This window comes from Prionailurus viverrinus, chromosome B3 (assembly GCF_022837055.1).
Source record: "Prionailurus viverrinus isolate Anna chromosome B3, UM_Priviv_1.0, whole genome shotgun sequence".
NCBI lineage: Eukaryota > Metazoa > Chordata > Mammalia > Carnivora > Felidae > Prionailurus > Prionailurus viverrinus.
The window spans coordinates 100,022,669-100,143,357 of NC_062566.1; the positions used below are offsets into that span (position 1 = coordinate 100,022,669).

Consider the following 120,689-nt stretch of genomic DNA (forward strand, 5'->3'; position numbering starts at 1 on the left):
ATATTTTCCTGAGTAATATACCTCATTGAAAAGTCATATGCTAAAATGAAGCACTTAAATTAAGTTCTCTTAATTGCTCATCCTAATTCCTGATGAGAGGATAAAAAGTCCCTCTTTTAAAAGTATAATTCGGAGGGCACTTGAGTGTCTTAGTTGGTTAAGCATCCAACTCTTGATTTCAGCTCAAGTCATGATCTCATGATTCGTGGGATCAAGCCCTGCATCAGGCTCTGCGTTGACAGCATGGAGCCTTCTTAGGATTCTCTCTCTCCTTCTCTCTCTGCCCCTCCCCTGCTCTCTCTCTCTCTCAAAATAAATAAATGGACATTAAATGATAAATAAATAAATAAATAAATAAATAAATAAATAAAAGTATAGTTCTGGAGCCTGAATCATAGGAGTTAGAACCATAAAGTTTCTGGCCTACAATTGGCTGATTTTTAAATTTTTATCTGATATGATTTTCTGTAGGTCAGAATAACAAATGTATTCCAAGAAGTGCCTAGATCAGAGGTCATCAAACCGCGGACCCTGGACCAAAATCTAGCCTACTGTCTGTATTTGTAAATAAACTTTCATTGGAAGGTAGCCACACTCATTTGTTTACATATTATCTACAGCTACTTTCACACTACAATGGCTGAAATGAGTACTTATAACAGAGATTGTACGACCCACCAAAGGAAAAACTGCTTCCTTCTACTCGTAACGCTTCTGACACCAAATGTGTGGGTATTTGCCCACCCCAACCAATTATCCAACGCCCCACACACCACCTGGGTTGTCCCACAATTCCATTCTGATACTAACTACCCAGAGTTAGTGCACACCCCTAAGTTAAGGGCTTAGCCCCATGAGACTCCCCTCACTTGAGAGACCAGTCACAAGTCCCCAGACTGTTACTTGTATTTTTGATCAATGGGTTATAACCTCCTCAGGCTCAATAATTTGCTAAAATGGCTCACAGAACTCAGGGAAACACTTAGGTTTTACTATTTTAATACAAAGGGTATAATAAAGGATACAGGTGAACAGCCAGATGAAGAGTCATATAGGGCAAGGTCTGGAAGGGTCCCAAGCATAGGCGCATCTGTCATCACAGAATTGGGGTGCACTGTCCTCTCAGTATGTGGGTGTGTTCACCAACCCAGAAACTCTCCAAACCCTGTAGTTTAGAGATTTTTATGGACGTGTCATCATGTAGGCATGATGGATTATTAACTCAGTCTCTAGCCCCAGAGGATGGAGTGGTAGGTAGAGTCACTGAAAGTTCCAAGTTTCTAAACATGGCTTGGTCTTCCTGGTGGTCAGCGCCCATCCTGAAGCTATCTGTGTCCTCCTCACCCCACAACCCCCTACCCCCGACCGCCCACCGGTCCTCTCATTAGCATACAAAAAGACCCTCTTGCCGCTCCAGAGATGCTAAAGGTCGTAGGAGCTCTTGTGTTAGGAGCCTGAGTCAAAGACCAAATATCCCATCACTCAGGAGATGACAAAGGTTTTAGGAGTTCTATGCCAGAAACCTGGACAAAGATCAAGTATGTTTCTTACTATTCCACACATTTAAGCGCTGAGAAATTTATTATCTGACCCTTTAGAGGAAGTTCACCAACCCCCCTCTTCTAGGTGAATAATATGGGAGAGTTTATATGAATAGCTTGTAACGTAGATTTTACCACCAAAAAGAAGCTTTTGGGTATGTCTACTCAAAGACTAATAAACATACCACATCTGATGTCCAGAATTCAGAACACACTGTTGCAAATAGCTGATTTTTTAATTCATACACTTCACAGCCAAATCTTTGAAAAACAATCAACCTTGAACTTTAACGTCAAGACATTTTTGCCAGTTACTTTTCTCCCTGGGGTACTCAAGTTATAAAATAAAATCATCGTTCTTTACTCGCATAGTCTCAGACCAGCAAGAGTACATATTTGCCTGGTTGATTTAAATAATGAAGAATAACAGAAAAAGAGCAATTCAGAGGGTTAATATAAAATTTAGAGGTAAAGCAAAAAGAATGAGGGAAAGAAATAGTGACAAAATTTTATTTCTCCTTAGAGGAAAAAAAATACCGCTCCCAGCTCATTTAAATAATTATTCGTTTAAAACACTCACATTTGACTGTGTAATAATGAGATAGGTTTGTAAACCATCCCTGTAAAGTCTCTTCTAGCCACAGAAAATAATTCTAAAACATCCGTAATGAACAACATGAAACATGTTTTTACCTGTGAACTTCAGGGAGATGGAAGGGGGCTTCCCAAGCCCATACAGTGCTGGGGTTGAAGAAAGCAGAGCCTGGGAAGTTATGGAAGCATGTGCTGGGCTCTTGACTATGAACAAAAGCACCTCCACAACCCTGGGCACACGCATAAAAATGTGTCCTCTTTGAGTCCAATTCTTATTTTGTTCATTCTACTAACCTTTCCAAAGAGGGCTTCTGTTTTATTGATGTAAGACCGTTTTGGGATGACTCTTTCGGTTGAGGGCAAAGAGAATAAAGTTTGCAGCCTCTCAGTTATATAGTTGACATTGCTTTAAGGTAGAGGCAGAAAAGGATTTGGGCTGGAAATCACAAGCAGTGATTTGGGTCTCATCTCCGCTTCTCTCTAGCTGTGTGATCCTAGACAGGTCATTTGCCTACTCTGTGTCTAGGTTCCTCCTCTGAAAAATGTAGATCATGGAGGAAGCCCCAACCTACCAGAAGGCAAAGTTGCAAGAATAAAATGAGGTCGAAGATAAAGAATAAATCTTTAAAAGTTAAACTTTTAATAAAAATTAGCATTTTCTCCCAGGGGTGTGTTACCTTGTATTTTTAACTCAATTGGTCAAACATAAATTGAGCCTTTTCTTACCCGGAGTGTGCTGACAATCTTAATACAGAAAACCCTAATTAGTTTGGATGTACCAAGATTGGCAGTTGACTTCTGTCTTCCTCTAGCCCTCATTCTCAAATTCTAACCTTCTGTGGGGAGGGGGTGAAGCTTTAGGGGGAAACGCTGGGAAGCAGGGAAGCAGAGCGTGGAGCCCCAAATCCCATATCTTCCCAGCCCAATTTCCCACTATTAGACCAGGGCAAGCAGGGGTAATTACCTGGGAGCTTTTTGGAACGGCTGTCATTGTCTTGTCGGTCCCAGATAGCCTCAAGACCCAGAACTACCCCACGGAAATACAAGCCAGGGTGAAAAACAGACACAGGTGGGGCTAACCAAAGCCAGGAAAAGAATAGATTTGAATTGGTCATTTTTACCCAATACCCAGCAGCTAGTTGAACACGACTCTCGTGGCCATTTCCTTGTAATGTTGTCACTCATACTTCAGCCAATTTATTTCTTCAGCCCCCACTTGTCACATCATGACCAATGTTGACCCATGACCAATGATGGCAAAAGTTGACCCCAAATGGGGTGAAAGCCAAAGATCGCTAGCTCTCTCCTAAAGTATTTGGTGGTGAGGAAATGGAAACATCTAGCATATTGGCTTTACTGATAAAGCTTTGGCGAGGAGCTCATTGCTACACAGTAGCATCCTGAGTTCATGACCAAATGAAGAGGGGATCTTGTTTAGGATGGGACCTCTCTCACTGAATCTTAGAGTCGAACGATAGTTGGAAACTGCCTTTGAATTTGTAGTTCCCTGAATGTCTCTTCTCCTTGTCAATTAGGACTGTGAAACAACCTTTTTAGAGCTCAAGACCAGTAACAAGGCAAGGAAGATATTTCTCCTATGATTTCCAGCACGTTTTGAAAGCAGAAACTGACACAGAACCCTATTTAGAGAGTAAGTATGACCAAAAGTCTCAGATAGCCACTCCAGTGGGTAAAGAAAAAATGATAGAAATGGAAATTTTTGCCTTCAGCACACTGGCACTATCCTCCTTCAGGCCACCAATACGCGTTATGATCAAAGGAAAGGCAATTTAAATTTGTTGGGCAGAATTTTTTTCTCCCCAGCCTATGGGCAAGGCTGTTTTATTTGCTTGACCCTCTCTAGTCCTAAAACTATTTATGGTCAGATATTACCAAACGTGTGAAGAGCCACAGAACAAAATTACATTTCTTTTAACCAAGGGTAAGGGAAATAAGTTAATTTCATGCTATTTCTGGAGGGCAGATAACAAAACGCACATTTACCCAGGAAGAGAAATCATAGGCCTTTCTTCCCCAAATTGTGAGGCCTGAAAGTAAAAGCAGCTGAATCCAGGCAGTTGATGAAGCAAAGCTCTGGGAGTGCAGCCAGCTGGATGGAGAGCCCAATGGTAGCCAGTCAGGCTGTGTTCAGAGCACAGGGTCATTGGTAGTGGCTCCTTTGCTGGGTGACTACCATGAGGGGACTTAAGAGAAGCCCCTGAAGATTATCATTTCTACTTCTAACAACCCCAGGAGAGAACACAGTTATCAAGGCTTCCTAGATAGCGGACTTCTAGACCAGTGGTTCTCAAACTTCAGTGAGCATCAGAATGACTGGGTGGTGGGGGCAGAGGGGGGTGGTGAGGCTTATTAAAGCATAGACTGCTTGCCGGGCCCCACTCCCAGAGTTTCTATCAGAAAGTCTGGGGTGGAGCTCATAATTTAGGTACCTTTTTTTTTTTTTTAACGTTTATTATTGAGAGACAGAGAGAGGCAGAGCATGAGCAGGGGAGGGGCAGAGAGAGGAGGAGACACAGAATCCGAAGCAGGCTCCAGGCTCTGAACCGTCAGCACAGAGCCCCATGAAGGGCTTGAACTCACGAACCGCGAGATCATGACCTGAGCCGAAGTCAGACGCTTAACCGACTGAGCCACCCAGGTGCCCTATTTATGTGCACTTTTAACAAGTTCCCTTGGTGACACTGCTGGTGGTCTGGGGAATCACACTTTGAGAATCACTGTGCTAGATTAAGATGACAGTCTTAGAACAGGAAAAGAGTAAACATAACCTTATATTTTTCATTGAATTGTATTGGTAGAGCAGATTCCATCACACGATATTGATGAACAACCACAAGACTTACTAAAGAAGCTCAAGCTCTGAGGTTGCCTTGGGTTGATGTTTTGGGAGTCTCTCACATCCCCAGGGAATTACAGACCAAGAAATGGGCCCTTTAAGGGCTGAGATATTGGTGGACCCAAAGCCACCAAGATAGCTTGAGAGGAAACTCTGGTCCTATATCCTCAAGGGTACATGGCTCACTGATTATCACAAGCTACAGTGGCCTAATTTGGAGCCCCGCCCAAGGTCAGATCTGCAAATCCAGGAGTCCATGCAAATCTTTCTGATGCCAGATTCTAGGGCAGAGCACCCGATGAGTGATATCCCCAGAGGCTGCTGACAGTGACTCTCAAGACGTGGCTTCAGGCAGACCAGAGGATGATCTCAGCGCATTTGTTCTGAAATGATCCATAGACCAAGAACAGACACATTAAAATATATCCCCAAACAATCCAGCCGTCTTTCGTGCTATGCTGAAGAGTTTAACAGGTATTTCCTGTAGGATGGGCCAAAGAAAGAGAGGTGGGGGGTGGAAATCCCTTGCACAGCATGTTATAGTTTACAAAGCAATTTTCACATATATTGTCATTCAGTTTTCATAATCCTGCAAGGATAGTAGCATCGTTCCCATTTTACAGATGAGGAAATGGCAATCGGCAAGGTGTGCTCAAGTTCAAAGACCTGAGATTCAAACCCAGGCTGCACAAGCTTGATGCCTGATGCCACACTGCCTCTCAGAGGCCATGAACAGATGTACAGCAGCAGCCCCAGAAAATGTGCTACACAAAAGTCAGGAGGACAACCAACACAAAGCACTTTAAATTCTCCACACCAAGCAAAGTAAGAAGTGAATGAGGCAAGGGGAAAGCTGTTTGGCCAGCAAACGATGGAGAAGCAAATAAAAGTCAGATAGTATAGGATTGTTTTTTCTTTTTGAAAGACATTTATACACCGATCTCACAAGAACAAAATAAGAGATTTAACTGAAGGTACACTTCAAGATTCTTACATGAATCCCTGAGGGATCCTTAAGCCGATCTCTCACTCACCAATGCTCCCATAGACATATTTAATGCTCAAATTTTGTGGGATTTTTTATTTTAGGATTTTCCAGGAAGACTCAGTACTACAGGAACTAAAATTGCTTTTAAAAGCGGTCAGTTTCTGAGAGCCAGTGATGTTGGGAATGCTTGTCGACACAGTTTTTAAATATGTATTCATGAAGTTACACTTCTCTCCTGAGCTCATTCCCCTCCTTCCTTCTTATCTCTCTTACGTCCTGGGTCAGAGCCAGCCCTAGGCAATACTGACAAATACAAGTTTATTTTCAGCACCATCTCCTCATTCCTAATCTCCACCCTCCCCATCTTCTTATAAAAACCCCAGGTTCTTCTTCCTACCTCCCTTCACCCAAGAACTCGGTTTTCTTTCCTTTCCAATCAGAATCTGCCCTCCAGAAAGGATATGATCAAAATGTCCACATTTGTTCTAGACCAGTGGTTCTCAACTTTGGCTGCACATTAAAGTCACGTATAGTAAAACCTTGGCTAGCGGGGCACCTGGGTGGCTCAGTCGGTTAAGCGTCCGACTTCAGCTCAGGTCACGATCTCACGGTCTGTGGGTTCGAGCCCCGCGTCGGGCTCTGGGCTGATGGCTCAGAGCCTGGAGCCTGCTTCCAATTCTGTGTCTCCCTCTCTCTCTGCCCCTCCCCCGTTCATGCTCTGTCTCTCTCTGTCTCAAAAATAAATAAACGTTAAAAAAAATTAAAAAAGAAAAAAAACCCTTGGATAGCAAGCAGCTTGTTGTGTGAGTGTTCTGCAAGACAAGGAAACATTTCTGATAAATTTTAACTGGATAAATGAGCGATGTCTTGCAATACCAGTAGTCGGTGACACTGAACATCACATGAGCACAACTGAGCCAATGGTTCTTCTCTCTCTCTCTCTCTCTCTCTCTCTCTCTCTCTTGCTGTGGGACTGTGGGTGATCGTCTCCCATGCTCAGATGCTCGGTCTCAGGACACGGTGTTTGGCAGAAATCGGTGATTTTTCAGAATGTTGGAAGATGCCCACGACCGGCACTAGTGTATTTTTTGTCACTTCAAAGCACCTATGGACAGTCCTTCGCTTTTCCATCCAAGAGTAAGCTGAGGAATGCTTTGCTTCATCCTAGGTCAGGCTGCCTGCCTGTATAGACCCTTTCCTCTGCTGCCTTATTGCCAGTTACATTAAGTACAGTCTATGACAAGAATTTATTAATACTGTACTGTAGTCAACATCCATATGAGCATATACAGTGGCCCCCATGCAGAAAAAGATTCTGTTGAGCCAATAGATAGCAATGGTTCTGTTAGTGATAGTGAAAGTCATCCTACACAATAACCCTCCTCTCTCTAGTTTCCCTCACACCAGCCATGATGGTTTTCCAAGGTAAGTGCAGGTTAATTTGTTTATTTTTCTTCATATTTTATATTTTCTTTATTATTTTGTATTATATCACAGTATTATAATCATTTTTATATGAATATTTTTGGGTTGTGGAATAAATCATCTGAGTTTCCATTATTTCTTACGGGGAAATTCACTTTGATATACAAGTGGTTTGGATTACAAGCATGTTTCCAGAACAAATTATGGAATTATGCTCGCAAACCAAGGTTTTACTGTGTGTGTGTGTGTGTGTGTGTGTGTGTGTGTATGCCTGAGCTCCACCCTGGACTAATTGAATCAGAATTACTGATATGGAATTCTGGCTTCTGTATTTAAAAAAAATCACCCCAACACATTCTACATAGCCAGGGTTGCGGGTCACTATCTATACATAAATGGGTAGGCTTATTATATAAGTCTTTCTGGAGATTTGTATTTCATATAGTAGCACAGCCTTAGTATTGGTATTTTCATGCAGCCTCTAAGATTAAGGCAGAGTAGAGGAGAATCAGAGGGAGAGGAGAAGCGTTACTATGAAGTCACTCCCTGTATCCTATGATTGTCATCTCCACTAGTGAGCTTTGTGGGACTGGCCATTGGAAGGTCCTTCAAACATGTGTATTTGGCTTAAGGTCATTCTATCTCATGGTTTGCCTTTCACACACACCACCCTCTGACTGGTGTTCATGTTGCCTACACTCAGAGACCCTTCAGTTATCTCTATTTTTCCTCCATGTTGTCAGATTATTTTCTTTTATAGGCTTGATTCAAATACCTGCCTATGATTTCCAGCATTTGTCTGGAATAAGGGGCCCCAACTTATTAAGCATGGTAAATGCTGTGGCAATGGACCCCAGGTCTTTCTGTAAAGAGAACAATTAAAGCTGACCGTCACTTTCTGGACAATTCTCATAGAGTGGCAATTTGGTAGGATCACTGAGAAAGTAGGATCTGTTTCTCAGCTTTGTGGGCTCTGAACCACAGTTTTATTATTGTGCCTGAGAGTGATTCAGCTTCAAGAGGTGGCTCATACTAATTTACCCCACAAGTCATAATCCCAATGGACTCATTTTTATTGAGATAGTTGATTGCTAAATGGACTACTCCCATTGTCCAGGCTATCCTTTAACTTAGAAAATTAAATTAAGATCAAGGGCTTCATTAGTGAGAATAAAGGTAGAGCAAAAATATATAACAAAGCAGTGCCTCCACAAAGTACTTCCTGAGATTCCATCTGGAAATTCTAGAAAATATTTAGCCATACCCACTGCCTCGTTTTCTCCTTGCCTTTGAAGTAGAGATGTGCTTTCTGGAAATCAGACTTTGGGAGGGGCAGAAGGATCAGTCCAAGAGGACACTGTTGTTGAGGGATATTGCCAAAGACAATCAGTTGCCTGATGTCTGATGTAGTCTCTCCAACCAGACCAGTGGTTCTCAAACTCTTCTGCACATTAGAATCACTTGGGAGCTTTAAAAAATTCCTACTACCTAAGGCACACTCCAGACCAATTAGGTCAGCATCTGTGGGGTGGGAACCCAGGACATCAACATAATGGGGGTTCTAAATATACTTTAGAAATGTGTCTCCAGTGAACTCAGGTTATATTTTTAAACTCCCCCAGAAAAGCCAAGTTTGTGAACCACTGAACTAGGTTAAACTATTAGCATATCCACAGATTCCCTTCTTCCTTAGACAAGGCTGGAAATAACCCCCTACTTCCTTTTTCTGTCTGCCGTCCTGTTTAGGAGAGTTCAGGGTAAGGGAAGTATATATTTATATGGCAGACACTGAAGAGGCCTTTAAATATTTTGTCTCATCAGTTCTGAATGTAAGCTCCACATTCTAATCCACAGGGCTGAGCTTCCTAAAAACACATTATGTCCACCACAACCCTCAAAACCAAGGCTGAGAGAATCACTGAGCCACATAGATCCCTTCGGTCTTTTGGCACTTATCATAATAATATCAATCATTATATAAGCCAGATTATGGAGGGTCCCATCCGGACAGACACCTGGTAACAATATAACAGAAGTGTTAAAAATATCACAGAATATATTGCCAGTGAACTCGGGATTGCATACATACCTCCTAAGATGAAGGGCAAAATGTAACATGGTTCCATTTCTACTGAAGTAGACCTTCCAGAAGAAATTAAAATGGAGAAAAGGAGAGGAGAAGAGGGGAGGAGAGGAGAGGAGAGGAGAGGAGAGGAGAGGAGAGGAGAGGAAACAGAAAGGAAAAGAAAAAAGAATGAAAAGAAAGGAACAGAAACAGAAACAGGAACAGAAAGGAAAGCATTCTTGCCAGCGTCGACCCACATCGCTAAACAAATGTTCAAATATTACTATAACTTGCTTCTTACTAAAACTCTTCCCACATAGGCAAAGTCCCACGCAGGCAAAGTAGCGTTCATTGATTCATTCATTCACTCAACAAGTATTGACTGCCCGTTGCAGAAAAAGGCGGTATCTGATCATAGGAAGTACACAGGCTTTGGAATAATACAGCTTGAACTTGAGTTCCTGCCCTGTGAGCTGCAGGTTGTATGCCTTTGGACAAGTGATTCACTCCTTCTAATCAGAGTTTCCTCCCATGTATAATAAGGATAATGACGTCACCATAATGAGTAACTCATTAAAATACTGAACATAATGTCTGCTAACTCTTCACAAAGAGTAATAAGCATCAGAGACTTATTATTGCTACTATGTGTACGAACTGTGCTGCTAGACTAGGTGCTAGACACCTTTATCTCATGAGCAAATTCACCCATCCATTTGTTTATTCGTCTATTTAGTAATTCAGTCAGTCAACAAATCATTTTTTAATGCTGTGCTAGGCTGTGGGAGCTCACAGGAAAAGGAAACAGACAATAAGTAAATAGTGATGAGAGCTGCATCAGAGGTGTGTATGTGAAGCACCCTAGCCGTGCAGAGGGAGGGGTCAGCGACCTTGCCCAGGGCAGCGGGCAACGGTTCATGGCACAGGAGACCTCAGAACAGCATCTCAAAGGAAATGTGCAGCCAGTGATGTGTGGGTGGGAGGTAGGGAGGGGAAGAGGATGCCAGACAGAGGGAAAGCAGTGTGACAAGATAGGTTTCTGGGACGATAGCCGTCGATCGCTGACCAGAGAGAAAGAGCCTTGACTTTTCGCTGGATATGGCATTCTGAGGAGGTGAGATCTGATTTTTGACCCTGTAGACTTAGGTTTACCTACCACACTTCTCAGAAAATCCTCATTAAGCTTCGATGAGTTACCTATGCAATTCTTAGGAATACATTGAGCAAAGCTGTAGGCAAGTAGTGTTTTCATTGTGCAATCGCTCAATCATTCACTGGCAAGAACCCCCAAGACCAAGGGCAAAAAGGAAACTTGGGTTTAATAACTGTTTGCAATGGATATTCCAATATGATTTTCATAGAATTTTCTATCACTTGGATTTATTTTGTTAGACTTTAAATATCAAACACATGATTCTGCAGCAAAAACAGGCTTTTGAAATGTTAACAAAAAGAGGTATTATCAACATTCACTTATTAGGTTAGAATATATTCTAAACACAAAGGAGCCCGTCACCGGGGTTTCTACGGGAAGAAAGCTCTGCTGATAACAGCTACAAAGCGCAGACCAGACCTGTAGCACGTTGTTGCTCGCCCCCACTCCAGAGGCTGCCAGGCACCCTTTCTGAATTCTGCATGCTCCCAGCAGCCAGGAAGTCTTCTGGGAAGTATACTTTAGCCCTTAAATCTGGATCTTTGCAACTCACTAAGGAAAAAAAAAAGAAAGAAGACTATACATGATAGTGATTGCCTCTGATTTCCGATTTTTTGGGTAATGAATGGGCTTATTTCTTAAAAATTTTCCCCAAGTCATAATTAAAGACATCATAGCGGGAACACAGGTTAAACACCAAATCACTTGGGCTTCATACACATTTCTCTGTCACTTCTTATAAGCCCATCTTGTTTTGTTTAAGGCAACTGTGACAGAGACCTTAAAGCTGGTACTTAAGGGCCTTAATGAAAATTACTCTATTGTTGCTGTTGTAAAATTCGTCTTTCATTCTTGTGCATCTTCTTTTCTTAGTTATATTTTGTTTTGGAGTTTATAATTTAATTAATTAGATTTTGATAATGTGTGTTCTTAAATCAATTTATTATCACAACTGATAAAACAATAGGAATTCAATAGCTGAAATTGATCCATTCCTTACAAAGGCTTTACTGGAAACCTTTACACAGGAGCAGGAGGCTTGGAGGTAACTTACTAGAATTTCTCCCAAGAACTTACAGCAAACTGCACGAAGTCAATAGTGATAACGTTTGAATCACTTGTAAATACCAATGGCTAATATTATATTTTAAAAATCAAATCAGGATTACTATAATCTTACAGACTGCTTCTTTGCTCAAGAAATTAAATTACAAGGGAAAAACGTCATCTCCTGGTCATAGTCTTACACAGCAAGAAACATTTTAATTGTAAATGTGCCTTTTAGAGCCTTTAAATTTCAAAAAGATGATGAGGAGGACGGATCCTGTGTACTTACTAATCTGTAAATAGAGTACCAGGCCAGGAATCAATTCTGAAATGCGGCATCAATTGCACAGGCTTCCACTTAGTTTTAGTTGAATAAAAGCCCTACTAGATACGCAAATAACATCAAACTTGCCAGATTAAAGAGAGGCCCCTCGTACTCTAAATCATGATTGTCAATCATCACCCAGGATTAAGGGATATATTTTAAAAACCTAAAAGCAAGCGCTTCCTTTTAACTTCTGCCTACTGCACATTTTGGATTATCGCCCAGAAATAGTATTACTTGAAACAAGACTGCCTCCCTCCTACCATCTATGAGAAGTGCATTGTTACCATCTGCTGTTGTCTATTTGGAATAAACCTCAGCAAGGCAGGCAGCTTAATGTGCAGAGCCCTTCAGCAGCCTGTGCTTGTGTTTAGAATGCAGCTTCACATTTAAATGGAGCTGATTTTCAGTGTAGTCAGTACTTTCTCAACACTCCTATCCTCCCCACCAGAAAGAAGCAAATTAGGCCAAGAACTAAGACTACCACAACATATTTACATTGTAAAGTGGAAACTTTAAACCCTGCAGTGACCAGTGAAGCTTTACTTGTAAACTCTCCAGGTTTATTCAGGTGAATAATTTTCCCATTTTGTATTTTCTCATTAGCCTCACCTGCTCCAGACATTCATATTGCTTTCACTGTTAGAAAATATTCTTTTAAAAGGCATGTGTGCTTAATGAATAACCACACCAAAGATGTAATCATCAAAGGTCTTAGATCTATCTATCTATATCTATATCTATATCTATATATAATAGGGAAGATTTAAAAAGAATTGTAATAGGTCTAAAAAAACTAACAGATTCCGAGAATGTGTATGAAACAGAAGTGCAAATAATCTCTCTAAAAGAAATACACAAGACACTAATAGCAGTTTTCTTCAATTAGGGGTGGGGAAAGGCTGATAGAGGGGGAAAGACATTTATTTGTCTATATTTTTTTGTGCTTTTTATTTTTAATATGTCACTGTATTAAAAATTTTTTATTAATAGGTTATTTAAAAGTGTGAGAAGACAAAATATATATACAGTTTCTTTAAATGTAAAACGAAGTCACATTCCAGGCCTAATCTCACCAAAAAAATAACCTTTTAATAAGATTATTAAAACAAAGTGTTAATTTATGAAAAGTTCAGCGCTCTATTAAATTGCCAACAAAACACTGAATTACAACCCAACAGGTTGCTTCATTGAATTCATTCATGTACTCCTGGCAAAGACATTCCAAATGTGAACTTAATTAATATTCCTTCTCCTGGTTTCCATAGTTTCTTTTTAAACATGAGTACCAGCAGAAACTGGCAGTAACTTTACCCATATTCTCAATAATAACCCCCTCTGGCTGTCAATATGTATGAAAAGGAAAAATTTTTTTCATACCCACAAGAGCCTCCATTTTCATGCCTTTTGTTCAAAAATAGGCTGGTAACAGTTCTTTCTCCCTCTTTCTTATTTTGTGTATGCAGTTTGACATACACAACTCTTACCCTGCCTGCGATTCACACAAGGCTCAGCTGAAAAACGAATGCTAAGAGTGGTGTTACCATTCTGGATCCAGACAACAGCCTCCCATCCTGCCTTCCCGTGGCTGCAAATTGCGGTGGCCTGTGAAACTGGGGCCTGACAGTTAAGTGTCCTGGTAGAAACCACTATCATGGCTTGACATTTATCTGGGTGCAGAAGAGGCTTTTGTTCCTATTCTCACTCCTGAATGAAGACTGCCTTGGCCACTGTAAACAAAGAAATATGAATTGGTAAGAAATTATACCTATACGAGTAGATGGCATATGTCCATTAAAGTGGTTCATTTGGACACAACTGATTCACTATACTCCACAATTTCTTAATGGCTAGGTATTCCCGTATAGCCCAAAGCAGAAAGAAGCATTCTCAGACCCGTCTTAGACCTCCTCCTCTCTGTGCCTCATCTTCTCTTGGATCCATGCTTGTCCTGGCTGGGCTGATTGCCTTCTGAGAATCCCAGTGTCTCCAGGAGTATGCTGCTGGGCTGGAGCAGTCTATGAGTACCTCTGTGTCCACTTAATTTTAGTCTAGAATATCTACCTCTTTCTGCCCTGATGCTATTTTTCAGATTTTGCTCTCATTTTACATCTGGCCGTTCCATCTCTGTGTATTTGCATGTTCTATACTGCTGGTGAAGATACTTCTGCTGATTCAATACATCTGTTGTGGTTTACAGTAAGACTTATAGCCCTATTGATCTGGGATGAGCTCCATTTCACCTGGTTGGCACACATCAAGCCTGGACCACACATCACATCAGCCCCTATGGTTCCTGCTTTTGCTGCTCTTTGCATTCAGTCCTCATTGGCCATTGGTGTCAGCGATGCATGTGTAGACCCCCACCCAAAAGGCCATGGGGCCATTGACCTCTCTGGCTATTTCTCTTTGGTCTTGCTGGCAGCCATGGCTATCCCAACAAGTAACCACAGAGCAGTCTGTTCTCATGGCCAATATAGACTTTGTCTTGTCCACGACTACTCTAACTTTCAGACTTACTGATCTCTCTGTTTTCCCCTGAAAGGGATTATTTATCTAACTCCAACAAGTTTGATAATAAACTTGCAAGCAAAGGACAACTAGGAATACAATGTGCCAGGAAACACGTTTCTAGTTGTATGTTTCTCCAAATATTTTCTCTCTTCTCCTATGATTATAAGCAAAAGGACAAAATACAGGAATTTTTTTAAAAGTTTATTTACTTAGGGGTGCCTGGGTGGCTCAGTCGGTTAAGCGGCCGACTTCAGCTCAGGTCATGATCTCGCGGTCTGTGAGTTCGAGCCCAGCATCAGGCTCTGTGCTGACAGCTCAGAGCCTGGAGCCTGCTTCGGATTCTGTGTCTCATTCTCTCTCTGTCCCTTCCACACTTGTGCTCTGTCTCTCTCTCTGTCTCTCAAAAATAAATAAATGTAAAAAAAATTTTTTTAAAGTTTATTTACTTATTTAAATAATCTCTATTAGCCAACATGGGGCTCAAACTTACAGCCCCTCGGTCAAGAGTTACAAGTGGCCCCAACTGAGCCAGTCAGGTGCCCCCAAATGCTGGATTTTAATACAAAAAAAGATGTGCCTTGCATTGAAACTGCTGTTCTCCCAGAAAAGTCCTGTGAATAAATTCCAATACAATTTAAATTAAATAAATTAAAAAGAAATGTGCTGACCTTAAACAGAAAATACCTATGTAATATCACTGAAGGACATAAAACCAGATAGAAAATCATACCATCTTCTTGAATGGAAAGAGCTTAATATTTTAAAAATATCAATTGTCCCTAAATTAATATGCCTATGTACTACACTTTCAAGTAGAACCTCAACAGACAAAAATTGTGCATATCCCCTCTGCTTATACACATAACTCCCTTGTTCCATCAGACTTCACTTAAAGAACATTCAGTTCAGGGGCACGTGGGTGGCTCATTGGGTTAAGTATCTGACTTCGGCTCAGGTCATGATCTTATGGTTCATGAGTTTGAGCCTCGTGTGGGGCTCTGTGCTGACAGCTCCGGGCCTGGAGCCCGCTTCAGGTTCTGTGTCTCCCTCTCTCTCTGCCTCTCCCCTGTTCATGCTCTTTCAAAACTAAATAAACATTAAACACACACACACACACACACACACACACACACACACACACAGAAATTCAAATACAAAATTATGAATTTCAGGATGTCATTAGAACGTCAAACCAAGTTCAGTCCCTTCTGAGCATGGGCCACGTGCAATTGCAGATTGCACTCATATGAAGCTGACCCTGCCATCCTGAAGTCCATATTTAAAATGGAAATTCTTGGGGCGCCTGGGTGGCGCAGTTGGTTAAGCGTCTGACTTCAGCCAGGTCACGATCTCGCGGTCCGTGAGTTCAAGCCCCGCGTCAGGCTCTGGGCTGATGGCTCAGAGCCTGGAGCCTGTTTTCGATTCTGTGTCTCCCTCTCTCTCTGCCCCTTCCCCGTTCATGCTCTGTCTCTCTCTGTCCCAAAAATAAATAAACGTTGAAAAAAAATTTTTTTTAAATAAATAAAATGGAAATTCTTCCCTGCCAAGTTTTTTTCTCTATACTGTGATCAATTTTTTTCCCCAAAGCACTCATCACCTTCTAATGTATTGTAGAATTTACTTATTTATTATAGTGATTGGCTTCTGCTGCTGGAATGTAAGCTCAACAATATTTGGGGTTTTGTCCACTGATGTATCCCGTGTGCTTAGAACCCTGCATATAGTAGGCGCTCGGTAAATAGTTATTGAGTTGAATGATAAATCCTCAGTGCTAATAGGGTCTCCATCCTAGACTAATAAAACTCTATGAGGTAGTTTGTGATGATTCCTCACTAGAAATGTGCTTTGGTAACTTGTGAACTTTGGGCACCCTTCCACAAAGAGCAAAGGAGACACTGGAACCTTTCCACTCACACACTTGTATTGCTGCTTATTTGCAGATTGGTTAATTGGGTAAAAGTATCCTTAAAATGGGCCCAAGTTGTCTTTACTGCCCATCTTTGAATCTGGACAAGGCTCTGGGTGTGGCCTAGCCCAATATTTAGGCAACATTATCAACAATGAATTTTTACCCTCTGGCTTTTTAAAATAAGAAAGGCAAGGCTCCTTCTCTAAACTCTTCATGTTGGTTTAGGTATTTCCAACCTCTGCTCATGCTATGAAGGGCGATATGAATGTTCAATCTGCTGCGTATTGAAGTGTGAAAAATATGGATTTTGTTAAGGGTAAGAACAAGTTTTAAAAGTAACATCAATCAAAATCCATGGCTTTGACTATTAACAGAGTTGAGGTCAGAGCAGAATTGCTGGGAATTTTCACTTTTCCAATGTTTTGGTTCATTGGTTTTGTAAATGATCTAGCTTTTGGGGGTTGCTGGATAGTTTGGATTCCTGGTAGAAGGTAAATCCATTATAATCCGAGATGTACCCTTTGTTTGGGGGAAATTATCTAGGATAAACTCTTCACCAGTTGATCTTGAAGAAACCTCTGAAGTCATCAGAAATCTAAATCTGGATGTTATAATCTGAGGGACTGTTTTTCTAAGAAATGTGACATCGTAGAATTAACAGTATGGGCACCAATGTCTCACTATGTTTCATTCCTGCTCTACCTTCCCCTACCTGGGTAAACTTGCACTGGGTTTGCCTTGACCCTTTCATCTACAAAATTATGACAACAGTATCTATTCACGGAGTTTTTGTGTAGATTGAATGCAAACTCATTAAAATAACATTTGGTACAAAGTAATGCTCCCTGAGTGTTAGCTATCATTAGTTCTGTTTAGCAACTGAACGTGGTTGGTGTTGGCTGTGCTGGGCTCCTGAAACATTGGAGAAATACTTCCCTATATGTAGATTTAGATAGAGGGTTCTCAGTGCTCCTGTGTGGCTATTTAAAATGAACTAACTTGGGCTTTGAGAAATCCACTCTACTGTAACTGACCTTCTACTCCCTCTCTCAATCATTTTAAAGCAGAAAAATGAAGGGGCCTTGGAATTAGTGTGGGAGTGGGACAAAAAGAGCCTCTTTGGGTCTGGATTTGGAGCATGAAAGTTCTTGGAGAGTTTCTTGATGGGCGTTAAATTGCCCTCAACATCTGGGAGCCTGATAGAAACTCCACAGGGTCCCTGATATTGAATTTGGGGCTCATGAACCTGAGAAAAATCACTGCCGATGGCAAAGTAAATCACTTTTGGAGCTGTTCTTTGGTTATCCCCCAAGCATGCAGTAAAGCTTTACTAACATAACTTTAGGTCTGGGGGGAATGCAAGGTGTTAAACTGGAATTGTTAGAACTTCAATATTTTTAAAAAATTGACCTTTTGTGGACCAAGCCAGTAAAGCAGTGCCCTACACTATACATTTCTGGTTATACTACACTATATTTCTGTCATGTTTGGAGTACTTATAGTATATATACATCATTTTAGAAATGAGAAAAGAGAAAAATTATTATATATACCTGTCTTAATCAATCTACAAAGGGATTACTATAGTAGGCCTATCTTTTGAGGTCAGATGACATTCATTATTAAACATGTAAGTGATCCAACCATAGGAAGTCATCTACATACTTCCCAATTTAAACTTTCTAAAGGATTGCCTTCAATGGGGAGGAAGGGGGACAGGTGTCATTCCATTTAATTCTACCCAATATATCTATACACTAAAATACTAAATATTTTTGTTTTGTTTTGTTTTGTTTTGCCTAAAGTAAAAGCCAAACTCAACAACTATACAACCATCAAATAATATATTATTCAAACTTCAAAACCATTCTCCTATGTTTCAAAGCCAATGAATTTTTTTCCCTGCCACAACTTCTAGTATATCTGAAAAAATGCAGAAGATTGAAAACTTTAAAATTTTTATATGACCTTAACCAGGTTCTCCCGGTGCAAGAAGATATTCTTCCGGCATGCTTGGACTCTCCTCCACACCTACTTTTGCTAATGTATACAACATTATACATTATTGTGTAAATTAACAATGTTCGCATTCACCAAGATAGGTAAGCTAAAAATCTTGTAATCATCTTTGATTCTCTTCCTTGCCCTCCACATCCAATAAGCAACAATAAAGAGGTTCTATTAGTTTAATCTTCCAAGTGTTTTCTGAATCCATCGCATCCTCTTCATTCCTGTGCTACGCTGTTCAGGCTTTCCCCATCCAGACTAATGCAGCAGCCTTGCTTCTGCTCTCTTCTCCCCTCTGAACCACTGCATGCATTCCTGTCATCCTTTTAGAGCTGTTCATGTCATTCACCTAATCATTAATGGTCGATTTTGTCATCTTCCTGATACAGCTAAACAATCAGCATAACATTTAAGATTCTTAATAAGCTAACCCTGACCCAAGTATTCCAACTTTACCTGCCTTTTGACAGACCACACACCCTGAGCTCTACTCACATAAGTCTTCCCATTCAGTGAATATACCAGTGACTCCCGCGCTAAACCCTTGCAAGTTATGAGTCACTTTTACCTGGAATGCCCTTTCCCCTGCCCCGTTTCCTAAAATGTTCCTTGCCTTTCAAAGTTCAATTGAAATGTTAACTTTCTTTTGCGAAACCTTTTTAGAGGAAATAAAGTGGTTAAGGCATTGGCTCTGGGAGCTTGTGGGTACCGTTTGAATTCTGACTCTATTACTTTTTAGATATATGACCTTGGTCAAGTTATTGAACTTCTCAGTTCCCTTTGTAAAATAGGGATAACACTCTTGCAGTGTGAGAATTAACTGAAATAACAAATGTACTTGTTAGCAAGCTGCTTGACTTAGTATGTATTTAATAAATGGTCACTTCAGTAGCTTTAATGACCTGCCTCACCCCCTACCGGCCCACAAACTTAATCACCAGCTCCTCTGAGCTCTTGCAGCACCTACCTGGTCCCATGCTACTATTACAGTACTTATTACAGATGTAATAAGTATGATTGGTTGCATACGTTCTCACACTAGGCTAGATTCTTGAGGGCAGGATCTTTTTAATTCCCTTTAACTTCTAATGCAGTACCTGGCAAAAAACAGAATTTCAATATTCATCCGATGAAGAATGAAGTGATCCCCCAACGGATTAGAAACCCCTTTAAAAGGCTTATAAAAATGGTGAGAATGAAAAATGATCACAAATGTTTCTCCCCACGTCACAACATTTGTAACAAGGTCACAGAATTAATAAGCAACAAAGCCAAGATTCATATCTGCTATTTGTCTGATCAAGAGCCTTAGCTCTTCATCACAATGGTATATGGTCATTGCGTGCTGGTAGCATTAGGGGAGGATTTGGCTCTTATACATTCATTCTCAGTTGGGCTCGGAGGTGACTTCTTGAGCTAATCTACTTCTGACATTATAAGCTCTTAATAGAATGCCTGCATCTTCCTATATTTAGAATTATAGAATTTTAGTAATCATAGAGACCTAACAAGGAAACTGAGAGTTGACTAATTTGTTCATGTAGACTCCCATTTCACATTGTTTATTATAACATCTAATAAGTTCATCCCAGATATCGGTTCTTTTCTCACATAAAGTCTATCTTACTTAAATGTATTTTTATTTTGGCCTGTGAGATGACAATTGTATGATCATTTTCCCTCTGAATTTTACTAGTAAAAATACCCTATTGGTATTCAGTCATCAATGGTCAAATTTGCATTCGCAGTTTCTCTGATGTACTGTAATTAGCAACTACTCATAGTGGCAAAAGATACAGAAAAACATATGCATATGCATGCACTTCAAATTTAATTCCTTCAAAATGTTAAGTGCCATGTTTTGGAATAAACACTTTAACCTTTCTCGATTTGGCTTTACTAATTTGCTTACAGTAAAAGAAAACACACCAAAATATAATTGTTTCTGAGTGATGAAATTATGAGTAATTTTTATTTAGAATCTTTCCATGCTTTCTGTAGTAACCATTTTTCATTCCCCTTTATACTAAAGCCAAAACTCTGGTAACTGAATGGGGTAAGGAAGGCTTCCTCCTGACTAGGAGAAACCCAATATGGGGTGCTGGAGCTCAAGTGGAGAAGGGTGACACATAGGAGAGTGTATGTGTATGTAAATTAAAAAAACTTAATTATGTGCCTGTATATACACACATAAAGCCCCATAGCACTGTCCCCTGAGAAGCAGCAGTAACAATGACACCTCAGTCATGATAAGCACAGCTCACGCACAAATCATGGCTTCTAAATACCAATTCCCACCAAATGGTAGAGAAATAGCTGATTCTAAGGCTGGGGCAAAGGCAGTACAAGAAGAGTTTGGAAAACTTGTGTGCCTAAAAGTAAGAAAGTGCTTTAAAAATGATGGTAACATATCAAAAGGGCATAGGAGCCAATGTGAAAGGGCTCACAGTGTCCAAACATAGGACAATTTGAGATGCAAAATAAGTAACAGATTATAACCTATTGACTAGACAACCATGGGTGTGCCTGGATGGCTGAGATGGTTGAGCATCCGACTTCGGCTCAGGTGGTGATCTTGCAGTTCAGGAGTTTGAGCTCCGCATAGGGCTCACTGCTGTCAGCCTGTCAGCATAGAGCCTGCTTTGGATCCTCTGTTCCTCCCTCCCTCTCTGCCCCTCCCCTGCTCATGCTCTCTCAAAAGATAAATAAAACATTTAAAAAAGAAAAAAGAAAACCATGGATTCACACTGACATTAATAAAGTGAAGATTTGATTAGGTGCAGGATATATACATAGCTTCAACTATTTTCCCAAAAAATATTTACAAAGAAAAACCCAGTAACTTGACAGTGGAAAAGCATGATAGGTAAGCAAGAGATCAAAATCAAAATGAACATCAGAAATGGGGCAAAATGAAATTGTGCACTATCTGACAGAATTGGTTCAGTAATATTCCTGCAAAAGAAATGCAACTAGAATCTAATCACAAGGAAACAGATAAATCCAAACTTAGGGACATTTTACAAAATAATTGGCCCGTAATCTATGTAAGTCGAGGGTAGCAAAAGTCAAGGAAAGACGGAGGAACTGCTCCAGAGCCAAAGAAATGAGAGATTCTGCAACGTTAAGACAACGTGTGACTTTGAACTGGATCTTTATAAAACATCACTGGGACAATTAGTGAAAATTGGGCAAGGTCTGAGGAAGTAATACACCAGTGCTAATTTCTGCTAATTTCCTTATTTTGATGGTTGTATTGTGGTTATATGGAAGAATTCTTTCTTTTTGGAAACGTAAAAGTACTGGAGGGTGATGGGGCACCATGACAGCAGCTTACTCTCAAAGCAGAAACATTTTATTTGTACAGTATTTACAACCTTTCTGTAAGTTTGAGATTGTTTCAAAATTTTTTCTTTAAAAAGCAGAATGCAGAGAACTAATCAATAGATCATTCTTAAAGAGCTGATAAATTCAATGAGATATAGAACTCCAAAAAACATAATTTTAATTATGATGAACTTTGTCCAATTCCTGTGTCTGCTGTGCACATACAGGTTCTTCAAAACGGTTTTAGTTTTGTCATTAATTGACCCAGAAATTTTTTTCACATGACTTTCAGAATCGCACACACGCGCACGCGCGCGCACACACACACACACACACTATTAGGATGGTGATAATGTTTGTAAGTGCTGTTCAGTAGAGGAAAACAATGTGAGTTCTATTTTTTTTGTAAATCAAACAAAAATGTAGGTATTACTATAAAAATAACTTCTCCCCCTTGTGGCAAAAAATGAAAATACATTTTACTGAAGAATCCTAATATAGAGGCACTTAGTATTACTCCTTCTAAAGTATTTTCACATAAACTCATGTGATCCTCTAAATAGCACACAACATTTGCAAACAATATACTTAGAGGTAGTTTCACAGTTCTCTTAGGTCAGCAGTGTCTAGATTCTGTGTGGATACTATTCTCTATAGCAAAAAGCTGCAGGTTTGATAAAACTGCCACAACAAAATACTACAGTTCAAAGGAACCAAATCCACCCACAGTATAAAGATTAATATGATAGGCAGATAAAAAGGGATGGTTTCACTTAAAGGCACCTGCCTATTTAAGATTACAGGGGCACCAAGAAGGCTTCCTACCTCTCAAAGTTTAATCCAAAAATTTTGAAAATCCACCATTTGAGATTAATTCCTCAGAGGTGGTTCCATCCAATCTGCAGACTTAGAGTATTAATATGAAGATACGTTGGAAGGGATAAGACATTTTCCTTCATTTAAGATTGCTAATAGTTAAAATAAAAGGAAGTCATTCATCTGAGCTATAAATAAATGAAACTTAACTTACTCATTCCAGATTCCTACACCTATTCTTAACCTTCCACACTTCTTCCAATTAAGTCACCAGTCACTGATAATTCTATGTTTTACTGACCTTCCAGTGATTATAAATTTAAGTGGTTTTTCAAAGTAAACTTAATTCCAGTTTCAGACTTTTAAATTAAAAGTGGCTCAGTTGGATACTGTTTCTTCAACATAGTAATATAAATATTAGTATCCTGGCTAAAATGAATTATTGACAATTTTAATACATGTTGCACAGTACATATTAATATAGAAAAATACATGTTATCAGCAGCATAATGTTGACCATGTTCTAATCCATTCCACCTGCTCAAATATTAGTGCAAATAATTATATATTTGTAATGCATCACTGCTGTCTAGCACAAATCTATGCCTTCTGAATAAATGACTTTCCTCTGAGGTTGTTTGCTGTTTGGAGTATGATGTGATATATTCATATTTAAATTGGCTTTGTACGGTAAGGCAGACTGCAACCGTCTAAAACACTCAAAAAATGAACAAGTATGGTTAATTACTTTTCTCTCCCGCCACAAGTGATATTCATCTCAAGAACTGAAGTTTACTGTTATCACCCTAATATTAGTGTTAAAGTATACAGGGCCAAATATTCAAAAATATCAATCTTGTTAAAGCCCAGAGTTATCAGCCTAACTGCTCCAAATCACCAATTAAAATTCTTACACTCTAACATGTCAGGTTTCTCTCTCATATACACTTAGGAGTTGTTTCCTCCCTAAATTTGGAAAGAAAAAGGACTGATCAGTGGTAAGAATAAAAGTTAAGAGTCTTAACTCTTAAAAGATTAAACATGCATGTTTCCCCCTATATTTTCACTCCAGCATTAGCCATTTAAAAACTACCAAATGCATTAAATAATTAACACAATTGGCAAACGTATGACATTAAAATAGTCTGTTTGAAGGTAGAAATACTGATTTGCCCATATTTTCCAAGGTAGAGTTGTGATTTACTCCTATGTTATAAAACACTTGGACTCTTTCTTCTGTAAAAGTTAAGCAGATATAGTACTGTAATTGTGTAAAATAATACTACAGAGAACTTTTTGAAAGATTTCTATTAAGTACAAACTTAATATTAAATTAAAATTTCATGACCACTTATAAAATTTTAAAAACCAAATTTAAAAAGTATGACCACACATTGGGAACATTAAAAAATCCAACAGTAAATGAAATACTGATCCTGTGTATCAACTTCATAGCCTAAACACTACAGTGGGAAACAAACATTGAATGAGAAGGAAATTAGACTAAGGAAAACTAATGAGTCTATCAAAATAAAAGACCTATTTAATGTTACATAAGGAGAATAGTGCACAGAACATCAAGAGTGAGTGAGAAAGATTTAGGTTTCAATCTGAGCCTTTTATTACCTACAGACCTTTAGCAGGTCTACTTAATGTTTTTTGTGGCTTAGATGTTTCATCTGTCAAATGGAGATAATACTACCCAACTCTTAAGGCTGTTTTGGAATCAAATGAGATCATGTATACAAATGATTAGCATAGTGCACTGAATTTGAACCAATAAATGTAGCTATAATTATCTTTATTATGCATCAATATTTAAAAATTGTTGTTTTACTTTATGTAGAATTATTTACTCTAACAATATAAACTGGTCTTTTCCTCCAAAGCACATAACGTATTTCAGGACCGAGTTTCTCAAGTGGAGAGAAGTACTACCGAATTGAGTATAGTTAAATTAACTGGATGAAAGCTTAAAGTGCTTTTGATATCAAATTCTCCAATAGAAATCAGGAGAATTCAGTACACTTCTAGAAAGTACCTCACACTTCTGAGTCAATGAATAGTATGTGGGTAATATGAAACCTACTTTTGTATTGATAAAAAAAAAGTTAAATCCCAGATTTGAGCTTTTTAAGTTAATAACAAATTATGCACAGAGTGAACCTTGCTGACTCTCACATAACAGTTGTTCAAGCATGTTTTAGGCACTACCTTATAAACATGACCACCTTAAAAGGTTTTGTGGCATTTCAGGAACCAAAATCTCTTTATCTGGATACCTGTAAATATTCACCATCTTAGATGAGAAAAAGGCATTTTAAGGAAGCAGTACATTCTCCACTTTGAATCAATCTAATAATAAAATTATTTCACTGTAAGCCGGAAGGCTGATGTTCAGATAGTGAAAATTTAAAGTGAAAGAGGAAAGAAAATCATCTAAATATATCATAAGTTAATGTATTTAGCAGTTCTTTTTTAAAAAAGGAAGGTGCTAGGGACTTGCAACCATGGAGATGCTCAAAATGAGGCTAATACTTGTCTTGAAATAGTCAATGAGTCCTCTGTCTAAAGATTCATTCAACTGTTATTTTATAATTCTTCATAAGGACTATTCATCTACTGTGGTCGACTGTCATTTTCAATACCATAACTTATAGAGGCTAAAACCTGTGTCCTGTATTTTAACATAATATACTTAAGTTTCAGAAAAATAATTTGCAGTGTTTTGGAGCATATTTTCCACTTCAAAACATTACATAGATATTGTCTGTTAGCTCCTGTAGAAATGCAGAAAACTGTAAGGATTCTCTTTAATCAAATGTTGTCTAATGTTACTAATATACAAAGTTCCATTATTGCTACTTAAAATTTTATCAGTGCATTTGAAAAACATCTTACTTATTGATCATCTTTTTTGAGTCATAAGTTGTGGGCAAAATTTTATAGTGGTCATAAATATAAAAAATGCCTTAAAAATTGGAATAAAAAGAATGCAAGGAATGCACAGGGCTTTATAGAACAAAATTTTTTAAAGAAAGATAATCAGTTAAATTTCTAATCTTAGAAAAAAAAGTATTTTTCTTCTAAAAAAAAAAGGAGGTGAGAAGACCTATAAAAAATAAGGAACATCTTAAAAACTGAAATAGCAATAATTTAGAAAATTAAGTATGGATATCCTTAAGAGGTAAAAAATGGAGTGAAATAAAAAAACAATTGCAGGGAATTTGTTTATTAAGCATTAATGTTAACACTTCTAAATTAAGTATTCACTTATGAGTTTTCTTTGTCACTGCCTTGGTCAATGGACATAATGGAAAATATTGCACAAAATTCAAGCATGGAAATAATAATTAACAAAATATTTAAGCAACATGTTTATGTTTTACATTTAAAAAAATTAATCCAAACAAAATAATTTGAAGCACTTCTCTGATTTGGAAGTCTTAAAATGTTCTCTCGTGTTTTATTTAAGATTTTGTTTTCTCTTTCTCTCTCTCTCTCTTTTTTTTTTTTTTTTTTTTTTTTACAAATTGACACTGTACAAAGAGCTCAAATGGCCAGTAAAACTACTGCTTTAAAATTGTTGGCTTTAAGTAACAGAGGTATAATTTGAATTCACATCAGAGCTTTCTAAAATGGCAATAGTACAAGCATATGACTTTCTCTAGTATCCAAAATCTGTTCTGGCTCTCCCCTTGGCTAGGGAATAGAAAACTAGACAGCTTTCTAAAGCTGCCACAATTTTCTAAAATGCTTTGATAAAAGTTGGCATACTTTGTTTCTTTTGCTTACCTTGATAACACTGGGCTAAACAGAAAATTAAGAGAATTCAGTCAATAGTAACTTAAACAGTAGGTAGTGCTGGATCTGGAAGTTTTGGTAAGATTGATGACTATTCAGAAACATAGTCTTAAAAGAAAAGTAGTTTGCCAAAATTAGGCCAAAAAGCCTACATTAAAGGAAAAAAATGCCAAGAATGAGCTGAACATTAAAGTTTATCTGTTCTTAGAAGATTGCGAACAACACAAAGGGAACTGAAATACTACACACAGATAAGAATGAATTCTTGCAGAGCAAGTTTAGAGAGATTGTAGAGTAAATAGCCTTGCTAAATTTCCACTTGACGTTTAAAATTTTATAAGTGATTTATTATGTCACCATATTAAGCCAATTCAGTTAACTCCATTCAAGAATTGCTTCAGAAATGCCTTGAAAAAGATAATGACAGAAACTATAGATCTGAAAAGCAATCAGTCTTCACAAAGCTTGTCTCCAGACTTAGAATATATAATGCTATCTATCAATTACTGATTCCCCTTAAAATAGATTATCAATGTTCAGCCATCCCATCTTATTCCAGTTTAGTATTAAGAAAGTAATCTTAAAGGGCTGCATTGTTGCTAAACACTGTCAATATTTCTCATATTCACCATTTAGACTATACCTCAACTTTACTTCCCTTATAATATTAAAATAATGAATAAATATGGTCCTTCAGTTAAGGTCTTCCACCTTACCTTAAGTGAAATATAAAATAAGGTAGACTTATTAATTTCTTGCTAGCATTGGCTTAAAATCTGTTTATGAAATAAGAAATAGTAAACTTTAAGTTTTTTTACCCAGAAAGCAGATGTATTCTGATCCACTCCTAATATCTACATAAAACATTTCATCATATTAGTTCAGTTTATAACATTTTTCTTGGAATACTATTGTTGTACCTCAGGGAAAAATCCAATTAACCAACTACACAAATTATGCTCAGTTGTTAACCTTTTGAAAGAGACAAAAGTTCTCTAAGAAAACCTAAAATAACAATTGGTTAACAATTACCAAGTGCTGAAAAGGTCATTAAAAATTGGTAAATAATAAATGCAGTTTTGCTGTATTTTACCATCAATGCAAAATAGGATGGTGAAACTTCCCAATGGAATATGTCAAAGAACATGAACTGGAACAGTGATAACATCTCATTTGTCTTCTGACACCAGCATTTTCCAGGATGAAAAGAGTGACACGTAGTTTCACATAATTTGAAATTTAGAATTTGAAATTTGTTAAGTTCAAGAATGGAATTAAAATTTAACTTAAGGGGAAAAAAGCAAAATATGGCTGGGTAGTGTCCAAATTTCAAATAAAATCTCAAGTGTAAGTATGGCTGCTGTTTTTCCAAACAGTCATTTTTCCATAAAATGTTGGCTGTGTCATAAGAAATCTCCTGTGCTTTCTGTCAACCAAGACCTGCTGAAGTACAACATGTTTCCCTTGTAAATTCAACCTCAGCTGAAATGTCGAGCAAGGCGGGCAGATCTATAGTCAGCACGAAGTTGTACGAAGGAGTGAAGAATGTTTTTGTCCAGATTAGCAAGTTGTTCTCCTGAGCAGACTTGCTTTAAATTATCTGGGGCGACTACCAGAAGATTGCAAAGTGCATGCAGAGTATCAAAAAGCTGTAATACCAGTGGGATCTGAATTAAGGAAAAAAAAAAAAAAACAGCATTGAAACAAAACGATTTCTAGTTTTACAATTAGTTTTTAATCCTTCTCACTTATTTACTGTTATTCAGGAGTTACTAATGTGGGAGAGGTTCAATATATTAAAAAAATTTTAAAGCTTCAGAAAGTATTAAAACTCAAATATTTCAGACATTATAAAAACGTGGTATAATCTTTTTGAAAAGATATATAGTATGCCAGTTTTCTTCAATAGTTAACAATCATTTATACTTCTGTGGATTAGAATTAGTTATCATTAATTTAGCACTTTTCTTAAATAATTTAAACCTTAAGGAAAACTGATTTCAGAGAGATGTACATGAAGAAAGAACATATTTTCCTGATGTGTGATATATACAGCTTTAGTTATGAAAGTCAACAATGTCATTTGAATTGTGGAACTGAAATATGGCCTTGTCTAAAATAAAGCGCAAAGCAAAAATGTGTTAATACTGAAAACATGATTGGAACAACACTTTTCCAGTTAGAAAATGTTAGATCTGTCTCGCTACAATATCAACAAGTTGTAAACTTTTCAGTAATGACAGTAAGTCAGCATGCATTCTTAACGGTCTGACTTATGTTCCTGAGCCTATTTACAAGCTTCAGATTTGTGAATACGTACCTTGAAGTCTTTGGCACACTTCCTATATTCAGCTACATCACAAATTGCTAACATGCCACCCATACAACTGTAGGAATATTGTTGAAGATGCTCATAAATAAGTCGATGAAAACGTACACCAAGTTCCATCAAAACTGTATCCACATTCTTCCCATCCATGGAATTTTTAATCTTTTCCACTTGCTTTCTCACGTAAGCACAGACTTTAACACAGGCCTGTAAAATTTTTTCTACACTTATTACATAGAAATGGATATCAACTTAGATGAGGAGAAAATACATATAGTGTCTCACTGATTTCTAAGTATAAAAGAAAATAACTTAGAGCACAGTAAGATGCACCAATGAAAATGTTAATGAAATTATTAAGCAAAGCAGATATTCTTACTAGTATATTGAATCATTTTACTCACATTAGTATATTGAATCAAAACATTGTTTTCATCTTCTGGCTTAAAATCTGTTTTCTTTTGTTCTGCAGCCAAGATATGCTTCATCTGTCCAATCATACAATTTAACGTCCTAGAGAATTGAGAACACCATATATTTGATCCCTTTATTTAAAAATTTTTTTAAAATGTTTGTTTATTTTTGAGAGAGAGAGAGAAAGAGACAGTGTGAGCTGGAGAGGGGCAGAGAGAGAGGGAGACACAGAATCTGAAGCAGGCTCCGGGCTCTGAGCTGTCAGCACAGAGCTTGACGTGGGACTCGAAGTCAAGAACTGTGAGCTCATGACCTCAGCCGAAGTCAGACACTTAACCAACTGAGCCACCCAGGAGCCCCTTGATCCTTTTATTTTATATTCACTTCATATTATTTATACTAAATTGAAATTATTTAATTCCATAGCTCTGTAAAATTATTTACTGTTGGTAGACTTCAGATTTTAGAAAAAATAAATTCTAGGTCTTGCTATCAATGAACTCTGGTTTTATTTAGATTCCTGCTCTTGCCCAATACTTTATTTAAGGTAATATTAAAGATCTTAGAAATCTGTCACTAACTTATTTCCTTAACAATTATATACAGAGAATGGTTAGCAAGAGGGGAAGATAGAGGGTTTAAGACGAATGGCCAACATTTGGAAGAAGACGTGAGAAGCATATGAGTTTACACTCTAAGGACAATCAGCAGGCTGAACAAGTGGTACTAAAGACCCAGGTGACAAATGAGAGCATGGGTTTGTAGTGGTACCAATAACATTTGAGTTATGTGATATTCTCCAACAGCAATCAGTCACCCAGTTATGGTAATAAAAGAGACTGCACTGATCCAAAACTTAGGATCTGTAAGATAGTTATGGTTAATGGAAATATATTTTAGGGGAATTAGAAGGGACTAATTCAAGAGCTGGGTCAAGCAACCTAAGCATAATAATAAGGTAAAGCTAGGAAAAGGGTAATTGGCAAACGATTAATAAATTAAGGGCTAGAGCTCCTGCTGAGGTCAGAAAGCAGGCTGTGGAGTTGGAAGAACAAGAAGTTATGAGCAATGAGTGGGATATTCAAGTTTGAGGTTTTTGTTACCAATGATAACAAGGTCTAGCAGGATATGAGAGTAGGTAGCTAAAGTGAAGATGGTCAAGAAAATGAATGGGTCAGACACAAGGAAGTGGAAATGACCTACACTAAGGTTAAAAGAAAAACTGTGAGCCTGTTGCCCAAATTCTCAATAAATACAGGGGACTAACGTAAATGACTGAGAGATAACAGCAATAAGAAAAGATGATGTGAGCTTCAAAGGCAAAGAGGTTCTGACCTAATACCCACAGGTGGACACTGGTCTGAAAATACGAGAAGGGATCAGGTGGATGCTCTGCTTCCCTCTTTTACCCATTATCCATGGAAAATGCGTAAAAAAATTAGAAGTTCACATTCATGAGACCACTACAGATCACTGTGCTTTCAATTGGTCAACTAGTACAAAGACTTTGAGACCAAAGCTTAAAAAATTTTTTTAATATTTATTTATTTTTGAGAGACAAGTGGGGAGGGGCAGAGAGAGAAGGAGACAGAATCCAAAGCAGGCTCCAGGCTCTGAGTTTGTCAGCACAGAGCCCGATGCGGGGCCAGAACTCACAAACCGTGAGATCATACCTGAGCTGAAGTCGGACGCTCAACTGACTAAGCCACCCAGGCGCCCAAGACTCAAGCTTATATAGAAAGATATTAAGAAGATACCTAACAAATACATCTTTCCTGTACCTCTGAAAGCTTAATGTATCCAACCTCCCCACGTCCCAAATATGATTTTTAGGTATTCTGAGGCAAACCAAGAAGAAACAAATTAAGTTAATATGAGGGATTTAGGTTAGGAAAATACACACTTCTTGAAGGGATGATTATAATGTATATAAACATATTACACTATGTGAAATACTGTGTATGTATAATCTCCTGTTGTCCTGACTGAAAGCAAAAGGTAGAGGCCAGTTTTTAGGATTATTCTAAGCATATAATCAGTAAATTAAGCTCAGTAATTAATTCTATAACATGCCCTTTTCCCAGTTTTATTCTTTAACTTTATTTTTCTTTCCCTCATTATCATATACTCTACAGTATATTGATCTTAGTGAAAAGGTAATTGGGAGGTGACCTGCAAATTTGATACTACTAATAAAGTAAAAATTATTTACTTTTTCACAAATTAGAGTGAATTTCAGGCTATCCTTGTAACAGCACTGTTAACTAACTTGCACTCAAATATGCTTTGTTGAATAGAGGAGAAAGGAACAGAATTACAATATATAAAGATATGCCCAAACCTAGTAGCAAGGGCTTTCGCATTTGAATCCTAGCTCTACCACTACTAACTGTGCAATCTTGAGCAAATACTTTATTTCTTTAAGCCTCCATTTCCTCGTCTGTAAAACAGAAATAGTATTTTCTACCTAATAAATAACACAAGTGAAGGTCCTTAACACTGTGCCTGGCACACAGCAAAAGCTTGATAAATGGTAACTGTCATCATCATTAGTAAGTATAAGACCACCACATCATCTCAAGAAAAGAGACCCACTGCTCTATACCGTAAACAGATAATTAACTACAAAAACTGTTACAAAAATTTTTGAACAGAGTTTGCATTCACTTAATGAAATTTACTTACAGAAAATTAGCATATTTATTTAAAGCATTTCAGACATAACCTTGAAAATTCTAAATGAAAATAAAATCCTCTATGTTACATACCATTTTTAAGGAGTTTTGAAAGAGTAGGAGAAAGAAGGAGGAGGAGAAAACGGTGACTTCCAAGAATAGTTTTCAACTGAATCTAGTTTAAAAGAATCTAAACAGGGGCGCCTGGGTGGCGCAGTCGGTTAAGCGTCCGACTTCAGCCAGGTCACGATCTCGCGGCCCGTGAGTTCGAGCCCCGCGTCAGGCTCTGGGCTGATGGCTCGGAGCCTGGAGCCTGTTTCCGATTCTGTGTCTCCCTCTCTCTCTGACCCTCCCCCGTTCATGCTCTGTCTCTCTCTGTCCCAAAAATAAATAAATGTTGAAAAAAAAAAAATTTTAAAAAAAAAAAAAAAGAATCTAAACATACTAAAAACCATTTTCACGCTGCATTTATAATAGTGTTTTTACAAAAATTTTAAAATTTTTAAAAAAATATTTATTTTTGAGAGAGAGAGACAGAGTGTGAGGCAGGGGAGGGGCAGAGAGAGAAGGAGACACAGAATCGGAAGCAGGCTCTAGGCTCTGAGCTGTCAGCACGGAGCCCGATGTGGGGCTCGAACTCTCGAACCGTGAGCTCACGACCCGAGCTGAAGTCGGACACTTAACCGACTGAGCCACCCAGGCGCCCCTAGTGTTTTTACAATTTAAAAAATATAAGAGGCAAGGGGGGGGGGGGGGTGCCCGGCTGGCTCAGTGGGTGGAGCATGTGGCTTTTGGAGGACTGAGAGTCCAAACCCCAAGCGGGGGTGTGGATTTTAAAATAAAATCTTTAGGGGCACCTGGGTAGCTTAGTTGGTTAAGCATCTGACTTCAGCTCAGGTCATGATCTCATGGTTCATGATTCGAGCCCTGCGTCAGACTCTCTACTGTCAGCACAGAGCCTGCTTCCAATCCGGTCTCCCTTTCTCTGCCCCTCCCCTACCTCGCACATGGTCTCTCTCAAAAATAAACATTTAAAAAAATAATAACATAAAATCTTAAAAAAAAAAAAACCAAAAAATAAAACTAACAACTTGCCTATCAATGCCAGTATCCAATTTCATCTCCATTTGTTCAATTATTTCTTTTTTCTTCTGAAGGCATTCAGATAACTTAGGAGAAGAGCTATTCAATGTTTAAAAGGAAAAAAAATCACATTAGTAGCCTTACAACTCTGAAAGTTTTTCATATGCATATGTATATTGTTATAAAAATTTATAAATACACAAACATACATATATATTATTTTAATTTGCTTGCAAATCCAAGAAGCACGTAAGTAGTAACTACAGTGCCCAATTCAAACTAGGAAATTATGCAGTATTACTATGCCTAATAGTCATACTAGGAAAAATTAACCATTTAGAAGAGAAGGAAGAAGAAGATTTAGATTCATTACTTTTTTTTTTAATATATGAAATTATTGTCAAATTGGTTTCCATACAAAACTCAATGCTCATCCCAAAAGATGCCCTCTTCAATACCCATCACCCCCCCCCCCCCCCATCAGTCCTCAGTTTGTTCTCAGTTTTTAAGAGTCTCTTATGCTTTGGCTCTCTCCCACTCTAACCTCTCTTTTTTTTTTTTTTTGATTCATTACTTTCATCTCAGAGAAGATATCCCTCAAGAATATAAATATTTGTGATTTTGAAATTTTGGGATTGTTTCATTTTCTTCTTGTTTTGTTGTTTTGTGTTTGTTTCCTTTTTAATTAAATAACAGTAAAAAACAAAACAAAAAATAAAAAACAAAAAATCCATTGGATATCTTAAGAATATAATCAATTATACTAATTAAAGTTTGGAGACTACAGCCAATCCAGTTGATTTAGCTTTCCTACACTAAAAAATAATTTTGACAATCATATTTGCCTTCTGAATGCCACCTAAATGTCAAAAACACACAAAATATTAAGGAATATGCAACTCTAACAGTTATGTGGATTCTTTGCTATGTGGCATTACAGTTCTTAAATTAGTACATTTCCTTTCAAAGTGTGATTTAGGGATTACAAGTGATCTTATCTTTAAGACTGTTTCTAGACTAATTTTTTGGCATATCAATGTTTACAATAAAATGTTTAAAATATTATCTTTTATATATTGTTCATCTTTTAATAGTACACATATAATTTTATAAGGCATGTTCACATATACTCCACCTTATTTAATCCTCACATGCTTGAAAAGTTCACATAAACTGATAGGAAAATATAAACCAAACCTTATTTAATGTCGTATATTAAAATCTGTCCTATTAATCTCATGAAATTTTTGTTGTAAGTCTTTATATGTAGAGAACATTATAATATTCACTGACATACCAACAAAAATCAATTTGACTAACCTTATTAGTGGCATAAGGTGATCATTAAACTGCTTGTCAAAAAGATGAAAAATAGTATTGGCCTGTTGCACAACATCCAAAAAATAGAGATTTGCATTCCTAGAATCTGAAGAAGGAATTCCTAAAATTGGAAGGCATGTATGTATTAGAATACACTTGAAGAAATTCATCTCGCTAACTGAAAAAATGAATGTGATATTATGAATAAAAGCAACTGCTATTTTAATAAATCAGCAATGATTTCTGTGGACAGAAAAGTAAAATTAAGCTTAATAATAAAATTAATCCTAAGTTTTTACACGCAAAGTTTCACCATCTACTCAGTTTTCATTATTTGCTGAGATAAACGAAAAATACATCAATAAATGAATCATCGTGGTCTGTATCTTTTCTTTCCTACTCTCTCATGCCCAGTGGTTCACATGAGCCATGAACCACTTCCACCATTTTTCTTATAACAAGGCCTCATTATCTCAGTTAAAATAATTTTTTTTGTTACTTTCCTGGGTTCAAATCACTTTATCTTTTCTGTTAATATATTGTTGCCAGAGTAATATATTTAAATTTACACATTTCACTCATTTTGCTCTCTATTATTTCCTCAAAAATATTCAAAGTCTCCTCGCTGTCTACAAAAAAATTCTTGATTTTTCAGCATGCTATTCAGGTGACTCCACATGCTGACTCCAAAAAAGAGAGCTGACCTCTCCAGATTTCAGATTCATCTTTTTTGTAAAAGAGCAATAGATAAACTCTAAGATACATTCTAACCTTAGATGTCTATGTTTCTAGTGAAAATTAAGAAGCATAATGGGCTAAGGAAAATATTCATACATGAGAAAATAAAAGTTTAATACCTAGAATTCTTTATGAGATGATGATTTTTTTTCAAAGTTTTAAAAATGAAAACAAAAGGGGTGCCTGGGTGGCTCAGTTGGTTAAGCGTCCGACTCTTGATTTCGCCTAAGGTCATGATCTCATGGTTGTGAGACAGAGCCCTGCGTTGGCTGCATGGAGCCTGCTTATGATTCTTTCTCTTCCTCTCCCTTTGCCCTTCCCCCACCTGTGCACATGCTTGCACACGCTCTCCCTCTTTCTCAAAAAAAGAAGATACGATAAAATCACCAAATAGTAAGAAAACTAAAGACTCCAACACAAACTTAGAAAGAAAATTAAGTCAGTACACATGTAGAAAATACCAATCCTTATTATTAATGGAAGATACAAAAGGTAGTATTTATGTGTGTTTTCAACCATTAAATTAAAGGTTTTTAAAGAATATCCAAAGGCACCTGGGTGGCTCAGTGGTTAAGCATCTGACTCTTGATTTCATCTCACATCATGAACCAGCAGTATGGGACTGAGACCTGCCTCAGGCTCTGTCCTGAGCATAGAGCCTGCTTAAGATTCTCTCTTCCTCTGCCCCTCTCCCTCACTCATGTGTGCGCTCTCTCTACATAATTAAAAAAAAAAAAATCCCTTTATTCTAAAAAAATATTCAACACTATGTAAAGAATTAGTACAATCATAAAGGTCAATAACAGTGTAAATTACTGCAAAAAAAAAAACCCTTTTGCAAAACTGTATATGTATAGAAATTTTGAAATTGGTAACACACTTTGTGTGTGTGTGTGTTTTTGTAAGTAAACTCTGCCCTCAACATGGGCTTGAACTCATAATTCAGAGATCAAGAGTCACATGCCCTACCAACTGAGCCAGCCAGGGGCCCCAGGTACCACACTCTGAACTGCTAATTTCACTTCTGGGATTTCATATGAAGAAAATAATTCAAAATAAGGAAAACACTCTAAGCTCTACAATGTTCACTGCAGCATTATTTATATTACTGAAAAGATTCAAGATAGCTAGAAATAGGGGATAGTTATTAAGTAATATAGTAATAAAGTTTATTTAACTTTATTATATATATGCATGACAGAATTGTATTCTATCATTAGAAATAACAGCAGTAAATATTAACTAAATGGCTGCATGGAAGAAAGTTTATGAATATAAGAAACATTCTCACCCCTAAGCCCTTCCAAATTGTGAATACATACAACTATTAAAATGAAGATGCTAGATTTCCATATGAGCTTAATAACAGATCCTTCATACCATATGGATTCAAATTCATGTTATCTTTTTTCATTATCTTCTTTAATCTTCATACCTTTGAGGTATTATTACCCAATACAAATTGCCACATTAAGTCATTTGCAAATGGCAAATGTTAAATACTCGATGTCAAGATCTGCTGTAATTAGGGCACCTGGCTGGCTCAGTTGGAACAAAGCATGTGACTCTAGATCTTGGGGTCGTGAGATTGAACCCTACATTGGGTGTAGAGATTATTTAAGAAAATGAATAAACTTAAAAAAAAAAAAAGAGTCTGCTGTACTTAAAAAAAAAAAAGCAGGCTACAAATGTTTATCTACATCATGAGAGCAAATAAAAAAATGGGTAAGAATAAACCACAAGGTTACTGAATTATGGGTGAGTATGCTTCAATGTTAAAAACTTTATGAAATGATGTGACATACAGTCAATAAACATTTTTGAGCATCTACTACGTGCTTTCTAGGTGCCAGACAATAATGGTGAATAAGACAGATTAAGATTCCTAGCCACAAGAGCATACATGCTGTTCTCTTAAAATACTGTCTCCAAATTCTCAATTCACTCCTTCACCTCATTCAGCTCTCTGGATCATGTCTCCTCAGACAGGCAGTCTCTGACCATCCTTCCTCAAAAAAAAAAAAAAAAAAAAAAAAAAAAAAGCCCTCTGTTCCTGAATTTCCCATCCCAATTCCCCAACACTTCTCATTAACTCTTACTCCATTTTACATTGCACTTTCTAGTCATTTGTCTATCCTTTCCCTGAGATTGAAAGCTCCACGAGTGCAGGAGTAGGCACTTAAAAGGTATGTGTTGAATTAATCAATTCTGGTCAGTGGAGGCAGATGTTAACATATGAAAATTTCATTGCGAGAAGTGCTATGAAAAACATTAATTCAGTGACGAAATAATGAGTTACTGGACTGGAGAGGTGGGCTACATTGGCTAATGTGATCAGCAAAGGACTCTTTGAGAAGGTGACCTCTTAGTTGAGATCAGAGGTTGAAAAGCCAGGCATTGAAGAGCTGAAGGAAAAGGATTTGAGGGATAGGGAAACACCAAGTGCAACAAGCCTGAGTGGGAAAAAAGAATGAAGGCCAGAGCGGCTGAGGTAGTGAGAGGAAGTGCAATATGGGATGTGGATGAATACATAAGAGGAGGACAGATCAAAAGCCATGCTTTTGTGAAGTCTGTTATTATTTTCCCCCTAAAAGTAACAGGAAGTTACTAACGGGTCTTAAACAAAGAAATAATAAATAATCAAACTGACTATTATGTGGAGTCAGTACTGTGCAGAAGTGAGAATGTACACAGAAAGGCCAGTTAGGAGTAGACAGAGATGATGGTATGTATGTATATATGTATGTATGTATATATGTATGTATGTATGTATTTTAAATGTTTTATTTATTTTTGAGAGAGCGAGCGAGCTAGGGAGGGGCACAGAGAGAGGGAGACATGAATCTAAAGCAGGCTCCAGACTCAGAGCTGTCAGCACAGAGCCTGATGCGGGACTCGAACTCACAAACCATGAAATCATGACCTGAGCCGAAGTCAGACGCTTAACTGAGCCACCCAGGTGCCCTGAGATGATGGTATTTACATTAGAGTGGCATCAGTAGACCTTGAGAAGAAGTAGATGAATTTGAGTTATGTCTGCAAGTATACTAATGGGATTTGCTGATAGACTGGCTATCAGCATTCATGAAAAGGAAAAATTATGGCAACTCCTATGTTTGGGGCCTGAGCAACCCATAAATAGTAATACCTTTCAAACACATGGAGAAAAATGGGAGTCAAACAGATTTAGATGGAAGATAAAGAGCTTCATTAGGCATATGTTATATCTGAGATGCACAATAGACAGGTGGAAAGTTCAGAGGCAACTGGATTAATGGGACTGGGATTTAGGGAAGAAGTCATTATTACCCTATGAATACCAGTAAACCCGAAAGACCAAAAGCAAAAGAAAAAATTTTAATATGAATTCATTCCTTTCCAGGCTTATTTTGGAATATTTTTCTTTCTACACCTTATATTACTCAATTGCCTCAACAAGAATTGCTGTCATCCTCATTTCTGCTCCCTTGACATTTTATAACCTATAGCATTGTATTACAGTCTGCCCATATGCTGCAGTAACTTATGTAGCTTGCCCTGCCCTGCTTGATGTAAGAAATATGAGACAACTGTGTCTTTGTGTAACTTTCAGCACCTGGAAAACCCTTGCATTAAAGAAGCTCAAAAAGCATTATTCATTGCATTGAACTGAATTTGATGTATAAAGTTGAATATATATAAAACAATATTATGCATACAGTGAACTAAACATGATTAAAGAAATTTAATGCAAATTATAAGACAAATAAATATACTTACCAGCAAGTCCTGTTTCCAAAGCATAATCGATATGCTCAATACATAAAAATTCCACAAGAATGGTAAAAATTCTAAAGGCATTCCTTGGTAAATCAGAAGGATCAGAAAGCTTTAAAAAGAAAAACCAAACACATTACTCCTCAAGTCTATCTTAAAAAAAAAAAAAAGCAACTTTTTTTTTAGCAATCAATTTTGTCTAAGATGTAGCCAGTGTTCAGATATCAAAATAACTTATACTCCCATTCCCACCCCCAATGTCTCTCTCACATACATAGACATATAGTTACAATGCTCCCTATTTGTCTACAATTCTCCTGGCTTAGACTAGATCAGTGTTTTTCTCACCTGGATTGCAATCCATTAGTGGATTGTTGACAAGAAAGAGAGGAGAGAAGAGAGAATCAATAGAAAATGAAGTACAATGTACATATTAAAACCAAATATAGTTTAATGAGATGCACATACACGCAAAACATAACACATACACAAACATACATATAACAAATGTCCCCTGGGCTGCCATGTAAAATCCACTTCCTTTTTTTTTTTTAATGTTTGTTTATTTTTGAGAGAGACAGAGTGAGTGGGGAAGGATCAGGGGGACAGGGGTACAGAGGATTTGAAGCAGGATCCATGCTGATAGCAGAGAGTCCAATGTGGGGCTCAAATTCATGAACTACAAGATCATGACCTAAGCCAAAGTCAGATGCTGTAACTGAGCCACCCAGGTGCCCCTGTAAAATCCATTTCTTATTGTAGGTTGTGGTGAAAGAAGTTCCAGAGTCACTAACTTTAACAAACGCTATTCTAGCAAAACTCAAAATAAGGATTCTTTATTCTACTGGGGGAGGAGATGGGGAAATCAGTAGCTGATGCACTAAACTATGACAGGCTCAAATCCCAGCTTCATCACTCCCTGGTTGAGTAAACCCTTAAGATGTTATTTAACCCCACAAGGCCTCACTTTCTCATCTGTAAGGTGGGAATACTATTAGCAGTACTTATATCCTAGTCCAGAGGTGAGAATAAAATACCAAAATGCACATAAAGTATTTTTAGCACAGCGTTTGGCACACAGTAAACTCCCAAGTGTTCATTTTGCTGTTGATGTTGCTGATGATTACTCAGTAAAAGAATTATTAACGTCACAGTGAGAAAATGAAATCTCTATTTAAAAAGTTAGAAAATTACCTCTCAACTTCTTATAACTGCTTCCTGTATTGTTTATCAATTGATTGTTGCCTCTTTGTAGTCTCCATTCATGTACCTTTCTCAGAGTAATGATTATCATCTGATATAAAGAGGGGGGAGTTGAAATACATAGCCCACTTTAAAAGATCTATTATAAATACTGATTTGATATTACTTGATTCCCTTCCTGGTCTTCTTAATACCACTCCCCAAAGTTTATTCTTCACTACTCACTCTAACCACAACCTTCACCTCTCTTCTTTGCTCACTGATGCTCAACAGATGCCCTTAACTAGCTATAAGCTAGAAAGGTCTCAAATCAATGACCTCAGTTTCCACCTTAAAAAACTAAACAAAGAAGGGCAAATGAAACCCAAGTAGGTACCAAAAAAAGAATAAAGAGTGGAAATTGATGAAACACAAAAGAACAGAGAAAAATCAAAGATACCAAAAGCTGCTTCTCTGGGAAAATCAATAAAACTGATAAACCTCTAGCTAGACTGATCAGGAAAAAAAGATACAAATTACCAATATCAAGAATGAAAAGGTGACATCACTATATATTCTACAGATATTAAAAGGACAATAAAGAACTATCATGAACAACTTAATCCCAATAAACTCAACAATTTATGTAAAATATACAAATCCTTAAAAGACACTACCAAAGTTCAATTAAAAAGAAATAGATAACCTATTTCTAAGTCTATTCAAGAAGTTGAATTTGTAGTTAAAAACCCTCACAAAGAAAACCGCAGGCCCAAATGACTTCCCTGGTAAATTCTCCCAAATATTTAAGGAAAAAATAATACCAATTTTATACAAACTCTTCCAGGAAATTGAAGAGGAAGGATTATTTTCCAACTCATTCTACAAGGCCAGTATTACCCTGACAACCAAAACTAGACAAAGACATTATGAGAAAAAAGTATATGTATTAAGTCAATATCCCTCATGAACACAAACACAAAGATTCTTGACAAAAGTTCAGCAAACCTAATCCAACAAAATATACATGGGATAACACATGGTGAACAATTGGGGTTTATCCAAGAAAGGCAAGGTTAGCTTTTGGAAATCAATGTAATTCAGCACATTAACAAAATAAAAAGAAAGCATTTGACAAAATACAACACCTAATCTTATAAAATTACTTAGAAAACTAGAAATTAAAGAATTTTGTCAATCTGATTAAGAGCATCTGTGAAAAACCTACAATTAGTATCATACTTAATGGTGAAAACACTGAATGCTTTATTCTTTTTTTTTTTTTTAATGTTTATTTTTGAGTGAGTGAGTGAGAGAGAGAGAGAGAGAGAGAGAGAGAGGGAGGTAGGGGCATAGACAGAAGGAGACACAGAATCGAAGCAGGCTCCAGGCTCTGAGCAGGCAGCACAGAGCCCGACGTGGGGCTCGAACTCATGAAACATGAGCTCATGACTTGAGCCGAAGTTGGATGCTTCACCGGCTGAGCGACCCAGGTGCCCCTGAATGCTTTATTCTTAAGGTTAAGAATAGTACACAGTGTTTACTCAAACTGCTTCTATTTAACACTGAACTGGGGTTCTGACCAATGCAATGAGGCAAGAGAACAAAATAACAGGTTTTTATACTTGAAAGGAATAAGTAAAACTGACTTTATTGGCAGACAACATGACTGTCTACTCAGAAAATCCTGTGGAATCTACAGAAAAAAAAAAAACTATTAGAACTAATAAGTGAGTTTAGGTAGGTTGCAGGTACAAAATCACCATATAAAAATCAACTGTTTTTCTATACACTAACACAGAGTATCAAAAATACAAATTAAGAAAATACTACTGACATTACATTAAAATAGCACAAAAAATACTAAACACTCAGGGATAAACCTTGTGTGCTAAGAATTAGAAAACATTGCTAAGGAAAATTAAAGAAGATCTAAAAAAATGGAGAGATATACAATGTTCATAGACCAAAAACTCAATATTGTTAAGATGTTAATTGTCCACAAACAGAACTACAGATCCAATGCAATCAAAATCAAAATTTCAAACTTTTTTCCCCTGAGACTGACAAACTGATTATAAGACATATGAAAATATTAGAGGACTTATACTACCTGACTCAAGACTTATAGTGATCAAGACAGTGTAGTCTTAGCACAAAGACAAGTAGGTCAATGGAACAGAGTCCAGAAATAGATCAACATATAAACTCTCAAATGGTTTTTGACAACGGTTCCAAAGCATTTGGTGGAGAAAAGATAGCTTTTCAATAAATAATGTTTAAACAGCTGGATACTAAATGCAAAAAACAACAACAACAAAAAACCCAAAACAAAAAACCCCCACCTCTGATCACATGACATGCATAAGTTAACTCAAAACTGATTAAAGACCTAAATGCAAAATCTTAAACTATTAAACTATTAGAAGAAAACATAATAGGAAGTCTTTGTGTCCTTGGGTTAGGCCAAGATTTCTTATATATGATACCAAAAATTCTGATACCATCCATAACAGAAAAGTGTTAAATTGGATTTCACCAATATTAAGAACTTCTCATCATCCATATTTCATCAAATGAAACACTACTGTTAAGAGATTAAAAAGACAAGCCACAGACTGAAAACATTTGCAAATCACATATCTGATAAATGAAATGTAACCAGAACACAGAACTCTCAAAAAATAAGAGAACTCAATTTTTAAAATGTACAAAAAATACCTCAAATATATACAAATAGCAAATAAACACATGAAGACAGTCAACATCATTAGTCGTTAGGAAAATGCAAACTGAAATCATAATGAGATATCACTATCCACCATTAGATTGTCTAAAATTAAAAAGACTGATCATACCAAATGTTGGAGGTCATGGGGAAGCAAATGCAACTTTCACATATTGCTGGTGGGAATGTCAAATGAAACCACCACCTTGGAAAACAGTATGGCAGTTTCTTTAAAAGAAATACCACATGACTCACCTGTATTACTACTAAGTATATATCCAAGAGAAATGAAAGCTTATGTCTGCATAAAGACACATGCATGAATGTTCACAGCAACTTCATTCATTAATAGTCAAACAATGAAATCAATCTGAATGTCTATCAATAGGTAAATACATAAACTGTGGTATACTCATGCAAAAACATACTACTCAGCAATAAAAAGGAACATAGTAAATAATATACACAACATGGATGAATTCTTAAAGAATCATGCTGAAAAAGCCAGAAACACATGTACATATATTCTATATACCATTTATAAAATACTATATTATAATACCCTATATACCATTTATAAAAGAATTCTAGAAAATTAATCAACCTCTCGAAGACATCCTATTTGGCTTTCAAGACTCAGTCCTCAAATGTCGACTTCTTTTTGAAAATGAATCTACAGTGACATAAAGCTGTTCAGTCTCATGCAAATGAGAACAGAAGTGGAGGGAGAGGAAAGGGAGATTATAAAAGGACAAAGGAAACTTTTTGGGGTACTGGATCTGTTATCTTGATTGAAGTTATAGCTTCAGAAATGTAGATATAACTTATCAAAGTTATCAAATCATGTGGTTTAAATACATGCAGTTTACTGAATGTCAAAGATATCTGGAAGTTATTTTTTAAAAAAGGAAAAAAAGGACCAATTACACTGCCCTTTTTAATTTTAATATTTTAATTTTGTTTAAATCCAAGTTAACATAGAGTGTAACAATGGTTTCAGGAGTAGAATTTAATGATTCCTTACTTACATGTAACACCCAGTGCTCATCCCAACAAGTGCCCTCCTTAATGCCCATCACCCACTTAGCCCACCCTCCCCCACTCAACACAGCTCCAGCAATTCTCCGTTTGTTCTCTTTAAGAGTTTCTTATGGTTTCTACTTCTATTTTTCCATCCTTTCCCCTAGGTTCATCTGTTGTTTCTTAAATTCCACATATGAGTGAAATCATATATTTGTCTTTGACTGACTTATTTTGCTTAGCGTAATACTCTCCAGTTCCATCCATGCTGTTGCAAATGCCAAGATGTCAGTTTTGATTGCCTAGTAGTATTCCACTGTATATATACCACATCTTCTTTATCCACTCATCAGTCGATGGACACTTGGGCTCTTTTCATAATTTGGCTATTGTTGATAGTGCTGCTATAAACACTGGGCATTTTTTTATCCTTTGGATAAATACCCAGTAGTACAATTGCTGGGCTAGAGGGTAGCTCTATTTTTAAGTTTTTGAGGAACCTCCATACCATTCTCCAGAGTGGCTGCACCAGCCTGCATTCCCATCAACAGTGCAAAAGTTACACTGCCCTTTTTAATTATCCTTTAAAGCTTCCATCATCAACTACAAGGTCAAGTCTAAATTTCTAAGCAGAGTACACAAAAAGTTTCTGTCTACATTTTCAGCTTCCTTTTTTATTACTCTCCAATGTACATTTTTATTTCAAGCATTTTATGCTGCACAGCCAATCTTTGTGTATGTCTTTTTTTTTTTAAAGGAAGAAAGCCGTTTGACATCCACCAAGGATTTATTTTTTTTTATTTAACATTTTAATTTATTTTTGAAAGAGAAAAAGAGAGAGAGAGAGAGAGAGTGCAAGCGGAGGGGGGGGGGGGGGGGGGGCAGAGAGATAGGGAGACCCAGAATCCAAAGCAGGCTCCAGGCTCCGAGCTGGAGCACAGAGCCCAACAAGGGGCTTGAAGCCATCAACTGTGAGATCATGACCTGAGCCAAAGTTGGACGCTTAACTGACTGAGCCACCCAGACAGCCCTATGTATGTCTTTTTATATGTAGTATTCTCTCTGCAAGAATTACCTTCTTGTAGATATGCTATGTAGCTTTCAAGACTCAGGCCTCAAAAGTTCCCTTCTTGTAATCTTTTATAAAAAATACTCTTCTTCAATTCCTTCACCAGGCAGAGCTGGTTGCATATTCTTTGGTCCCAGCAGGATATACCTACTTTGCACTGATTCTTTATATGCTACCTCCTTTCTCCACACTATTCGAAAGTAAGGTATATGTCTTTCATTTATATCCTCAATGTCTAACATGGCAGCTGGTACAAAGTAAACACATAATGTTGCTGGATCAGAATGCACTGAATTGAACTAAATTTCTATCTTGTAAGTTTCCAGACAAAGGTCATGATTTAGAGTTAGTTACTGTGACTCAAACAATATAATGTTGACAGTTTCAAGTTCGATGATCTTTAGAAGTATTTTAACCTATTTCCAGCATTCAGAAAACTAGACACAGTAATTTACCAAATATATCCATAACCCCCAGATGTGTCATATCTTAACATTTTTCCAAATGTACTTCAGATCTGGGGGGTGAGGGGGTCCTACATTATAAATATGGATACAGTCCCTTAGGTAATCCTCCTTCGTGGCAACCACTATCCTGAATTTATCATGCCTATGCTTGTCCACATCCCTAAACGATACAAGGTATAGTTTCACTTTTTAAAAATTTATATAGAGGTATTATACTGAATATATCTTTTCCCCATCTTGTATTCAACATCGTATTTCTGAGATTTGCTAATGTTGATACATGTAACTCTAGTCATTTAAATTGTTATATAGTAACTCTAGTCATTTAAATTGTTATATAGTTTTCTAGTGTATCAACAATGTCAGTTTATCAATTCTCTTTTTGAGGCACACTTAATTTGCTTCTAATTTTTTACCATTATAAACAATGTGGCACATATACCTATTAGTTTCTGTAAGGAATTCTCAAGTTACTATCCAAAGTAAAGATACAATTTTTATTCCAATGGCAGTGTATGAAAATATCTATTGCTCCCCATCCTTACCAACACTTGATATCATCAGACTTAATTTTTGCAGACTGAATGAGATACTATTTACCCTATTTTACGTTTCATTTTCCTATTAGTGAGAGTGAAAATCTTATTGGTAATTTGCATTTTCTCTATTTGTTTATGTGTAGCCTTTGTTTTCTATTGATTTATGTGTGTAATTTATACTGATTTACCATCTGTCAATATAAAATATATAAACCATATACACATCAATACAAATAAAAAATTAGGATGGTCTCAACTCTCATTTCCACTGCTTAAGAGGTACATATCTCAGTTTCTTCATCTGTAAAATGGAATAAAAACCTCACAAGGTTGTTACAATGATTAAATGAGTAATGTATACCTAAAGTGCTCTGAACATGGTATGTGCTATACAATTATGTGCCACTATTATTTGTTTCACATAATCTTCTGCTAGTAATACTAGCTATAAATACTTCTTGCAGGCTGTGACTTATCTGTTTACTTTGTTAAAGTGTGTTTGTTGGAAAGAAATTCTAAATTTTAATAGAGTCATCTTTTCATTCTTTTCCTTTAATACCTGGGTTCTTAAAACATCCTTCTCTCCCTAATGCTCTATATTTTTATAAGATAGTTCTAAACCTCCCTTTCATGTATTGATTTAATATCTTACAAAAAAATTTGGTATATTCAACTCGTAAAATTATATTAAAATATACTTCTAAATAACTTTAAAAATAATTCTGTTCTTCAAAACAAAAACTCTATCTTTATTACAAAAAATAGTTGTACCTAACCAGATAGCAGATTTGTATCTTATTACAAGGCAAAAATTAAAATACACAACTATATATAAATAAAATAAATTTCAATTACTCTTACCCTATGACATCTTTCAAAGGCTTGTTTGGTTTCTTGTAAAAGATTAACCACCACTTCTTGAGATAGGAAAGTTTCCCCATGAGTATCGATACTTGGCCCCAGTGGTAAGTTAGTACGTTGTCTAATTCTCTCTTTCAAATCTTGAATACTAATGGATCATGACAAGAAATAAAAAGAGAACACTTTATTATACACAGATTTCAATTTCAAATGCTGTTCAACTTAGTACACATCAACAAAGAAAAATGGACTAACTGCCAGGAGACCTAAAAGTTCAAATTCCAATAAACTCTAGTTCTATAAAGTGAAACAAGCCTTAATGTCTACACAGAAGACTTTCATCTGAAAAATTAGTATATTTGGAGTTAGGACTTTTAAAGTCTTTTTCAGCTCTATAATTCTGACTCAATAGCCAAAAACTCCTTATTTGGTTTCCTTAGCAAGTGGACTATTCCAAATTAGTTAATATAACTAAATGGTCCTTCTTAAAATAAACTTTAAAAATTTAATGCTTTTTTAAATACATTTAACCATTTTAACATACTTATTTCTTCATTATTATTAAATAAGACATATTAACCATAATATAGCTTTTCTTAATGACTGAGTAACCAGTCACTTTGAACATTTATTTTACGGTGGTATCTTTAGGTTAAACTTCTTTTGCTCCTAGACTACCTAACTCTGGAGTATTGTGAACATTTTTTTTTTCAGATATTATTTTTTTTTTAAAGTAATCTCTACACACAATGGACGTCTCGAACTTACAACCCCAAGACCAAAAGTTGCATGCTCCACCAACTGAGCCACCCAGGAGCCCCAAACTAATTTTTTTTTTAAAATTCTCATGGTTGTTCTTTAGTTTTTTTCTTCCCTTATTTGCTGCTGCCTTTCAGATGTCACTTTTTAAGTTTATTTATTTTGAGAGAGACAGAACACACATGCACACACACGTGCACACGAGCACAAGCAGGAGAGAAGCAGAGAGAGGACAGAGAGAGAATCCCAAGCAGGCTCTCCGACGCAGGGCTTGATCTCACAACTATGAGATCATGACCTGAACTGAAATCAACAGTTGGACACTTAACCTACTGAGCCACCCAGGTGCCCCCAAGATGTCACTTCTTATTCCTAACTATAACCTCTCCCTGATCATTATGTAGTATATGCCAAACTGGGAATCAAGAAAGTGATTTGAGTATACTCTGGACTCTAATTACATGGCTCTGCATAAGTCATTCTGCTTCATATTAAAAATGACTGGGTTCCACATAGTTGAGATCTGGATAACTAAGATGCCACCAATTCTTAGAACAAATCATTTTCTTCTAGTATGTGAATAATCCCAGGCTTTAGGTATTAATTAAGTAATTTTATGCCCAAGTCATTAAAAGCTCAGGGTACTTAAAATGTAAACTATTTGCTATTTTTTTTTCCACACCTGCAACAACAAAAAATGATGTGCTTCCTAGTTAATAACCTGGAATAATTTATTCAGTCTAGGAAAAAAAAGGCGACTATTTATAGTGCTGGTATTCTGCTTTACATTTTAATTACATCATGTTAGGTCATTTCAATACATGGTTCAAGAGACAGGATTTGATCAGTGGTGTCATAAATAAGCTGGGTTAAATGAGTTCTTCATAGAAAATTTCAGTAACTGTCAATATTTGACAAGTTTGTCCAAATACAATAAAATTCTTAACATCTTTAGTTTTAACTGTAACATTTAACAAAAACACTTACCCTCCTGTGCCAATGGATCTCTTTTGATGGTTTTTTGAATCATAATAGCGCTGTAGGATCATAGCACTTCTGCTTTTCAAATATCCAGTCTCTACCTCAATGTAGTTCTCCAAATAGGAAATGAAAATGGATTTGATAAGCTTAGACAAGAAAGTCTGTTTATCAGTACCTAAGTTAAACTCCATCAACTTGCTGGAAAGATTTGTGGTTCTTTTCATGGAAAAAGGGAGAAAAAGATGAATGTATATTTTAGGTATAGTAATAACACTGAGGAATACATATTTTTACAATGTAATTTTAATAACTTACGTTAAACCACCATTTCTTAAACCTTGGGAAGGTGCTTAGGATACAGAGAGAAGCTGCACAGCGCTATATATAAAGTAGACTGACATCACAAACAGCATTGTGGTTTTGCAAACTGACTAAGGATAATCTCCTAGGGATAGGCGACTTAAGAGAAAAAGTCTAGGCAACCAACCAGTCTAGAAATGACAACAGTGGCAGAATGACTTCAACTACACTCTAATGGCATTCACAACATAGTACCCGGGTCAGAGTACTGAAAGATCTACTCTCTGTTCATTCTCCCTTTTGTCTTTGCCCATGTGGACTTTTCTTTAATTTTCGGTTTTGCATTGTTAAATACAGACTCACAATAAACGTTGTTGGGATGGACTTCCTGATTATAGTTACTTTTGAAGACCCTCCTCCCAAAATGACGTCACTGACAAAGAACAATAGGACTGGAAAAAAACTCCAATAAGAAACTTCTGATATAATATTTCTAAGTGTAACACTTTCGTTTACAAAAGCCTAAGGCAAATTTCAATATCAAACTTAAGGCTGAAACTCATTTGTTAAGAATTTGTGACTTTCTCAATTTCTAAAGATTTAACTGCAGATAAATATAATCATACTACTTCTTAGAAAAAAAATGATAGGGAACTAGCTTACAATTAAAATTCAAAACAAAATTCTTGAGTCTTAAACAACATAAACAAAGTTTCATTAAAGTACATGACTATAAAGAATATCTGATTCCTTAAGTTAATGTGCTAAGAATGCTGTTCTTTCTATAACAGTAATCTACGTAACCAAGTATTTAATGCTGAAAGGTATACTATTAACAAACTTTTACTCAAAAATACCTGAATACTTCACCATTTTCTATTAAAAAAAAAAAAAGGAAAGAAAATCTGAGATGTTACTATTTTCTAGTAATTAAAAACATACCTTGTATATAAATCATAGAGATTTTTGAGATACTGCTCTGCATCAGACTTCCTACATTCTTCTAACTGGTCTTTCACAAAACTCTGGAAGGGAAAAAAAAAAGGCCAACATTATGTCAAGTAAACATATTTTTTCTCTAAATTACTCCACATTCTGGGGCTGTTCTTACTTAAAATACAATGGAAAAGGCAATGCATAAGAAGTATACCAATATAAAAAAATAATAGGCTTTTAATTTTTAATGCTTCTCATATTTACATGTTCATCTATAGCAGTCTTGGGAATAAGTATTAAGAATTTCAGAATTTCTTTTGAAACTGGCCTATCTTGCTTTTTAAAGTACATTTAAAAAACAAAACCCAGAAGCACCCAGGTGGCTCAGTTCGTTAAGCATCAAACTCTTGATTTTGGCTCAGGTCCTGATCCCATAGTTCCTGGGATTGAGCCCCACATCAGGCTCTATGCTAATGGAGTGGCACCTGCTTGGGATTCTCTCTCTGCCCCTCCCCTGCTCATGCTCTCTCTCTCTCTCTCTCAAAATAAATAAATATTCAAAAAAACAAGAAACAAAAAAACCCCACAAAACCCAAAAAACAAAACCTGATGCTGTATCGATATAGTTAATTCCTTAAAGCAGCATTTCTCAAACTGTGGCCTGGCTAACACTAGTGTCCCCTATGATTAACAGGCATTACTCTAAAATTGGGAAATGCTGTACTTTACATTCCTCCTAGAGAATCACAATATGTGTTAGTACCTTTAAAGGCTATAAAAAGTTCTGAATTGTGTTTTAAAAACAAAAACTTCTTTTATGTTGCTTAATCCAGTAGAAAACATAGTTTAGGAAACGTTGCCTTAATGTATAGTGCTATGGGAGTCCAGGTTGTACATTAAATTACTGTTTTCGGGAGGAGCCAAGATGGCGGAAAGCATGGAACTTTTTTGTGTGTCTCACGTCCATGAAATACAGCCAAAACAACACTAAACCATCCTACACACCTAGAAATTACTATGTTTTTTCTTTTCATATTAGTACCATATTATGAAAATTCTACAGACTGTGCTTAAAATTCTTACTCAATTTCATAAATACATTCATTGGTCAAAGTGAGGACCCAATAAAAATAAAAATCTGAGGCTACCGGGGCACCTGTGTGGTTCAGTCAGTCGAGCGTCTGACTTGGGCTCAGGTCATGATCTCATGGTTCATGAGTTCAAGCCCCACATCGGGCTCTCTGCTGTCAGTGCAAAACCTGCTTTGGATCCTCTGTCCCCCTCTCTTTCTGCCCTTCCCCTACTAGCATGCTCTCTCTCTCTCAAAAAAACAACAACAACAACAACAACAACAACAATCTGAGGCTACCCCTCTACAACCTTTTATGACTTGTACTGCTGCTACACAAATTTTAAACATGTGCTCTGATGATGCTTGGTGATTAGCACCTTTTTTCTTGGTGAACAGTATTTTTTTAAAAAAGCATGACGTTGTTATTCTTTTCCCATTCACTGAATAAGGACATTACTATTCCAAAGGGCATTACATGAGTAAACCAAAAATTAAAAAATAAATAACTTTCAAAACAGAGAAAAAAATCACTTATTGCCTTAAGAATTACTTAGTCATAGTTTAAAATTACCTGTAGTTTGATTTCAAATACATTTTGAATAAGTTTAGCCAGTACTGTTTCTGGATTACTAAAGATATCTCCAACTTGTTTGTTTACCCGTTGACAGAGTATTGCTGCATCTTCAAATATATCATTTCTCAAGTAAGCACCCTAAACAGAGGCATTTTACATAGTTAATGTATAATTTTAAAATGGTTTTTAAAACACAAATTAGCATAAAATAAAATCCAGAAAAGTGTACTATTAGGTTACCTCCTGGCACTGCTTTATATAAACATCAACACAATGGGAATAACCCTACAAAGAAGAAAGAAATACATTATCACAGTTCTGTTTTAATAACAATAATCACAACAGTAATAATCTCAATAAAAATTATTATATGTAATAAAGCTATGTCTATGTCCTAATAAATCACCAATAATAACGGTTGTTGGATTTAAATGAAATTCTCCCAGTTGCTTTTTATGAAATTGATCACCTGGTTCATATCCTTGCAAGATTTTAGAATGAAAGAAGAAAACTGGTATGAGTTTTTTGTAGTCATTTTGCCCTATGATCACCTAGCCAATCTCCTTCAACTCCAAAACATGTATATGCATGCATGCACCCACACACACACAGATTCAGTCTTGAGAAAAGGTTTTTAATATATATATATAAGTACATTATGTATTTCATATTAATATATATATATATTTCCTTCTTTCCACTCTTGGATTCAAAGCATTTGTGTTCCCTTGCAAGACTCTGAACAGAGCTGTATTTAACTGGCATTCTGGAAATTTACTTTTAAAATTAAATCTATTTTAGCAGAATGTATTTAAGCAAAATAATGTGTCATATTAAGCTCTCTATAATGACTTTTGTCCATTAACAAATCATACATAAAAACAAGGAAAGTAAGCAATGCCAAAGTACACTATTGTGTCAAGAGCCATTCTCAATACTTAATATGTTACTTGTAAGTGTAAAGTCCAACAAAAAAACTCCTATTTCCTACTCAGATACAAATATAAACAGATTGGGGGTACCTGGGTGGCTCAGGTGGTTGAGAGTCCGACTCTTGATTTCGGCTTGGGTCATGATCCCAGACTCATGGAATCAAGCCCCATATCAGGCTCTGTGCTGAGCCTGTTTAAGATTCATTTTCTCTCTCTCTCTCTCCCATTCCCACTCCCTCTCCCTCTGCCCCCCTACCCCATTTGCATTCTCTCTCTGAAAAAAAAAAAAAAAAGGAAACAAATTGCAAAGCACTATTTCTTTAATTTCTTTATAGGGATACTCTCCCTAATTCAAAATCCAAGAAGATAGTATTTCTTTGTATTACCACCTAAGATCTTCTGGATTTAAGTCTTTTACTAATTATATTCCATCTAATCTCTGGCTCCTACATTCCACCAGATATTTAAAGCTAAATCTTTTTACTTTTGACCTATTTCATAACATGTTTGACTGAAAAAAATAAAAAGACAAGAAGACAGTATGATTTTCTATGTCAACCAATATAAAAAGTCATTGATAAAATTTTATTGAATATAATATTAAATACCTAAAATTTAACATAATTTATGGAAGAGATATGAAATATACATTTAAATTAAATTAAATACATTAAATTAATACATAAATAAATTATGAATACATTAAATTAAAATAAATACATTAAATTAAATACATTAAATACAATTTAAATGTATATTTCATATCTCTTCCACAAATTATCCAAAATATCCAAAAATAATCACTGTGAGAGTCATACAACTAACAGGATAATCGGTGACTATAATATATAGAATTTATATAATCTCCACAATCTTGAAGATTAATCTTCATTTTTAATAATTACTATTTACCTTAAAATGAAGCAAAACTGCTGCTACTTCTCGCATTCTGGAGATTTCACCTCTTCTTTGAGCACTGGTAAACTCCTGAATCAGTTGGCATTCTAAATCATGGTATTTACCTAAAAGTAAAAAGGAAGTAATTCAGCTACAATGGGACAACGTATGCAAGTTATTTACAAGCACATGAATTATTTACAAATAAAATGACTATGGATCTAGCCTTCTTTTGAAAGACTTATAAAAACAATATGTGATTATAGGCAATGAGTCTAGCCCCTAAAATACACTATGATATAATATAAATCTATATTTTTAAAGACAAAGAAATCTTCCCAACCAGGAAAACAGCTGAACTCCCTTGGTCTGACTACCACTTACCACTGTTACTTAAAAAAGCAGCTGAGTGAGATAAACCTCTGGATGTCATTTCTGATAGTATGAGATAGGAAAAATCTTAAACATAAAGCTGTAGAAATGGTGAAGAGGACTACAGAACTCTTTACTAGAATTCAGATGTCTTTACCATGAACTATCGTGGATTTAACACTAAATATCACCTTAAGATAATACATGGTGTCTGATTCACTACATTATTGAGGCTACTAATGTTCTGTGTGAAAACTTGAATGCTGTGTTAATCTACAGTAATCAGAAACGTTGCCAAGAAGTCCAACTATCTATGTCATTCTTATTATAACACTTTTGGGAAAATAGGTGGCTCTCTGAACCTTCTATGCAATGGTCTCCCAAACATGACTCAAATTACCATGGGAGCCTGCAAATATAATGGCTTTTCCAGAGACCCAGAATGATCTGCTTAAAATGTAATCCAAAGATTGGAAAGGATAAAACTAATCATGTAAGCAGTTATAAAGATACTGAAATGCTCACACGAGCTTTTAAGTTAAAAGCTCTTAGCTTTTAAGACAAAGAACCTACTTTACAGATACATGGATACAAAACAACCTCCAAGATACACTGTTAAATTAAAAACACAAGGTATAAAGCTATTTGTATAGGATGCTACCAATTATTTAAAAATAACCAGGGACAGTAGGACTAAATTCTACACATGTATATGTGATTTATGTCCCATGCTTGTATATCCATAGGATATTCTAGAAGAATACCTAAGAACCTGGTAATGACTGCTTCAAGGAAGAGGAGTCAAACTCAGGGATATGGTGAGAAGATAACATTGTTCCCACTATCTCTCCTTTTACTATTTTTCTTTTACAGAAGTATTTTTATCACCTATCCACAACTATTAAATAAATCAAACTCCACTTACTCGCAATTTTGGATTTTACTTCTGAAAATCTGGAAAATAAAAACCAATGATGAGGTTCATACTAGAGAAAAATGTACCACAGTAATCTAAGATGTTAATAAAAGGGGAAACGGGGTCTGGGAGTGTAAGGGAAACCTTTGTACTAAAGGTCATCATCAAGGAAAGAAGGAAGGGAGGGGAAAAGGGAAGAAGAGAGGAAAGAAGGAAGGGAGGGAGGGGGGAAGGGAGGAAGGAAAGAAGGAAAGCAAACAAACCAGCTAGTCAGCCAACCAGGAGGGAAAGAGTACTGATAGTAAGCATGCCAGGTAACAAAACTGAATTTGGGCCATTCAGATGGGGCGGCTAGTTCTCATTTATGAAATTCACTCTGAATAACCAATAACTTGTTAAAGAGGGAGATGTTCTATATGAGGCATTAACAACCCCACCAGCCCCAACACTGAGCTATTGTCTCTGCTTATATTCACTAACAAGTTTTTAAAAGATTTTTTTTTAATTTATTTATTTTTGAGAGAGAGAGTGTGCACAAGTGAGCGAGGAGCAGAGAGAGGGGGAGAGAAATTCCCATGCAGGCTCCACACTGTCAATGTGGAGCTCAGAGCAGGGGCTCAAGCTCACCCAATGCAGAACCTGAACTCATGAAACCTAAGATCATGACCAAGCCGAAGTCGGATGTTTAACCGACTGAGCCACCCAGGTGGCCCTATTCGCTAACATTTTAAATTCCTACTTGTTTATTTGCCCCTTCTGTTGGGATTTTTTTCATAAAAAAAAATTCCATTACTGTTATTTAAAAGAAAAATAACAAGAACAGTATATGAAACATAAAATAGAAGTCATAAAAAGGACCCAGCAATGTGTGTTACAGACGAACCATCCAATCTTTGCAAATTCAAAAACTAAAATATTACATACTACCATACACTAGAATTTTTTTTTAATTTTTTTTTTTTTTTAACGTTTATTTTTGAGGCAGAGAGAGACAGAGCATGAACGGGGTCGGGTCAGAGAGAGGGAGACACAGAATCCGAAACAGGCTCCAGGCTCTGACCTGTCAGCACAGAGCCCGACGCGGGGCTCGAACTCACAGACTGCGAGATCATGACCTGAGCCGAAGTCGGCCGCTCAACCGACTGAGCCACCCAGGCGCCCCTACACTAGAATTTTTTAAAATCTTAAATATCAAGGGAGAATGTACATTATGAAAAAGTAATGTTGAGAGATCCTATGTAATCAGTTTGGAGAGAGAGGAGGATGGTTGGCAAAAGAGATGGCAAAGACAGATAAAGAAGGTGATAAAAATGTAGAGTTGTACAGGGGTGCTTGTGTGGCTCAGTTGGTTGAGCATCCGACTTTGGCTCAGGTCATGATCTCACAGCTCGTGAGTTCGAACCCCGCGTCGGGCTCTGTGCTGACAGGTTGGAGCCCGGAGCCTGCTCCAGATTCTGTGTCTCCCTCTCTCTCTGCCCCTAACCCACTCTCACTCGAAATCTGTCTCTCTCTCAAAAATAAATAAACATTAAAAAAAATTTTTTAAAAAGTAGAGTTATACAAAACTGATGTATCAAAGTCATGGTGGAACAGAATGCATGTAAGGCCATACTGATCTCTGTGAAAGAATTAAAACTAATTAGGACATATATTCAACTCCAAGGCTTGGCAGAGACTAAAAGAGAATTGTAAGAGAAATATGTAACTGAGAAATAGGAGAAGATGAGTATATGCAGAATAGAATGGAGAGATTATCCAACAATTATCAGGCAACTTATTGTGATCTACACATTTTACCCATTTAAGGAAATGGTCCAATTTTGAAGTCCCTAAGGAGGAGTCTGTGGCTAGGCTAAAGAGTCTAAAATTCCACAAAGTTGCTTATAACAATCTGTGTGGATCTGAATTTTCTGAAGAAACTTTTTTAGCTTTCATCAACTTTTAAGGTGTCTAAAACTCCATAAAGTTTAAGGACTCTCATCTAGATATAAGAAAAAGCAGCTGAATGGCCCCATGTTTAAACTTTCCCCATTCCCTCCATTCCAGCTTATCAGAGTCCAAAAAAAATGAAAATTTAAAACATCACTTTAGGAAATTTCAAAATTCTTCAGCAATTTTTTTTTCAGAAGAAAGACAAAGAGGGGCACCTGGGTGACTCCATCAGTTAAGTGTCTGACTCTTGATCATGGCTCAGGTCATGATCTCACGGTTCATGGGTTCATGAGATCAAGTCTTGTGTCTGGGGTTCTGCTGGCAGTGTGGAGACTGCTTGGGATTCTCTCTCTCTCTCTCTCTCTCTCTCCCTCTCTCTCTACCCCTGACCCGTTTGCGCACGCACGCACTCTCTCTCAAAATAAAATAAACTTAAAAAAAAAAAAGACAAAAGGTTGAAAGTATTTCAAAGTATACCACTAAATTTAGATATTAAGAAACTATATTTTTTCAATCAACTCTTATATACTATGCTTGTACAAAGGAGGTACTCAATAAACTCTTGTTGAATAAGCAAAAACATACAGGGAAAAATAAAACTTTATAAATTATAGCATACATGCAAATTAGCTCTTGAGAAATGAACTTGCCTGTCAAAAGGTAACTCTTGGGCAATTAGGTGCAACTTCTGAATGATGTCGGCTGCCTCCTTTATCTATTCAAAAATAAACGAAAGCAATAATTAAAAAAACAAACCCTATACATACCAAATATATCTTTATATTTGAAAAAAATAATAATCCCCTATGTATGCCAATAGACCCTCACTCCAACAATTATCTTTTAAAATCCATACAAATAAAACCTTGTGAGCAACAGAAATACATTATCATCAATAAATGAATCAATAAAACATAAACATCTGTCTTTCTAGTATTGAAATTTTGTGATTTTATAATGCCATAATCCCTTCCCAGTGAAACTTGCAGTTCAAGTTTACTCTGAAAAAATTAAAATCATTGCTTGCTGAAAGCCTAAGTGTCTCTTCTGGTTTATGAACCCAAAAAAGACAAACAAGATTTATGAAAATAATTCAGATCATATTGCTGCATATATCCCACTTTAAGCTGAACTGAATGAATATATAAATAAAACAGTTAAAATACCTACCATTTAATAAACACATAAATTTATAAAACTTGTTCTAAAAGCAAATATAGAGTTGAATATGAAGTCTCCTGAATGAAATATGGTACAGAAGTGTACTTCTTTAAGTGGTGGAACTAAAGGATTCAGGCCAAGGGTCTAAAGTTCTTGAAATGCAAATATTTGACCATGCTTACTTACACTAATGTGTGGGGGGAGTTATACAATATTCTCTTTTTCTTTAAGTTTCAATTAAGTACTGAATTTTGGCACACCTTCAGTAACTGATTTATGATCACTCACTTTCTTTTACACTAAAAAATAAAGAGACTCTTACAAACATGAAGCAAGAGCTAAAAACATTAACACAGATCTTTCTAACCAAGCACTCATGTGAAGTCTGGCAAGCAAAGGGGACAACAGCAGGGCCAAACAAACTGTTGCCAAACAATAGTGAACATAGCATTCTGGTTTTAGTTATCTCTTCTCTCCTTGTCTGTATGTCACTGTGACATACAGTGGGGGGGGGGGGGAAGAAAGTCAGCTAAACAACCTTCTTTCAAGATTGCAGAACAGTCAATACCGTGTACCCTCAGACTAGTATTAAGTGACTAGTGCCATGAAAAGGATTAACATAAACAATTCAGATTTTTCCAATCTCTTTGGTCCAAACTAGAGCTCTTTATTCAAGCAACAGAAACCAGAAACTCTGAATTCCTTGTGCAGAAAGATATTTCAGCTTATCAATGATTTAGGTCACACCACCCCCTAAACCCAACAGAATATAACTATTAAATTCTGTTAATATTAAAAGTCAATTATGGGAAAGAACTATTAACATAGTTACCTCAGCATTTCCAAACCACACATAATTCTATAAACAAAAATGCCAAGACAATCCCGTAGTTAAAAATCTGAATATACACACTTCATCAGGAATCTGCAGGCAAGTGTACTAATACACATTTCAGAACAATAAAAAGTTTCAATAAATCAGCTACTCAGTGATTTGAAAGTAATAATTAGGGCATTGCTATTAATGATGCAGCTTGCTTTTATCATTCTGATAGTGCTCACCTTTTCAGAATTTGTAAAAACATCAGATTTCAATTCTCCATCTAGAAACTCATTGAAGTATTTCATCAATTTCTGAGCCTCCACTGCCCGTTGTCTAGGTGTGTTTACCCCTTCCAACTGGTCTCCAAGGTGACAGACCTTGGTTGCTACATAGCTGATGTGCTCATCTAGTTCTTGGAAATGTTGGAAGGCAACCTAGGAAAAATGTACACAAGCATAAAATATAATCAGAGAATCCAGTTTATAAATTAATTCATATCAAGCCCAGAGCACCAATCTCATCCCTACTCTCTAACTTAGGTAACTGAAGATAATATAGGAGTTATATATGAGGTAAACTACAAAAACAACTTATGCCCATTAGCAGCATAACATGATCTGAAAACTTTTTAACAAACTTGCACACTTTTCTACCTTTAACTATTAAAACATTTTATCAACATTTGTTTAGAAACAAAACAGTATCCTGTTTAACAACATTCCCAGTACCATTTAGTCCTGAAAACAATGAACTAAGCATCAAAGGGACCCAAGATCTGGACAATTTGCTTGCCATCACGCGGAGTCAAAATACGTCAGACGTGAAAAACACTAATTAAAAATAGAATATTGGGAGACCTGGGTGGCGCATTTGGTTAAGCGTCCAACTCTTTATTTTGGCTCAGGTCATGATCTCATGCTTTGTGAGATTGAGGCCCATGTCTGGTTCTGCACTGACAGAGCCTGCTTGGGATTCTCTCTCTTCCTCTCTCTTTGCCCCTCTCCTGCTCGTGCTTTCTCTCTCTCTCTCTCAAAAATAAATAGAGTAGTTAACACACATTTTAAATATTTGAAGAGCAATGCCAACATTAGAAATAAGGTAAGATGGTTCTTGCCCAGTTTTGAAAACAGAAAAGACTATAACAATTATTTAAATGAAGCAAAGGTACAATACTTCCTAACATATTTTTCCTCTGACTATAGAGATTGTTCTGTGGGATATGAAAATTATACACAATGAATGCCTTAGAACTGCCAATAACAAAATTGGTGATAATTCAGTATGACACTTCACTCTTACTTTAAGTTAAGATGGGGGTCGGGGGGGAGAGGCAAACATTCACTAAGGACTTCCTCTGGGCCAGACACTGTTCTAAGCATATTATATGTATTAACTTATTTAATCCTTGTAACCACCTATTTTTATAGATGAAAAAAACTAAAGCACAGGGAAGTTAAGTTGCTAGTAAGTGGCAGAGCAGACTTATCTCCAGAGCTTGTTAGGTTAACTAATAATACCATTATTATTACCAAGAGAAAACTGCATTGTAAGTATTTGGAATCTATCACTTTGACTATGTAAAAACACATCCTCTATCTTATGTAAACTACTGACTTCATTAAATGTTTTCTCACAGCCATATATGCTTAAGCGAAGGAATCTAACTAAATAAAATCTGAGCAGAAATCAGTTTGCTAATCCCTAACACTAAAGAACAAACAGCCCCTGGGAGGCAGCAATGCTACACAATGCTCCATGAACTACACTTATACAGGGCAATCAAGTTCCAGATCAGGCCCAGGCCATAAAAGGGGTTCACAGATTCCAGATTCAGTGTAGGACCTAAGAAGGGCTAAGAAATTTGGCCTACTTACCCCAGGGCCAGGCTGTGATTTGATTTTACTTCAAAATGGATTGAGGAAGAGTACTGCATTCACTTTCCCCATGTTATACTACAATTCTCACGGGGACACATATACCGTGACTTCTGTAAAACTTCCCAGATCAGGGAAAAATGTGATCCAGGCAATACTGTTCTGTTACTGCTTTGTTTTATGTTTAAATGAGAATGCAAATGACACTTAAATATCCAAGCTAATCATGAGCCCCTAAAAATGCAGGCCAGCTAAAGTGACATTCTTTAAAGAATGCACTGTGACTGTACTGGATGCCACTCCAACCTAAGAAGGGACTACTGTGATCCCAAACCATGCATCAACAGCAAGTCTGTGCTAAGAGTACCTCACAACAATTCATTGACATTTTTCCCCAGGGATGCAAACGGTGGAGAGAAACCTCAATGGTTACTATTATCTGACTAGAGTTCTTTAAGAACTTAATAGTGGAAGGGAATAAAAATATAATCTGTATAAACTATTCATTGCTTAATCAGTGTTTACCTGATTGCTTTTCTGGAGCTCTTGTACCTTCTTGGCAAATTCCTTGGCTTCTTTCTGACACTGTTGCTCTAGTTTCTCTACTTTCCTTTGAATCCTTTCATCCATTATCTGGAGTTCTTGAATATGATTTACAAATTCTTCTAATAGCCTAGTAGAGGAAAATCAGAGTATGTATCAATCCATCTATGATTAATCATTAGGAACTGACCAGTTCATCTGTAACAGAATATTAATAAGCATTTCTTAAGGTAGGAATGATGTTAATTTTCTCTATAGCATCTTAGGAATTATCTTTAACATGAATGAAAACCTCACTCAGAATCTCTGCCAGAATAGAAACCAATGTTATAGAAAACAGTCAAAATGATAAACATGCTATATAAAAATAATACTGTGCATTCCAGGGCAATGACTTTCTGTTCCTCTGATTTATAACTACACTTAAAACAACATATTCAACATGTTTTTATTTTACAGGTAGAACCAACCTTTTCTGATTTATTACTAATTGAAGAAAATATTAAATTCTTATAACACAATAAAATTCCTCCCCTCATACCAGTTAAAATCCTTCTCTAAAAGAAATATAAAAGAAAATAAATCAATTCCTGACTTCTAATGCTTGTGTCTTTATCGTCCAACTGTTAACTAAAACCCCTTTACATAAACATTGAAAGGAATTTCAGTAGTCACCTCTATTCCAAACAGAAACTTGAACTAGGTGGATCTATGGGGAAAAACATTTTTACTTCACCTTTTGGGATCAAAAGCTTCAGGTCCCCCTCTAGAGCCTCCTCCTGGGGTTCTCCACACAAGTCTTTCAATATACTCATCTGCCACAAAAGGCTCCTAGTATACAAAATAAGTGTTCTTTTAAAAAGTTTCATAGAAGATAACTTAATGCTACTTGCAAAACTTAAACAGGTTCTACTATGTGAGAACTTAAAACAGAATTAAATTATCATTTAAATACATCTACATTAAAATGTACAAGGCTTTTTCAATTGAAAAAAATCAAATTAATAAAAATTAGGATATTAAAATATCAGAACAGTATCATGACTAGTTAGAACATCCCAGTGGAAAAATGAGCAAAGGACACAATTTATAGAAGAAATACAAGAAACATGAAATATATGTGGCTTCACTAGTAACCAAATGAGGTCAAATTATCACTTTTGTTTTTAACCTCACACTCTGGCAAAGTGGGTGGGTTTTTTTGTTTTGTTTTGTTTTGGTTTTGGTAATTATAATATGCAATATCGGAGAGGGTAAACTGAAGTTCACACTCTCATCTAATCTAACATGTACAATATTTTTAAAGGATAATAAATAATGATTTAGTAACATAAAGTTTTACAAATACTCATACCCTTTAACCTAGTAATTCTACTTTTAAAATTCTAAGGGAAAAGCAGATATGAACATAAAATTTTTTACAGAACATCCACTAAGTATTATGTACAATACTGAAAAATTGTTCATATAAATACTTAATGAAATCATTATTGAAAATTTATGACAAACTTCCAGGATGAAAACCATGTTCCTATTAAAATCATGCTGAAAAATCATGCAATGAGAAAAAAATCTTCATCTATAATACTGAAAAAAGTAGGATACAAAATTTTCTAAATTTTCTGAGAAAAAAAGCATTTATTATGAAAAAAAGAATATTAGAGCAGATGATCCAATCAAGAAAATAAACACTCAAATCTTTACCATTAGCAGCTGACAATGAATTTTTTAGACTAATACACGCTAGTGTACATATTTTTCATACCATCTTCTTTCGTGTAAATGGGTATCCTGTATTGCTTCCCACTTAGCATGTAACTTAGACTGCTACCATTTGCTGGTGATTCCAGTCTGAATTCTTATTATCTGCAAAATTTTCTATTTGTTAATCATATCTTAAAAACATATTTTCATTGATAAACATTCATTAAACAATAAAATTTCCAGTGCCAAGCACGCTGTTAGGCTTTGGAATAAAAAGATGTATTAAAAAACTGCAACCTCAGGAAACTCACAACCTAATAGAGAAGAAATTATAAAGAATGCAAAAGTATGTGATAAGTAAAATTAAGAACCTGTGCCCAAACTTTAATATTAACACTGCTGAATAAGTTGCTACCTCAACAGGTAGTTGGACAACAAAAAAGGGGTTATTTATTAATTCAGCAAATTTTGCTCAGCAACTGCTACGTGCTGGGCACAGTGGTGGGTATTGAGAATACAAATTGTAATTCAATAGACAGGGTTCCTGAAAGGCCTCAAAGAAATGATCTTCTAGGTAAGGATGCCAACATTAAACAATTACAGAAATAACTAGTTACAACTGTGATAAATGTAAGGGAAAAAAAAAAGTCCTGGATCCAAGACTATACAACAGAAACAGAGATGACAGGAAGACACTAAGGGATAGAAGACTGGTGAGACACAGGAATTACAACTGGCAAACTTTCTGAGAGCTTAACACTTAAGCTGAGACCAAAAGAAAGAAGAAAAATCATCCAGACAAAAATGGAACAAATATCTTTCCAGATCGTTAGGGAAAAAGAAGATAGAACTTAACCTAGTTGTGGAACTGAGAAGATGGATAGATCACAAAGAGCTTATCTGGATGGAACAAGAGAGGTGACTATTAACGCCAACAGATAACAAGTTTGCTCTTTTTATCATTATCATCACACTGGTAACTCGAGAGACTGGTTCACTGACGTGAGTCTGATGTGAGAGGAGGAATGGGAGGATGAATTTCAGTCAGACTATGGATAACCATCATCATAAAAACAGGAATATGTACCAAAAACAGGAATATGTACCAACAAGAATAACAGCTCACGTAAACAGTTTACACGCATTACCTCATTTACTACTCTCTTAAGACCTAGAAGGGAGGTCCTATTTCATCCTCACTTTATGATGAGGAAACTGAGAGTAAGAGAGGTTAATTACTTACTCAAGACAACACAAGTTGGGCTGAGATTTAAATCATTCTATTCTATTACTAGGTAAAACTGAATGGCAAATATGGGAAACTACAAGTAGCTCCTTGTACCTAAAGTTAGGTGGTAAGGATAACAGGTGAAGCTAAAAAGGAGAAAACTGTCACATGAAGGCCCACACACATCACTGATCATGTCTTTTGAAATTTCTACTTAAATTTATAAACATTCTAATTGTATGACCCATCAATAATGTAAACTAATAATTTTCTCAGACAACTGATAAACTGTCACATGCCTATCTATACATAAGATCTAATATCAACTTTCAAACTGGATCATATCTTATAAGAAAACCATACAGCTTTTACGACTGTTAATATCGCTGACTGCCCCCCCCCCCAAAAAGTAAACACTAAACAGTAAGAACACAAAACAATATAAATGGGCATTAAAAATTTTTAAAGACTTTTTATATTGTACCCACAAGAGGCTCTTTTATAGTGGTCAAATAACTAAAAAATAGCAATTATATTAATCCAGTTTCTCTCATAAGATTTCCATTATAGGAAAGCTATCTGATACGAGGAAGGCATAGAAAATAAAGAATATTGTTAACTACTTAAAAAATAAATCAGTTTATCCATGTGCTGACATGTTTGAGAATTAAACCCTAATGATGAATTAGATATCCTGCAAAGGAAAAATTTTGACCCTCTGAAATAACAATTAACTCATTTACCAAACATATCATCATTTAGATAATCATACCTCTCTCTAGTCAATTTCATTTGTGTTGAAACAAAAGTTGACATATGTCTAATAATTTTTAATTTACATACATAAATTGGGAAACACTGACTCAAGATCAAGGAATTTATTTATTTATTTTTTAATTTTTTTTAATTTTTTTTTTCAACGTTTATTTATTTTGGGGACAGAGAGAGACACAGCATGAACGGGGGAGGGGCAGAGAGAGAGGGAGACACAGAATCGGAAACAGGCTCCAGGCTCTGAGCCATCAGCCCAGAGCCTGACGCGGGGCTCGAACTCACAGACCGCGAGATCGTGACCTGGCTGAAGTCGGACGCTTAACCGACTGCGTCACCCAGGCGCCCCAAGATCAAGGAATTTATGTTTAGAGCGAATACTTAGATCTTTAGAAACTCAGCTACTTACAAACTTCAGGAAATCTGACAAGCATATGAATTACTCCTAAATAATGACAAAATGCTGACAGCAGCTAATTTTTAAGTGTTTATTAGGTGCCTAACACTTTACATACTTAGTGTCATTTAATACAACTCTATAAGGTAGGTTTTATTAATATTCATTCATTTTATACCTGTGAAATTGTGTGATACAAAAAGGTTATTTAATCCAAGGTCATATAGATTTATCTGATTTCAAAGGTCCAAGTTTTCAGTTTTGGTAAAATCCAGAGTTTTTTCTTCAAAAAAAGCTAAATTAATTACAAAGTAGTCAGCTCTTCCAAAACTCCACGATACTTCCATTAAATAGCTTTACCTAGTAATGTTCTTTTTCCCTGTCAGTTTTTGCACATGCATACCTATGTAAATACTTAATAATCATAGTTCTCATTTGTTAATTTTATTTATTATTCAGTAGTTGCAACTTCTTTTTTTTTCAATATATGAAGTTTATTGTCAAATTGGTTTCCATACAACACCCAGTGCTCATCCCAAAAGGTGTCCTCCTCAATACCCATCTCCCACCCTCCCCTCCCCCCCACCCCCCATCAACCCTCAGTTTGTTCTCAGTTTTTAAGAGTCTCTTATGCTTTGGCTCTCTTCCACTCTAACCTCTTTTTTTTTTTTTTTTTTCCTTCCCCTCCCCCATGGGTTTCTGTTAAGTTTCTCAGGATCCACATAAGAGTGAAACCATATGGTATCTGTCTTTCTCTGTATGGCTTATTTCACTTAGCATCACACTCTCCAGTTCCATCCACGTTGCTACAAAGGGCCATATTTCATTCTTTCTCATTGCCATGTAGTACTCCATTGTGTATATAAACCACAATTTCTTTATCCATTCATCAGTGGATGGACATTTAGGCTCTTTCCATAATTTGGCTATTGTTGAGAGTGCTGCTATAAACATTGGGGTACAAGTGCCCCTATAGTAGTTGCAATTTCTAATTAAATATGTTACACTGTTCATTAATTTCAATACACAAGTTTTATCAAATGATATATGCCCCAAAACTCATACATCAACAGACAAATATTACTGACATGGAGAAAAATAAGAATTTTTCATATGAAATATTTCAATTTTCTCAAAATACAATATTCCTTCATTCAACAAATATTCATTGAGAGCCTACTAGATGTTACTGACTATTCTATAAACCAAGAAAATAGCAGTAAACAAGGCAGGAGAAAATCTCTGCCCTTATGGATATCATGAAAGGGAATGACAGACAAACGAGCAGATACATGATAAATAAGAACTATGAAGAAAATTAAAAAGGATGCAGAGTGATGGTTTAAAGTGGTTATTTTGGTAAACGTGATCAGACAAGGTCTAAGAAAATAAATTTTGAACAAAGACCTGAATACATCTAAAGGAATAAGCCCTCTAGGAAAGGAATGCTCCAAGTACAGAGAACAAACAGTATGTGAGCAATGACAAGAGACCAGTGTAACTAGCAGAGTGAGTGAATGGGAGAACAGTTGCAGATAAGGTACAAGAGGTAGTAGAGCCCAGAGATTGTAGGATGCACTTTGATACACTTTCAGCTATGAACGAAGAAAAGGCAGGTTCCCAGGATGAAGGACTCTGCAATATACTAGCAAGTATATGCAGTAATGATTCTATGATTCCTTCCCCCTGCCAAAAGAGGTACAACCATTTACTTGAATAACTAACTGTACACAAGGTAAAGGGAAATACTCAAACATTTTGAGGTCTGTTGTATACAGAGTCCTAGTTGATTCCGATACTTGATGGACTCCAAGCATCATGCACTCAAGAGAGTGAAGATATACAAGAGCCAAGATCCAGCTCATCACTGATCCAATGGGTCCATTAGCCCAACTACTGGCCATTTTCCCAGTCCATAAGCATGTAAGAGGGACAGGCACACTTGATGGCTGACATAATTCCCACATTGGGTCCTTGGTCTATAGAGTAAGAGCTTTCACAGTAGGGAAGTCCAAGAAGTCTCTGAAATTGCCCCTCTGTACTCAATGTAGTAAATCAAGTGGAATGTCAAAATTTAGTGCCATTCTTAAGGCTCTAAAGCAAGGATCAGCAAATTTTTTTCTTAAAAAGCTGGACAGTAAGTACTTCACAATCTTTCTTATCACCATTCAGTTCTATAGCTGTAGTACAAATGTAGCGATAGACAATACATAAACAGATGGGCACAGCTGTATATCAGTGAAACTTTAAAAACAGGTATCTATCCCAGGGGCTATACGTTTGCCAACCCCTTATCTAAAGGATGTTCGGGCAATATTCCCCACAATTTTCTAATTTAATTCATCAGTCTAGGTTTTTACAAAAACCAGGTAAATCCTGAAAGGTGTTTATCTCAAAATCAACAAAATAGTAGCCTATTACATCTGTCATGCCAGATATAGTTTCTCCAAGCCTCATGGTATATGGCCAATGATTTGGCAAATACATTATTTTCTATGGCAAATACACTATTTTCTGTCCCTATTGGGGAAAAAAAAAAAAAAAAAGAGGATCAGACAGTTTACAGTCACATAGAACTGACAGTGGTATACAATTATAGCTTTGCTTCAGGACTATGTGAACTCTCCTATTATAACATGATTTGTACCATATGAACATTCTGCAGAACACCTTACTGATCCATCATACATAACTGACATCATTGGTGGAATCTTGGTAAGATACATGTACTCATGTATATACTATACAAAGATTCCAGGGCACACTGAACCAGTAAAATTTTAAGGTAGTCAGGGGCCCTCCAGGACATCTCACCCAAAGTAAAGGACAATTATTGTATTTTGCACATCCCACCGCAAGGAAAGACACACAATACCTGATAGGACTTTCCAGGTTCTGCATGCAGGGCACACATGCTCTGGCACATATACCAAGCGACACAAAAGCAAGAAAGGGCTCTGAAGAAGTGGGGGCCATACAACCAACCTTGCTGTCTGGGCCATACAACTTTGCAGACCCTATGTTATTAAAAGAATCAGTCTTAATTTAAGTATTAAAGGTATCAGTATTGGGAAACAATGTCACGTGGAGTTGTGGCAAACCTCAGTGAATAATCACAACACAAATTGCTAGATAATAAAGCAAGATCATGCCATCTACAGCAGAGGATTACACACCTTTTGAGAAATAATTCCCAGTGTGCTACTAGACCCTGGTAGAGACAGCACACCTAACCACAGAGCAGGAAGTGAACCTGCATCCAGAACTACATAGCATGAGTTGGGTTCTAAAAGACTCACCAAGATATTATGTCAATGGACTGAGAAACTATTTAACCTAGATGGTAGAGACAGCACACCTAACCACAGAGCAGGAAGTGAACCTGCATCCAGAACTACATAGCATGAGTTGGGTTCTAAAAGACTCACCAAGATATTATGTCAATGGACTGAGAAACTATTTAACCTAGATGGATGTGGTAGACCCAGAACCAAACATGAATAGGACCAGAAAGCAAACTGCATAAGCAGGAAGCCAAACTTCTACCATTATTGTGCTAGCTTCTCTCCTTCAATTTACATGGATAGCCTTATGGGGCATCTCTTACAACCTGCTGATGGAGAAGGAAACAGCCTGAACTTGGCTCATGCAGAGAGTTGGCTAGGCATGTGGGTGCCAACTAAAAATGGACAGCAGCAGTAATTAAAACTTCATTCAGGGGAAGCCTTAAAATTCAGTGGCAAGAAAAATCGTCTCAATAGTCAAAGTTTTGGTAAAGACATCTGGCCATCATCTTGGGTAGACAGAGAACTGACCTTAGTTTAGAATATATATGGACTCACAGACAATGGCAAAGGGCCGACTATGAGAGGACAAAGACTGGAAGATTGAAGACAGAGAAATCTGGGATAGAGGCATGTGCATGGACACATGAAAGTGGGCACAGAGTGTGAAGATCATTGTGCCACATGTTAACACTCGCCAGAGGACATCCACCATGGAAGAAAAATCAAACAACCAAGTAGACAAAATGATTCTGCCAGTTGACATCAGCCAGCCTTTACCCAGCATTAGCACACTGGGGACATGAACAGAAAGAACACAGTACAGAGACAACACGGCCCCCATAGCATGAGGTCCTACTTACCATGGCTGATCCAGGTACTGTCAAAGCTGAATATCTAGCCTAACGGTGATAGAAACCAACTCTGAGCCCCTGAAATCACCCCATCCTTCAGGAAGACTACTAACCCAACCACATGGTGGCAAGTTGATTACCTGGTTCCTTTCCATTTTGGATGAGTAATTCATTCTGACAAGAATAAAAACATTCAAGTTGGGTATGCCTCTCCTCAGAGGGAGTGTCTGTTCCTGTGGCACTGGATCCCAAATATCACATCAGAGTAAAGGACCCACTTTACAGCAGACAAAGTAACCATGGATCCACTGGTCATATCACAAAGCACACCACCCAGAAGCTGTCAGTCTAATAGGGCACTGGAACAGTCTGCTGAAGGCATAGCTGAAGCGCCAGTTCAGAGACAATAACTCAACAAAGATGGAGCACTATTCTACAAGATGCGGTATATATTCCAAATTTAAAACCTTTATATGAGGGACACCTGAGCGGCTCAGCTGGTTAAGCATCCAACTCTTGATCTCCGCTCAGGTCATGATCTCACGGTTCCTGAGGTCAAGCCCCGTGTCAGGCTCTGTGCTGATAGCGTGGAGCCTGCTTGGAATTCTCTCCCCCTCTCTCTGCCCCTACCCAACTTGTGCTCTCTCTCTCAAAATAAATAAATAAACTTAAAAAAAAAAATAAAACCTTTACATGATGCTGTGTTCCCACAGGAAAAACAAGAGTCTGAGAACAAAGTATAAAAGCAGAAGTGGTCCTGCTTATAATGACTCTCCATTTGTACTTGCTATTCCCACAATTCTGGAGTCTTGATGTCCAGAGGCAAAGCTCTCTTTGCCTGAGAATATAGTAAGAGTCCCATTAAACTATAAGTGCTGCCTGGGCTTTGGCTGCTTCTATCCAGAGGATAAAAGGCAAGAAGAGGAGTGACCATCTTGGCAGAGGCAACAGATTCTGATTACCAGGAGGCAGGGCTGCTATTACACAATAGGTGCCGTAACAGTATTTGTGACACACAGATATATTCGTGGAGTACTCTTGGTACTCCTTTGACCAATTCTGAAAGTACACAAACAAGTGTAGCAACCCTGGCCTAAGATGGGTATGGTAACCAGTTAAGCCACCAAGAGTAGTGGAGGCACTAGCTGAAAGTAAGGGGGTATTAGAATGGAGAACAGAGAAGGGAAACATAGAAGACAGAATTATCAGTTGCAACCGGAAACCAGTCACAATAGCAGGAACCACAGTTCATCCCACTAACCTTCTTCTAATTTTCCTCCCAAGTGGAATGCCAAAGGAGCTGCTCCCCAAATGCATATGAAAAAGTGGAGCCTAGTGGCACAGGAGTGGTCTGTGGTAGACACACTGATGTATTATCCAGATCTCCCTTCAAGAAGGGACTTGTTCTAGCTGCTACCAGTGCCATGCTGTCAGTAGAGAGCCTTCAGCTGGCAGTATTTTCAGGGATCACCTCAACTGCAGAGAATCAATTCACTCAATATCATACCTTTCCCAGTGTGGTCTATATAAATGACTAAGATAGGGACAATTTTGGTCTAAAGCAGGACAACTCTGACAGTTTATTTTTGTTTCAGAACTCGCCCCAGGGGCCAAAAACACTCTCACTGGGCCAACACTGTAACTCTATTTCTCCATACGCCCGATCTTGCATCCTTACTCTGTCCCTTCGCAGATATTCACACCAAGGGTATCTTCTAAAAAATATTCTGCACACGAAACTCTGTCTCAAAGTCTGCTTTTCAGAGAACTCAACCTGCAACACTGTAGTAGTCCAATGGAGAGATGATGATAATTGATAATGGCTCAAACGGAAGTGACGGTGGTGAAGATGCTAAAGAATGGTCAGGTTCACAACATTTTAAAGAATGTATTCACACAAATTGCTGGATTGGATGTGGAGACAAAGTTAAAAAGGAAATCATGATTATTCATGGAGGAACGCAGACTGAACAACTGTGTGAATGATGGGTAGTGTCATTTACTGAGACTGGAAAGAGATGCAAGAGGGAGTGAGGAAATGAGTTCTGTTTTGCATATGACGTGTTGTGGAGGCTTATTAAATATACAGTAATTGAAAATAGCACATGATTAGAAAAATAAGTTTGTATTACAGGGAAGAAACTAGAGCTAGATATAAAATTAGAGTTACTTAAAATCTCAGAACTAGATGAAATTTAGGAAGGAGAAGAGCATGCCAACAACATTCAAAGATAAATGAAGGAAAAGGATCCAACAAAAGAGACCAAGTAGGAGGAACTAGAGAAGGAGGAAGAAAACTCAGGAGTGAAGGAGTGTCCTGGAAGCAAAGTGCAGGTTTTATCTCAGAGGCAAATTATCACTAGAGTTTAAGATAAATCAGCTACTGCTCCCAGTGGAATGAAAGTTCCAAAAAAGCAAAAAGCAAAACCAAACAAATGAATCCCAATAACTTGCTCTCTAATACTTAATGTTGCTGCAGAGGCATTTACAATAAGAAAGATAGCCAAATTAACAGATTTTAAGACCTCCAAATGACCAAGTCACCCCGAAGGATTCTCAAAAATACATGTAAATAATCCCCCCCAAAATCTTTCAGAATTTCACAAACCTGACAAAGTTCTATCTTTACCTTCTATTTCACTATCATAATTAAAAGCAAAAATTGTCCCAACAAAAACAAATACCTATGAATTATGCACTATAGACTAAAATGCTATTATATTAAATTCAACTTTATGTAACTCATTATTGTAGTCAAACTGATTTCATATTTTTTACAAATGCTACCAATGACAAGAAAAACATGGAGTTTGTAGTTATTTCTATTAAAAACTAAGACATCAAGCCCCTGGACAGGAACATGAATCCTTAATTTAACACTGTTTGAGAAAAGTGAACTTTTATATTTTCTAATAGCATCCTTTCCCAAAAGAGATCCAATACAATGTGTTACAACCACCTAGAAACTCAAAGAAACTGTAATATTTTGCCCTAGCCTATGTAAGAAATAAATGTAAGAAAATAAATAAATAAGTATTAATTAATTATTTAAAAAATAAGGCTCAAAGGATTTCCAAAAGAAGTATTTCTGTATCCTATTAAGCCAACAAACCATGGGTTCAAGTACTACCTACAAGGTATTTTTCTTAAATTTATTGTGCATATCATGCCAAACTAATCTTTAAAACACTGCTTTCTGGGGTGCCTGGGTGGCTCAGTTGGTTAAGCATCCGACTTCAGTTCAGGTCATGATCTCATGGTTGGCGAATTCAAGTCCCGCATCAGGCTCTGTGCTGATAGCTAAGAGCCTGGAGCCTGTTTCCGATTCTGTGTCTCCCTGTCTTTCTGCCCTCCCACATTCGTTCATTCTCTCTCTCTCTCAAAAACAAACATAAAAAAATAAAATTTTAAAAAAAGGCACTGCTTTCTTTTCATCAGAAACTTCCCTATGCAATTCCTAAACTATCAAGTTCACACTCTTCTGTCTACCCTTTTAGATTCTTATCTTACATTTCCTACCCAACTTCTTTGCTCCCCAAAATGAACAGCCACACTAGCTAGCATCAGCCAATTTCAGTCTTCTCTTCATACCCATGCTACTTCTGCTTCCTTACACGTGGCCAGGTAACTCATCCCACAAGGCTACTCTTTCTCCTCCCACAATTTAAACACCTCTATATAATTATTCAAAGCCTGGCTCAATTCCCATTTCCTCCTTGAAGAATTCCTTCCCTACATGACCTCCACTGATTTCTTCACTCTTTAAACCCGAAAGAGGCTTAGAAATTCAAACCTCAACACAGAACACTATACTATTATCATTTATTGTTTTACAATAACTTTTGTAAGTTTCACTCTTCCCCACACTTAAATTGAAAGCAGAGGCAGCATCTGCTGAAATGTCATACATTTCTCTTGCTTTCCAACTGTGGTCAATAGAATAATGTTGAGCACCACAGATGCACAATAAATCAAAACACTTGCTAGTTAGAACCATGGCCAAATCCCCTGCAGAAGATCTTGAAAATCAAGCCCCGATTTATACATACAAAATCAGAAAGGCAGTACTACCACCCCACACGCCAAAAATAAAGAACAAGCATTCTATGGTAGTATGAATCCAAAATTTTATCAGAAACCAAATATGAACCTTATGCAATTCTAACACTGGAACTAAATGAGTTTTACTACATTTTGCCTCTCCTTTTTTAGCCCCACTTGATTTGGTTTTCATGAGACTGTGTTTTATGACAGATTAAGAAATGAATTACACTTATTGAGTATTGGTGGTTTTTTTTTTTTTTTTTTTTTTTTTAAAGCACACAAAATGGATTCATTCTACCTAGGGAAAGGTAGGAAGACAAAGCACATTAAGACACTTAAATACAGGGGCACCTGGGTGGCTCAGTAAGTTAAGTGTCTGACTTCAGCTCAGGTCATGATCTTGCACTCCATGAGTTCAAGCCCCACACTGGGCTCTGTGCTGACAGTTCAGAGCCTGAAGCCTGCTTCAGATTCTGTGTCTCCCTCTCTCTGTCCCTCCCCCGCTTCTGTTCTCTCTCTCTCTCAAAACTAAATAAACATTTAAAAAAAATTTTTAAAGACACCTAAGTACAACTAAGGCAAACTTTTACAAGGTTAAATTTGAAAACTACCTGCAACACTGAGATGAACAGTTTTAGTTTTTTAAAGTCATTTTTTTTTTATTTTTTTAAACGGTTTTTATTTATTTTTGAGACAGGGAGAGACAGAGCATGAACAGGGGAGGGTCAGAGAGAGGGAGACACAGAATCTGAAACCGGCTCCAGGCTCTGAGCTGTCAGCACAGAGCCCGACGCAGGGCTGGAACTCACGGACCACAAGATGGTGACCTGAGCTGAAGTCGGACGCTTAACTGACTGAGCCACCCAGGCGCCCCTAAAGTCATTTTTAATATCCATCTTGAAGGAGATGGCAGCTCTTTAAACTATGATAAAATGAGCCAATTAATCTTATTAGCAGAACTGTTTTGCAGACAATTACATGGTGGTACTTTAGACTCCTATAAAACATTTTAGTTTCTCTTACACAAAATCTCTCTTCAGAATAGAGTATATCTCACTTCTGACGGTAAAGTAGTATCTGATTTCCATGCCCAAAAGAGAAAGGTAACAGAACATTTCAGCATTTTTTATACCAGTCTCAAAAGAATCACAAATTAGGTTTAAAAATTTTAAAGCTAGAATGGTCATTAAATATCATCTTACCCTAGTCCCTTCAACTCCTTTTTATATATAAGTAACTGAGGCAATGAAATTTAAGCCTTGTCAAGGTATTAATCCAGTATTCTAACCAGAGATTTTTCCATTCTATTACAGTATCTTTTTTTTTTTAATTTTTTAATGTTTCTTTATTTTTTCAACGTTTATTTATTTTTGGGACAGAGAGAGACAGAGCATGAACGGGGGAGGGGCAGAGAGAGAGGGAGACACAGAATCGGAAACAGGCTCCAGGCTCTGAGCCATCAGCCCAGAGCCCGACGCGGGGCTCGAACTCACGGACCACGAGATCGTGACCTGGCTGAAGTCAGACGCTTAACCGACTGCGCCACCCAGGCGCCCCTACAGTATCTTTTAAAATTATACAGACCATGAAAATCATCACCTAAAGTATGTAACAATGTTACATTAGCATTTCAAATCAAATCAAATGCATTTACCAATTTACACATTCAATGTATTACAGGCACTTAATAAACACCTCTGGAATAAAATTAAGCACGTGGATCCAAGGAATTGTTCATTTTTTTGATATCCTTAACAAAAATGTATATATATGATATAGTTAACTGTATTGTTATTACCATTTTCATCTTTCCATTCCAAGGAAAGAAAACAGAATCAGAAGAGTACAAGTTTTTAAAATATCTTATATACATAAACTTTTAGCAATCAAAACTTTTAAATTACATACCACTCAGCTCCGGAACACACCAGGGACTCAATATTTTACACTAATTACACATACACAGTCAATAAATGATCCTCCACTTAAAGGCTTGTTCATTCCAAAAGTTCACTACCAGGTTGGCTTGACTGCAAAATTCAGTCTACAAAATACTTAAATATAAAACCATTATTACTCTTTAAGCATCTGCCTCTACCTCCACCTCTCTACTGAGCGTGGCAGAAGCCTACTAAATCTTGGTGTAGATAAGGAGTTGATCAGCCCCAGTTCCAAACATCTATTGCTGCATAACTGCCACTCCAATAAATTAGTGGCTTAAAATAACAATGATGATTATTTCTTCACAAATCTGCTATTTGGGCAGGACTCAGGAGGGGAATCTTGTCTCTGTTCCATGTCACATCTGCTGAAGCAGTTCAAGTTGGCACTAGAAGATCTACTTTCAAGCTAGCAAGTTGATGTTGACTATGGGCTAGGAGTTCAGTCAGAACTGAAAGCCTTGGCTTTCTCATTGGACTATGTGGTATGGTCGCTGGGTTCTAAGAGGGGGAATCCAAATAAGGTCAAGCATATCGCCTTTTATGACCTAACCTTGGAAATCACATAGCATCACTTCTATAGTTATAGTCCTGTCTAGATTCAAGAAGGCAACATGGACCCTACCTCTCAACGTGAGGAGTGTCGACATCTCATTATAGGATAGCAAATTGTGGCCATCCTGGAAAACACAAGTCTCCATGTCACCTTTTTGTAATTCTCCCCCTAGTGGGATTACTACTACTTCCAGGATTATTTCTTCTTAGTCTCCTTTGAAGGCTTTTTCTCCCTGACCTATTCTCAATCTAGTCCTGTTCTCAATGCACTTACCAATATTGATTTTAAGAAGCTACTACTCTTCTTTTTTTTAATTTAATGTTTTTATTTATTTTTGAGACAGAGAGAGACAGAGCATGAGCAGGGGAGGAGCAGAGAGAAAGGGAGACACAGAATCTGAAGCAGGCTCCAGGCTCTGAGCTGTCAGCACAGAGCCCAACATGGGGCTTGAACCCACGGACTGTGAGATCATGACCTGAGCTGAAGTCGGATGCCCAACCGACTGAGCCAGCCTGGTGCCCCAAAAGCTACTACTCTTCTAATGGCATTCTTCTAAGCAGTTCAAACATCAATTTGTTTAATCTTAGAGATAACTCTCTAAGGTAGGTACTATTACTGTCCTCATTTTACAGATAAGAAAACAGGTACAGAAAGGTCAGGTAACTTGTCCAAGATCATAAAATAGTAAGGGATAAAGCTGAGAGATGTCACCCATTCCCAGGTCTAAACAGCCACACATAAAAGATGAAGATTCCCATAATAATTTGTTATCTCCACCTGTGGTGTCTTTCTGAAATACTAATTCATATTTCCAACTGCCTTCTGGACTTCTTCACCAGGATGTCTTACTAAAAACTTAAAATATAGGTTTAAAAAATGAATACATGATCCCTTCCCTCTGAAAGGGTCCTTCCTATTTTCTCTGTCACAGTTAATCAATCACCAACCACCTACTTTTCTAACTTCATAAATTTGGAATTAACTCCTCAGTAATCAAAATCTTTTGATTCTTCTTCCAAAATGTCTTCCCAAATTTCCTGCTTTCTCTGTCCCCACCGAATTAGGTCAGAATTTCACCTGCCTAGACAAGAACTATGCCTGGCAGGGTATGACTTCTATTTTACCAGCTAACAATTTCTTCCTCATTGAAGGCCATTCTTCACAGTAACATTAAAATTATCTGCCTCTCCACTCCTACCCCCCTCCAACAAAAGTCATGGCAGCCCCCATAAGCATGGCCTATAAGGCTTTCTCAAAGATTCCCCCAAACTGCCTCTGTGGTCCGAATGCCTTGCTATGAACCACCATTCCACATGCCTAAAACATGCATACACAGACCCGATATCTTCTCAACTCAATGTTTTCCTGAACACAGCTCACCTTAAAAATTAGTCACTTCTCTCTCTGCCTTGGAATGCCCTTCTTCTGCTTGAGAAGTTTCTAGTCATCTATCAATACCCAGTTTATATGTCAATACTATATAAAAGCTTTCCTAATTACCCCAGGAAGAGATTGTGTACTTGTACCACACTGTATTATCTGTTAATATATATCTCCCTGTAATACTGCAATATAACAAATATATATATATGTATATAAAATATACATATTTAAAAAAAATTTTTTTAATGTTTATTTTTCTTGAGAGACACAGAGACAGAATGCAAGTGGGTTAGGGGCAGAGAGGGAGACACAGAATCTGAAGCAGGCTCCAGGCTCTGAGCTGTCAGCACAGAGCCTGATGCGGGGCTCGAACTCACGAGCTGTGAGATCATGACCTGAGCCGAAGTCTGACACTCAACCGACTGAGCCACCCAGGCGCCCCTAAAATATACATATTTTAAGAAATATACATTTTAGTCTTTGTACTTAGCTCCTGACTATAGTTTCTAAAGCCTTTGTTTTTTCCTAAGTGAAAAATGTGCTAGAGGCATCTTTTGTTCTAATATTTGGTCTTTAGCTCTGGTTCCAGATGCAGAGCTCCTAAAACCCTTGTAATTTCTTGAGTGATGTGGTTGATAGGAGCATCTGACATAGAGCACCTAAATCTTGGAATTTCCTGGGTGTCTTTTGTTCTACTGAAGCAACAGGGCTCCTGGATGGGGGCTGGTTGCCAGAAAGATCAAGCATGATTAGAAGCCCCTCTACTCCTGAATTAACTGAGTTAATAATTGGTTATTCCTAAGTGATAAAGCCTCTATAAAAATCTTTAAAAAATCTCTAAAGTATGGGGTTCAGAGAACTTCCAGGTTGCTGAATACATCAAAGTGCTGGGAGGGTGGTGCACCCAGGGAGGGAATGAAAGTGCTATGCTCTTTCCTCTATACCTTGCCACATACATCTCTTCCATCTGGTTGTTCCCAAGTCACATCCCTTGGTAATAAACTCATAATCTAGTTTGTAAACTGTTTTCCTGAGTTCTGTGAGCTGTTCTAGCAAATTATTGAATCTGAGGAGGTGGTCATGAGAACCTCTAATTTACAGCTAGTTTGTTAGAAGCACAGGTAACAACCTGGACTGCCACTGGTATCTGAAGTGGTGGCATTCCTGTGGTACTGAGCCCTTAACTTGTGAGATCTGATGCTAACTCCAAGTAGACAGTGTCAGAATTGAACTGAACTGTAGAACACCCAGTCACTGTCTGCTGGAAAACTGCACTGTTGTGGGTAAAAGCTGTACACATCTGGGGTCAGAAATGAATAATTGAGACTAGTGATAGAGTGTTGAGAGAACAGAGTTCTTTTCCTTTCATTCCCCCAAGTAGGTTTTTAACTCAAACCGTCTTTTAACTCCAGTACTTGAAATGACTTCTGTCCTAGTACTCAATAATTGTTTGGGGAATAAACACATTTCATAAGATACACTATAATTAATTAATCGGTAGCCAGGTTCCACGAACACTTATCTAACAGCTAATATGGCTAAAACAAGAAGCATTTCAGCAGCAAGAAGGTAAAGGAGTGGTGCTTACTTGCATATCTCATGTTGACTTATATTTAGCTAGTTAATTGAACAAGAGAGATTTTTTACTACATTTAAATAACTTTTGTAACTTAGTTTCAAAATCCAAGAAACATAAATGTGTTTGTGTGCAAAAAATGTGTTCTTGGCTATTTAAATTCTAATCTGGAGGTCAAAACAAACATTGTTACCACAGTTAAATTACTTGACTTCAAACACAATTATCAAGATACCTACATTCACAGGAAAGAAAAAAGTCAAATTCTTAATCCTGGCATTTAGGACCTCCACAATTAAACCCCAAATTACCTTACATGCCACTCCTCTTCTTCATGCATGCTATACTCCAGCCAAAGTGGAACTCTTCCCCTTGCCTCAAGGATCTATACTTGCCTCCCTTTGTGTGTTGGCTTTTATTGTCTACTTTATTAGAAAGTCCCTCCGTGCAGTTGCACAAACTCAAATCTAACAGGTCCTTTATACATCATTCAAATGCCACCTCTTAATCCTTTCCCACTTCTAGAGGTAATCTTTCCATCTTCTCAACTCCTACAGCACTTTATCTTTGACACCATTTACAACTTTGTTTCAAGTGTACATAGTTATGCATCTATATTCTCTCCTCATATTTAATAATAAGGGCAAGTTCTATATGTAATTAGACATTTCCCAAAGTATGCTCCATGGAATTCACAAAGTTAACAAGCAGTAGAAAATATAACAATCTTTAATATATGGAGGTATGTTGTAAACCTCTAATGAAACAAAGTATGCCCATTTCCAAAACTTATTTGGCCTCTAAACCATTTGCGTTATTTTGCAGCACATCTCATAGGATTAATATTTCTATGGCATTCCTTTTGAGACATGCAGTCTCATTAATCTTGGCATCTTCTCTTGAACTTAATAGGAACTCAACAAACATTTGTTGAATGAATGGGTAATGGACCCTGGTTAACAAAGAACTCCTCCATAAAGGTAGCCTGCCCAAAAAGAAGACTCCAAGAATGACAGCAGAGAAAAACAGTAAGAGTACAATGTCCTCGGTAATGCAGTAAGAGAAGAGAGGAATATCTGTGACAACAGAAGAAGAATTTACTACCTCAGCCACTTTTTATATGCAGAGGACATAATTAATCCAGACCACACAGGAATTCCTATTTGCAATGCCCATCCTGAGGTAAACATGGAGATAGAACTTTTCAGCAAGTCTGTCAAAAAGGGTTGAAACTATGAAGATATTCTGGTCAATTTCCAGGACACATGTTATTAAAATAACTGAAACATCTATTACTAAATCATATCCTGGAGTTTTATTTTGTTGTATGAGGGTGTTTACATCATAAGAGGAAGTCTCATAGGATCAACAATAAGACTTTAAAAGAAGGAGAGTTAACACTTTATGAAATTTCATGGATTGAAAGCATAATTTTGTATTGATTTAACCTCATCTCCAATGTGGAAAAATGAAAGCAGAAACCAGGATGCATAAAAACAAAATATCCTGACTACATCCTGACCTGTTTCCTACAGTTCTCTAGCTATGTCTAAAAAACGGGAAGAGAAGAAGACCCTCCCTAACATGTCCTACAATCTAGATCCTATGGTAGTAGCAACAGGAAACGGCAGCGATGACTGGGGTTTGTTTTTTGTTTTCCTCCTCACTCAAAAGCAGAGAGACCAACTTTTCACTTAGGGATGAAAGCTTACTCAAGAGTGGAGTCCACTGCAGGGCTGAAAAGATAAATACATTTCTTAATCATAACTATTAACATTTAATTGTAACTTTTAACACAATATGCTCTTAATTTTGATGAAGCAAGAAGAGAAAGTCACATGAATTAAGATCTATGCATGTGTAAGGCTGTCCTATGAACCCTGTGGCCACAGGACTAGTCTGCCATCACTGATCAGTTAAGTGAATGTTACCAGCTATACATAAGGAGTCACTCAGTTAAGTTAAATCCTAATTTGGTTTAACTACTTTACTAAATGGCATGACCCTAGAAAGCAAATATAAATATTTACTAACCACCCCCCCCAAATACATACATGTATTTCTCTACCTCCTCCCCTCTACCCCAGGAGGGGAAGGAGGGCAGAAATCAAATATATTTTAAAGTTAGGGGACTCATGTGGTCAAACATTTAAAGAAAAATAGATATAAGATGGTCCAAAACACAACTGGAAACGTCAAGCAGGATTAAGTCACAGGTTAGCGCCTTATGAATCATGTAACAGAGTAACAGTTTTCTGTTAACAGTATTTCATTAAGTATATTAAAGATCTCAACTTCATGAACAGTTTTCTACCTTTATGAGACGTGAAAAATAAAACAAGAAACTACAGAACTATTGAGTATCTTGCCCAGGAACATACAATAAAAGCTTTTAGCAAAGGAGTGTCTTCCTGCTCCTGAATCAATCAATAAACAGATGGCACAATTATGAAATTTGAGAAGTTAATATAATCTACCTCCCAACACTTATATCTGAGAACATACAATTAATATTTCCAAATTCTCTCTTGTAATTCTCTCTCTTCACTCACAAATTACTATTTATTAGCTATTATAACAATAATATATGTTATTCCTCTCAACAAAAGCATGATCTATCCAGGAGCTGAAAGAAATCCAAAATATAGTAACAGTAACATATGAAAAGTTCCCAATTGTTGCAAAAACTGTGGCCAAATTTCAAGCCAAAACTGCTGACTCTGAAGCAGAAAATCCAATCTTCACTTGCGGAGAAATTCTCTATTGTCAACTACAGTCGTCTCAATTATTATACTTTTGCTGTGAAAGACGAGCACACACAAAAAGGGCCTTTCCTTCCTTTGTCGTTACATCTGTTTTCACTTCTTTCGCAAAAGGAGAGCCTTTATAACGTTTCATTGTTTGGCGATCCAGTTAGAATTTCCTATTCTGTTCATCTCAAACACCACGGCTTCTTACATTGGATTTCACTAAATTAAATTTTAAGTTTTAGAGAGTGAAAACGCTCAAGGAAAGAAACACAATAGAATGCTCATTGTCTCAGGCACTAAGGATTCTCTGGCTAGCAGTTAGGTGGTTTTATAACACATTTCAATTCCTCGAGACCCGAACATTGATGTTCAGTTTCGCTCCCCCCGCCCCCCTTCAGTCTGAAGGGCTAAGTGGGCCTTTATTGTCCCAAAAAGCATTTCAGCCTCTTCGAACGTAAGGTAAGGGGAAACTGGCAGGCACCCGAGTGCCACTCGTAACGTTCACTAATGGAATAATTTTAATGACTCAACAGCGAGAAGCCCCCAGTCGGCCCAGTCTCAGGTGGCCCCCTTAGAATATTATCTGAGGATCCAAGCGACAAGACGGGAGACTCGCCCAACCCGGGGCTCCCGGCTGCTCTCTCCGCGCCCTGAGCCAGCCTTTCCCACTTCTCATCCCCAGTACATCTTCCAACGCCCAAACCTCCGACGCTCCCCTCCAGCCCCGCGGACAAAACCAACCCTCCTCCTTTCCCATTCCGGGCTCCCTTCCCGGCCCACCTCCCCACCCAGGTCCCCCAGCCACCCCTCCCCCATTGCACGCTCCGCCCGCGCGGCCCCCAGAGCCGCCACCCCACCCCTCGCCTTTCCCACCTTTCCTCCCAGGGCCGCGCCCGCGCCTCCGCCCGCCCGCCCACCTCGCGGCCAGCACTCCGGGCCTGCCACTCCCCGGGGAGCCGCCGGGACTCACCTCGAAGAGCTCGGCCGTCGTAGCCATCCCGGCCGGCTGAGAGGCTCGCCTCGCACTGGAAGCCGTCTCCTCTTCACATGCTGCGCCTCAGCGGCGCCGCGCACAGCCCCCTGCTCGGCTCGCCAGCTCTGGCTCCCGGCCGCCGCGGGCTCCCCCACTCCCCACAGAGCCCAGGCGGGGCGGGAGGGCGGCCATGAAGCGAAGGCGCAGACGCCTGTCAGCTGCCTCCCGGCGCCGCCCGCGCCGCTCCCATTGTCACCGCCTCATACGCCGGAAGTGGAGCTGCGCGCGCCCGGTTGGCTGTCGGGAGGGGCCGGCGAGGGAAGCCGGCAGCCGGCGAACCTCAGAGAGGCTCGTCGCCTGGGCGAGTGAGGAACTGTGGTCCTTGCGGGCCACCGTCCCGGAAGTGGACGGTAGAGGAAGAAAGCAGTGGGTTGGTGGGGAGGAATGTTTCTCGAGATTCTAGGTGAGGAGTCCCAGAACTTCTGTGGCGTGTGTTGACAGGACGGACTCAGAGGTTTTAGTCACTTGACCAGAAGGAGCCAGCGTCTCTGCAGAGCCCGACCTGTTTGTGGTGAGGCAGAAGGTGGCTCAGGTTGAGTGAGCCCCGGGTCTTCTGGTAGAAGTCCATCTGAGAAAGCCAGTCCTTTTTCCGTAGAGACCTTAGGGATCAGCTGATGCTTTAGTGGCTTAATGGCCCAGCGGGCAGTGTGGCTCATAAGCCGCGAGCCGGGAACTCCATTTTGTGGCACCGTCAGATTCTCCAGGTAAATGCAGGTCTGAATTCTCAGAGGTGTTGGATCGGAGGAATGGATGATGTATTGTAGTTTGGGGATGTGTCTTTGGTCCGCCACCTTGGGCAATTTACTTAACTTCCGTTTCATCTGTTAAATGAAGATCTTAATACTACTACTTAATAGTGTTGTGAGAATTAAATGAGTTGATGCTTGGCACACATTAAGCATTATGTGTTCTACAATATTGTTATTACTTTATCTTAAAATAATTCCACCTGTTTAGGATTGAGATGGAGATGACCAAAGGAAAGAAAGGAAACTTACTGAGCACTAAACAGGTTTCACATTTTTCTTTGGTTGATAAAGATCATTCAAGGACATTTTAACTCATTCTTCCGGAAAATCTTTGCTGATCATTAAAAGACTGTTATTTTAGAAATTTTTAGAAATTTTCAGATGGATTGTTGAAGAAAATTGAGAAAGTACAAAAAATTGAACCATATTCACTTTTTCTTAGATGGTGTGAGCTGATCTGGCCCCACTTTTAGCATTTGCCACATTTTATCAAAAGAGCTCTGTGAGATATAGGTGGCAATTCTGTGACCTATGACCTTTTATTCTCAGTGGCTATGGACGTTTCTTTCTTGCCAACATTGTTACTCTTCCCTGGGGAAAGCTCTGTAGGGAGGTAGCATAGCCCTGAATTGCAGATAAAGATGAGTGTGATTTTAAATGAAAGTGGTTGGCAACGTGGATATGAAAAATTCCCTCCTGGCAACCTAAACATTTGTTTTGTTCCTGAGGGCATCAGAGTTATAGTTTACCATTTCCCCCTAATATACCTGGCTTACTTTGTTGTTGCTGTATCTCAAGCAAGGAGGTTAATAGTATTCATTGGTACGGTTAATCAGCCTCACTGGTTTATCCAAGAACTTACATATTACCTTGAGTATCCTTATTTCTGCCACTCTCCTCCTCCTCACAGGTAACTCTCATATGTTTGTTGCTACCCTTTTATTTCTGTGTTTGTCTATGCATTTTTCAAATTACACAGTTAAGTGTGCTATAGACTTCATTTCCTTTTTCTACATTTGCCAGACTTCTCAGCACTATTTTAATTTTTTTTTTTAACGTTTTTATTTATTTTTGGGACAGAGAGAGACAGAGCATGAACGGGGGAGGGGCAGAGAGAGAGGGAGACACAGAATCGGAAGCAGGCTCCAGGCTCTGAGCCATCAGCCCAGAGCCTGACGCGGGGCTCGAACTCCCGGACCGCGAGATCGTGACCTGGCTGAAGTCGGACGCTTAACCGACTGCGCCACCCAGGCGCCCCTCAGCACTATTTTAAAGAAACGTCCATGTTACTTTATGTTCATGCAGAGCAGCTCTGCCCAATAGAATTTTCTGCAGTAATGGACATGGGAAGTGTTCTAAATCTGTGCTGTTTAATATTGTAGCCACTAGCCACATGTAGCTATTGTGCTTTTGAAATGTGGCTATTGTAACTGAGGAACTCAATCTCGTTTAATTTTAATTTAAGTTTGAATAGTCACACGTGGCTAGTGGCTCCTGTTTTGGACAGTGCAGATTTAGCCCATTGCTCTGTTGTACCCTGTGGTCTACATCCTCCATATTTTACCTGTATCCTTCCCTTAATGATGATATCCTGGGTTGCTTCCATCCAGAATAGTGATGCAGTAGATAGCCTCAAAAGGTCCATAGGACATATCTTTGCTGATTTTGACTAAATATTGCCAAATAATTAGCTCCTCGGAATACTTTAACAGTCAACACTCTTCTCATCAGCAGTGAGCAAAGGTTCCTATATCTCCATTCCATCCCAACATTTATTTCAGTTTTTGCCAATATTGGTGTAAAGGATATCTTTTCATTTGCATTTCACTGTGTAGCAATGATTGTTAGCCCTTTGGATTTCCTCTTCTGTGGATTGCTTGTACATATCCTTTGTCCATTTTATCTTTGAGAGTTGCTGTTTGTTTTCCTGTTAATTTGCACAAGTTCATTGTGTATTCTTGACATTAGGCCTATGTCATTTCTAGCTACGATAGATATTTTCTCTCATTTTGTCGTTTTCAACTTTATCCCCTGGTTAAATAGAAACCACTAATTTTATTACTCTCACAGTAGTACTTTGGGGATTTTGTAGAAGTTTTTCTCTACCCTTATTTCACAAGCTATATTCTTAAATTATCTTCTCTTAACTTTATCATTTTGCTTGTCATGTTTAGATCTTTAATCCATCTTCAGGTGTGGTGTTAATAGAGGAATCCCCTTATATTTTTCTCTATTGTGTGGGCCAGTTTTCCTGCATATGTTTAGTATATTTTTTCAGTATGTATATTTTTCACTGATTTCTGGGATTATTGATAGTTGATATGTCTCCCATATAAATATTGGTCTGTTTCAGTTCTATTACTTTATTTGCCTATTCTTGCACCAGTACCATACTGTATTTATATCTGTGGCTTTGTAGCTTATCTTAATATCTCACAGAGATGAGATTTTTTTTTAATGCTTATAAAAATAAGTTCCTTAAAGAAGTCATGGTTGTTTTCAGAAGATTTTTCTCATTGTACTTAGGAATTTCAGAAGAAAAATTCAGATATGTTTGGGTGGGCTTTTCAACATCTCTGTGGAGGCAGTAAGTTTTATTATTTTCAGTTTCCTGATTCCTTGGAACTAATGTAAGGGCTAAACATAAATGCTCCGGCATATTACCCATATATATGCCAAAGGATAATGGCTATCATTTAAGATTTTTAAAAGCAGATGACCTTTCCTGTATGTGGTTAATTTTTCCCAAAACAAAACTTGGTCTAAATTCTGATTTAGGAGTTTACTGTCCAGATACACAGTAATAGCATCAGCTTAAGTATGGCTTAGGTTGTTATTGTACTCTATGATTATAGGGCCAAGGTCTGAGTCCTATTTTAGAAAAGGTATAGAATAAATCTGAAATGATAGGTTGAGTTATCCAACAAAAATATTTATTGAGCACATATCAAGGCATTATATACACTCCCAGATTAACTTCTTATCTGTACATTCAATATTGAGATTCTTACACTTAAGAAGGACTTTAATTATCCTCTAGATAACCAGAGGATAAGACACTGGGCTAGAGTTTAGTTCAAAATTCTCAACCTTTCTCATCCAGAGACTCAGAGAAAGAAAGGGCATTCTTTCTAAGCCATTACTGGAGAGCTAATTCTTTTCCTTTCTCAATCAAAAAAGTGCATCAGAATATAAGTGAGTGAGGTTCATTAATATATAAATAAGTTTGAATACATTCTTATTTTTCTTCTTAAAAATTATTAGTAAACATCAATAACTTATTAGTGGTATTCATGCAAAAAAAATATTTTGGCTAAGTTTGTTCTTGATCCTTGGTGAGAATTGCTTATATATTCTTTAGCTGCCCCTTTATTTTACAAATAAGAAAATAGATTTACGAAAGTGGGTGATTTACACAGAAGTTAATAGCCAATAAATGACTTTATTCTGGACATTAGAGTGGAGGGAAAAAGAGTAGGAAAAGTACATTTTCTTTTAAACTGTAACATATTCTGCAAATAAACAAAAGCATCTTCTAGTCTTTTTCCCGCCAAAAGGATAAATTGGTAACTTACTATTAAGTCTAGGACATGCAAACCATAAAAGATTATTCAGTTTTTATTATTTTTATTATCTCATATCTTTCAGGGCCATAGAGATAAGCAGTTTTATTACTAAAATGTTCTTATATTTTAAGGAGTTGGCAAGAAGACTCAGGGTATTTTGCTATTCACGATTAGTTGAGTAGAATAGAACATTCCTTTTACATTTGTATCATCTCAACTAGTGAATCCAAAGTTGTGGAGGGTTAAATTGAACCTGCTAAGATGGAATCAGAAAAAAAGTCCTTATAGATGCCTAAAATGCATCCAAGTATGCGTACCTGGCTGACCAAGTAGGAATCTGAGTGGCCAAGAGACTAGAATTTTGAATTAGAACTGTGTCCTATGCCTATTTAAAAAATTAAATTGAACTATGTTCAGTAATAAATGACTTTATAATTTGACATAATATGCGAACAGTTACATAACTGTTACACAAAAGTTGTTACAGTAGAAATTTAACATGGAATATATTTTTTTGGTTATGGTTTTTGTGGATATGTGTATGTATTTGTTATCGTGTGTTTTGTTATTACAGTTAGCCTTGTGTTTTAGGGTTTTTTTTCTATTTTTATTTTCCTTGGAAGAACCATTCATAATATTTTTGTTTCCACAATAAAGACGGTATCCAACTGTTGAAAAACGAGCCAAAGTCTTCAATGGAGCAAGTTATGTGCCTATTCCTGAAGATGGTCCCTTTCTTAAAGCACTACTCTTTGAACTTAGATTATTGGATGATGATGAGGACTTCATAGAGAGTCGTGATAGCTGTTCACACATCAATAAAACATCCGTCTATGGGCTCCTCATAGGAGGTGGAGAACTCTGGCCAGTTGTTGCTTTTCTGAAGAATAACATGATATATGCTTGTGTTCCACTAGTTGAACAAACTTTATCCCCTCATCCACCGTTAATTAGCATTAGTGGAATTTCACAAGGCTTTGAACTTCTTTTTGGAGTACAGGATTTTCTTTCCTTGAGTCAAAAAAATGACACTGAGCTAAATACAAAATTGAACCAATTACCTGATTTGCTTCTACAAGCTTGTCCATTTGGAACTTTGTTGGATGCCAATTTACAGAATTCATTGGATAGTATTAATTTTGCTTCTGTGACTCATTCACAAAAACAGCCAGCCTGGAAAGTTGGAACATACAAAGGAAAACCACAAGTTTCTATTTCTATCACCGAAAAGGTAAAATCCATGCAATACGATAAACAGGATATAGCAGATACATGGCAGGTCGTTGGAACTGTCACTTGCAAGGTAAGATTTTCTCTCATACTTGTTTTATCTTACCATTTAACACGTACGGAGAAAAGTAAAATTTTCTGACTTTATTTTACATTGTTATATGACATTCTTGATTTTTCTCATAAACAGCAGTCATTAAATGTTAGATTTGTGTGAAATTTTGTAACATTACCTTTTTGCATTCCTTATGAATTGTATTAGTTATATATTGCTGCATATTGATTTGCCTCGTTATCCCCCAAATAAACATTTATTATCCTCATAGTGTTCTATGGGTTAAGACTTCAGGAACAGCTTAGATGGGAACGTCTAGCATGAAGTCCATCATGAGATCAGTCAAGATTGCAGCTAGAGCTATAGTCACCTGAAGGTTTGATTGGGGCTGGAAAATCTACTTGCAAGGTGGCTAACTCACATGGCTAGCAAATTGTTGGTGGGAGGGTTCTGTTCCTTTCCACGTGGACTTCTCAGTAGGCTATTTAAAAATCTCCTCACAACTTGGTAACTAGCTTCCTATAGATCAAATGAGAGATCAGATGAGGGAGACAGAGAAAGAGAAAGAAGGTGCAGGTAGAAGCTATCCTTTTTATTACCTAAGCTGAGGTCAGATGACATTACTTCTACCACTTTGTTCATTAGGAAAAGGTCACTAAGTCCAGTCCACATTCAAGGCAACTAGAATTAAGCCCCATCTTTTGAAGAGTAATGTCAAAGAATTTGTGAAAATATTTTAAAACCATCATACCTATTTTCCATTTTCTCTAAAAAGGATGAAATTGACAAATCTCTGACTTAATATCTAAAACCATTTTGAAGGGCTCTTGTATTATTTAAACAAGTTGGTAGGTTAATGTAGGGTTCTCTGGCTTAAGGTTAGAAAATAGGAAATGACAATAGAAATAATACTATTATCACTTTGGGATCCCTGGGTGGCTCAGTCCAGTTAAGTGTCTCAACTGTTGATTCTGGCTCAGGTCATGATCTCACAGTTATGATATCAAGCCCCATATTGGGTACCACTGGGCATGGAGTCTGGTTAAGGTTCTCTCTCTCCCTCTCCCTCTGCCCCTCCACTGCTTGTGCTTGCTTGTGCGCTGTCTCAAAAAAAAAAAAAAAAAAAAAAAAAAAAAAAAAAATCAGGTAAGTTCTAGGTCCCTTCTGTGTTTTATAATTCCTGGTTAAAAGTTCAAATTTATATATGCCAGGTTTGTTTAAAAGATAGTATTCAGGTGTCATCTAGAATTTCCTCATTTAATAGTAAAAGACTGATGATCTGATATTTTAAATGACTAGGTGGCAGATAATCCATTGGTGGTTTTCGTAGTGGTTGCAATTTTCCCAATCCCTTTAAGAATATTAGACTGTTAGGGGGTGCCTGGGTGGCTCAGTCAGTTAAGCATCAGACTTCAACTCAGGTCATGATCTCACTACCTGTGAGTTCAAGCCCTGCAACGGACTCTGTGCTGACAGCTCAGAGCCTGGAGTCTGCTTCAGATTCTGTCTCCATCTCTCTCTGCCCCTCCCCTGCTTGTGCCGTCTCTCTCTCTCAAAAATAAACATTTAAAAAAAAAAAAAGAATATTAGATTGTTAGGATATTAGACTAATTTAATAAGCACAAACTGAATATTTAAACATTGTAATAGTATTTGCTATTAATATTTGCTTATTTTATTATCTCCATAAATATCAAAAAAACTTTTTTTTTTTTTTTTTGGTTCCTGCTAGTTCACATATAGAGAGTGAAGTAGCAGATGGTTTAAAAGTCAAAACACTAAAATATTTAAGTTTTGTGGTAAGATTATTAGGCATTTTTTTTTTCCAAATGTGATAGACATTCTTGTAACTGTTATCAAAAGACCTTTATGAGGTACTAATTATATGTGGTACTGTTCATAATGCCTGCCTGCTCTCTAAGTGCTTACATTGTATAGCAGATGTATTCTTGAATTCAGACATATGTCAAGCAGTAGATAAAAGCATAAAAAAGTGAAGCATGTCATATTAGAATGGAAAACAAAGGTAGGGTCCACAACTAGAAAAAGATACCTAATCAGTAAGCATTTTTTGAGTGTCTCTTATACATAGCAATGTGCTAGGCACTAGAAATACAAAGAAAGATATAACAATTTTTGCTTTCAAAGAACTTAAAGCTTCAAGAGGGAAACAAACAGGACACAAATACCTATGGGGGTGGGCAGTTATTGCATGATGCAGACTATGTATATGATAGTAGAACCAGCTGCTTGCATTTGAAACAGAGCATTATACCTGCTGGGTTCTGCTGACTCTTTTTTTTTTTTTTTTTAATTTTTTTTTTTTTCAACGCTTATTTATTTTTGGGACAGAGAGAGACAGAGCATGAACAGGGGAGGGGCAGAGAGAGAGGGAGACACAGCATCGGAAACAGGCTCCAGGCTCCGAGCCATCAGCCCAGAGCCCGACGCGGGGCTCGAACTCACGGACGGCGAGATCGTGACCTGGCTGAAGTCGGACGCTTAACCGACTGCGCCACCCAGGCGCCCCTCTGCTGACTCTTAAAATACTTGTTCATATCTAGCCAAACAAAACATATCAATAAGCCTTTATGGCCCAATTGGCTAGTTTTAATTGGGGGCTTTAATAGAGGGAAATGTCAAGTTAGAGTTGAGATAGAAAGGAAGAACCTGATTACCATGAACATATAGGTAAGGTGTATCATTCTGGTTGGGTCAGAAAAAGAGCCATTAGGGGTACCTAGGTGGCTCATTCAATTAAGCGTCCCAACTCTTGATTTCAACGTAGGTCGTGATCTCACAGTCCTGAGATCAAGCCCTACATCATGCTCCACGTTGAGCGTGGAGCTTGCTTAAGATTCTCTCCCTCTCCTTCTGTACCTCCCCTGCTTGCACTCCCTCACATGTACTCACACGCTCTCTCTCTCAAAAAAAAAAAAAAAAAAAAAAAATTACAAGTTTTAGGGGAGTAAAGGTATTTAATATAGGATTTAGGGCTTACTGAAAATAATAGTTAATTTAAAACATCATGAAAGTGTGAAAAATGATTTTGAATTCTGTGAAGCTCATACCAGATGGAAGAGGAGTTGAGAGAATAAAAGTTTCTGATATTCTGGCTGCAGCCTTCCAGAAATAGTCACTGATGACTGTGGTCTGGAGAAGTTAGAATTTGCAGGAGATGCCACCATGTTAACGGCCTTGAAGAAATTCATGGAAAGGACTGCAAAGTGCTACATCTGGCCAGCACAGCCTTAAAGCAGGAGCTCAGGGAGAGGTCTGTGAAGCTGTCATATCTGGCTTCCATAACCTTCCCAAAACACTGGCTTCCCAGCTTCAGGGTAGAAAATGATTAAAGAGGTAGATTGGGAGCCAAACAATGAAAGACTTAAAAGTAATGCAAAAAAAAAGTAATGCATAGGGGGAACTATTGAAACACCTTGAGCATGGATACAATATATTTAAAGTTCTGTTTTGTTAAGATAGCTCTAGAGGGTGGATTGATTAGAGGAAAGCAAATCTAGGGACTTAAAATAGCTTTTTAAGGGTTTACAGGCCTTTAGGAAGTCTCTCCTAGTCTCTGGCTTGGAATCTGAGTATGATAGAACGACTAACCAAAACACAGAAAGCAAGAGCAATACCTTGAAAAGTGAGTTAAGCTGTGAGAAATGACTTAGATAAACTCAGAAAAGCCTCACCCAGAAGACGTATGCTTCTAAGATCTTGATAATATCTGTTTCTGTTTTCATTGCAGTGTGACTTAGAAGGAATCATGCCAAATGTTACCATCAGCTTGAGTCTCCCCACCAATGGGTCTCCACTTCAGGATATTCTAGTTCATCCTTGTGTGACTTCTCTTGACTCTGCCATTCTGACTTCTAGTAGCATTGATGCAATGGATGATTCTGCATTTAGCGGACCTTACAAATTTCCACTCACACCTCCCTTAGAGTCATTTAACTTATGCTACTATACCTCCCAGGTAAGCAATCTTGGCAAAGTTGAGACTTTGCCAATCTTCATGTTTATGAATCATTGTAAACAAATCATTCATACTTTTGGCCCACGTGAGAACTTTTGGTTATTTATTTACCAGATAATAATTGATGAATGAAGATGAAGATTCAGTTCTTTGAATAGGATGCCTCTTTTCTCTGGTGTCTGTTACAGCACTGAATTGTTTTCAAAGTCATGGGAGTTTTTTTTTTTTTTAATGCTTCCTAATAAGGATTCCATGAACATAAGGTAGATCCTACTGTGATGTGGTCATGGTTTGAATCATGAACATAAAATACCTGTAATCTCAGGCAACTGTTGTTACAAATACATAATACTATTTTTTTTTTAATTTTTTTTTTTTCAACGTTTATTTATTTTTGGGACAGAGAGAGACAGAGCATGAACGGGGGAGGGGCAGAGAGAGAGGGAGACACAGAACTGGAAACAGGCTCCAGGCTCTGAGCCATCAGCCCAGAGCCTGACGCGGGGCTCGAACTCACGGACCGCGAGATCGTGACCTGGCTGAAGTCGGACGCTTAACCGACTGCGCCACCCAGGCGCCCCTACATAATACTATTTTTAAAGGTTGCTTATTGAATAACTGCTGTGTCAGACACTGTCCTAGGCATGTTACATGTGTTTTCTCCAGTACTTTTAAAACCTTTAACGTAGGTATTACTAGCCCCATTTTACAGATGAAGAGAGTCTCAGAGAAGTTAAATGACATGCCCAGGGTCATATAACTGGTAAATAACAGAGCTTAGATTTGAACCCACACTTTCCACACTCTAAAACCTAACCTTCTTTTTACTGTACCATTTGTCTCTTGTCCTAATTGTGAATCAGTAGATTAAAAAAACCTACTCTGGGAATGCAAGCTGGTGTAGCCACTCTGGAAAACAGTATGGAGGTTCCTCAAAAAACTAAAAATAGAACTACCCTACAACTACCCTACCTACAACAAGCAATTGCACTACTAGGCATTTATCCACAGGAAACAGGTGTGCTGTTTCGAAGGGACACATACACCCCAATGTTTATAGCAGCACTATCAACAATAGCCAAAGTATGGAAAGAGCCCAAATGTCCATCAATGGATGAATGGATAAAGAAGATGTGGTATATATAGACAATGGAGTATTACTTGGCAATCAAAAAGAATGAAATCTTGCCATTTGCAACTACGTGGATGGAACTGGAAGGTATTATGCTAAGTGAAATTAGTCAGAGAAAGACAAAAATCATATGACTTCACTCCTATGAGGACTTTAAGAGACAAAACAGATGAACATAAGGGAAGGGAAACAAAAATAATATAAAAACAGGGAGGGGGACAAAACAGAAGAGACTCATAAATATGGGGAACAAACTGAGGGCTACTGGAGGAGGTGTGGGAGGGGGGATGGGCTAAACGGGTAAGGGGCACTAAGGAATCTACTCCTGAAATCATTGTTGCACTATATGCTAACTAATTTGGATATAAATTTAAAAAAATAAAAAATAAAATAAATTTAAAAAAAGAAGGTAGAGGCAACCAAAAAAAAAAAAAAACCCTACTCAAGCTAGCTTACATAAAAGGAATTTATTTTGATAATGCAAGAAGCAATCTTGTCATTCAAGGATAAAAAGCATACCTAGCCTGTACTAGGAATAGAACCAGAAAATGAAAATTAAAGTCACTCTGTACCAAGGTCTACACTGTCTGTCTCATCTCTGCTTCTCAGTTTCCTCTTCCAACTTGATTTCTCTGCTTCCACATGACCTATAGCTCTAAGTTATACTACATAAATAGAGTCTACTTATTACTTTAAATATACTAGAAGAATGATTGGCTCACTCCAGCCTACAGATAGTTTCTCCTCCAATTGGTTATTGGTAATCAACTGAGTAAGCTACTGCTGAGCCAAACGGTGGGAAAGTCCTGCTGTCATAGGACAGCAGGAGCTGTGAGGAGGCATCAGTGAGCAATATGTCTAGTGCATGTCTTATGTTGCAGGTCATAGAGAACCTGGAGGAGGGGAAGCTGGATGAGTAAGAGGAAAAACGATGTATTGCATACCTTGTAAGGCACCTTTCTCATCACTGGAAATAGGAAAAATTCCTACTTTTAGAACAAATATAGCTCCATCATCTATTATCAAAACAGTTTGGAGTAATCTGTATATAATAACTACTGCAAGGCCTTTTTCTCAATCATTGGTATTTTAGATCCATTAACCTAGGAATTATACAAAAATTTGTTTATGTTTGTTTCCAGGTCCCTGTTCCACCGATTTTGGGTTTTTATCAAATGAAAGAGGAAGAAATACAAGTAAAAATAACAGTTAATTTAAAACTTCATGAAAGTGTGAAAAATAATTTTGAGTTCTGTGAAGCTCATATACCTTTTTATAACAGGTAGGAATAAAACGTGATGCCATGATTTCTGCCTTTCTTAGTACATTCCCACTGCCCTACAATAAATTATTTGTCTTTGTTTTTTACCTTATTTTTAAGATCTAAAAATTTTATTTTATTCAAATGAATCCTGATTCTGAATCAAAACTTAGTCATATAAATAATCTCTTTAAGAGACTTGTTTAAGACATTAAGAGATTAACCTAGTTTAATCTCTAAACTTGCTAGTAAATATAAATTTAAAAGCAGTGTAGCTTCTTTAGGGATTATTTCACTCCTGGCTTTATTTCTAGCAATTTCTCTGTGCTGTACGTACAAGTCAACCCAACTATCAGCTACCTGGTGAATTAAGCAATCATATCATAAGATTACATTGTCATCAGTTCTGTTTTTATTTGTTCTACAGTATAGTTCTTTTCACAGGATGCCAAAATCATAGTTTTAATGCTATGTCAATCTATATAACTGTATTAATACATGCTATATGATTTTATAGTTGTTTTTAGAATTAATAATGAAATGCATATCATCACCAAAAATGTTTATTGTGTTTCTGGTGTTTTTTGAGGTATAATATTCGTTATTCTACTTTATTCTGCAAACTTGAATACAGATCTGCTTTGTATGTTATACTTATAATAAATAACACTAGCAAGATTTGACTTAAATCTCTTAAAACTTTTCTATTTATGATCACTTGTTCTTTCAGTTGTGTCCTTTTCTTTTTTAAAGGGGTCCAATCACACATGTGGAATACAAAGTGAGTTTTGGCCAGCTTGAAGTATTTCGAGAGAAAAGCTCATTGGTCTGGATTATTGGTAAGCTTCTATTTATTAACTTTTTTTCATTCATTTGTTGTAGAATAAAATAGTTAAAATTGTTAAATAGTTAAAATAATTGATTGGTAGGGACATCTGGGTGGCTCAGTGATTAGTTAAGTATCTGACTTCAGCCCAGGTCATGATCTCATAGTTTGTGAGTTCGAGCCCCACATCGAGCTCTGTGCTGACAGTTGAGAGCCTGGATGGAGCCTGCTTCAAATTCTGTGTCTCCCTCACTCTTAGCCCCTCCCCTGCTCACACTCTGTCTCTCTCTCCTTCAAAAATAAATAAACATTAAACCAATTTTCTAAATAAAAATAAATAAATAATAAAATAAAATAGTCAGTTGGTGCATTTGTGTTCTTAGGACAGAAGTTCCCCAAATCAATGGAAATTAATCTTTCTGGAACTGTAACTTTTGGAGCCAAGAGTCATGAGAAGCAGTCATTTGATGAGATTTGCATTGGAGGTACAGCATATTTAAAGGTAAATACATTTATATGGCTCACCACATTAGAAAACTTTCATTTCTTTTTAAAGTTTAAATACATCTAATTGATTTTTAACGTTTTCTAGCCATTTTTTGTTGGAGAAACTTCTTGTCTGTGCTAAGTCCTTTTTAAGATTTTTTTGTGCAATTTCTATTTAATATTAGTCACTTTCTGTTTCACTTAATATGTAACAAATTTTAAGGTGAACCACTTAACTATAACTTTAACACATCAAATAAACCAAGTTCTATCTACCCAGCTCTTAATTATCACATTCAACATTTGTATACAAAAAATATAAGATGTAGCCCTTGACCTCTGGGATTTTCCACCAATACATGTCAATAATTGATCAATGCTAACTGCTTTTGGTATTTGAAGGAAACAGTGAGCACTTCTGACCAAAGTGGTCAAGGAAAGTTTTGCAGTAGAGATGGAGTTTAAGCAAAACTCTGAGGCCCAGATAAACATGAAAATGAAGCTTTGAAGATTGATGAACATTTATATAGGTAAATAAATGACTTAATCAAAGGAATGAATGGTAACAAAGCATGCTTAGGGGCCGTGCTAGAAACAGTAGTAACACATACGGTTGGATAAGTGATTTAGGTCTAGATTATAGCTTTGGAGGGTTTGCATTCTAACTTTTATTCTTTTGTTAGAAAATGTTATACTTTTTTTGAATATGGGAGTGGTTGGTCTTTCAGAAAACAATACTTTAAGAAGATCAATCTGGAATGGATGTGAAAGGGAGGTAGAAAAAAAAATAATGAAACTTGAGAGAGAGGAACTATTTTTTAGCTATATTAGTATTCCTGATGAAAGGTAGTAAGTTAATGATGCTGAAGGTCACAGAAAGAGAGACTGCTGGACAAGCTGTGATAAAGGTAAAGTATTCGTCACTAATTAAATATAGAAACAAGAAATGGTTTTAAGCCCAAGATTAAAAAAAGAAAAATGTGGCTTAAATCACACTTGAAACTCCAAGAGGGCAGAGACCATGTGAGTGTCATACATTCATTGTTTTATCACCAACATCTAGTTCATTCTCTACCACATAAATATTTGATGAAGGATGAATATATTTAGAAGAAAGTACTAATATGGAGAAAGTTGGGAGAGAGTGGGTTTCATATCATGTATGTTGCTGGTAATAGCAACATATCTCAGTGTAAGTGTCCAGTAGGCAGCTGAAAACCTGAAGCTTGAGTCTTAAGAGAGAGCTCAACAGTTTATAATGGCTTAGGTGTTATCTGTGCGGAAAAAATAGTTGAGGCAGTGGAAATTAATAAGATCAGAAAAGGAGAAAATAAGAGAATGATTTAGAAGAACTAGTGAGAAGAATTGAAGGGGTGATCAGAAAAGTAAGGAAAATCTAAATAGAATGGTAAAGAAATCAAAGAATAGAGATTGAAATCTATATATAAAGATAATTAGAGGAAATGGTAATGAAGTCTGAAGTACACTAGTGATATTTGTTTCTTCCATCTTGACTTCAGCTATGCCCACAAGCTTTATTTCAGAGATTATTATAAAAATTCCTATTTCCAGATAGTTTTCAGAAAAAGTGTAGGATGTCACTACATTGTAGGTCTTGCAAACGTAGGGATTCTGACTTTTGTAATTTATTTTCATCCCCTACTCAGTTATAATCTTTCATCCCCTCCTCAGTTATATGTATAAACATAATACATATTCGTGTTTACTGAACAGATTTATTTTTATAATATATAGTTATGTGGAAATCAATCTTGGCATAACTTCCAGCATCGAGAATTATACCAAACAAGTAAAAGCCCTTTACTGTTAGAGTTTGAGATGCAATAGGAAAAAAATTGCTTCGAAGACTTGAAAATTTACATTCTATGTATGTGGATCAGTTAGTTTGGCAATCAAAAGGAGAAACTTAGGAAGTGGGAGAAAATTGCAGGGATGGGAGCTAGAAGAAAAAAAACAACATAGAAAAGATATCAGGATATTACAAAATTGGGAGCTTTGAGCAGCAAATATGAGAACCACAGCAAAAGGAGACTGGTGCTCCCTCCATAAGACATAGATACCTTTCATAGTTCATCTGAATATCATTGTGGCTCAGGCACCCCACCACTATGCCTTCAGAGAAGGTGCTAACAGCCCTTTCTACAATATAATAATTGGCATTTATACCGATGATGCCACATTATCAATTAACTCCAGAAATATGGATTACATTCTAGAAAGGTTTTATAGGTGAGAGAAAGGATGATTTCTAAGCTTAATTCTATAAAAATTAAATTTCAGTTTTCTGGAAAATTAAGCAGAACATCTCATTCCCTCCAAACACCAGATAAACTGTTTCAGTTTTAGTAATTGCATTGTTGGGTTTTGCTAGAAAAGTGTATACATACATTTCTGCCTGTAAAAGGATTATGATCTGAAATATATCACAGCAAGATAGCCTTAGAGCTAGAGAGGACATACAGGGCACCAGACACCCTAGGGGAAGAAGCACCAGCTTTTGTTGTCATTTGGGTCTGAGTTCAAATGCCAGCTCTGCTCCTTACATTCTGGGATGCTAATCTTTCTCATCTCTGAACCTCATTGCCTCATTTATAAAATAAGGATGTTTTGCAGTATAGATTAGTGTCCATATTAGTGAAGCATCTGGTGTGTATTAAGCACTTCCTAATGACAACTTCACAAAGAAATGGTCTTAATGCAAAGGGGGAAAAAGTGTATATGTTTATGCATGCATGTGCGTACACACATTTTTATTTTGAGAACTGTGTGAAGTAAATTCCTAAAATTGTGTCAAGGGAAAAAATGTAGCCATCACTTTTACCAAATAATCATCTCAATTTGGTATATTTCTCTTCTTTTTCTAGCTTCATTTTAGGATCTTAGATTATACACTCACTGGTTGTTATGCGGATCAGCATTCAGTTCAAGTTTTTGCATCAGGAAAACCAAAAATAAGTACACGTAAGTTGTAGAGATTCAGATTAACTTGAGGGAATAAAATGGTGCTATGCAATTACTACCTAAGATAAAATCTAACAGAAATAGATTAGAGAATAATGCCAATTTGTAAAAATTTTGACCTGAATCCTATCCTGTGTAATAGTGTGTGTAATTTTTGTTTTGTTTTTTTAATTTTTTTTAATGTTTATTTATTTTTGAGAGAGAGAGAGAGAGAGAGAGACAGAACATGAACAGGGGAGGGGCAGATAAAGAGGGAGACACAGAGTCCAAAGCAGGCTCCAGGCTCTGAGCTGTCAGCACAGAGCCCCATGCGGGGCTGGAACTCACAAACCAGGAGATCATGACCTGAGCCGAAGTCGGACATTTAACTGACTGAGCCACCCAGGCGCCCCAGCAGTGTGTGTACTTTACATTTCACTCTGCCTTCTCTTGTTTATACAATGGTCTGGATGAGCAAGGACTGGCATAGAGGCAAGCTCTAGTATAAAGTTGGATTTGTTTTGCTATGGTTATTCTCTTTGATTCAGAAGTTGTTCCCAGGGGCTTTGGTGTTGGACAGACAAAGGTTTGAGTCTGGTTCAGACAATTTATTACCAGTGTAACTTTGGGCAAGTTAGTAAACTTCTCAAAGCTTTAGTTTCCTCATCCATAAAATGGAAATAATAGTACTGTTTACCTCAGGATTGTTATGAGATTTTGATAAAATTATATTGACTGAGTACTTAGCATGATGCTTATAGCCTGTAGTATGGATTCAATAAGTGTTAGATATGATTATTACTTAAATTTTTAAATATTTTTAGCAAATGCTGTAGTCAATGAGCAGTATTTAGCATCCTCTGCATTTTACAAATGGGAGTGCAATAGAAAGTTTCCAGCCTTCAGTGAGTTTGTTGGTTGTAAATAAATATATATACTGTATTTGAAAATACAGGGAGACAGAAAGATGATTCATTTATAAATGAATCAGAATTATTTGATTCAGATCAAATATTTATAATAGCATAGAACAGAAAAGTAGCTAGAATGAGGTTAAGTTAGTTAAATGTAAGCAGACCTCTTTACCTCATGTATTAAGAAGAATAAAGGTATTAAAATCAGATATATAGTTCTTAAACTAAGGATTGTAGTCCCCAAAATAGGTAGGATAAGACAGGACTTTATACTTGAATGTTTCAAAAGAATTACAGAACTTAGAACTATAGAAGTCTAAGCAATTGTGAATGGCAATAATAAATTCTATGTAATGTAACCTTAATAAGTCATATTCTTTATGTCCCTAGGATTTCTCTGTTCTCATTCATCATTCTTTTGGTTGTATTTTAAAGAAATGCATAAACATGAAAAAGTCTTCATGATGCATTTTTTTAATGAGGGCAAAATATGAGATATATCAGGTTAGACAAACCAGTGGTTTTGTCTAAATACAAATATTTTGGATTCTATCTATGGGATACTGAATGCAAACATAAAATTTTAGACTGTCTGTGGGACAATTTTTTTAGGTTGTCTATGTTGTCTCTTTAGATTAGTAATGTCTAAAATACTTTAAGTATCTTATTAATGTTAACATTATTGTAGTAATTCTCAGGGAACATAATATAGGATGGGACATTTCAGTAATATACCTGCTTCTTAATGTAATTAATTTATATTTTAATATAAATTAATGTTACTATGTTGAATAAAAGATCATTTTAAATGCATAATTATGACCAGTCTTTTATTTCCTTCCTCTGTTAGTTTCAGAACATGTCTACCACTTTGTGCATCTTCACAGTAAAATCTATTTTTGTAATATATAACTTAGTTCTGAAACTATTAACGATAATAATAATGTTTATTTAAATAATAATAGCTAACAGTTATTGCTCACCTTGTGCCAGGCACAGTTCTAAGTATTCTATGTGTGTTAACTCATTAATCCTCACGGCATCCTATGTAAGAATTATCTCCATTTTACAGATGAGGATGCTAATGGAACGTGGGGGTTAGGGTCACATAGGTAGTAGATGGCAGGACTGGGACCCAAACCAAGCAGGCTGGCTTTGGAGCCGGCCCGCTTAACCAATATGCTGTGTTGCCTTTCGATGTTACTAGGTTCTCAGACTGAAAAAGATAAATCAATAACAAGGTAATACATCCTACCTTTATTTTCTTCATTATGAAGAAGGAAGGTAGAAAAGGCAGAATTAGATATTTAGTGATATGTGTCATAACTAGAATTTACATGGATCTAGCTCCAAGTGAGCATTATTATCTCAAACTTACATATCAGAAAACTTGAGTTCAGAGAGGTTGTCATTTGTTCAAAGCTATAAAGGTATTAAAACAAAAAGCTTAAATTTGATCAGAACTTTAAGAAACCATCGAAGCAACTTTTTAAGACTATTACTAGAAAGTTGGATATTTATTTCTATCTCTGAAACTTTGAATGGGAAAAGAATAGTAAGATCAGAGTTAGGACCATGGTAAAGAGGTTACTGAAGGGAAACCAATAAAAAATTTTTAGTTTTTTTGTAGTTGACATAATGGTCCATAAGAAACAATTTAGGGAAACCATGAGAAAATTGATAGAAGTAATATGAGTAAGGGATATTGGCATAAATTTGGCATAAGCTCAAAGATGGATTTATACATTTAATAAGCCCATATGTTTAAAGTTTTAAAAATTATAATGCCTTGATAAAGTGAAATTAAAATGAATATTTCAGAGTGTTGCCTTTCTTGAAATAATTGTGTCCCACAATTCTAAAATATCATGACTTTGCTGTCTCATTGAATTTTTGTTAAGATAATACAGTCTTACCATTTATTTCCTTTTTCTATAGACCGGAAACTAATTTCTTCTGACTATTACATCTGGAATTCTAAGGCTCCTGCTCCAGTAACATATGGATCATTATTACTGTAATTATCTCATATTTATATAGGATTTATATAATGGTAACATAGTTTAAATCATTTGTCTTTTATTTTTAATGTGTATGCATATAAACTATGAATGAAAAAAAATCATTGAGTGATTTAATTATAAAAATGTTATTGTTTAATGTTTTTAGATTGACAGTGTTTGAAAGAACATTTTAAAGGCTAATGTCTCCTATTTTGTTACCCTTTGATTTTATTCAAATAAGATTCAGAGCATAAAACAGTCATGATTCACTTTAGGCTTATTTTAGACTAGCCCTGGGTCACTCTACCATACATGCTCTTTCCTGTCCCTGTGGCAGACATGGCCAATCAGTCACAGGCTTCTTTCTCCACTGAGCCTTCCTGGATACGGGCTCAGTCTCCTCATTGCAAAGGTGCAGGCAGCCATTCCCAATGGATTGTAGATGATGTGCAAGATAAAAAACTCTTTAACCTTTCAAACCTGAGTAGTAAGCTCCTAGTACAATGTGTTGTTACAGAATACCAGATACCACATCAGAAACCACTGTCAGTCTCTTGGAAAAAAACCAAAAACAAAAAACAAAAAAACAGTCAATGAAAACAAAGTAATGTTGTTTAATTAGTAACCTGTTCTTAATCAGAACTATCTTATTGACTAATAAAGAATCTGCATAATTCTATATAAGGTGCTTGTTTATCTGTTCTAGAGTTACTTTACTTTTCAGGTGAACTTATTAATCTGCCACAACAACATTTTGCTCAGGATGTCAGTAAGCATACTAAGAGGAGTGGGATACCTTCAAAAAATGAGCATAGTGTTTTGTGATCACTTAATGCGTGCAAATTTTTAAAAATAAGTTTAGGAATAATACTGTTTTTCATGTTTATTATATGAAAGTTCTTAATGAATTCAGGTAAAAATTCAAAAGCTGTTCTGTGAGTAGAGAGTATTAATCTTATTTCAATCTCATGTAGCATATTTTGTCACTCCTGCTTTCTTATTAGCATTCTCTTGATTTCTTTAGGAACCATCTATACTCTTTATTCTCTACCTGTCTTTACAATTATATGTCTCATTCTATTTTAAACAGTTCATTGTCAAGTTGGACTTTAAGTGACCATTCAAGAAAACATGAAATCTCAAGATCCTTAAAACTTAATCCATGTCAAGTTTCTTTTTACAGAATAGCATTAGAAGCATTATAAAAAAATATGCATTACAGATTAATATTCAATTAAATTATCTCTTGGTTTCTATTTCTTAATGAGTCTCCTAAGGAAGAGCTTAAAGAAAGCTTCTAACTCCTTGAAAGAGAGCTATGATAGTTTGAAGGGATATTGCAAATAAATTTAGGATTTAAAATATGATTTTTTAATTAGGGTCAATCTCACTCATTATAAATTCTCATTTTCTCAAGGCATTATCATGGCAGAATGCTCCATGTTCAAAATTATCCCAAGTAACAAAGAAAATAGAATAACTGCCTGACCAGGACTTTAACTTATTATTCTAGCTTAATCATAGATAATCAGTAGTAAAAACTTTTCTTTTGAAAGAAGGAAAAAGCCATTTCCCTTAAGTTATTTGATCTCTCTTAAACTCAAGGGAAGCTTAACATTTAACTTATGTTAATATTAATGGAGCCATTTGGACATCTTGATTATTGTATAAATGTTGGGTAGAGTACACTAAGATAGGCAAGAGGCATTTATCTAGTAAGTACACAGATATTCAGTATAATAATCCCCTAGGGAAAACTTTCCTTACAAGCTATCAGAAAAACCAGTGAATCTTTGGTTTGACATTTCTAGAAGCCTGAGGAAAATGTAGGGAGTCCTGGAAAAGTATAGGGCGAAGGGGAACCTGATGCCATCTGTTGCCATTCCATTCTAACATAATGCTACAGAACTAAAACCAACTCATGTTTTCATCCTGTTGAGATCAGCTGGGCACACTGTGATGCTTTTGATTTTGTCTAGAAACCTGTCACTTCAGGATAATTTCTGAAGACAAAGTCTGTTTCCCGTTTGGTAGGTGACCTGTTTAATGTTTTCCCTGTGTCTGGGAACTCCTTAGTGTAATTAGCGACCTTTGAACTCCACAACTAATCCTGAGCTATTTTGTATTCCTTACTCATCTTTAAGGCTGGACCTTTCTTTTCTTCAGAGTCCGCTGCCACAATTAAAGAAGAAACAGCTGCATTTCAAAGGGATTCCGATTCCAGAAGCTTAATCGTGATTGACATGTTCTTATTCTAAGCTATAAGACACTCTAAGAGTCCTTTCTTGGGTTAAAACTTCAATCATTTTCTAAAAAATTATCTCACTATGGATTTTATTCATTTTCTTTGATAACTATTCTTTGCATTTTTTAACTTGAAAGATGCTTTGCGTTTGTGGTGAATATGAGCATCTACTTCCAGTTAAAGATTTGGACGGTGTCAGACATACTCTAGACGCAAAATTGCTAAATTCCCTTTTAGTGCCAAAATATGATTATGAAATCTGATGTCTGTCGTAAGGGTAATTATTCTTCAGTAGACCCCAAAGGTACAAAAAGTGTTAAATTTCTGAAAACGGACTCAAAAAAATAGTTCATGATTTTCATAAAACCCTTCTTCATTTTTTACTAAACAATATTTTTAAAACTTTGTAAAGCCAGCAGTACTCTTAGGGTATAAGTTAATACCTTTACACTGGTGGGCACTTTTTACTTTTCTTTTTTAGATAATCAGTGTGAACCTCAGGTTTGAAGTAAATGGCCTTCTCAGAAATTCTTAAGAGAATTATTTATATAAAAAGGCTTTTTTGATTAAAGAATAGTCTGTCTCATAAACTAATTTTTTCACGCGAACTCAGTGTTTCTCAGTTAAAATTATTGTCGTTTTTATACATTGTGTGATTTAAGATCTTTCAAAGCACAATTTTATATACAGTAACAACTAATATTTTCTTTCATGTTGTATTATAGTATTTCAGGCTGCTTTATAGATATTCATATACCCCTGTACCACCCCTGAGAGGTAGGTAGGTCGAGTTATCATCCAGAGCCTCTGTGGGGACTGCTGCCATAGCAGAACGGTCGTTTCTAAGACAAAGGTCAGAAAAAGGATGTTAATAAACAGTCCTCAGGTTTAAGGGACTTTTTTAGGATTACATCTTAAATTCCAACAAATCAGATTTAGGAGTTACTGAAAGTGAAATTGATCCATCCCTCATCCAAACTTTGCAATACTTTCCTGTTCTGACATCATTTAGATAGTTAGCTGTATTATCAGATTAGAAACCATTGTACCCAGCTGCTGAAAGGAAAAGGAGGCAAAAAGCTAAACATGGGATGAATTCTGAACCTTTTAACCTGGCTGAAGTACGTTGGTCCCTGTTATGCAAATACCTTCAATCCTCTGCTAAGTTCAGTGGAAATAATTTTCTTGAATGACAGGTTTATTCAGCAAGGATTCAGTTGGTGATTAATCCCCCTTTGATCTAGGGTATTTCACTTAACTACCAGTTACCTCGTTCTGACAAAGTGCAACTGAGATTAGGGAGATCACTAGAACACTACCAGGGTGTGCGTTTATTCTCTCTAACCTTTTAAAGCAAGGGCCAAGAATGCAATTTATTTTCAGTATTTGAAGATGTAAAGTCCTGTCTGCTAAGTTAGAAAGTCAATTGAATACCAAATGAAGTTTATTTCTTACGTAATAGAACAAACATTTCTTTTTGCTTTGACTAACAATGATTTTAGGCAACATAGGCTTTGAAGAAAGAAGAAACAAAGACTATATTCTAAGTATATCTTCTAGTTTTATTTCATGTACTAGAGTGTATACTTATTGGCCCTGCGATAAACCCAAAATCAAAGCAATGGCTACAACTTAGGCTGAGAAAATGCTTCTATTTTTATTAAACTGCATGGTTTCTCCTTGCCCTCCCCCCCATTAAAAAAAATGTCATGCTATGTGGTAAAGAAATCCAATGGGGGAAACATGTAATACACAATTATTCATCTTAGGACTTAGGGTTTCAAAGCTTTATTTGTTAACTTTGTTCTTTCTTGAGGAAAAAAGGCTTGTTACATTGCCATCATAAGATAATCATGTTCTTTTTCAGAATGATGTTTTTTTCTATGAAGAAAGGTAAATGATGCCATTATAAAAACAATTCAGATTACTTTAAATTATTAAAATAACTGCCTTCCACTGTATTGCTCACTATTTTTTCTGCCTTTTTCTCATTTAATTGAGTACCTCTTCTTCCATAACTTTAAGCTTTAAAATATTTTATGTAATTTTGCACAATATTTTAAGAATAAAATATTAAGATGTGTTTTATGCTAGGTTTCTCAAGAAGTTCACTTAAAACTATTATCAACCTCAATGTCAGTATTTATCATCCGAGATACCAAATTTGGAGATTTATTTTCAAGTATATTTCAAGTAGGTTTCAAGACTGACTCTTAAAAAAAGAAACAATGGTGTGTAACAAAATTGTTTTTTAGTATTAAATTATTATTAATTTTATTATTACTGACAAGGCATTTTTTAAATGCTTAATAATTGTTCATTATTCTAGTAGCAGTTTGCAATGTAAGTTGCATATATACATAACTTTCTTACACGTTTTTTGGCTCAAACATTTTGTGATCCAGTTTCTAAATTGAAACAATGTCTTATGCATATCTAATTCATGTTGGTGCCGAATCAGTCTCTCTAGTTTCAATTTAGTAACCAATCTGTTTTGAAATATCTTTTGATACCAAGTTACTTAACCAGAGGAAAATTGAAAAGCAGAAAAAGACTTAAGATGGAAGGGCAGGATCCCCTGGCTATGTTGCTAAGAAACTAGTATTTTTAATAATTACTACTCTATGCAGTCAATATTTAGTTAATAAAATGTAATGTATTTTGAAATATGCTGTCAGAGAAAGACTATATCAAACATGTGTATACATATGTATGTGTGTATTTGTATAATGTATATGTTAGTATGTGTGACTTGGTGGGTTTCCCTATGAAATATTTGTGTATCATGTCAAAGGAAGAATATTGAAGTCAAGTATCTTCTCTCTAAACATATTTATTAATAGTGATGGAGAGGTTCGTTAAAATGAAAATTGCCAAAGAACTCATGCAATTACTCTAGAAGACAGTTACAGCTCTTAGGAACTGAAGCCTTTTCAACTAGTTTCTAATTTTTTTCATCAGCTATTTTATGGAGATGATCATATTGTCTATGTGTAGCCTGGAGAAGTCAATGCCTTTTCTGTATGATCAGTTTACTCTGAGGTCCAGATTGACTTCTCTAGGCCCTGACTAATCTGTGTAATTGTTGGCAGTGTGGTGCTAATGTAAGATGCACAGCATTTATGGATTGTCCGATACCCTGGGATGGAAACCACCTGCTAAATTGTTTTTTGCAGTAAGACATGTGGAAATTTATATGTCTTAATAATCCACTAAACGTTTGAGGTCAAATTGTATGTTTCCTTTATGTGTCTTCTTTTTAAATGACAGTTTCTGTAAAAACAATATTGCTTAGTTAACATACTAATAATAGAAATGAAAAATAAAAAAATTATTATCCCTCTTAAAATTTTTACTTTTTCTTTCAAAGGACTTGAGTGCCCTCTGCAGGCTATAAAGAGATAATTAATGACTATATTTAAACCCTGTGATTTTTTCCCTTTTAGAAGCATAGCCTGGATTAAGTGCAATCCATTTTATTTATATTGTTAACTCTTTCATTTGCCAGTGATTGAAGAAAGAGTTTCTTTTCTTTGCCAGTAGTGTGAAAAATACTACCATTGAATTTTCCAAATCACTTAGCTGGGACTCTTTAAATGTTGGAACTATACACATTGGAACTAACCATACACATTCCCTCAAAGAAAGGAGATCAGGAAAACATTTAGCGATTTTCAAATTTGTTGGAGATTTGGAGAATAACTTGATTATTTCCCGTTACATTTTAGAATATTATACATTTGATGTAAAGCCTTTTTCAGTATGTACCATGTAAAAATTTTAAATTACGTATGAGTTCTATGTATTGATCTTATTGATGGGTGATGATTGTGTTCAAGTTAAAAACCAAGGCTTCTTAGAATTTCTTTAAAGAAAGGATTGAACAGATAATGCTTCATTGCAGTATTGTATAAGTCTGCTAAATAGAAGGATCATTTCTATTGGAAGAGCAAACGGCGGAGGTTTCATTGAGTCCCTCATTTCAGTGTACCCATACTTTCTCAACAGGTGTAACAGTTCTGTTCTTAAAGATCTAGAAGTTCATTTTGTATATAAACTATAGAACTGAAGTGCCAGTGGCTTTCTGATTCACTTAATGCTACCAGGGAAACTAAATATGATGAGAACAGGAATGACTGGATCAAATTAATAGAAATAGATCTTTTTGCAAGCAACATAATGCTCCTGATCATCAACCTTGAAAAGTAAATTAGAACAAGCAAATTACTGTTGAAAAATTCTTTCAGCACTCTGCTGTTGCTACTCAGCTAGTCATGGCTTAGCCAGAGGCAAGGGAAAAATGCACTCAGTTTTGTATTAACAAAGGAAACATTATTAAAGGGAATGTTTACATTGTGTTTATTGAAGTGTTCAAAGAATATTTGTTGCATCTTCAACCTGCTATTCTCTAGCCTAGTGCATGAGTCATAATAAAAATGAGCTGTGTGTACATTTTAGAAAAATAACTGACATTTAACTTGTTTCTGATCTATCTTCAAAATATTTAAGTATCAGACTTTAATACTTTCTTTTTTGAAGATTTTCATCTAAGAAATGTGTCCCATAAGAAAAGACTCATTTCCTTGAATATACCTTCCAATTACTTCTAAATGCTTGGTAAAATTTTCTTCCCCAAAACAACAATGCATAAGAAATAATGAGCTAAAAATAAACCAAAAAAAGAAAAAAGAAAAAAAAGAAAACAGCTGTGAAATTATTGAAGTGAATGTGTAACAATATGTAGTATGTGCATTGGAGAAAGAGCATGATAATTGTGAGAGCTTTTGTGAGTTGCAGTTATCTTGAACTACTTCATAAAAACTAAGTTGACAATAGACAAGACAGCAAATGATAACATGTCAATCTAACATTTAAACATTTAAGAAGTAATGGGGTGCCTGGTTTGGCTCAGGTCATGATCTCATGGTTCCTGGGTTCAAGCCCTGTGTCAGGCTTTGTGCTGACAGCTCAGAGCCTGGAGCCTGCTTCAGATTCTGTGTCTCTGTCTCTCTCTCAAAAATAAATAAACAATAAAATTTAAAAAATTTTAAGAAGTATTGTATGTACTGGTAAGATGGGAAATTAATAATTAAAAGTTCAGAAATAATTTTAGCCTTTCATCTATCTAAAATGAACAATTGAAATCACTTATATTTTAGAAGTAGGAAAAGTATAGTATTTAACAGGGATTAAAATACCATATTTTACTTGGTCTCTTAATAAGTGTTGAGTGTAATTCAGTATTCTGCAGTCTCTTATGGATTGACTAATTTTTGAAGACATTTTTCTTAGATTCACCAATAGGACAGGTTGTCAATCTTCTACATTTCAGCCTAAAAAATATATTTATCACAATTAGCAAAGATCATTAGCACATGCTGTAGGCTATTGAGAACCTCTTAGCCAGATATTTTATTACTTACATTTCTACAACATATTTTAAAATCCAGAAAGAATTGATAAAAATTACTTAAAAGTTATGAATTGCTATATTTAAGTTTATATTTTAAATGAACTTTATTTAACATTCCTAAAAAACTTATCTTTGTCCATATTTAAAAAAAAAAAACAGGGGCGCCTGGGTGGCACAGTCGGTTAAGCGTCCGACTTCAGCTCAGGTCACGATCTCGCGGTCCATGAGTTCGAGCCCCGCGTCAGGCTCTGGGCTGATGGCTCAGAGCCTGGAGCCTGTTTCCGATTCTGTGTCTCCCCCTCTCTCTGCCCCTCCCCCGTTCATGCTCTGTCTCTCTCTGTCCCAAAAATAAATAAACGTTAAAAAAAAAAATTTTTTTTTAAAAACAAAAAAAATTTTAATCTGAAAAAAAGCAAATGCCTCTAACACTGATTTTACTAAGGAAGTAACCAAGGAAAAGTGGTTAGTAATGTGTATAGCTTAGTTAATACTGGCAAGAGGACTTTTTTTTTTTTTTAAGTTTATTTATTTATTTTGAGAGAGAGAGGGAGAGAATCCCAAGCAGGTTTCACAGAGCCTGATGCAGGACTTGAACTCACAAACTGTGAGATCACGACCTGAGGTGAAGTTGGACACTTAACCAACTGAGCCGCCCAGGCACCCTGCAAGAGGACTTTTTAACTGATGTGGCTATCAGTGGCTTCATGTCCATAATATGTATTCCCTTCATATTAAAAGCACAAGTCATTTGATTTAACATTAAAGGCCTAAACACAATTGAACATAAGGTATGACTTGGAACTAAAAACTGCTGAGTAATCTAGTTGAAACGGAGACCTAAATTTGGTCAATAAAAATTCAGTGTTAAACTTTTATTGTACTCTTATTATATGCCACTCGAGAACTAGACACAAAGACAGATAATATTTGATTTTGAATGATACCTTATAACCCCCACAATGTATTAGCATTGTAATATGGAAGACTATTTCTATACGTTTATTAATACAGAAATTGTTCAAAGAAGTGATAGTAGATGTTCACCAGGCAAACAAAGAAGGGCATCAGAAGGGCAACATCATATCTGTGCAGATCTATCTGACAAACAGAATTCCAGAAACCTGAACATCTAACATGGTAAGTGTATACACGTAAAGGAATATTTTTTGCTTCCAAATGTCTGAAATTTGGAGGGAGAGATAAATACAAATTTCTAAGCGAAACAGTTGTTGCAATATTTAACTTCCACTCTAACATACGTAATATATGAAAGCACTTCTACGTACTAAGTATACATTACCCTATTTTGTTTCCCCTTCTCCCCTTCCTTGATAATTTTGAATCCATAGTTTGAGATTTGCCTCTGTAATATCAAGGAAATAGGATGATGTATAAATAGGATTATAAAGAAAATTATAAGTGAAGAATTTATATAACTTGATATGGTAATATATGTTATAGTCAATTAATAAGCTAAAATTTTCTCTAGTTCACCTGTAGTAGAACAGGTACCTTTGGAACACATTCTTAGCCTTGTTTCATTTGAATAAATATACATGCACACATATATATGTGTATAAGTAAAATAAGAAAAATACAAGTTCTCAAGCACTGGTCTCATGTATTAGTTTGCAAGCCTTTCCCCTGCTTCCCACACCAATATTTTGAACTTCTTGAGGACAATGACATCTTCCCATCTTTGTATTTCCCATGCCACAAAAGAAGCTTAGTCTTGATTCAGTGAAGTAGCAAAATGTTAAATCTATAATAAAGCAGATTGTCTTTCCACTTAAAACAAATCAATGATGTTTCAGTGATTATGGTTTTGCATGTGTATATAAAAAGTTCGTTGTGCAAACAGTGGTTCGGTCCACATTCAGCATAGGTGATTTCTGCCCCATGACTGCCATCTGTAGCACTACTGCAAGAAATGCCACCATTTATGACACTTCTTCAGACACACTGTGCAGAGCTTTGGCTCAGCCTGTTGGGCCAGCGACAGCTGAGGCCTGCAGTTGTTGCCCATCATAGGACACATTCTTTGCAGTTCTGCTTCAGTGAACCTTAAAGCACTGGGCATTTCCATCTTAGAAATCCCTTCTGGAACTCATTCTACAATGGCTTTGTGAGTTCCCCACTATTCAGAGTTGATCCTGATTGTATTCAATAGAGTATGACCTGATCTGCTATGACTCCTCTCATCCCATAAAGCCACAGCTTTCAGTGATTCCCTATACTGATGAAATAGAGTTGCTAGTATCCAAGAATCCCAAGTGATTATCTTGAGCATATCCATTAACATATATGGAACATTTCCATATGATTAAGTGCTGTAGAGGAAATACGTGATCTTTGAAGTCATACACAGCTGATCCAAAACCCATCTCTGCTATTTACAAGCTGGGTGGTCCTGGATAAATTACTTAACTTCTGTGATCTTCACTTTCCTCCTAGCCTCATAGGGTTATTTTGAGTATTAAAGGATACCAAGTCTTCTGCATGGGTATTCAATCAATGCTTTTTCCCTTCTGTAGCAAATGTTCAGAATGGCCTTTTCATGCCACTGTTTCTGCCCAGAGTTTGACAGTTATGCCTTCAGATTCTCCAAATTGTATGAGTTGTCCATTTGGGACAGCATTTGGCCTTGCTGTTTTTTGTTTTGTTTTGTTTTTTAAGTAACCTGTATGTCCAACATGGGGCCTGAGTTCACAACCTCGAGATGAAGAGTTGCTTGCTCGATCGACTATGCCAGCCAGGTGCCCCTATTTGGCCTTGGTTTTAAATGTTCAGCTTTATGTTATATTGCAGGAATGCCTACTCCGTTGCTTGACTCGGTGCTTGGAATTAATAAAATGGCTGTAGAATTGAGTGGGTGTAAGTTTTATAAAGCTCACTGAAGTTTAACAATTTGTCATTATTCCTGGAAGGACATTCACTCAAAATTTACATATTATAAGGTTTGAAAAAATAGCAATCTGCCAAAAGTGAGATTGAATGAAAATAAAATCTATCCACAGGAACACTGAACAAATGCAGCAATAGCACAAACTATTGATAGAGCTTAATTCTGGAAGTCTTTTCTGTATCATCCAAGATATAGTCTGTGCCATTCATAACTAATAGGTACATGTAAAAGTCATTTCTTCATAAGGTGAACCACTGATTAAGCCTGAGTCTAATGTCTGGTAAGGAAACGAATACATTCAGAATATTCTGAAACACATATTTAATGTAACCTACTGTACTAGGCTATAGGAAAAAATGTAAAGATTAAGTGCTTGCTTTCCCAGAATTTATAATCTAAGATATAGAAAGGCTCTAAGTTGTTATCTTTTGGATTTTCTTGAAACTTTTTCCTATAAATAATAGAAAAAAAAATTGATTTCGTTGACAACATAATTTTTTCTTTTTAATGTCAAATTGCTTGATTTATTGAGTTAAAGCACCATTTGAGTTGTCAAATTTAGCTGGAGATCTGAAGTTACAGAACCAGGCAATTAAATCTTAGTAATGCTAAAAAGGGTTGAAAATAGTTTGTTCTTTCCCAACAGACTAGGAACATTTTGTTTTGTTTTGTTTTACTGGACCTTTTGCCCAAATTAGCTCTGTTGAATACAGTACAAGAAGCTGCGGCTGCAGAGTGCTAATAGCAATGGGTATATTCCTTCATCCTCCCAAGGTCTGAGTCTCTCTGCCTGCTGTCTGAAAGAGGAAAAGTGAGGAACAAGATAACGTCGAGGCCTATGCGACCCTCAGGAAACTCCCGCTGAAGACCACGCCCCTACACCCATGGAGGGGAGGGGCTTCCTAAATTCCCAGTCCTGCGCTGGAGGGTTCCCTATGGTTGCCCGGTTGGTGGCGCCTGAGAGCTTCCCAGGGGCTGCTCGAACCCACAGTTCTCATAGGTATTTCTCTTTTTGTTTCTATTTCTAGCAAATACACTGGTTTTACATTTTTAATAGTGATATAAAGTCTCCTCCTTAAATTTAAATGAAAAATGAATATATAACAGTATTAAGTGTACTGGAATTAAAATTAAATTTAAAAAATAAAAATGAATACACATAAAGAAGAATATTGAGTAAATAATAGTTCAGGTGGTAAGTGGTGAACAGAAAGGTGGAGACACAGATGAGTGCACAAAAATTATTTAGGAGCTCTTGGAAAACCAAAGTTTGACACTTAGGGAATCTAAAATAGGAATAGCTCTTCATTATGTTACTTGAGATAGTTTTTCAGTAAAGTCCTCAGAGGGGCTGATAAGCAGTGTAGTCTGTGGAGTATATACTCTGCCTTTTGGGTTAGGCAGACACAATTCAAATACCATCTTCATGTAAGTAAACCTTGGGCCTGGGGTCCTCATTTGTAAAATAGGAATCTTACCTCATAAGATTGGTATGTGAATTAAATGACATAACACATATAAAGAGGATAGTGCATAGGTGATCTCATTCGTTCCTTTCGACTCACCCTCATATAATGTGAGCTGTTTCTATTTTATTAATGACTTGTGAACTGAAAGTAGGTCACAATTATTTCAATTATTTCCAGTCCTGTTTTTGTTTTGTTTTTTTTTTTGGAATGTCCTAGCAAAATAGAGGAAAGCAATATATTGAATTCCCACATTTAGTGCAGCACAGAAAAATTAAAAGTTTGTGTTATTGGCGAAGTCAGATGTAGATTTTCATCTAGTGAAGCTAACCAGCCTCACTGCTTCTCCTCACACACACACACAGTAAGTGAACCTACACACGTACTCATTCTTGTAACACACACAATTTTCCTCTCTGCTTTGGTAACTAAAAGTTAAGAGCTGAGGGTGCCTGGGTGGTTCAGTCAGTTAAACGTCTGACCGGCTCAGGTTATAATCTCATGGTTCACGGGTTCCAGCCCCACATCGGGCTCTGTGCTGACGGCTCGGAGTCTGGAGGCTGCTTCAGATTCTGCGTCTCCCTCTCTCTCTGCCCTTCCCCCTCTCATGCTCTGTCTTTCTCTCTTTCAAAAATAAACAAACATTAAAAATTTATTTAAAAAGACTAAGAATTGACATGTTGACCTTATTTGACCTTTTCCAGAGCTTTTAAAATATATTTTTGGTTATTATTTTTGTATTGTATTCCTTTTACTATTTTATTTCAATGCATCTATTTTTATTCTATTATACTACCTTATCCTATTATATTGATCTTTATTAATCAATCTTTATTGCTATTATATCCTTTATTTTAGTTTCCTCAAGTCATTTTTGGAATAAGGTTAATAATAATTATATAATTATTTAATTATATATTTATTTATATTTAATAATTATATCCAAAATAGTGTTATTAATCTACAACTGATAAAGTTCTAGGCAAAATTTAAAAGAAAAAGATTAGAGAGAATTTAATATGATCCTGAAACTGATCATGTCAGACAGTCCCCTGGTGACTTCTCACTTTAAGCAGTTCATTCTTGCTAAAACACAGTGAACTTAGTTATGCCACCAATCATGACTTTACATCAAAAGCCATTAGAATCTGACTATTTTTTAAAAATGAGACTCACTTCACTAACTCTACCAGCTTATGTATTCACATACATATTGTCTTTCAAATTAGTCTCCTCTAGAGATGATTCTAGTGAATCCATCATAGCTAGAAAAATAATGAGGGGACTTCTCTTTGCAAAAGCCTTCAAAGCTAATTTAGACGCTGCAGAAGAAAAAATGAACTTTATGATTGCCTCTTTAAATAACACCCACTTTATCTAGCTTAATCAACCATCTTATATTCATAGGATTCAATTTTTAAGAAGTCAAATATTTGGAAGAGTATGCCACATGATTTGAAGGCCAATCACAAAGAAAAAGGGATTTCCAGAAAGATTTGGTATGAGGACAGAAATCACTGGAATAAGTGTGTAGTTAACCAAAGAGACAGTTTTGGAGCTCTGTTGCAAGTTTAGGTGTGTTTGTTTTTAAATGCATCTCGTTCATAAGCACACCCCATACAGCATAATTCTGCTTGTTTCTTCTAGGAAACCAAAATATTTTCAATATCAGGATTTATTTGAGTTTTGTTTGTATAAAGCATAAAGATAATTTTTTCAATAAAAATAACAATTTGAGGCCCTTTTAGAGCAAAGATCTATTTTGACAGGAAAATTGCAGCCATCAAATCTGTAGTGTGTAGGACTGGAACTGCCTAAAAAGAAGGGAAAATAAACGAGTATTCATGCATGTGTTTTCATATTCTAATTTGGATACTCTCAAGAGAAACTGAAAATTATGTTTTATAGGTCCTCCTTTTCCTTATAACAATCTTGTGATTATTTGTATTTAGTGTTAAATATTACCTGACACTTTTACTTCTATTATTTTTAGCTGTTCACACACAAATGCAGCGAGGCTGACATAATTACCCCTTTTTAATTCACAAGAGACATGTATTTACCTATTTGCCATGGCTTTTCATGCTAGCATGCTGTTTCTGTGACAAGACGACTTTGAACACACAGTAGGTAAAGTAATGTCGTCTGTTGCACAGCAACCTCAATAGCTGAATGTTAATTTAACCAGTAAAGACAAAGTAATTCCAATAATAAGAATTCCTTTCTTCCGACGAAGTTAAAAATGGAACTCAAATTGTTCTTATACAGCTCATTGGCTTAGTAATCCCTAGCAAATCAACCAAAATGCAAAGCCCACTTGCAAAGCTGCAACTGGTTACTGGAGATCCTAGTTGAAGATCTCAGTATAGACTCAGTGTAGATATTAGTGGCATACTAGGTTATTTGACACCTGGAGTGGATTATTTTTAATACCTATCACCTCCATGTGGTTTTCAGTGATAATCATGAAAGGAATAAGAATGATGGCCAGAAAAGGAGTGCAGATAAATGAAAATTGTCTTTTATTGAACATTCATGTATAGATATTTTGGGGGCTTTTTACTGGCATAATAATCATGCCAGTGGGGGAAAAAATAAAATGGAATACTTAGTGCAGAATAAGTAAAGAAAAAATACTAATACTTTTAAATTACACTAATGTACTTGTTTAATGTTTATTTATTTATTTGAGAGGGGGTGGGGAGATGAGCAGGGGAGGGGAGAGAGCAAGAATCCCAAGCAGGCTCTGCGATGATGATGTGCAGACGTGGGGCTCTAACTCATGAACCATGAGATCATGACCTGAGCTGAAATCAAGTCAGACTACTTAACTAACTGAGCCACCCAGGTGCCCCTAAATTGCATTAATGTGTTTTAAAAGGTGAATTTATACCTTCACATTGGCTTGTCACAGTAATGCATTACAGTAACTGATGTGAATTTTAATAAAATCAAAATGTCTACAAAAGGTACAGTTTAGACAACTAAATCATACCACCATGATGTAGCCTTCCATTTTCTTGAGTTACTGTTTAGTTGAAAACAAATGATTAACAATAAAAAGAAGTATTATTCAAATTTAGTAAAAGATTTGATGTTTGAAATAAGATTTATACTTCTCAAACAAAAAGTTCACACTTCAGGTTTAGCATGCTGTCTTGTTATTGTAATAAAACTTCCCAGAATGACTGGATTGAGATGACTCAAGTTCTGTTTCTTATCTTTAAAATCACTGTGGTGGGGCGCCTGGGTGGCGCAGTCGGTTAAGCGTCCGACTTCAGCCAGGTCATGATCTCGCGGTCCGTGAGTTCGAGCCCCGCGTCAGGCTCTGGGCTGATGGCTCAGAGCCTGGAGCCTGTTTCCGACTCTGTGTCTCCCTCTCTCTCTGCCCCTCCCCCGTTCATGCTCTGTCTCTCTCTGTCCCAAAAATAAATAAAAAACGTTGAAAAAAAAAATCACTGTGCTAAATTATTAATTTCAATAGGATTATGTAGGACCATAAAGTTTGTAGATAGAAATTACCTGCAAAGCAGGTTTAACAATCCACAACTGGGGTGTCTGGGTGACTCTGTAGGTTAAGTGTCTGACTTCAGCTCAGGTCATGATCTCACAGTTCATGGGTTGGACCCCCACGTCAGGCTCTGTGCTGACAGCTCAGAGCCTGGAGCCTGTCTCAGATTCTGTGTCTCCCTCTCTCTCCCTGCCCCTCCCCTGCTTGCACTCTCTCTGTCTCTCTCTCTCAAAAATAAATAAACATTAAAAAAAATTAAAAACAAAACCCAAAAACATCCCCAACTGCTATTACTATGTAAAGGAACGGATGCAACCAAGCCCGTGTGTGTAGGCTGATGGTATAACTGGGAATTCTCCATATTAACTTCCATGCAGGATGCATTGTTTATTAAAGGATAAATTATCAAAATGTGCTAATCTGAAATTTACATATATTTTATTTCAACTCTACAATAACTAATTATTTAGAATTTAAACACACAAGAGGTAGTTTGGGAGAGAACTGTTTTGGCACTAACATTGTTTACAATTATTGGCACATGACAATAAAAAGCAAACCCATGGTTGGTCAGTTTTACTATTGTGTTTAAGCTTCTCTACAGACAATGTCAAGAGGGCACCACCCGGCCCTCAACGCATGACTGCATACTTTCATTTCATCTCTACCCACAAAACATGCTTTGTTTCGTGCCAGGTACATCAGCTGCAGAAAATATCCAGAGATGCTCTGCACCGATCTTTACACGTTCATCAATACTCAGTGAGGAGAACCAAGGGTTAATTAGTAAAATTAACAGTTGTTAAGTAACTGTGTGTCACTGCTTCCCAGAGCCACTATACAACACGATTAGTTCGGCATCATATCCCACCATTGACACTATAAAGCCTTTTTAAAAAAAAAAAACAAAAAAAACCATTTAACTGGAGAAGCAACTCAGAACTCCTTAAGTTCTCTGAGCTCTCAGCATGTTTGTTTCATCTTTGAGCACAACCTAGTTTCCACTCTGTTCTTTCCCCAATCCTAGAATCTCAGTACTCCTGTGAAATCCCAGAAATCTAAGATCACTTCAAAGTTTGTGTCCCCACTAAAGTATTAGGAACCTTGTGTGTTCCACCATTCAGAGGATTCACTTTTCAAATAGGATTGCAGAGTGAGTAAAGCTTAGCACAAAGACCAAAGGTGCAACTTCTGACGTGGAGACTGTTCTGTATCCTGCGTTATGGGGCCTCCATACCACCTCTCAGATCAGATCACACCACATCAACCACTCTGCTCATCTTACTCCCATGGCCCGCCTGATACAGTGACTTAGCCCATGTCATCACCTCAAGATTGCAAATGGTGCACGAGGGCTCATGAGCTTAGGGGAGCTTCTATCCTGATGAGGACAGGTTTGCAAATCTTTTTCTAAAGTCACAAGACTTTTCTATCCCAAAACTAAAACCGACAGCGCTGGTGGCTATGCAATCATGACTATATCATTTATTGTCAGTTTTTTCATTCAAAAAATGTAGGAACAAGGCACGATGACTACATAATCTCTAAGGTTCCTATCACTTTCTATATTTCTATTGTACATATAAAACAAATTTTACATAAACCAAATTTTGTCGTCTATAGGCACATAATTTTGAGGAAACAGAAGAGACAAATTGTTAATAACAGGAAAAAGTGATAGTGGTGACAATGATCACAGGGCTCATGGTTAGGAAAGCAAATTGTAGAATTATGAAAATCTTTCCTTGGGGCACCTGAGCGGCTCAGTCAGTCGAGTGTCTGACTCTTGATTTCAGCTCAGGTCATGATGCCAAGGTCATGGGATGAAGCCCCGTGTCTGGCTCCACACTAAGCATGAAGCCTGCTTGAGATATTCTCTCTCTCTCTCTCTCTCTCTCTCTCCCCCTCTCTCTCTCTGTCTCTCTCTGTCTCTCTCTCTCCCTCTGTCCCTCTCCCCCACTTGTGTTCTTTCTCTAAAATAAAAAAATAAAATTAAAAAGAAATTTCTTCTCTTATGGAAGTCCCTTGATTGGGTCTCTCTCTCTCTTTCACACACACACACACACACACACACACACACATGATTTTGTGAACCTACAGATTCTTCTTTAATTCAACAACATATAGAGCATGTACTATGTTCAGGCACTAAATTGAGCACTGGGGATTCAGCAATGAATAAAAGAAACCCGCTGTCTTCATGGAACTTACATTAAGGAGAAACAGAAAATAGAGACATAAACAGGTGTTGAGAGTATAGCTAAACTACACCGTAAGATTGCTACCTTGGCATCTATTTTGTGTGGCCAAGCTGCCTGCTGGGGTGTGGAACTCACACTTGCCCCTCCCTTGAACACACGCCCACAGTCACAAATAAATCTAAGTTCCTGACCTTTGTGATAAGCAGTCTCTCCCATCTCGGCCTTCTCCTTGTGTACCCCTTAAATGAGATGAAAACCCTGCTTTTTTTGGTTTGAATCGGCCAATCTGGCCAGGAACACCAGGGTCTACCTGCAGACTCTATTAAGGAAACACCCTATGTCTTACCACACTCTCTCCCCTGGCACCTTGCCTTGACCATCGTCCGGGCCCCTTGAGGCGTGCCATGTACTTCCTCCGGGATCTGTGAGTAATAAGCTTCTCTGTTTTACTTTCCCTTGTGCTTTTTGTTGAACCGTGGCCCACCCTCCAACACCCTAGGGCTCTACTTAACAAATGTTAACAAAATCACAACAATAAGTAAAGTATGTGATATGTCAGTAGTGATAAATTCTTTACAGTTAAAAAAAAGGGGAAAGAAGAAGGATGAAGAGTTCTGGGGGATGGAAGCAAGGTATGATTTTTACATGATGTACAACTGTCACAGCAACTGAGGGCAAGAGTGAACCTTCTGGTAATCAGGAAGAGAGCAGCGAGTGCGGTAAAAAGCAGCTTCCACACCATTCGGGAAAGAAGTGACCTTGCTTGTCACAAAATGGCAGGTATCACAAGGACAGGTGAAGGTGTTACTGAGAAGTGCTTTCACTTTTTAAATTCAGTATCTTGATACAAACTAAATGATATTAAAACAACTGGGGGGGGGGGGCGCCTGGGTGGCGCAGTCGGTTAAGCGTCCGACTTCAGCCAGGTCACGATCTCGCGGTCCGTGAGTTCGAGCCCCGCGTCAGGCTCTGGGCTGATGGCTCGGAGCCTGGAGCCTGTTTCCGATTCTGTGTCTCCCTCTCTCTCTGCCCCTCCCCCGTTCCTGCTCTGTCTCTCTCTGTCCCAAAAAATAAATAAACGTTGAAAAAAAAATTAAAAAAAAAAAAAAACAACTGGGCAATTTCACGAAACACCTACATTCTAACTGCAGTTCCAAACTACCTTCTGAAACACCAGCACAATCCACAGACACTAAGCATAATAATGCTTGAAACACTATCCTAGGGAATACTGTTTCTCAATAAGATAAAGTCTGCTATTTGACTTGCCATTTTTCTTTTCAGCTTTCTATCAGTAACTATTATTGGAAGTCAAAGGTTGAGAAATTGCAATCCAGGAAACCCTCCGGAGGGTGTTTTGAGGATTTAAACTGAGAAGTTATCTGATTCCTGGAGGTGTGAACTCCAGGGAAGGGTGAGAGAGGCTTCTGGGTTGAACCCACTCTGATCCAGAGTTACTGAGGCCAAAGCGTGCCCTGGAGGCCATGGGGTATAAGACAGGTGAAGGCTTATGCTGGAAGTGCACATTTGGTCAAAGCTAGCTCCAAGGAAGAGGACTTGACCTTCATCTAAGAACTGCTTTGTGCTGCCCAGAGACTTCCTAGCGCTATGTGTCAGGCCTGTTGGACAGTGGAGCACCCA

At 36.8% G+C, this 120,689-nt stretch overlaps 2 protein-coding genes across 6 annotated transcripts; one reads left to right on the forward strand and one right to left on the reverse strand.

The window, feature by feature from the left end:
• Positions 1-25,784: 25,784 nt before the first annotated feature.
• Positions 25,785-82,326, reverse strand: EXOC5 (exocyst complex component 5). The gene is made up of 18 exons (XM_047861995.1): positions 82,083-82,326; positions 61,362-61,456; positions 60,608-60,755; positions 58,448-58,642; positions 56,875-56,939; positions 54,302-54,330; positions 53,020-53,129; positions 51,416-51,460; positions 51,173-51,313; positions 49,536-49,618; positions 48,300-48,509; positions 46,554-46,701; positions 38,691-38,799; positions 34,194-34,314; positions 32,886-32,972; positions 29,106-29,214; positions 28,693-28,908; positions 25,785-28,039 (listed from the first exon to the last, which is right to left on the reverse strand). The coding sequence occupies exons 1-18, from the start codon at positions 82,107-82,109 to the stop codon at positions 27,851-27,853; spliced, it is 2,127 nt and encodes a 708-aa protein (XP_047717951.1). The 5' UTR covers positions 82,110-82,326; the 3' UTR covers positions 25,785-27,850.
• A 164-nt stretch (positions 82,327-82,490) lies between these two features.
• AP5M1 (adaptor related protein complex 5 subunit mu 1) lies at positions 82,491-113,867 on the forward strand. 5 transcript variants are annotated; one of them, XM_047861996.1, is made up of 10 exons: positions 82,491-82,849; positions 87,118-87,763; positions 91,497-91,724; positions 93,999-94,138; positions 94,871-94,956; positions 95,327-95,445; positions 98,315-98,411; positions 101,243-101,321; positions 109,977-110,102; positions 112,645-113,867. In XM_047861996.1, the coding sequence occupies exons 1-9, from the start codon at positions 82,776-82,778 to the stop codon at positions 109,993-109,995; spliced, it is 1,488 nt and encodes a 495-aa protein (XP_047717952.1). In that variant the 5' UTR covers positions 82,491-82,775; the 3' UTR covers positions 109,996-110,102; positions 112,645-113,867. The 5 variants fall into 5 exon arrangements, with proteins under 5 accessions (XP_047717952.1, XP_047717954.1, XP_047717955.1 ...); XM_047861998.1 differs by lacking the exons at positions 109,977-110,102; positions 112,645-113,867 and adding an exon at positions 95,832-95,959 and having other exon boundaries at positions 101,243-101,285; XM_047861999.1 differs by lacking the exons at positions 109,977-110,102; positions 112,645-113,867 and adding an exon at positions 95,832-95,959 and having other exon boundaries at positions 95,332-95,445; positions 101,243-101,285.
• Positions 113,868-120,689: the final 6,822 nt, after the last annotated feature.

Bases quoted from the DNA above. Each gene is read 5' to 3' on its own strand.
- EXOC5 (XM_047861995.1), bottom strand. From the start codon at position 82,109: ATGGCTACGACGGCCGAGCTCTTCGAG. The intron at 51,461-53,019 runs GTAAATAGTAAT...TCTTCTTTGTAG, and splicing joins CAGTTTTGCTTCATTTTAAG to GGTTATTCCCATTGTGTTGA. The intron at 51,314-51,415 runs GTAACCTAATAG...GCCTCTGTTTAG, and splicing joins ATATAAAGCAGTGCCAGGAG to GGTGCTTACTTGAGAAATGA.
- AP5M1 (XM_047861996.1), top strand. From the start codon at position 82,776: ATGGCCCAGCGGGCAGTGTGGCTCATAAGCCGCGAGCCGGGAACTCCA. The intron at 94,957-95,326 runs GTAAGCTTCTAT...TTGTGTTCTTAG, and splicing joins CTCATTGGTCTGGATTATTG to GACAGAAGTTCCCCAAATCA. The intron at 98,412-101,242 runs GTAAGTTGTAGA...CTTTTTCTATAG, and splicing joins AAAACCAAAAATAAGTACAC to ACCGGAAACTAATTTCTTCT.